A 144,179-nucleotide genomic window follows, 5' to 3' on the forward strand; every position below is an offset into this window, starting at 1 on the left:
ATTAAGGAATGATGACTATTGTCCATGCGATGATATTTCTTCACAGAGTATCGAACATCTGTTATTTCAGTGTCCATTTTTCATTTTACAACGCCATAATCTTGAAGCAGAATGCAGGAAAGATAGAATATTCTTAACAGATATCCACACTGTCGTTAAAAGTAGTTATCACGCGCCATTGTTCTTGGCTTATGCAACAATGGGGATTGAACTCATAAAGGTAATAAACCAAAATCAGTGATCGAACATCCCATTTCCAAGACAAACAAAAACGATTTATTCCGAGTACTTTAGTCTAGTACATGACACGTTAGGCTACTTACTAAATACAGGGGTCCAAATATATATTTAAAATAAAAAAAAAGTATAATCACTAAAGTAAATGAATGTTCTGAAGGCATTAGTGTAAGGGCTGATTTGACCATTATAATTTCTAATAACAGAAAAATCCTCCCTTGACACGGCGATGATTTATCCCACAGAGTCAGTGGATATTGAAGGTACGTACAATAGCGAAGGGATTGGGTTCGACTCCCGAAACACCCTCACCTTATTCCAAAACATAAACTCTCCTTTGCCGAAACGTACTCATGCGAGACAAAACGGCGCTCGATCAGTGTTGGATTGGTAGTTTTATTCGTCACAAAAATATGACAGAGCCTCATTATTCATTTCTTTATTCACGGAAAAAATCACTCACATAATTAGGTAAGATACTGATATGTGTGTACATACCACGTACATGTAACAACTTAATACGAGCTTTAGGAAGACCCAAATACGTCACCGATTTAAAAAAATCAAATTTAAAAAATATATTAAATACCTTTTTTAAGCTTTGTTTGATAGAAAATACAGCCTAAAGTTGTGCATAATTGAAATATGATTACTTTTCTACCGGCATATTACGCTTTTTGAAATTTAGACAAAACTTACGTACACGGGTACTTATATAAAATCGAAGTAATGAAGTTAAGTTTGTTTGACAAATTAAAAGATTGAACTGGAAAGTAATTTTAAAAATAACTTTAGTATCAGTTTATGAAAAGAAATGTTTTTTTTCTAAATTAAGGAGTTACATTATGCCTTCAATAATAGTTTCAAAAAAATTGAATATTTAAAATATTTCATTTTATATCCTTTTTATGGAATCACATGTTTTTATAGAAGAATAGTTTGATCGTAACTATTTAATTTCCACAGGATGTTTTTAGAAAAAAATATATGCTATTCAACGGTCTATATGAGCATTAGGGTGAGCCGTTAATTTTTTTCTCCGAATTTTAAAATAAAAGAGGTCTAAAAATTTGCTTCTCAATGCAAAAAAATGTTTAATACTACTTTTGGCTCTCAACAGAGCTTGAAGTTTTCGAAAAAGTAAATTTTTTGCGCTAAACCGGCTATCATTTCGTATTCAAGTAAGAAAATCAGTCCAACAAATTTTTGTAATGTGCATTAAAACTTTATATTTAAGCATTTCAGGGCGTGAGTTTTGTAATAAATGTGTAGCATTGTTTTAATGAGCCATTGTTTTTGTCAATATTAGCCAGGCGCTCAACGGAATCAATTCCGCGGAGTGTAAACTTTTTCATTTCGGCAGTTTTAAAACGTGTTGAAATTTGTAATATGATTCAGTTAAATCTTTACTAACAAAAAAAAAAATATCAAAATAGATAACCAACAAAATACTCAGACAGTTATAAACTTCAAACCTCGGTTGAGGGCCAAAAGAAATATGGATTTTTTTTCGAAAATATTTTTTTACGTTCAATGTGATGCAACTTTTTAGACCCCTTTCACTTTGTTGTCTAAAAAAAATAAAAAAAAACTTCATACATTATCGGCCCACTTTAATGAGCATGTATATTTTACTAAAAACATCCGTTGAAATTAAATACTCACAATAAAAATAGTTCTCTTCAAAAACAGAAAAACAGGATTTACAGTTAGCATTACATTTTTTACGAAGCGTCAAGAGATTGATTCAAGTTTAATTTGGCGTTTTGATTCCACGAACAAATTGAAAACTCAGATTGGAGTCAGATTTGGCCGCGTTCGATTACAATCCGTCCCTGAAAATGCAGTAAGCGTGGCACCTATCAAACGCACCCCAGGGGAGCGTTGCATTACTGATGATAAATGAGAAATATATGCAAAAAGTCGTGAGTCCCGCTTGTGGTGCATGTCCCCGTACGCGTGTAGTCTCATAGTCACCCTATTCCTGGGACGGGAAGAGAATCTAAAGGGTGACGCGGTCATTATAGTTTGCGACGAAATAAACCAGGTACATAATAGTAAAATATGTATGTCACATCTGTCATACATAAAGTTTTACATTTTAAAAATTGAAATCACAATATGTGCCAATCAGTTATCTAGGTAGGTATATACGTTAATAATATAATGTGGGTAATATCACCATTCTATGTCTACTCCCTGAACATCCTCCAGGCATCTCTGTCAGCTGCCAGCTCCTGTGCATCCTCCCAAGTCAGGTTTGCGTCCCGTAGTTCTGACACAAACTGCCGACGAACAGTTAGCAGTGGACGTCCAGGACGTAGATAACCTGATGTCTTGTAAAGCAGGCAATCGTGGTTAAGGCTCTTAGAAGGCATCCGCAGTACATGGCCAAGTCAACCGTTTTGCCTCCGCTTGATGACAGTTGTCACCCAAGTTAACTGCGTCCATTTGCTTTTTACTTTCATTCCGCCTAAAGTCAAACCACCAAACACCCAAGATTCTTCTGAGACACCTATTCACAAAACTCAGTATTTTTCTGTTTTGGGCCCTAGAGTGGTGCCACGATTCGCATCCATAGAGGAGAGTAGGTGTTATGCAGGCGTTATATAGCCGGAATATGGTTTCCATTGAGTAAATATTTGATCTCCAGATAGCCTTCATACTGTTGAATGTGACGCCTGCTATTCCTAGCCGCACTACTAGTTTTTTTTTAAAAGCTGCCTTTTTCCGTAACACATACTCCCAAGTATTTTAAATTCTCAACCCTTTTGATGACTAGGTTTGACAGGGTCAAGGGATTTTGGGCATCAAGGCATGAAAAGTTATTGATTTTTAATCCCATGCATGAGTACCTGTTTAGGCTTATTACTTTAGCCCAAAGAACCGTGACTGAATCGACAATTATAACCGCATTATCGGGATACTCTAGGTCACAAAGCTTTTGAGAGGAGGTGATGGATTTTCTTAAATCTAGTGGAATTGACTTCCTAAAAATTATATCCATGAGGATTATAAAAAAGAACCGCATCATCGACATACTCTAAGTCACAAAGCTTTTGGGAGGATGTGATGGATATTCTTCGATCTAGTGGAATTGGCTTCCATAGGATAAGATCCATGAGGATTATAAAAAAACAGCGGTGCAAGGACGCAACCTTGAGGAACTTCGGTGGTGACCAACCCTCAAACTAATCTGTGACAAAATCGTTCATTCTGATTCGGCATTCGCTACTTGAGTGGAGAACTTTGATAAGTTCGACGAATATAGGTAATAAGTTAAGTAATTTCACAATTTTTCTTTAATGTATTGCAACATAAATTTTTCTGTCTCTGTTGTTATATTGTTTTTTCTGTCTAGTTTTATTTTAATTATTCATTAATATGTATATTACAAAATAATCTCATTTCATACAGAAAGAAACAATAAAAGGTCAATAAATTAGGTACATATATGATATTAAAATAGCACTTAGGTGTACATCGCACATAATATTTTGAGAATAGTATGTTAAAAAACTAAGAGAATTTTGTAACGAAAAACTCTTTCAGAGACGTGAAAAATATCAATGTCCAAAGTAATTAAAATATACATTGGCTACTATTCATATATAAACTTTTGATCGAATAGCCACTCTCTCATTTTGCTCTTGTTACATTATGTTTTAAATTTAAGTTCTTTCGGGAATAAATTGAAAACACTAAGTACTTTATAATTGAGAATTCTATAACCATATTTATTACATACTTTTTAAATACTTATTACATACTAAATGTCATTGTGGTATATCTTAGTAAACTTATTTACAAGTGTTCTTTTAACCACGGAACCACACAAAAAATAGCCATTTATATGACTTATTATGTACTTACATGCAGGTACAAATTAATGGACAGTTTTTGTAGATTACCGATACAAATTACCGTTAGCTTTGTCAAAAATTTACCCCAGGACTTCAAGCGTGGTTGGCAAATACGCCAACCAATATACCACAAGGAGGATATATCTCCATTCAAATTTGTTTGACAGGATTTTTTACCTGAGAGTATGCCAAAAACACTCATCCAGGGTTTTGGTTATATTTCGCACACTGACTAGTATTATTTACTGGCCTAGTCACTGAAAGAAAATATATTTGTTTCCAATGTGTTTTGTTAGTCTGTTTCATGATCCAGCCGAGTAAATATATTATTTTCATCTACCTTCACAACATAATTTATTAATGGTGTCCATAAAACAGAAATGTTTCCTACAACTCATACAAGTCTAGGTTGTCCAGATGACGTAGGTGGCATAGAGCCCAACACACCTATGTTCATACTTAGAATCTCGTAAATCTGATGGATAAAAGAGAAACGGAAGTTTTTATTGTAAAATAAATTCACCCTAATCCGTCCGACGCGACGGTATATGGAGCGCCGAGTCACCCATATAAGAACTAACTACCCCTGGACAGTATGTCTGCAAAATACGTTTATTTGAAAAAACATAATTATTTTTTTGATACTCAAATCATTATAATATTAAAATTAATACGATTAAATAATAATGATATGTAATGCACTAGAATAACAATTTAGAAAAAAAGGTATAAGTAATAAATAATAAAATTCCAACGAATACAATGTTAAAAAGATAATCAAAAATAATTTTTAAAATATAAATTCTACAACTTAAGATTTACACATAATTAAATAAAAAAAATAATGATACCATTAAAATCAAAAAAATAATAGTAAAATAAAATAGTATTAAAAAAAAACAAAATAAGAGTATCATTGAAATCAACAGAAAAAGAACGTATATATAAAATCATAATTGAAGATAACATAATTGAGAAACTCACTCAATACCACAGTTTACTATAGTAAGAAATATAAGAAATAGGAGTCATAAATAATATGCCAAATAATAGTACGTACTAATTTAAGTAATACATAATGAAAAAAACATAAAAATATTAAGATATATAAAAAGCAAATACAAGCAAAAGTATGGAAGGAAAGCAGATTTGTAAACTTTTGCTAATTGCTAATTTCGAACTTTAAAAAAAATGACAACCTCGTCCATATCGGTGTGCAGCAACCAATTGCAAACATTTTTCTCAAATATATTATTTCTATTTAATTTTTATATATATTTAAATATATTATTCTATTATTTCTATTCTCAAATATATTATTATCCTTTATTTATGATTTTTTAGAGAGATTTTATTTTATTGGTCCCTTCTCTCTTTAAAATACATTAACTTAAATAAATAAAATACTACTTTGTTTTTAACCATTCGTTTTTAATTTTATATGTTGATCTGTATCAAAAGTAATTATACTTTCATAAAGCTTCGTTTGTGTGGTTTTGAAACCAGTTGGTAAATATATAAATGACATAAATGATTAAGCATTACAATATAATCGCCTAGCTTGGAACGGGGTATGTACTTTTGTAAGCTGGGCAAAGTTTTGAACAAAGTGGAAATGTGGTAAAATGTAGAACTAAATGAAAAAATTACAAAAAAATACCGAATATGCCCCAATTTTATGTTTTTCCACGTGTAAACAAAGCGAAGACACATAATTTTTAATATTTTTTTTTTGTATTTTAAGAGAGAACTTAATTTTTTAAATGACATTTATTTATTAACTTTGTAATCGCCCTATATAGAGTCAAACCGGTACACATTTATTATTGCAATAACAATAATTCATATTATGAAAGTTTATTCTTTTCCTGGCCGTGCGAACGTGATGGCTACGCACACTCTTTTATTCGTAGGTAAATAATAAAAACCCCGGTACGTATTATTCCTCTCCTGTATACGAGTATCTTTCCGGGCGACAAAAAAGGTCGGGCATGTGTCGCCCTTTCAACTGTCGCCATTTTTTTTAATTCGCACGTCCGGTACTATCCTGTTTTATCTCTAGCCCTTCGGTAGGTACGGGTTATAAATTAGGCGAGCTCCGTGTGACGTATGGCGCTCTGTCTGCGTGGGAGAAATAATATTACTAATTTAAATATTTTTAATTTAAAAAAAAAAACATTTTTTAGCGGCTATCCCGCTTACATTCGTCTATGGATTGACAGTAAAATGTCAATCAAAGCCTGACTGGCAGTTTAAAACAAAGTTTTAGTTCCAACACGTATAAATATATTCAAGTACAACATGGAACTGGCAAAAAAGGGAAAACAGAGTAAATTAGATTGAAATGATTTAATTACACTTAATGAACTATCCTTCATTTTTTATGTATTTATGTATTACGAGATGATCCCAGCAACGCTTAGTTATTGCTGTATTAAAGTACATACTCGTATACAGATTAAATTAAGACAATCGAAAGTTTGATGTCAATTATTGTATTTTCATCACTTTTAAATTAAGTATACCAATTGAATACATAAATTACACATACTTTTATGATTATTTAAATATCCAAACATTAAAAAACAGACGAAAATTAAATGACTTGCTTTTTTGTTGTTTGTGAAAATAATAACATCAATGTTCGATTGTTGTGAACTTATCAATGTGATTAATGTGCGAGTGCCTGTTCGAGTTACCCAAGGTAATACTCTGTTCTACTGCGGTCCATCATCGACCAATTACAGCGCGAATTCACCAGTAATGCGGATGCATGTACTCGCGAACCAATATGCTAACAACATCGATGTCTTTAAGGTGAGTCTTGTAAATTTTAAATGTCAATGTATATGTTCCACATCAAATAGAACTTAATATTCTGTTCATATTGTATTTTGTAAAATTATATACATAGCTGCTTTAAACCTTTAACTGCCTTTTTTTAGCTTATTATTATTTTTTAAATTTTTTATTAATATTTTTTTTTTTAAAACAACTAAACTTCTAAATACAGTTCTTTATTTTATTTCTTTATATTGCATTTTTAAAAATTTATTTTGTTCAAACACTCATATTTTTATTTTTATTTTTATACCAACTAAACTTTTTAACACTGATCCTATCTTTAATTTCTTTAAATTGTATTTTTTTAAATTTATGTTGTTTTAACATTTTTTGGTTCGTGTACCTGCACACAAATCTGGATTTTCTCCCAAGACGGGAGTAGGTATATATTTTCATTTATATCCCTACAGAGATGAAATGTTGTAGTACCTACATAAAGTGGCCACTTAACCCAGCCAATGACAGGTCATAAGCCCTGTAAACGCTCGAATATCCATAATCCTGAACCTTGAATTTGAAAAAATTTTACCTCATCTCTGTAGGGATATAAATAAAATAAAAAATATGTTGTTTTTATACTTATCTTCTTTTTTCATACCAACTTAACTTCTAAACACTGTTCTTTGTTTTATTGCTTTATTTATTATATATACGGCCTAAGCCAATTACAACAGTTACATAAAGAACCATAAATGCAAGAAACTGAACAAAAAGAACATAAAAATATTTAGCAAAGACAAACAAGGGCAAAAAAATAATTATATACAATATATTCATAAAAACGAAAGACATTAGACTTCGAGCTAAACCATGCCAATCCAACTTCATCCCACACTGTTTAGTCGGGAAGAGATCTACGAAAAGCCGGAAGATCTATCCCAAAGAATTCCAAGTCATGTGATGAATTTACTAATTTACACATTCTGGACATTGGGGCATAAAAACCAAAGTTGCTCTTAGAAGATTTTATAAATAGCAGATTTTGACTTCTGGTGACACGGTTGGGAACATGAAAAGAAATTGATTGCAACATAGATGATATTGTATTTTAAAAAAATTATGAGTTTTATATACTCATGTTTTAAAAAACTTCCATGTATGTAAAAGATTTATGGGCGTGAAAAACTAGTAAAATAGAAAAATAAAAAAATTCAAAAGATATTTTTATTTTTTCCTTCTGTTGACGCCCATGGGGCTTTTACATTATACATACTATATAATAAGAAAAAGTTACACATTAAACATAATTAACATTTTTTCAAATATAAAAATTAAAAAAAAATATATTATTAAAATTTAAAAATAAAGTTACATAGTTAACATAATACACTATTAAGACATAATACATACATTATATTATGTTTATAATATAAGGCATAACAGGATTCAAATAAAACATAATTATATATTTTTTTATTTTTTTTTACACCGGTAAACTAAACTTAAAAAAAAAAAAAAACTAAAATATGGACCTATACGTTGTTATTTTTTATCACAACGAAAGAATTACGATGATCTGTTAGTCTATGGTGACGTAGGATCGTTATTCTCTTCACAAAATCAAAATCCTACAACGAAACCAAAACGAAAATCAAATCAAATTTGTAAGCACGCATATTATAGAAATTTAACGAAATAATTTCAAACCGATTATTTTTGACGTCCCACGTACCGCCTACTCATTTTCAAATCATATAAATATTTTTCCACTGTACTTTTTCAATTCATAAAAATCCTATTTTACTTCTCACCTCTCTGGCTATTCCTCTGCAATGGTCTCTTTGTTGAGACGTGAAGGAAACGCAAATAAACAAACACACTTTCACATTTATAATATAAGCATGGATTATACTACACTTTTGCTTCGTTATCTACATGTTGCATGTTGGTGCATTTAAGATAAGTAAATATATCACTACCTATTAATGTATAATACAATAAAAAATAACAGTAATAACGTCTTCGTCAGTTACATAATATCAATCATGACAGCAAATATTTCACATTAGCAAAATGCTAAATCTAGAGACCATAAATAAATTACATCTTACATCGACAATGTTTCCCTTTTGATGCGTTATCCACGTTATGATATTCAGTGGGGGAGACCGGTGAACGATGAGTCACCAAACCGAAATGTCAAATCGTCTCACGGAGGGGATGCTGGATGTGTGTCAGAAGTCATCTAGGCTCACCCCCGCGTGACGTCACGGAGGTGAACTCATATTGTTCTAGAATCTTCGATGAATAATTGCGATGACTATCCGTTTCTGAATAAATTTACAGAGCTTTCGTCACACCGGGGAATTTCACCTGAGTAACGATTACGCATCGAATGAAAATATTTTCTATTTTTGATATTTTAGCTTTTTGTAAGAAAACATACTGCGTAAATTGCGATAAAACTGGTCAGAATATAACAAGCGTTTGAATAAAAATTACCAAGTTATTGCTGTTATTATTATGCATAAGAATATTAGATTTACGTAGACAATCACTTATTGATTTTTCTGAAATATGCGAAATTTTTCAACCAATATTAATTATTGGTTGTTTCTTGGTATTCAAAATCGTATTTGCATATGTTTTAAGAATAACAAAACCACAATTCAGAACTGTAAATTTAATAAAGGATGATATTAAAAAGTCTAAATTAAAATAAAACCATTTAATTATAATTTATTAATATTTGCTTGCAAGTCAAAATAAAGAATGTATAAACTACTAAACCTAGTAGTTTTTCTAGTATTTTTTTCATATTTTACAAATTTAATATTTTATACAAACATATTATTAGTACAAAGGCAGGCTCTATGCCAACTTACAAAGTCTTATAACCCACAACTACAAATTAAAAGCTATTATTCTTATAATTTTAGTTTCAAAACGTTTGAGAGAAAAAAGAAATTAATAAAATAATGATAAAATGGGACTAGCAATATGTGTATGAATTAATATCAATACTAGCCTCCAATAGAAAAAGGAAATAAAGATATGAGAAGCTCGGAGAGATTTAAAAAATATATTAAAAAAAAAAAATAATAGCGTTTTTATAATTTACGCACATATTTTAATTTTGGAGACCATTTTCAAAGAGTTGTAAATAATTCACAATTAGAAAATGGGAATCAAGTTGGGGTACAGTGTTCGAACCTCGAACCTCTGATCCGTGAGTACGCAACACTAGCCACGGGGCCACGACCCGATTCACAACCCTATTAAGAAAGATATATATTTTTCTTCTGGTGTGATTGAAACAAAAAAATTATGATAAACGAAGAAATACCAGAGGATACCAGAGTATACCAGAGTTTATAAATATTAAAATCATATGCTTATTACATAAATTCTATAGAAACCAATATATATTCTATAGAAACCAATATATATGCAAAAAATAACATGCAAACGTACAAAGAAGTACTCCAAGAGGCAGACTAATTTCCGTTCGATTTATGTTTTCAGGGTTTTTACCCAGAAACTGAAAATAGCTATCAAATCGAAATCACTAGTTAAGAATGTTGGTTATATGTACATTATTAAAATATTTCACATAAAGAACACGTATTAACGTTTGCCTCGTTTTTAACGAACATAATAGATAATATGTTTAATTCTTATACAAAATATACTTTTACTTACTAATTATGTCTAAATACAAATTATTTTTAAGTGCACATTTCCATTCACCTTTCGTGAAAATTTAAGCTTACCATGATGGGGATATGTTACAAAGATTTTTCGTGACACGGGGGGTGTTTGGAATACATGAGGGATGATTCTGATAACACCCTATTTACGGTATGACTTTCGTCGCTTGTGAAAAGGAGTTCAAAATTAACTTTAGATTTATTTATTATTAGTTTTATTAAAAACTATATATATATTACCGTTTTTATAATGTACCCAAATATTTCAATTTTGGTGACCATTTTCAACGAGTTGTAAATAACTCACTATCAGAAAATGGAAATCAAGTTGGGGTAGATTGGGGTTCGAACCTCGGACCTCTGATTTGTGAGTCCGCAACACTAGCCACGGGACCAAAACTCAATTCAATTAAAGCATAGAGGTATACAATAATTTATTAAAAATGCATACTTTATTATTAGTTTATTTAGAATTAATTGATTAAAATGTATTCATAAACGGGCTTATTCGAATTGAAATACGAAATTTTTAACTTTATTTCAAATAAATACGAAAGTTAAAACAAAAATGTCTGACACGTGATTAGAATAAATATAACATTATGGACATAACAAATAATAAAATTACTTTTCTGGTTATTTTACAATTATATGCAAGAAATATTAATAATTAAAGTACAAATCGTGACTAATACCAGTCTGTTTTTGGTTGGTTGGAAGCTATTGTTAATACATTATTTTTTTTAAATACATATTTGCGTTCTTACGATTTACCCAAATATTTCATTTTGAGGGCTAATTTTCAACGTGTTGTAAATAACTCACTATTAGAAAATGGGAATCAAGTTGGGGTAGAGTGGGATCCGAATCATGAATCTTTGATTCTTGAGTCCAAGACACTATCCACAGAACCACAACTCAACTCAAATATTGATCGATTTATTTATTTTTTCATTAAAAAAAATATATATTTCAATTAGGTTGAGTGCATTTTGGCGGCTCTTTGGGTAAAAACATGCGTTGCAAAGCACGCCAATGGTAATTTATTTTGTAAATTTTTTTTAAAAAAACGTATTATTTATACGGTGTGGAATGTTAGACTCTGAGAGAATCTGAAAAGAAAAAAATCGAAGCTTTCGAAATGTGGTGTTGGCGGCGAATGCTGCGGATTCCGTGGATGGCCAGACGTACGAATGCATCTATACTTCAGGAACTGGACATAGGAGAAAGACTAACATCCATATGTGAGAAAAGAATCCTGCAGTTTTTTGGGCAAATTTCCAGGGGGAACTCTGATAGTTTGGAGAAAACTATTCTCCTGAGTCACGTGGACGTCAACCAACAAGATAGAGCGGCAAAGTCACTGAATTATCAGAATCATCACTGACGAATGCCTTTAGAATAGCACAAGGTCGTTCCAGATGGAAGGAGACTGTCCACAGACGAGCCATGCCTGGAGACAGGCGTATTTACCATCCTTTGATATGAGGCACGGATTGAAGAGAGAGATTTGGGTCATAATTCAAATTTACAAGTTAAAATTCAGGCCAAACATAAATAATTATTACTTTATTACAAAAAATTATAAGCTTTATTTATAGACCGATTTCAGCCTATTTTTTTTTTTTATAGATCAGTTAAAAAAAATCAAATAAATTTTAATGTCTCAATTTGTTGGAACAGAGAAAAAAAACGTTTTTCAGAAGGGAATATGGAAGTCTAGGCATTTACAGGGATAATGACCTGTCATTAGCTGGTCTAAGTGGCCACTTTACACACTGTGTAACATTTACTATTCAGCTCATGTTCATTTCCTCAACTCTTCCATCTGTGACTTTTGTGAAGTAAAGGAGCTGAAACCTCTATCAAGTGGGTGAGACTCACCCGGCTGAACCAGTTCACCTACTAGGCAACGCCTGAAAACAATTTTCCAATTTTTATACTTATTTAGTTTAACCAACAATGTTTTTAGTTTGTCTTAAGTTTTGAAGACAGGCTTTTGTAACAAATTTAGATTTCAAGAAATCCCTAAGGACAAATCCAGCCTGTCTACAAAACTTTGGACATACGCAAAGCATTATTCAGTTAAATAAAATTTAAATAAATATAAATGTTACTTAAATATACGCTCAGCAGCTGGCAGCCAAATGAAAGGCCTGCAGGTTTCTTCGTAGAACCCATATGCTCATTCAATTACAATGCAATTAAATTGTTCATTAATTTGTTTCATGTAAGTACATTGCGTAAGCCTACCTGTGTATTTGAATTTCTATTTGCGCAGTACATTTTGCATTCATTAAGTTGGTATCTAAAAATAATATTATTCTCATTGCTCCCTCGCCATTTAATCTCACCTTCTCTTTGCCCACATAACAGAACCGTTCGCATGCACTAATCAAAATAATAATTCAAATTAAATTTAATTCAAAGCCACCCCTATCGCGTGCCCCAATAATGAAAACCCACCCCAGTCCTGTGATTCAATCGCGCATGCGCACAAAAGATTATGCACGGGAAAAAAAACAAGTAGGTGGGACAACAAAAGAGTGCGCTTTATACAGTACAAGGTAACATGATCTACCTATGGCGCATGCGTAGTATAATTGGTCTTTCATATGAAACAAGTTGTCTTATTTCTTGAATGTTCAACTTTTTTATTGCAAGCCCCTATTTGTTCAGTCTGTAATACAGATTCATCATTGGACATTAGTCATTTGATTTAAACAAAATGAAACCAGCGATAGTATCTCGCATTATCGATAAAGGTGAATTATGGGATGCGATTTTTTTTAAAATTCAATTCAGATATATCTACATTTTAATGTTTTCTATATTTATCTACTTACTTAAATATACCTGTACATAACACCACATCTGCCAATTATAATGTACAATACATTTTTTTATTATTATTTTTTTTTATATACGCTTCCACTCATTTGCGAGTGATTTTGGCTCTTAGAAACAAGAATAAGAAATTTAAAAAATATACGCTTCAGCGAACGACAAAAATTGAAAAAATATAATATAATGTGAGGTAGTTAAAATCAGTATGAAAGAGTTATTTGACAATACAATATTATTACCGTCTAAATTAAACGTAAACATAACATGAAATTTTGGGCCAAAAGTAAAGAGGAACATTCAATTAGATTTATTATTTAAATTTGGTAAATAATATTTAACAAATTCAAGTACTATACATTAGTGCATTGTAAAAATAGTGTAAGTTATCTAAATATGTTATCGATAAAAACAAGAAAAACGAACATAACTAAATCACAAATATACAAAACAATACATTCCTTTTTTGTTTTTAATTTATGTAGGATTATAATATTCATTTTACAAAAATAATAAATAAATTTTTATTTATACTTGTTGATAATTTTATTTTTAACGCCTTTAAAAGGTTTGTCTGAGTCTTATGTTTAGTTTTGTCTGGTAGTTAATTGTATAATTTTAGTCCCCGGTTTATTAGTCTCGTTTTGGAATGTTGTATGTGGTATTTTTCTGATATTATAGTATTATGTCCATGTTAATTGATTTTTTTCAAGTTTTAGTTCTTTGTATACAATAATATTAGTGGCTAATTTATGAATAAATTTTAAAGATTCTAGTTGAAAAAGTTCAGTTACGTTTAGTTTTTTTTTTAAATTTCTGTAGCTGGTGTTAAATAAGAGAGGTCATATACTAGCTTCAATATTTTATTTTGCTGTCGTTGTAGTCTGTTTATGTCGTTTTGGTTTCCTGTTCCCCATAGTTGTTGCATAGAACATATTTTAGATTTGAAATAGGCTTTAAACATAAGAATTTTTTCTGTTTTTGGAACAAAATTTTTGATTCTTGAAAAAAGACTTGATAATGTTGCTATTTTGCTAATTAAATTATCGATGTGAGCTTTCCATGTCAATTGTCGGTTTATTGTTAGTCCTAAATATTTAACATGTTCAATTTCAATTAGTCGTTCTTCGTTTATGTAAGCATCGATTTTATGTAATTTTTCTCTAGATTCAAAATGTATAATATTACATTTTTTTTCATTAAGTGTAAGTAAGTTTGCATTTGCCCATTAAGTCAACATAGTTATAAATATAATAAATATATTTTTTTTTTCTTTAAAATTGTGATTTTTTTAATCTTATTCTTAGAGGTAGGAGTCACTGCTATGCAAGATCCTGACGTCACTGCGATCTATGAAGATCTATTGTGACGGGTTTTCGTGAATAGTTCTCGCTCTCCAAGCTTAGCTTAGCCTAGCTACTGTGTGGAAGACGAGAGTTTAAATTTTTCTAAATCTCCCCCTCCATGCTCAGATTCGTAGGGTATTGAGTTATTAGGCAGGGAGCGGGCTTTTTAATATCCTCAGGTTAAACCAGTAGTCCCCCGAGGATGAGGTTTCGTTTATGATACCCAAAAAATTGCCAGTTGATGCCGCCCGTCAATTAATAAATGCGTTTGTAGTATCTAGAGTCGATTATTGTAATGGTATCTACGCAGGTCTTCCAATGAATAGAATGACTCGCCTACATCTGTATTGAATGCCGCAGCAAAACTATTTTTTGGAATCTCTAAATTCAGTCATATAACTCCACTACTTCGGGAATTACACTGGCAACGTTTTTCACAGAGGGTGGAATATAAACTCTGTTGGCTTATGTATAAGTCACAGCACAACTCTGTTTCAGAATATCTAAGGAAACTCTGCATTTCAGATGAACTAGCTGACAGACGTCTTACGCTTAGATCAGCTACATCTATGTCGAAAGAAAGAGTTATTATACCTCTACGCAAACAGGGCACTAAATTCGGCGAACGCACATTTGCGGTCGCAGGCCCTACGGCATGGAATTATCTACCAGCAGAGGTCCGAAACTGTGAGATTGAAGTGATGTTTTGGAAGAAACTTAAAATCCACTTGTTTTCTCAATCATTTGAATAAATCCTTAGCATTTGGTGACAAGTAAATTAAATAAATATCTTTATATAATCACTTTGTAAAGCGCCCTTGAGGTATTATATTACGAAAACTGCGCTTTATAAGTTATCCATAATAATAATGATGCAAAGAAACATACTCACAAAAAATGTCCATAGACTTTTATTTTTATGGGAGTTCCATTATTTTATTGTTTATAATAAACAATGTTTATATTTCAAGAAGATGATTTTTTTGCAGTTAAATAACTTCAAATTTAAGATCAGTTTTTGGGATCAGGAAGGATATTCCATAGAAAGCCAATCAGGAACTTCTCGGCATTTGTTCATGTAGAGAGGAATCCACTTCGAACTCTTTAGGAGAAGCCGGCCTGTTGACAGTAGTCAGCTTATCTAAAACGCTGAAAAGAAAGCGATGAAACCGGTTACTGTAATGGATTTATACATAATTTTAATTTCTATAAAGCTGAATAAATACCCTAATCTTACAACATACCTTGACTAAATTATTCGATCTATTTTTGACTGCTAAGAAGATATTCCTTTATGAATTGAGCTAGCTTAAGTACATAATATTATTAACTAAATACTGAGAAAAAAATCAAAAACAAAATTTATAAAGTTAAAAACTGATATACATACAGGTCTACGCCCCACACTTTGTTGGGCTTTGTGTTATTTCAATGTTGAACATGTTGGTTGTACATAAAGCGGGCACAGATTTTGGCCGTTAGAAAATGATTTATCGGTTCAGAACATGTCACACTATTCGTTTGGAAACAAAAAAAATATACATTATTTAGTTCATTCAGTATTCATCCATTTTATATTTTTTTATTCGACACTTATTCAGTTTAGGTAATTAAAAAAAGTAGGCATAATATTAACTCAATATGCTGATAAATTTATTTATGTAGATTTTAAAATTTATGAAATATTTAGACCACAAAGCTAAAGTGACACAACCAGGAACGACCCTTGCCTGCAAGCTTCCCCTGACTCGCTAAAAAATATGTGTTGAGTTAGGATGCTTGTGAGGATCATAAACAAACAGTTTATATTTTATTTTATTAATAGTGTATTTGTTGCACAAAAACGTAACGAGAAAATGTTTATAAAGGCTATAAAAATGGATAGTGGAGCTAAGTAGAAGTAAAATGGATTGTTTCATTCGCTCAAACCAATATTGAATCAACTGCTTCACAAGTGCATAGCTTATGTTAGGTTTTTGTTATTTTCAATGTGTGTTTTTGTAATATAAATAACAAAGGTGTATATTTATACCTAGTTTTTTAAACAGTCTGAATATTTTGTTAATTATCTCTATTTATTAAGTAAGTCTACTTTCTTTATTCTCAAATGTAAAAACATTTCAAAAAAGTATCTTGTTAAGTGTCCTCGACACGGGTAATCCCAGTAAGGGCACATTATTGTTTATACTTTGTAAGAGTAAAATATTAATAAATAAATAAAAAATGCTTTAATTAATAATATCGTAATTCATGTGGTACAAAAAACGTAGTATTGGCACTAACTGAATTTCATCTACATAAACTTTGTTACGTGGAAGGTAAGGCGATCAGTCTTACGCATCGAGCGTCATTCTAGGAATCCAGTGATATTGCAGTTTAAAATCGTATTAATTTAAAAACAGTATTGGATCTTAAGCAATATCCCGGCATGCAGAGTTTTTTTGCTTTATTTTTTTAGCAATGATAAGAATATGAAATTAAACATTTTATCTATTTCAAAGTAGGTAAATAAAAATATTACGGAATAAAAAACATTCAAAATATTAAAAAAACACAGAAGATAGTAAACATATGTGTACAAGTATTATACATAAGAATGTTTGTGTCCGGGCAGACGAAGAATAAAGTTCTAAGTGTGAAACAAAACCAGAATCCTGGACGAGTGCTTTCGACTCGATAGCTACTCTCAGGTAAAAAATCTGAAACGGGAAATGGAGTGGAGTTAAGTCCACCTTGTTGCAAACTGGTTGGCAGGTTCGATTATTATGCTTGAGGTGGTAGGGTTGGTTCGTTTCGAATGAGGTGGATGTGCTCACTGCAATCTTTCATTGTTCCTGGAACGTAAAACTGATAACCTTACATTCAACGTAACAAAAATGATCAAGGTGCGCTGCAATTGGAATACCAATTCAGTGCCCTATGCACCACACGGTGCCGATAGGAAAATGATGATGATAATGACACATTAGAAAGATTGACATCTAAAGAACCCACCTGATTTTTCTTGCACTTTTTTAATTATCTTTTTTTAGATTTTTTTGTTATGTACCTACATTATAATTATAAAAAAACGTAGGCACGTTTGATCGCAAAAATGCAAGTGTAATTAGGATCATGTTCGCTTGAGGTGATTCGAATAAATACTTGTAATAAAGACTTGCACGTGTCTGATGCTGACGATTCGTTTCACGTCTACTAACACGTGGATGGAGAATGTCATCAGTGAAATAATAACAGAGGGTGAACCATGGGATCAGGAGTGGTCGGTTTATTTATGGAAAATTTACTTAAGTGGTATTTCATTATTACCTCTCCATGTCCAGGCGGATTAAGATAGCAATTATGTTTTGTGAAATAGAACCAGAACCCCGGACGAGTGTTTCCGACTCGATGGCTGTTCTCAGGTAAAAGTCCTGGATAAGGAAATCGAGTGGAGATAAGTTCTCCGCGTTGTTAATGGTTGACGCGTTTGTTTGCCATTCTTCAGGTCCTGGGCTGAAATACTGATTTTTTTAAGGCCGTTTCTGCTAGTTATTATAAAGACGGAGCAAATTAATAATAGGTACAGAAACAACAGTTGAAATAGAATGCTTTTAAAGTTCAATAACTTTGCATTCTAATTTGATGAAAGGAATGATTTATTCGTACAAATTTAAAATACCTTTCAAAAAAAGCATGAATAAAAAAGCAACCATAAAATTTGAACAGCCAGAATCTAAAAAAAACTTTAAAAAACAAGTCAAGTTGGTACCTACATATAATGTATTTATTTATTTAATTATCGGTTACTAAATGTTTTTTAATGTTTGTATAAAACTACTTACCGCTATTTACAAATCTTTTATGACATTTTGAAAAATGTTTGACCGCAAAGTTAATGCTTTAAATATAAATAATACTTAGATGTAAACAACATTTAAAATTATAAACATTATTTAAGACATAAGTCTTAACTCTATAAGACTAAAAGTCCTGTGTTTAGTTGAGACGAGTGATAAGTCGTCACAGACACATGAGTATATCATCACAATTATTATATAGGATCAGAAATATAAAAATTATTAAAAAAACTAAATATATGGCACATTAATATGGTAAACAGTAAACTCAAACATTCGGAAAATCATCAACGAGTTTCCCACTCAAATCCCTCCCACGAAGGAAAATCCAGTCCTTAACTCCTCCCTTGATTTTTTTTTTGTCCTTGAGAGCTTAATACGCTCTTTCAAAAAGTTGAACAATTTCGGTGCGATAAAGGAGAAATATCTCTAAGCACAGGTAACTGGTTTTTGGTATGACATAATTTGTGCTGTGGGAGAACTTCGCACGAACATTGTGTGTAAGTGCTTCTTTTATGTACAGTTGTCTCATATCTAGTACCTTTACGTATACCTACACTTGTGATGTAATATTTTTTTTACTATTGTTAATGCAAAAGTGGTTTTTATACCATAACATTATGTATACTGTGTGCATAAAACTCTTCTTTGTATATTCTCACATGTAAAAATATTTTTAAAAAGTATATTGTTAAGTGTCTTCGGCACGTGTGATCCCAGTGAGATCACATAATTTTCATTTTCAATCATTGTTTATAATGGAAAAAAATAATGAACTAATAAAAACATTTTAGTACATACATTTAGGATGAAACTATATATTATTAAATCTTTTATTATTAAATGTTCTAATTTTTACCGCATGTGAGAAAACACATTTCATTTCCAATTTTTCGTAGCACTGAATTTCCTAACTATATAAATATCACTATACAATCCCTAAATGTAGCGTATCTCGAGCATCTGTTTCATAAACGTACGGTGATCGGTCTTACGCTTCGGGCTTCGGCTTTAATTATCAAGAAATGGAAATAATTTTTACTATAATTTTCATTATAACTAATATTGATTCAATTCTTAGAAGTGCTATAAATTAATATTGATATAAATTATTCATGTTTTCATAAATTATGATTTAATTCACATTACAATTAAATCAAGTTTATTGAAGCCATACCTGTATTTATTATTTGTTGATGTATTAAGCTTAGTTTTTTCAATTTATTGAAAATACCTTATTCACTTTAAAATATTTTATTTTATGTATTTGTAGAAAACTTAAGGGTCTTATTTAAAATAGTTAAATTTAGTAAGAAAGAAATTTTCAGCTCTTTAACTTCACGATCGTCAACAGATAGAAGAATCGAAGGAATACAGATGTTCAAATATAGGCAGAATAGTGAATGTTACACCGTGTGTAAAAGTGGCTACTTAAACCAGCCAACGACAGGTCACAAGCCCTGTGGATGCCTACACTTCGACATTCCCTTCTCTAAAACGCTATTTATCTCTGTTTTAATGTGTAAACTTAAGATATTATAATAATGTATATATATATATATATATGCAATATATATGTACATATATTTTGAAACACATCTTTTTATGAATTAAACAATATTTTTTTGGTATAGTTATTTCAAATAATGTAATAGTCAAAAAAATAATATTCAGAGAATATAATAAGAATGTAAAAAACAAAGGCGCTTAACGCGGGTTTTTTCATCCTAATTAAAGTGTATTTTTTATATTAAATGAATTTGTAAACTGTTTGCTGATCTTATATAGTTTTTCTTAGCTCTATGAAAGCTCTTTTGAATAGCATGTAAGTAAACTTCCGTCTGAAAGCTCATGTGATCTTTGCTTCAATGCAGGAATTATCCTCACTGATTCAGTATAACTAAGAGTTATCGCTGCATTTGTTGCATTAGACGTACGTATGCAAGCCACGTGACCGGGTCCCCTCGGTCTTTGTCGGTCGTGGAGCTAAAACAGCCCTTAATGGACATTTACAATAAATCGCGAATCGCATGGCGCACTAGCAAAACTCACATTTAACGATAAAGGTGAGGGTACTACTCAGGATTTACGCATGATGGGGTCTTATGTACGCACACACGGCGAAAATAATCGATGAAAATCATATTCATCTGAATATAAGTAGATGAATAGAAAAATCAACAAAATTTAAAGGAATTAAACAAAACTGCACAACAAAAATATGGATTGTTAACATAACGAATAAATGACAAAGTAATTACGTATACTTCTTTAATCCTTTCAGCTCTGGTATCAATTCAAAAATATACGAAATTTAAAATTTATTTAATCCCTTACTATTCGAGATTAGGAAGTGGCGAGTTTAGTTTTTAATTGCTGGTATCCCTAAGTACTTACATATTTTATTCTGCTTACGTTAGAAGTCAACATTATATAAAAACGTTTGTTTTTTTAGTTTAAGATCCAGTTTTTAGCTGGTTTGTTAGTTGAGGAACAAATTCTTGTCGTTCTCATGAAGGCAACTTTTAAACATTTTTACTGAAATCAATCAAATTTGTGCTTCATGAATTTGATAAATTTGATAATTTGAGAATAAAAAAGAAAAATCCTTTTTATTATATCTTGAACAAATTAGTGAAAATAAATAAAATATGCAATTTTGCGATTTGTATAACTTGTTAAAATATATATCGTTGTTTTTGTACAAATGATTGTCAAAATTTACATTTTTTAACGGTACATACCGCACTGCTCTATTTACTTATGCTTTATTAAGTTAGTTCATAACATTTTATGGCATTGCATTTGATATCAAAATTTATCAAGAATATCCTTTTACCTAAATACAAGTGACCCTCGATTTTCGCATATTTTATTTTCGCACAATTCGCTATTTCGCACATTTAAAAAAATATGTATTTAAATTTTTTTGTCGATTTGTAAAAATTGTTCTCTTCTATTTATTTTCGTCAAATAGTGGTAGCTACGTTTAATCGATACTTTACGAAGAACATAATGAATCAGGCCATCAAAGAAACGGAGAGGGAAGGTGTGCCAGCATTAAGATAATTTTAGGCAAACTGGAATATATATGGAACGCGATAAACAATATTAGAGACTCGTGGGCTAAAACCAAAATAGTCAACAATGAATGGTTCCTGGAAACAATTATGTCCACAAACGATTAGTGATTTTTTAAATTTTGAAGAAACTCTGGAAATTATCACAGACGAAATAATAGCCTAATGAATGAACTAAACTTGGACGTCAATAATGAAGATGCTAATGAGTTGATTGAATCTTACTTATTACCTCTGTACTCAATAGAGTAACAACTGGTAAATTAAATAAATAAAATAATATTTTCAATGTATCATTTATTGAACAATAAATATTCGTAAACAATTTTTTTTACGATTTCTTTAAGTTCCCTCAACTTTACAAACCACTTATGATCGAAAGTCAAGGCCCTACCTAACTATACTAAAACTTGTAAACTGAATGCACTAAATACCTATTGATTTTTTATTTATTCCGAATAAATCAGATGATAAATCTATTTATTGACCAATTTGTAAACAATCATACATTTTATTATTAATAAACATTTTAAATGTCCTCTCGCTCAACTTGGAATAAGTCTGATTTTTATGCTCTTATTTTTTTATTTTTAAATTGTCCAGTTATTGAACAAAGTACTTTAACTCAAACCGCATCTGCCTTCACTCATTATAAAAACTTACGTGTTATTCTTATATAAAACGTGCGCATGTAGTGACATCTATTGAACTTTAATGAAACAACACGCGACGTCCACGCGGCAGTTAAGCCCCCATTCGCACGACGATGAGCGTGCGTATTAATACAGGATTATTTAACAATTTTTTTTATCATTATTTCATATTTAAACGTATTATTTTTTGGTAGATTTTAATCTTAGCAACTCTTTATAACCAAAAATCTGAGTTTAAAGAATCCAAAAAACACAAGTGTAGGTTTATTTTATTTTTATATGAATAACATTTTAAAATTATTTGTTGTACATCACGCAATTTCACCACACAACATTTGCAAATAGAGAACTATGTAAGTCTATGAATCATATTGGGAATAGAAAATTATAATTCGACTTGATTTATAACTTACTCGTTTTTTAGTTAAAATGCATTCAGTTTAATAATTGTACGCCACAGTATTTGTAATAGAAAACGCATCACAATATCGCACCTCCGCCTGATAAAATAGAGGCATAACTTTAGAAAATCTGATTGCTTAGAAAATTTATGCTTAAAAATAGATATAACTAATTCTACATATACTATTTGATCACATGTGGGCTTTATGATACTAACACTTATTTAAACGCAACCATCATAAAACAAAGTCATATCTATTTAAATCATTTTTTTGTGACAAAGGGTCAAAGAAAAAAAGAAAACCAATAAAAAAAAAACATGGTTTTTAGATTTTAGGCTTTCCGGGAAATTCTGTTTTTTAGTTATTACTCTATTTTACCGGAGGTGCGTCCTAAAAAATCAGATGTTTGAATTTCCCAGAGTAATAATTCGCTCCCGCTTATAGAGATGCTCTTAAGCTCTATTGCATAAAACAATGGCGTTCAAAATTTTTGGTTTGGTTTTTGAATTAACACAAACATGTAACGGACGATTCCAGTTCGTGCTTACAATTCTCGACTTGAGTACCTACAGCCCGTTGTATTGCTGTAAAGTGTAGCTAACTTTGTGATTGATAATCACAGAATGGTTTTTGTCAGTATGGACAACTTTATAAGCCAGTGGCGTATTAGTAGTGTTGATAAAAATTCGAAATTATTCATAGCACATAGCAAATTATATAATAATAAAATTGTGTGTTTAAGGTATTAATGGCATAGTTTACGTTTTAAATTATATGCCTAAGTCAAATGAGTAAAGAAATAAAGTAATTTTATTAAATTCAAGGCGCAATAAAATACGCATAACACAAATATCTAACGTATTAGATTAAAATAAAAGTTTTCTTTTTATATTGCATGTTTCAGTTTAGATATTCAGGATAATTTGTGCACTTTCACAAATAGTATATTTAACCGCATTTAAAAACATTTAATTAGTTTTTCATACCTACAATAAACCACAAAATACAGGTAGATACATTTCACCTCTTTAAGATCCATAACTAAGACATAAAGTTACCTTAACATATTACAACAGAGATGAAGAACATTTAAGAGAGGGTAATATAGAAGTCTAGGCATCTACAGGGCTTATGACCTGTCAATGGCTGGTTAAAGTGGCCACTTTCACCATTCTGCTCATATTTTAACATCTATATTCCTTCAATTCTTTCATCTGTTGGTGTTTGTGAAGTTAAAGAGCTGAAACCTTTATTTATTCGGGTGAGATTCATCTAATTGAAATATTTCATCTACATACTAGGCAACGCCTGAAAACGTTATTTTTTCAATTTCTATACTTCTTCATGGACCAGGTGAATTAATCAACAATATTTTGAGTTTGTCCAAATTTTTGTAGACAAGGATGGGATTCAACTCCCTGGGGAGCTGTTTATATTAACATATTACAACAGAGATGAAGAACATTTAAGAGAAGGTAATATAGAAGTCTAGGCATCTACAGGACTTATGACCTGTCAATGGCTGGTTTAAGTGGCCACTTTACACACTGTGTAACATTCACCATTCTGCCCATATTTGAACATCTATATTTCTTAAATTCTTTCATTTGTTGATGTTGAAGCCCTGTAGATGCCTAAACGTCTATATTACCTTCTCTTAAATGTTCTTCATCTCTGTTGTAATATATTAATATAAACAGCTCCCCAGGGAGTTGAATCCAGTCCTTATCTACAAAAATTTGGAAAAACTCGAAATATTGTTGATAAAGTTTCGTTTTTACTTTGAGTAATTCTTCCAACATACCTAGGCCTTTAAGCTTTGAATAAAAATAAGTTTCAAATACAAAATGTAAGTTCGCGCGCACGTTGCACTCACTCTGGTACAAAGCGTTTTTCCATCATCCTCGCCACAGCCCCTTCCATCGCACTCCTACCCCCTCATATATCCCAATAATCGTCCATTGAAGGTTAATTGATTATACCTTTTCATCAGGGTTCGGTTTGACTCTCACGGCGCGGTGCGGGGGATGTTCTCTGTATTTTGTGAGCATTTTCAAAGGGGGGTGGTGAATAGTGAATTTACTACAGACCGTTATTTCACCGGGCCATTATAGGGTTGGATAAATTAAATTTGTGAAGGTGGATTAGGACGTGTGTGTATAAGTTTTGGGATAGCGAATTAATTATTACAGACAGTAAAAACATTAATTTATTGTATTTTGTAGCTATGAGTGAGGTCCCGAGTTCGATTCAATTGGAAGTATTTTTACAGCAAACAGGTTTTATGGATTTCTGGACTAAATCTGAAGAATAAAACTAATCTCCGCATTCAGAGATAAAACACAAGATAAAAAAAATACATTGTCACATGGCGAAAAAAACTTTACTTTATGGTGAGGAGAGTAGAATGTGCTAATATTTTTTTAAATTTTATTTTATTTTTTGCACCACAACAAGCCAGGAATATCCAGGCTAAAGAAAAATCACATTTATTTTTTGTGTTCTCACCGGGAATCGAACTCGGAACCTTCCGTGTGTGAGTCAAGCGTCTTGACCACTACACCACGGAGGCCGCCTGTATGTATTTATTTTAGATTATTGTATAAATGAATTTTCAACGCCTAGTTATACCTTAACTAATAAACAGTTTATATACGAGTATCTATACCAAAGTAATTTTACAAACAAAACATTGTTATAACATCCAGACGCTTTCCGATAACACTCAATCAACCTATGTTTGTTTTTAACCAAAATCATAGCCATCCCACGAAACGATGCGATAGACCCAGCATCGTAATCTGAGTTGGCTTCTGATAAGACATCTTGAGTCAACATCACTTAACATGTATTTGGGCAACAATCAATTTTTAAATTTAAATTCTAACACTAATGCATTTAAAATTACTATTTGCTTTACCGAAACCATGTTTAGTACAGTACCAAATAGAAAATTCTAAAATTGATGTAGTTACATCCATTCAGAGCTTTAAAAGTTGTTTTAGACTATAAACTGACAAACAACGAGCATATGGATAATATGGTAAATTAATCACTGAAATTACTTGGCTTCATTAACAGAATATCCTATAATTTTACTAATGTCCACACTATCAAAACTGTTTATTACTCAACTGTTTGCCCTCTTCTAGAATATGCTTCTGTGATCTGGTCGCCATTCTATGTGAATCTTATAAAGCACATTGAATTAGTCCAACAGATGCTTGAACTAGAGAGAGGTTAATATTCATATACTGATGTAGAGTCAATTCTAAATATTTCTAGGCTAGAAAGAATGAAGTACTGATATGAACATATTGACTATAGAACAAACTATGGCCTTAATTCTCTATAGAACAAAATAGAAAAAAACATAGAACAAACTATGGGCTTAATGAAGTACTGATATGAACATAGAACAAACTATGGCCTTAATTCTCCAATGACCTGTTTTTGTCGTATTTTTAACTCAAGACAAGATCTTGACTTTTTTGGTTTCAGTTTATAACGATTTAAACGAGCACTAAATAAATAATCCAGATCTTGTCTTGATGTCCCCTATGTTTGTCAACGCTTCTTTTAATTTTTTTAAATGTGTTTAACTGTTCTTATATTTTAATATTCATCTCCATTAATTGCATAAATGGACAATGCGTAAATAAATAAATAAACAAATGATGAAATTTTGTGTATCAGCATCATTTTAATGCGGGCATTAACGTCGTGGATTCACCCGAAAATATTTTGATGCACACTTAAATTGATACACTCGTACCAATACAGTGCTCTATTTACTATTTAGAAACAAATTATTGTGCAATAAAAAAATACTGTGGTTTCACTACTTTATCATCAAACCCCGATCCGTACGTAATAGGGCTTAGTGTTAAAGGCTCTGCATTGGCAAAATAAATGCAAAGTATTTCGATCATCTGTTACAGAAAAGTAAGATAATCATTCTTACGACTCAGGCGCTAGTCCAGGGTTAATGAATTATTGAAGTGATAAACTACAACACTACGTGTATTATGAGTTTTTTTTTTTTTTTCTTAATCTTTGTTTTTAATTTTTGTCTGAAATTGTAAGATTCAATATGTCCATGTACTTGTAATTTTCTCAAACTGAACGGTTTGGGTAGGTAGGAAGAAATCGCCTTAAGGCAATATGCCCGCCCTTATATATATATTTATAAACTGTATATGAATATAAAGTGTTAAAATAAATAAAAATATGACGGGGATTTATCTCCCATCAATTAAATTTTTAAAGATTACTTCCAAAAAGAAGCCATTGCATTGAAAACGAAAATTTTGTTGTTCACCAATAGCGTGATGTTATGAAATCAACAGTATTTTGTTTGCTCAATGTATATTTTTTTTTATTGAACATCAAAAAACACATTTGTTTTTGAGATGTTGCATTAAAAAAAAAAACAATTTCAGTTAAACTTGGGTAGGTACTTCATAAGAAATTTTATTTTGTACGATTTTTTAAATAAAATTTTCATATTTTGTTTACTAAGGGATTTGTAGACGCATAATTACACAGTTGAAAATTAATGAATTAACAACCGGATTGTGGTCCTATAGTATGGCCGCGACTCGCGAAGGTTCAAACACAACTTCACCATAGCTAAATTCCTATTTTTAAATAAAAAAATATTTACAATTTATCGAAATAGGCCCAAAAAGTCTAAGGTAAATCAGAAGAAAGCAAATATTTTTTTAATTTAAAACACAATTAATGAAACACGCTCCAAATACGCATTGTATAAATTAAACATTTAAAGAGAAAGTTAAGTGTTTATTTTTTTTACCTGTTAAAAGATTAAGCCAAAATAATAAATAAAACATATATTTTTTTGTATCGTATTCTCATCGCTGTGATTGTTTAAAGTTTTGTGAAATTACTCATTATATTGAGTTATCCCAGACATTTAAAGGTAGGACCCCGTGGCTATTAAAAAAATGGCTTCCCGGAAACCGAAAATCAATTACAACAAAAATGTCAATATCATTGATTGGTTGATTGACAAAAAGAACTTGTGACGTTTTTCAAAAAAGTTCATTTTTAATAAAAACTATGTCAGTATTTTTTTTATACATTTTCGAGAATCTTTGCAGTACAATTAAATGCTCAAACTTTTACCGTGTGTTTGAAAACATTTTTTTAATACATTTTCCCATTGTTAACCAAATATTTATTTATTTTGAATTATTGACCAGTACCAAAAATTTTAATTTTCCCAACGATTTTCAAATTGCGGTTTTTTTTAATATCTAACAAAAGAACAATGTGCATTGGATGCACTTTCGAATTTGATGTGCACCTACGCACAATTCACAACAATATACCCCACGGGGACGAAGGGAATAACAATAGACGAGGTTTTGTATTATTGTCATTCGCAATGTCCACTCTTGATTTATTAAAATCCACCGGAGTACTAAAATGATTGATGACGCTAAAATAAAATCATAGCGGTAATCTAAAAATAATTTTATTTCAATTTCTTTTTTAAAAATTAATTTATCAGTAAATTTCATAAAAGGTACATGTTTTTTAAAAATTCTGTACGGATCTACTTTCATAGATCTAGTACATGTTATCACTGTAAATCTCCAAAAAAAGAGACTAACTCTTGTGCTTGGAGAGTGACTTACACTGTTGTAGTTGTTTATTTATAAGAGTTTATCTAATTTCAAATATACCAGTACAAAAGAAAAAAAAACATAGGATATATAAAGAAAAAACATAATAAAATCATACATCCATACTAATAATATAATGTAGATAATTAATAAATTTAATGTAGTTTTCACACGTGTTCAAAAAATTTCTTTAGATTTACTAAAAAAATATTATTTTCAATAGTTTTTGGTTCATTATGGAGATTATTATATTAATAGTCTCGATTTGACCTTGACGTTTGTTTTTGTTGTTATAAGAGTAACTGCGCACGCACACATAATAGTGTTGACCGTTTAAAAAAATTAACCACGAAATAACCTTTGAAATGTTATTCTAGGTAATCAATATTTTTATAAGTAAGCTTTTTTTTATATCGGCTATTAGTTTAAAGATGGGAATCAAGTTGGGGTGGAGTGGGATTCGAACCACGGACCTATGGACCGTGCGTCCGAGGCATTAGCCACGGGACCACAACCTGATTGAAAATAGTGTACGCGAAGTTAGAGAAGGGCACCAGGCTACGCTGCTTACTTACTATTGGTATTGGGGCATTCCATGAAAAGTGTAATTTAATAATAAAGTATAGCTTTACTTCGATACTTCATGAATCTGTATAAAAAATATTTTTAAAAAAAATAATAAATAACGACTTTTGTGTCTATGGAAACTATTACTTCGCATAGAGTTACTATACTATAGTTAAATATTTTTATTAGCTGTCACAATTTGTTTTTTTTTTGTTTTGGTTGGTTGGTTTTCTATCACTGTTATTAGATTTTTATTTTATCGAAACGTAGATTTTTAATAATACATGCTTTACAATACAAAAATATCCCTCATTAAGGAGACATTTTTTTTTTGGTCACAAATTGCCTTTTTCATTGGCATTCAAAGAAAATGTGCAGAAAAAAAAACATGTTTTGAAACAAGAAAATAAAAAAGTTGTGCCTTACAAGTAGATTTAGGTGCTAGAAGATGAATTCCACTGGAAGTTGAAAAATTATAAAAACTTGAGAGTAATCCTTTTAAAAATAAAATTATATTCCGTGGTAGAATTACATACAAGTTTGTCTCTTCCTTTATCGTCTCGTAACCCTAAAACCATGGTGGAATGGTACCTCGGCCGTGTGACGTCACCGTTCTGGAACTCATACAAATTTAATATGACAGCTGGCCTAGATGACGCCGCGCCGCGCCGCGCCGCCTCTCGGCGGGGCACCTCCCCTATATCCCATATCCTGTATATCCCATACAAAGAACGATATGAGACCGGACATAGGAGAAAGCCACGAGGCTTGGTCCATTGTGTGGGGAAAAGTATTAAATTGACGCGGTGAGCGACGCAACCTTTAGAGAGCGAGTGGGTAAATTTAGCCCGAACGGTAAATTTAGCCCGAACAATTAACATCTCGCCAATCCATACTTATTTTATTATTTTTTTTTTTTGATATCATCATTAAAAACTTTTGAAATTCACTCTTATTTGCGAAGTTTATACAACTTCATTAACACTATATCTTAAAGAAATAATTACGTTTTGATCATTCAATAAACTATAGGTAAGTAAATTATAATAAGTCAAATTAACACAAATTAACGTCTTTCGATGGTCATTTCAGGTACTCTTTAAACTTTTAACTCTGCCTTTCTTGTGATGGGTAGCTAGTACACATGACATTTAAAAAATATCTTTATAAATATTTTTGGTATTCTTCCGCATTTAGATTTCAGTATTTTTTTATTAATTATTTAATAATAGGTAAACACTTATTTGAAACAGAAAAGGCATTTTATCGAAATTCAGTGATAAATCACCGATACAACAGAAAGTTTTCGAATGTGTCGCATGTTGCGGAGTATGAAGTAAAAAAGTACCGGATATACCATTATATTACACACTATTTACGTCTCACTTTTGATACGACAAGCATATCAGGAACGAAAGACAATTTTGCGCGTCACACGCGTAAACTTAAAAGTTATCAGTGCTTCTTCCAAACGTTCTTTCGTCCACCCTGCGTGCATGAGCTAATATTTTTTTATGTTTTCAACTACGAAATAAACAATATTATCACTTTTGACTTCAATTATACGTAATTAAAGCAATTGTCTTTGAATCTTTAATTTTTCCGATTTAAAGTCACTCTTTTTTTGCATGTGTAATGACTACACAGCACTGTAACGCGCGGATGTTTTTGGCACAGTAAAGAAATGGTTAATTAGGTGAATTTGTTTTTGTTTACATACTTAAAAATCTAAAACATATTAAAAACCTTAGTAGACCTTGGTAGGATCAAAGAGGTTTAAAATTTTCAAATATTAAAATTACTATGGAGTATAAAGATTGGAAAGACATCAGCTTTGAAAATCATTGTTTTACAAAATATAAACTTAAGTGTGAACAAGCATAATTTTACTTTATTACAAAAAAGATTTTTTGAACTAAACATCTTTTCAAATAGACCGAATCCATGAGAGTAGCTAGCTAGACAAACGTACTGACCATTAAACCAAATGGGACACTACGCCATTAATATAAGCTTGGTAAAATAAAATAGTCTTAAATAAACACGGAAATTTCCTGTTAGTCAGGATCAGAAAAGTAATTTGTTTATATTTTAATGTTAGAAATTATCATAGTTTAAATAAATTTAACGATTCGCGTAACTTAGAATTTCCGTCTCACGCCTGCTTATTTTATCGTCAATAAAATATAAGTCAAAGCTCTAAAAGTTCTTTCTGGTCGTTGACGGGTTAATATTTATTTTTCGACCACTGGCCGTCAGTTTATTGTGATTTTCGTAACGGAAAAGATTTGATTAAACTGTAAACAAAGAAAAGTAGAAAATCTAGGCTCAGCTTTATAAACAAACATATTATTACTTTCAGTCTCACGTTATGTGAAATATTAACTCGGAAAATAATTGAGATAGACTTTTTCTTCTTCCGAGATTTAAAATTAAATAAAAGTTTTTGCAGCCTGTAGGACAAATATACGAGTGCGTTTGCTACAATTGTTTCCAGTGGATTTGCCAGGATACAATAACTTTGAAACATTTTCCTTCGGGACGAGTAAATCATTCATCTTCCAAACAATGTTTTGAGTTTCTCCAAATTTTTGTAGACCATGACGGGATTCAACTTCTTGAAAGCTGTTTATATCAACACATTACAACGGATAACATTTTTAAGAAGGAAATATAGAAATCTAGGTATCTACAGACCATTGGCTGGTTAATTGACAATTTTACACATTGTCTAACATTTAACATTCTGCCTATATTTCAACATCTATATTGTTTAAATGTAAACATGTGTTGATGTTTGTAAAGTCAAAGAGCTGAAGCCTGTATTAAAGCGGGTGAGATTTGTCTGATTGAATTATTTCACCCGCATACTAAGCAACGCTTGAAAATACGTTTTCATTTTTGCACTTCTTCTTGGACCAGGTCAATTTATCAACAATGTTTTATTAATGTTTTACTGCATAACTTTACAAACATCAACAGATGTAAGAATCGAAATCATATGAAAGCAGAATGACGGATAGTGTACACTTAAACCAGCCAATGACAGACATAAGCCCTATAGATGCCTAGAATTATATATTCTCTTATAAAATATATTCATCATCTCTGTTTGAATATGTTAATATTCTTCTTCTTTTTACAGATCCACCTTCTAAGTGGGGAATGTCGACATCAACATATGCCTCCAGAAGAACCAATCGTTACCCCGCACTCTCGCCTCCTTCCGTGTCCAGCGTTCCTCAGTTCAGCAGAATAAATCTGGAAGATCGTCATTGTTGACTTGCAAAGATGGCGAAAACCTCAAATGTGAAGAAGAGGTGACTTAGGTTAAGGCTCTCCGGAGGCATCTGCAGAGAGTGTTCAGACCAGGCCCACCGCCACCGATACATTGGACACTGTATTGAGCAAATGGTCAGGGCGAGGTTTCAGGTACTAAAACAGTAACATTTTATGGTGACAACTGACATCTAAACTAATTAATGTCGTTTATGGAAATGACGTGTCATTGGCTGATTTAAGTAGTAACTTTAAACGCTTAATATTAACCGTGCCGCCTCATGCTGCACATCTCAACAATTTTCTGAAGATGCATATTTACTTCAGTTATAAATCGAGATTTCAAGTAAGGTTGATCATTTACAAGTTAAGGTTGTTTTTTTACCTCAAGTAAACTGAGCATGTGTAACCCCAGTGAGGTCACATTATTTATATTAATAATTATAGTTTATAAGACAAAAAATATGAAAAAAAAAAACACATACTAATTTATTTACGCACATATTTTGCTAATTATATTGTTGTTTTTTCATTAATAACTTTTGAAACAAAACATACTTATGTAAATTACAAATTTCATTTTTTTAGTTGTCGTAAGAAATTGTCATTTGTCAATAAGCCCGGCAATTTGCATAAGTGATATATTTATTTTTGAAAAAGCCAAAATTCCGTTAAAATTATAATATTTTTAATATAATTAAATCAAATCTCTCATATTTAAAATTCTTATTAAAATTATTACGCAATTCGCAATTGAATATTTTTTTTGTTTTTTTATGCAAAGTTTTTAATGGAATTTCTAATGTTGTTAAAATGATTGTTCTTCTTTTATTTCATTTTTTTAACGATAAATATATATATATATATATCTAAATGTGTGTGTGTGTATGTTTGCACATTTAGCCAACAAATAAAATCATTTAAGAAGAATTACGTCTCAAACAGTATGCAACTCCCTGCGGGGTAAAAATAAAGAGTTTTTTTTAAAAGGAAATCATTGAATAAAGAAAAACTATTTATGCGTTGGTGCACTTAAATATTGAGAAAATATTTCCGTACCTTCCCCAAGTGAGGGGAAGTCCGAAAAGCAGCATTTAGTCTAGTCCAGAAAGGAAAAGGTTTGTAGGGTGGAAGCAGAATATTGCTGGACCGAAATGGAGTTAAAGTTATTGTTGACATAAACAACAATAGAAAGGGCAGACACGGTAGCGAAGGGTGGGAGGTTAAGGGAAATATTATGCCTCCCATTGTCCGAATGTTTGTGCCTCACGCACACTAAGAAAAAATAAATACTAATGTACCTTTGTGTGTAAGTCTGTATAGTTGCTTCTTTTCCTGGAGTACCTACATTCACTTTTAATAAATAATAATTTTAGCGTTGTAGCCGAAGTTTCTATTTCTGATACGAAATATAAATTTCAGCACTTGATTTTTCCGCTGAAAAATTTGTGTTTTTCCTTGGTCTAGCATTAATAACGTTTTTTGGTAATGGTCATGGTCTAGTATGAAATAATGTTTTTTTACCCTTTTACGCGTATACGCATAATTATGTTATCGTATCAAGTTACGATTATAAAAAAATACGATAAAGATACTCATTGGTCACATCTCTACATAAAATATTGCTGGTATTATCATTGGCTCTACCCGGCCGAGTTTCTCCAGGGTATGCTTGGCTACAGCAGTTTGGAGACCCGAAGGAATGTGTATTTGACTAAATATTTTTATCGATTGTTTCGCGGTTTAGTCGATAGTTGTGAGATTTATTTATTTAACTTTGCACCACAACAGGCCAAGAGGCCCAATTACAGTGGTGAATTATATCACAGAACACCCAGGCTTGAGAAAAATGACATTTATTTATTTTTGTGTTTTCACCGGGAATCGAATCCGGAACCTTTAGTGCGTGAGTTAAGCATTGGTTTGTATGATCCTGATAATTACCTAAGACAGGGTCAACATATATTGTTTTATATTCCGATAAACAGGATCAACCAGCCGGTGGTTAAGAGTCACTTAATGTATTTTTTGTCTTTTTATTATATTTACGTCTTGAATTTTAGATTGAAATGTTTAATTTATTTTTAAAAAACAAATTAAATTGTGTACACGTTTCAAATTGTTTAAATTGTTTCCACGCAAATTCCAATACAATTTACTAGCAGACCCTCACACGCTCTTAAATATAAACTTTTACATAAACACACTTATAAACATAAATAAAACATTTATGACCAGGTTGTAGTCCCGTGGCCAGCGTACTCACGGATCAAAGGTCCGAGATTTGAATTCTGCTTTACTATAATTATATTCCCATTTTCTAAAAGTTATTCTTAAGTTTCTACAACTCGTTGAAAATAACTCCAAAATTAAAAATTTCGGATTAATCATAAGACCGTAAAATAAAAATAAAATAGTTTAAAGCATTAAAATATTTACAGATATTATATTAAAGTACCTAAATGTTGAAAGATGAACTTTAAAAAAATAATTTTATTGTTGTTTTTGATAACGAGTGTCTAATGACAATAAAAAATCCCAAATAAATAAAATAAAATAAAACTTATTGTTTATTATACCTATCGGCAACTTCAAAAGTTTACTGAAGTCCATCGATCATGGCGGGAAACGGCGTTAGCCCAAGGCCTTAACACCGTCCAGCGTCAGGATCGCTAAAGGCGCTAACGGCGCTGACGGCCGGAAGTGGATCGCGAGCGCCGGTAACGAGCACCGGAAACGACACCGGCCGCTACCATAATCACTATCCATGACTTGATACTTATTTTTATTCAAATACTTCAAACAATATTTCGGAACATAAAAAAAAATATTTTATATGACTGAATAGAATATTTTGCTCTGGCGTTCAAATGTGAGATTCAAAATACATTAAAAGCTTTATCGTAAATAAGTAAATGAATAAATATGTTCATTTTTTATAAATACTATGGACGCAATATCATAGACAGCATTCTAAAACGAGACAAGAACAGTTGAGCTTAATAAACCAGGGACTGAAATTACACAATAATTTACCAGACAAAATTAAACAAAAGACACAGATAACCTTTCTAAAAGGTGATAAAAATACTCAACTAAAAATCATTAACAATAGAATATGAATTTAAAGAATACATTTTTTTTTCTAAATTATAATAAACAGAAAGTAATGATTTTTTAAAATATTTAATCTCCCATTTACAATTTATTTAAGCAAAATAGCAAAAAAACTCGTTTTAGTTCATTAATAACATAAATGTACTACTACTAATACCATCACCCCATTTCCCCGTAGGGGTAGGCAGAGAGAATGAACCGCCACACACGTCTATCCTGGCATACAATCCTAGCCTCTTCCACATTCATACATCTTGTCATACATGCCCTTCGGTTCTGTCTGCTTTTGACATGACCAGACTTAAGGTTTTGGTTTATCTGATCATGCCACGTCTTCTTTGGTCGTCTTCGTCTAACGTTGCCGCTCATTTTTGCCATATTTACTTGTTTTACCATTCTCTCGTCGTCCATTCGTTCTACGTGACCAAACCATCTCAGAGACCCTTTCTTAATCTTATCAATTATACTTGTCTCCGATTTACACTCTCGCCTGATTTCATCCAATAGAACAATATCACTTTTTTTTCATTTTAAAAGTAATAAAGGTTTAGAAAATACTATCCTGTAAAAAAAAATTTTGCTTATAATTAGTAACATATATTTTTTTTAAATTTTGAATTCCCGCAAAACACGGTCATTCCATAGGCCACGCTCCTAAAACGTCACTATTCATGTTTATCTGTTCCTGACTATTTAAATTAGTTCAAAACATTGTCACAAATTTTGACGTCACAAATATCAAGGCCAAACATGTCGCCTTTTTCTAGCGAAAGATTTTTTAAAAAATCTTATTTTTGTTTATATAAAAAACATTTTTCCACAATATCCATATGGGTTTTGAAAATACAATATATATATTTTAATCGGTATTCGAAGTATGCGATATTTCCCTATCGTACAACTTTATGCATCTAATTATATGATTTATATAAAATAAACATTTTCAGTCTTCAAATTACATAAAACTGCTTTTAAAAAAATAAAATAAAATAAAAACTATAATTTGACTAAATAATCGACATAATATCAGTTTGGCGTTTTAACATAAGAAAAAGACGAAATTTATTTCAAAAAGTATTTTTTTATTAACCCGACTCCTTTAGATCTATCGACCCGGCGTAGAGGCGAAGTCTGAAATTGGAAAGAAAAAAAACAAGGATAAAAATAGTATATAAAATGCGATCCTTCAGGCGAGTGTGTGGTCAAATTTTCTACGACAAGTGCACGAATGTATTATATACGGTTGAGATTAGCATTATTGACAAAACAAGAAAGTAGGGAACTATAAAGATTTACGATGCGAATGTTGATGGATGCAGAAATAAAGGTAGACCGAGAAAGACATGGTTTTTTTTTTTTTTTTTTCATTGTTTACACAAACTATTTTTTTTTTTAAAGGTTGAAATTCAGACCAGCAAAAATTCTAAAAAATAATCATACTAATTAAATTATGGTATATTCTTAAATGTGTGCGTGCGTGTTTATAAACATATCTAAGATGGTGTGTTTCTGTGTATTTGTATGAGAATAAGTGTTCTATTGTATGTAAGCGTATACATAAAAAAAGCAATGGGAATGTATCGCAGCCAGATAAAACATCGTAATTTCTTTTTAAATAAAATAAAGAACATGTTAAATATATATAATAGTTTTAGAAAAGAATAAAAAGTATTTAAAAAAAAAAATGTAACATCAAAAAAAAATATTAAGAAAGACTAATAAGATTTACGATGCCAATTTTGACGGATGCAGAAATAAAGGAATACCGAGAAAAACACGACAAGATCAAATCCGACTAATAATTGAAGATGATCATGTAAAAAGTCGGAATAATTGGCGCGCGTGTATAAAAAAATGAAAAATATGAATATAGAGGAACCGAGATCTATATGCAAAGACAGGGTGATATGGTGTTTTATCCTCTCTTCTCACCCATACTAAGAAACTGGGTCGAGGTTTGTTTGTTTGTTTATTAACAACAATACCTATAATCTACTACATTTTTGTGGTAATGGATTCGGATTTTCAAATAAATCAGTTCCTACCAATGCAATATTTACTTATAAAAACCGCAATTCTATAACTAAGTTTTACATCTTGGTTTTGTTTTCGAGATACAAAGGAAAACTCAAATACGTAGTAAATAGTATTTGTTAAAACTAATAGTGAGGCGTATCGATTTGTTAAAAGCGCGGGTAACGGAGCGAATGATTCAGTTCCTGCTGACCGGAACCGGTTCTTTTGAACTTTCACCGCTCATTTGTGGTTTTCAATAGGTAATAAATCACAATACATCAAAAAAGTAAGCATGCACGAAGATTATTTGCGTTTCATTTTTATCAATAAAATACAATCATGTCTACGTAAATAGGTGCTAAGGTTTTCACGGTCGCTGGTCAACTTTTACCTGAACGTTTACCCTGAAGATGGCTCCTGCAATGGTAGCCGAAACGTCGTAACAAATCCAACACACACGGTATCACCCAAAAAAGAAACATATTGATACCTACGTAATCTTAAAAAAAGTTTCACAAAAGTTAACAAATGGAAGAGTTGACAAAATGTGGATGTACATAGGCAGAATAGTGAATGTTACACAGTATGTAAATTGGCCACGTAAACCAGCCAATGACAGATCACAAGCCCTGCAAATGCCTAGACTTTCATATTCCCTATTCAAAAATGTTTTTCCCCTGTTTAGATTTTTTTAAAGTTGGTCATCGTTTTTGGCTGCTCATTTAAAATGTCAAAGCACCTGTCTGACGCGGCGATCAAAAAGGTATAAACATTGTTTTTTTTCTTTCTTTCTTCTTTAGCCTTGTTTTCTCCACTGCTGGATAAAGGCCTTTTCTGAACGTCTCTATTCCTTCCTATCCCTCACTTTCATCTTCCGTGTTTTACCGTTTTTTTGTTATTCGAATTTTTGATAAACTGTATACTAAGTGACATACATATGATATTGAGTTCGGCATTTCAATCTTTTCGTTTCATCATTGTGTGATTTGTGAAAGCAAAAAAAAAACAATATCACCAGCTATGTGTATAATTCTTATGTATGTGCGATGAATTATTAATATTCAAATATTGAATTTAAGTAAGGTACTTGTTTATGGTTTAATTCCGAAACTAAAATTTATTTAAATATTGTTTTTTTTTCTACAAATGTCAATGTCAAATTTCTCACCAACAAAGGTACACTTTATTTATAAATGCTATTTTCAAAAATTTATTAAATGTCAGTTAATATTATTTTAGTATTACCAAAAATCCAGAAAAAAAATAAATAGGACGGAAATAATCCGGTTGGGGTCCATAAAATAGGGAATGTTGTTTGTAAACATTCAAAAACAAACTTTTTTTAAAAACAAGAAAACAACATCCTTCCATTTTCTTTGTATTTTCATTCTCACCGAATGCAACCCTGGTAGGTAGATAAAAAAAATAATTATGCTTTTAACTTTTTTTTACCGATTCGATTGAAAATTTTAATATCTACAAACATGCGCAGCGCAAAGATCTACATTTCGCTAAAAACCGCACGTAAATCAGTTTAGCCGTTTTGGAGGAATTCAGTGATATCACACGTACATAATAATTTTATTATTATTACAATTTTCATTGTAAAATTGTTTAAGAAGTTAAGGTTCCTTATTTAATTAAAAAATATAAATCAGGTTTCTTATTTCGCTGATCCAACTAAGTCTAGGAGCTGGAATCCCATGTTATTTCAGTTTACCTCAATTCCTATTGTCCTAATTCTTCGCGTTCCGGCCAGTTGGAAAACAACTGTCTCGGGAGATAATTGTTTGTTTGTGAATGTCTGGACCATTTCTGAGGAGGAGATTTACGGAGATTAATGTACGCAGTTATTGGAGACGATGCCAAATCGAATTCTCCGAATCACGTATTGGCCATTGATGCTCGGACTCCAAAGGTAATATTGGAAGTGATTTGAATCGTTTTTATCGAAACAAAGCAATCTGTTACTTTGTTTTGCCTATACCTAGAGACAAAACTATTTTTTCATTTTTTCCTTTTTATATTCTTTTGCATTTTGAATCTAGTTATTTCTTAACATTCAGTGAAATCGGTAAATAAATCTAATTACCCACCGGTCTCAGAACATGATTGTTTTTTTTTGACAAAGTTTAATTTTTTTTTGGATAAATAACATAAATTATTTATGAAAATATTTTATAAACAGCCTGTATAATTTTTCAAATTCAAATTATTCAAATAAGGCAAAAAATATGAAGAAAAAAAAACCAAACAAAATACCACACCAAAAAAAAACAACCACTTGTGCTAAGTGTCGAATTACATGTTAACTAAAGCAAAATCAAAATATTATTAAAATCTGAAATATAATAAATCATTTTTACGTGTGTATTTATTTTATTTCTATATTTACTTATAAGTAGTTTATTACACATTTTTTGAGACATAAGTCCCAACTCCATAAGACTAAAAGTCTTATGTTGATTTGGGATCAGCAATTATGCAGGTTTATGCATAAAACGTTGTAATAAAAATGATAAATTAACTCTTACGTGGTAAACAATACCTTTGCGCGCGGTGATGTAACATTGTGTTACTGCTAGTAAAAGACGAAATATTCTGAAGTTTGGAAAAAAAAACATGGATACATACTATTTAATAATCCCCTTTTCATAATGTATCCAAATAAACATATAATTTTGCCCTGTTATGGCAAAATAAATAAAAAATCATAAATACGCTCCTAACACCCGCTACAGAACAGCGTCTCTGTTTTCCTTGTTATAAGTTATATGTTCGTGCTCTCTTTTATACAGATGTCTTGCTAAATTAGCGGACATTCAATCTTTGCGTGGCAAGGATAAATATTTTTTGTATTAACATCCAGCATAGTAACACAAATTTTACTTTTTAAAACCGCTGTGAAAATGTCCATTTTGAAGATTGCAAAAAGTATGACTTCATCATTTATAAAAATAAGAGAGATATATCAAGTCTTGTATCCTATCTCGACTAGCCGACATCACAGCCACACAAGAGTTCAATAAAATAAAATATTGAGCCGCTTACAAAAATTATATACATTCACATAAAATATTGTAATAAAAAATTAATAGATGTATTTCAATGTTATTCTAAAAACATAAAATATTTATTTTAATATTATTTCATTAATCTCTGTTTTTTAAATTATTATATAAATTATTACAGTTACATAAAAATATATTTTATCTCTCTTTATCCTCAATTAATCAAACATGATCGTAGATCAACAGTATATTGAGTTTGGCCAAATTTTTGTAGACAAAGACTGGATTCAACTCCCTGGGGAGCTGTTTATATTAACATATTACAGCAGCAATTAAGAACATTTTTGAGAAAGTGATTTAGAAGTCTAGTTATCTATAGGGCTTATGACCTGTCATTGGCTGGTTTATGTGGTCATTTTACACACTGTGTAACATTCACCATTCTGCCCATATTTGAACATCTATGTTCCTTCCATACTTTCAAATGTTGATGTTTATGAAGTCAAAGAGCTAAAACCTTTATTTCTGCGGATGAGATTCTATTAATTTGTTAATAATAACCGTAAATGTAAAGTTTCTTATTACCACCCAACGCCCAACTGGAACCAAATAATTTATTTCAACCTCTTATAAACACTGACCGTTATAACACATATAAATTATATACATGTACATGCTTGTTTAAATTTATTTCGTTTTCACAGTATATATTCACGCATGCATTTGTACTTTGTAATGCAAACTAAAAAAATACATATCTACCTGATTCAATTTTTTTGAAAAACTTCTTGTAACATTTATCCGCACGAAGGAAAATCCAAAGTTTGTGAAGATTACCTGAAACAAAAATTAAAATGAATAAATTACACATTATTTATATTTTTTAAACAAACAATGCAACATTTTACAAACTACAAATGCTGGTTCGTTGGGTGCCTATAATCATTGTCTGGAATAGTGATATTGTCATGAGAATTCTTTTTAAAAAAATGTTTACTATAATTTATTGAAATTTCACTGATCATCTAGTCTTCATGTAACAAAAACAATTAAGATACTCTGCGATTAATATAATAATGTAGTGCTCTTTGCACCATGAGGTACGAATGTGGAATATTTAAAATATAATGCCATTTTAAATACATTAATTCTTATTTTATAATCCGTATTTGCATAAATAAATATTTAGGTAAAGGAATTATTTTAATCCTGTTTTTTTAAAGGTCATATTTTTTCAAGTTTATTTATAATACAAAAACCGCTAAAAAAACATCCAATCAGCAGGTGCAGACAGTGCTAATTACATCCTCAAAAAGGAAACATCAAAGGACGTGGCGAATATAATATTTTATGTATGGGATTACACGCAGTGGAATGAACAAGATCCCCCATTGGTTTATTTGGATCCTGATATAATGCTGGCTATTGAAAAACCTTAATTTTCCACAAAACACAGCCGCTTATGAGAGATGGCCACCTATGATGAAAAACATGCAGGAATGAGCGGGAAAAGATAGCTCAGTGACAGCACAAAATACTTTCATTATTAAATTATTTTATTTTTATTTTAACTAAACCCAAATCTAGTTTTATAAAACGACGAGATAACATTAGGTAGTTCACGTCAACCATCTCTCTGAGAAAATCTCCATGCGTAGGGAATTTCTTCCAAGATTAATGCTGTTATAAAAGCGCTCCGCGTAGACAGCAATTGTCGTGTGAAAATCGGCAACCCTTTGACTGATTGGTTCGGGGTCTCTACTGGAGTAAAGCAAGGTTGTGTCCTCGCACCGTTCTTATTCATTACATTGATGGATTTATCTTATTTTATTTTATTAACATAAACGGAAAATCTGCCTTTTACAAACATTTATAATACTTACATATTTGGCTTAATTTATATATTTATTTTTTAAAACATAAATTTCCTTATACATACAGCATATTCAGTAGAAGGTTTAAACAATTCAAGAATAAATGTAAAAAACAAAATTAAATTTTAAAACATTATAAAATAATACAACAAGAAAATCGCAAGTACTGTTTCATACAACTGGGCAAAGTGAACAAAAAACAATGTTAATGTTATGTCAATCAATATCACCTGACTGAGGTATAAAAGTGAACTTTCCTGCACGCAGACGATGCAGTTTTTCTTAAAAAGTATATTAGTGATCTGCAGGAAATTAATGTCAGACTGCAAGGAAACTCAGTTCATCAGACCCAGATTATACGCAACAAACTCTTTTCTGACCGTTAACACCCTATTTACAATAATAAGCAGAAGATAGAGAAAGTTGACAGCTTTAAATACTTTAGTGTTTGATGATAATTAAGAATGATGGCATACACACAAAGAGCTCTCAACCCTTCTAGGAATTTCGGTTACAATTTTAAACATAACGCTTGTTATATGGAACTCTTGCCAATACTCGATCAAAATAAAATTTTGATTTTTAAACTAATGTACAATGCCAGTATTTCTATATAGGTGGAAATCCTGGCACTTTAGCAAAATACAAAACACATTTTTTTTTTAGTTTTGTGAGTAAGTGCTTGAGAAGAAAATTAGGTATAAGGTGGTTTGATTTTATTACCAACAGTGAATTCCAAAAATAAACTCAGTAGCTTTCTACAAAGAATATCTTTTCTAAATACTTTTTTAACTACAAAATTTCATAATCCCTGGACTTGATATGAATCGATAGACTGGTCTGATTATCTTGTCTTCAGGATACACATTATCAATATATGTACGGAGTAATTGTTACAAAGATTTAGTGCTAAATAATATGAGATTTTCTGGTTTTTTTTTACAGACGTCACTGTATTTCTAACCCTTCTACCCCACCACCCTAGGGGTGGAGAAATCATTTTCATCCAATAAAGAGAGCCGGCACCGCATGGCGCTCGGCAGTCCGGCCGGTGCGCCATACCACTAGAGAGTGGAGAGGTAATGACCAAGCTCTACCAGGAGAATATCAACATTAAGGATGAAAATGTTGTATAAAAATATTACCTCATGTAAGAAGAGCTATAAGGAGCGCGAGCGTACAGAAATATAGCTTATCGCTATACCAGGGGCGCACGTTACTGTAAAAATCATAACAGATTTACTTTCAGTGTCATGGATTCCTGATACTTCTTGAGAAATTTTATACACCAACTGTGAAAAACAGATAATTGAGTACATAAAAATCTGTTCATTAGTAAATACATCCAATTTATGAAATAAATAGATAGTAGGTTCATTTTCAACTGCCAGCTAGTGTTGTATCTATGGTAAATAGTTACACGAAAAAAATGAACTAAGACGACAATGGGTAACCTAATATTTGCGACATTTAAGATGTATCAAGTGAAATTTCCGACAGCGAAAATTAAGTTTAGCTGAGCGGTTTTCGGACTTCGAACCCGTGATTCGTGAGTTCGCGACACAACCACAACCACAACTCAGCAATTAGTAGGTACACCAATATATTAGTAGCCATGGATTGATGGTAAATTCGCCTACTTTGCTCAAAGTTCCGGGTTCGTTTCCTAGCAAGGTCAACATGACAGATCTCTTTTATGTGGTTTTACTTTGAAATATTTAACTATCTCTGACTGATATTTGAAAAGTAAGAGTAACCACCTTTCCCTTACGTAACAAAATGTGATCAATATACCTTGCAATTGGTGTTCAAAAGCAGTGCTTTATGCACTTTTTAGTACGTATAGGGATATGACGATAACGACATTGCATTTTTTAAAATGATTTTTATAAGGGAAAAAAAACAATTTTATACAAAATACAATATTTTGTTTTTAATATCGATTTAACTCCTCGGTTAGTAATTACATTAAGTCACTCTTTAATCCTTGAACCAGTAAAAATAGCACAAAAATGGATCATGAAGATCATTCTAAAAAAACCCTTGAGGTATTCAACGGAAGATCTATTCACTGAGTTAAAGTTATTGGATGTAAGACAATTGTTTGTGAGGCGCTTGCTACTTAAATTAAATTATGATAAATCAAGTGAGGTCAAAAGAACCCAACAAAATATAAACACTCGTTCAGCAACACAAATTAACTGTATTGTCCCATTTGTATCAACCGCCTTTAGTAAAAAGCTAAACAATGTAATTGCTCCAAAAATATTTAATGATTTATTGCCAAATAAATAAGACTCAAAATGTATAACAAATTTTAAAATAAAAATAACTGCACATATAAATAGTGTAGAGAATTTTTTTTTTGAAAAATATATGTAAATCAAAAAACGTAGTACTTTATATAATTTGTACAAATATTATTTAAATTTTTATGTATTTCATTGCTTTATATTTGTTTTATTATATATTATTTATGTTTAAGTAACATGAATTCTTGGCACATATATATACTTTATATTTTGTATAATAAGGATTTTTAATTTCTTACATTTGATTAGCTAGGCATTTATAACTAAGCAGTTTTAGTTATTCTTTTTTTATGTTTTTGTCTTATTTGTATAGGACTACTTATGCTCTAAAGATAGAAAATCTCCATCTTAGAACAGGCTGTACCATGTTAGATGGAGACTGTCATAAACAGAGAACACTCCGTTTTCATTTTACATTCATTGGTTTTATATAGATTCCCTTTTATTAAGTATATAATATTTTTTTTGCAAAATTAAAAAAAAAAAAAATTAAAAAAATAGGAGGCAGCTGCGTCCGTTCTCAGACTTAAATGTTACATATACCTATGTACAATACATGTAATTTAAATACAAGAATTTGAATGCCTATCTTGTTTTAATATAAATACTTACATAAACTCTAAGTAACTAATGACCGCTCTACAGTCATTTTAATGAGTGAGTCGTTGTTTGTAATGAAAAATGCTGTTTTATGGCAGTCAGTTGTTTGGTGTCTTTATGAATACAGAAACGTGGGGAAATATTATTATGATGGTGTAAGTATGACATACCAAGGTGTATGAAAAGCTGTGTGACGTCATACTTAGATGAGATGCTTCTACACCGTGTGGTGAAAATACTGTATGAGCCAAATGTACGGTACAGTCAGAGGATCAAAATAAAAATCTGAAATCAAATACTAATTATTTATTTAAAATAATAATTATGAAACAATCAAAAACAATTTGGTGATTTTTGGACTGAAATTTATATACTCTTTTTTAAATTATTGTTTTTTTTTCTTCTTTAGGAATAACTCGCCAAGCTTTTATTTTAGAGGCTTGTCAGGTAGTGGGAAAGAAAGAACACGGAAGAAAGTGATGAAAAATACTCTATAATACTCGGACCAATTGGGAAAAATATTTTTTGTTTTTTTTTCTTGCAACTGGCAGGAATCAAAATCAAGACGCTAGTATCTCAGTTAGACGTCTATTTAACTGCGCCACAGCAAACGCCTGTTTATTTTATCAGTGTTATATTTAATCTTATCCATTTAATCAAAACTCAAAGAAAAATCAACATCATCATTAAACCTAAATATTCACACGAATATGTATAAGGTACTGCATTGGAATATACAAAAATAAACATAAAAAGCACAATAATCTAACAAATGAAAATTACCGTTCACTATCTTTGAAATGATTAAATAGTGTTTTGAATAAACTATGCTTTATATTAAAAATATCAGTAACGTCAGAATGGTTATTTATTTATTATTTCACGTTTTACATAAAATTAAAAAAATAATAATAATAATAATACCTCACTGGGCACAACCCGTGTCGGGGCATTCATTTACATGATTTAATATATTATACTTATAGTATCTAAAAAATATATATGAAATACACATAAAAAATTGCATATTCACATTTAAATCCACACAAATATATATACATATATTAGTAAGAGAGAAAAAAAAATAAAAGAGAAAGAAAAAGAAAACAACATTATATTATTAGTACAGCTGACACATTTAACAACTGTGCAGATATTAGGTCAAGTAACAAGCTACCGTCAGCTCCCGGTGGCCCAACATCCGCACAAATGCCAAATATACGAGCATAAGCAAATTGCCGAGTGTACATACAGTATGTCTCGATCATGTTTTACAGGAATGTAAGGTGATCAGTTTTATACATCAAATGGATAAATGTAAATCAAGGAACAATAAAATATTGCTGTGTAAAAAAAACACCTCATGAACCAATATTTCATGTCGACCCTCTGATAAGACCAGTGAATTTCAAGTTTCAATCCTCTGAACTGGTTTGCAATGAAGCTTTTTATTTTCTCCACCACTCCGGTCTGTCTCACGTGGCTCTTTTTAGGCCTACATATATAACCTGTAGTTCATATCCTTGCATTAATCCTCAAGGTATTCTTTCGTGAGGTCGCCGCCAGACATTCTTTCTACAACCTTGTGTAGGAGACCCTCGTGACGCCCTATGTGATAAATCTATCCAGCACGTCTTTCGAAAATGTTCTTAAACAGGTGTCTTTCTCAGAAACTCAAGCAGGAGCTTTCTTGAATTCTTATATAGGATCACATGTCGAAAGTCTTTAGTCTCTCTTTGTCTCTTTCAGAAAGGCAGCCTGTCTCGCAGCTGTACTTATCCATAGATAAATCTTGCATAGTTTCAAGCTTACATTCGGGACTCGAAACTGTAGAAGGAGATTTATATTTATATTATATTAATTAAAACCAAAAACTGTTTTCAATATGACAATTCAACTGAATTTTCCCTAGGAGAATCTAAGTAGGAAACTCCGTGATAATTTTTAGATGACATGACTTTCTTTTTTCTCTTTTTTTTATCTATTAAATGTAAATCAAAGGTTTGTGTTTGCTGTTTATTATATTTATGTGCCATTTATATACCTTAAGGGAAATGTCCAGGAAACAAGATTTTGTGATTGAGCGATTTCCAAATCATGTTTTTTTAAATCAAATAAGATAATTTCAATCTATAAAGAACGTTCCATGTAAAAAAATAATTATTTTTATAACAAAAGTACGTTTTAAAATAGCTTATATGGGATTATAGATATTTTCGCATTAAAATAAAGTGGACTTCAAATTTTTATTTCAACTAAAAAAAGCATATTTGTGAGCAAAGTGGGCGTCGGTATTATATTCGCGTATAAAATAGCTAATTGGGCTAATTTCAACATTTTAAACTTCAAAACGGCAAAAAGAGGACTCGTTTATTTTATCCTCTAAGGAACTGATGTATTTTTTAAACTATGTTTCTGATTTTATAAAATATAAGTCGGGATGTATAACATGTTAGTATTAATTAATTATTCTCCCTAACTCAACGCAAAGCTTTGGTCCCGTGGAGTTGGGATTTGTGTCTCAAAAAATGTACAATAAGCTGTAATTAAATAAAAATAAATTTTGAGAATGCAGTCTAGAATGTCAAATCCAGTATGTTCCTGTTTTTAAACATAAGTATCTATTTGTATTTTGAAAAAACATCCACAAAAATAGTTTGATTTTGATCACATACCAATTACGTAACTTTTGTTTCTGACTGAACTAGTAGAGAACCTCAATATTACCCTTGATATAAGCCTTAATAGCCACCCACCTAAGGCCATTTCATGCGTGCCTGGTACTTAAGGAATCATTTTTCAACCCGCTCCAACTACCGTTATTATTATTTCTTCCTTAATATACATATTATTATTTCCTCATGTGACGTAATAGCGTATGAAGTAACCCAGTTTATTGAAAAAAGATAACAGTCAAATAAAATCATCCCAAATGGTAAGCCCAAAATAATAGTCGAGTGAGAATATTTTGAGTATGTTCAAATGTTTGTTTACAATAAACGGATTTCACCCACTCGGGAGTTATTGAGATTAACATATTTCAGCAGAGATGGATTTTTTTAAGAATAGATAATATTATACTCTTGGTACATATAGGGCTTATAACCTGTATTTAGCTAGTTTAAGTGGTCACTTTGTGTACTGTATAATATTTGCCGTTCTGCCTATGTTTGAAAATCCATATTTCTACAATGAAACATAGGCAGAATAATGAACTTTACGCGGTGTGTAAAGTTGCCACATAAACCAGCCAATTACTCGTAAGCCCTGTGACTGCTAGACTTATCTTGTTACTTATATTCCCTTCTTTAAAGTGTTTTCCATCTCTGTTGTAACATGTTAATATTATGTGTTTAATATAAATTATAGTAAAACACATTGATTATATAAAATCATTGTTTAGTTAACGCAATCAAATAACATTAGATATAACTTGATTATAATATGCACCAAATATTTTTTAACAATAATATTACTGATTATAATAATAATAATTTAAGAAAGACGCCGTGGCGCAGTTGGTTAGACGGACAACTATGAAACTGACATTGCGGATTCGATTCCCACTAGTTGCAAGAAAAAAATTCAAGAAAAAATATTTTCTCTGTTGGTCTGGGTTTTGTGTGGTGAGTTTTCATAAGCTCCTTTCATATCCCCTCTTTCCCACCCACTAACGAGCCTCCAAAAAGGAGGCTTATTAGGAAGATTATTACTTTAACAAAATTGTCTAGTTTCATTATTATATTGTTAATTTGATACATTGAGTTTTCATTGGAGAACAGAGCATGATTTATGTCGATAAAATTAATGAAACAGGTTTTTTTGAAGCTTAAAATAGTTGCAGTAATTTCATTTGTTTTAAGGTTACATATAAAAAAAGGAAAAACGTTTTCACAAAATTATTTTCCTTTTTGATTTAACATTGATCGTGTAAATGTTTCGGTATTTACTCGTTTATTTGACTAAAAAAATAGTAAGAGTTAAAAAATAAATCAAGCCTTTTTTTTTATTCCAGTAAAATGGCTATATAGTGCAGAGCTAATTCTACCATATAAACATGAACATAATTATAAATATAAACAAAAATATAGCAATAAACATAAATATAACAATTAACGTATATATATCCCGCTAGCGTACTTCCGTGGTAGCGTAGCTTATTTACGAGTCTGAGTTCTGAGACGTAAACTCCGTTGTAGCACAATTTATTTCTCAATTTTTTGAGTTATTTATTAAGTTACTATCAACTTCATTTCCTTTCTTTCCCAAATTTCCTAAAAATTTATACAATTAATATTTCAGTTACTCAATCTATATTCACTTCTTAGGTAGAGCATATGGAGTCAAAAAAAATCTCTCCGGACCTCTTTGTCTGCGGCCAACTCCCGTGTGTCCTCCCAAGTAGGTCAAGTCCGCCTCCCGTAGTTCAGACGAGAACTGCCGAAAAACTGTCAGCTATGTACGTCCGGACCGCGAGAATGTGATGCCTTGTAAAGAAGGCGTTCGTAATATATGGGCCAGCCAACCGTATTGTCTCCGCTAAATGTCAGCTGTGACTGGAGGTTGCTGCATCTTTTGTCTTATTTCCTCAGTTTTAATTTTGTAATATTACGTGATATATAGCATTTAAAATAACAAAACAACGAAAGGTAGATTGGTAGAGTAATGTAACCAAATCGTAGTATAAAAATAAAGGTTACTTATTCAAATTAAAATCTAAAACAATTTACTTACCCCCTACTGAAAATCGTGGCATGGAAAATATATCCATTCACCCTTTATTCCTGTAAATCGCCTTTAATTAAAAAAAAAAACCTTTCGACGACATATTGTAATGAACATCAGTGGACGTGCCTTTCCATAAAACCCCTTCCACAATTTGAGGTTACTGATTTTCTACATGTTGGAAGAGCTCGCACTTAGGGGGCGGGTGAAGGTGAAAGAGGGACAGAGTTACTGTTTGGCGGTAAAACTTTTATTTGACCGGTGTGTGACGCAAAAAATGGCGGGAAGTATCCTGACGTCACGTGGTCAACCAATTAGTTGGGAATTTAATACACGAAGAGCGGTTGGAAATGTCACCGTACAGGACTGCGGAAATTACCTATTTTAAATACTTACCTCCTGGTAGAAGAAAATTCAGAAAACTTTATAAAAAAAAACTGTTTTTCCCATTTATTTCACAATTGGTTTTTCAAAAAAAAAATTCATTTAATACATTTAAAAAAAAAACACAGTTAAGAAGAGGTAGGTTTTTTTTTACAATTCACATTTTTTGTTGATGTAGTCAATTCACTGACCCCCATAGTTCAGGGTGTCAAATGTATTATTAATTCAACAATATTTTGTCTGTGTACATTTTTAAAGACATGAATTGGATTCAATCTCCTTAGAAGTTATGAATATTGTTTATAAAACCAGCTTGTCCAAAAAGAAATGGAAAAATAATATGCAGGCAAAATAATTCGGTCAAAATGTCACCAAGAGAGAGAAAAAAATAAAAGTCATAACATGGAAGACAGGGACGCTGTTTTGTAGCCAGTGTTTGTGTGAAATAGATTCGTGTTAAATTGTATCTTTTTTTATAAATTATGGAAAACGAATTATTAAACCGTATGTCTATGTGTTTTTTTCCGTATTTGAGTTTATAATATTAACTTATATATTTTTAGTGGTTTTTTGTAAATACGACTTTGTAAGAAACTATAATAATACATCTTAATTTTCTTACAATAATAGTGAGTTTACAATTTATGACAAAATTTTATGACGTCAGTGGGTAGGAAATAAACGAAATAAAGTTATACCATAGACAAATAAATCACATTTGATGACCGAATTCTAGATTGTCCGTGTGGAAAAAACGTTCCAATTTTAAAGCGGTCAAGAGACGTGACTTTATCAATATACGTCATCCGACGCGAATTAAAGATGTGTGGAAATAATAAGTAATAAATCAATAATTAATATAAAAACTTCTCATTTAATAATCATAATAAAAACATTTAGAAAAATCTCGCAGTAAAAAAAAGAGCGCTGCACTAAAATCAACTTTGATAAATATTATTTTATTATATAAGACAAAATAAACAGTTTTTGGTTAAATTCAATCATTGACTGACGTCAGGTGATCGAGTTTGACTAATAAGTGACGCTTAAACTATATTCCTCGTTCTTTACTAAATTAAAAATCAAAGTACCTAGTTCTTTCTTGTATTTTTAGTATGCTTCTGTAATAAAAAGTGGCTTCATCAAAGTGATTATAAACTCGTATAAATCCCAATGAAAGCCAAAAATACTCAATTAAATATGAATTTTATATGACGTTTTACAATTTTCAAGACTGCATGCTTAATTTTTTGTTTTTATTTATCTACCAAAGTATTAAAAAGCAGGTTCTTTTGACATCTCGATCTCAGAAAAAAGGGTGGAAAAAATATAAAAACTCAATTAGTTTTATTGTGGAATATTTTTATGATAACATGCGGCTATATGTTAATAGAGCAGCATTCAGCCACATTATCTTTGCATCTAGCCATTTAGTTTTAAAACTGACAGTTGTGTCAGAATTTAATTCGACTAAAAAATTACTTATTTTCTAACGTATTTTAAATAGGCTTTTAAGAAAAAAGTGGCCATCTAAGAATGATTAAAAAAATTAATTATTAGTAATTAAAGCAAAAATTGTTCGGTGAAACACAATTTTTGACACCTTTAATGAGTAGATATGTGTACCATGGGGTAATTTAAACCTAAGAACATACAAGATAATATGTCGTATGATGTCCTTTACTTCTGATTGTAATCGCTGATCTGTTGTTATTATTATGTCAATAGAGAACTTGTTTTGGGAATATAGGTATTCATATTTTACACTGGTTTTTCTATTCATATTTTTATATTTTACACTGGTTTTCAATTTCTTTTGCAATGTTATGTCTACATCTGTTTAAATGTCCCTTAACTGGAGGAAAAGGTTTTTTTTTCGAACAATTGAATCAAGCATCAAACATCATTCAGCCCATTACTCTCAGATCAACATATTCATCTGGAAGCCGGAAGCAGAAGAAAGTAAGGTGGAAGAATGCCGAGGAAGGAAGAAAATAAAAGTAAAAGTAGTAACAGTAATAGTGAGAGGGTCCTACACAATCTTGATGTAAAGTCGTGACTTGCCTCAAACGATTTGTCAAGAGAAGAAATATAAACCGGGTCATTTGTTGGGACCCCACGCATATCTCTCTACCCCCACTCTACGGTCTACCCCCCATCCTTTTCCATCTCCTGGGAGTACTTTCGATGCTTTTCTCGTCTGCGTGTCCTTACATTTTAAAGGCTGTGAGGGTATTACAATCATCAGCCAATAGGTCGTAAGGCCTGCAAATGCCTAGACCTCTAAAAAACACATATTTATTGAATAAGTCAAATGTTTACAAACAAAAAAAAACATTTATCCACTTTTTAAATTCCATTCAATTTGATTAGTTTTACATTACAAACATCAATTCAGGACGTACATATGAAAAAAAGAAAAAAATATACGTAAAAGAGACTCTCGTCAAAGTAGTAAGAGAATCCTGCTGCAAAAAACCCCTTCGGATACATGGAACAGATTTAACATCCACAGCCATGTTGTTCAGCATAGCGGTACATCTTTCAACAGGAATAACCATGGGCAGGTTGGTCCTGTATATTGGAATATTTTCATGGTTTTATTGATATTTTCATGAAATATCACATAACTCATTATGGTAATTGATATATATGTCGTAGGTCATGTGTTCCATTTATATTAAGCTCTGAAACTTAACTTGCAGTCAGAAAAAAGTGAAATAGCGTAAAAAGGCGTGAATTCACAATAAACTGGCATGAACAGCTAGTCCTTTTTACTCTAATATGCGTTTTGCACAGTACTATTAACGCGATAACGTTTTTTTTCAAAACATGATTTCAAACTATCGTTCTGTGAAGCATCATCTCCATTTGATTATACGTCAGTGGTTATGCTACGCATTTTCACCGTACAAAAATATGAATTTTATAAAAACAATGAGACACGAACAATAACAAAATAAAATTATAAAAAACTCGGTAAATTGTTTTGTCTGATTCTGGGCGGATAAATAATGTGTGTGAAAAAAAAGGAGAATCATTGACGAATGTGTTTTGACTTGAATATAAACTCTTAGTTAAATCCAAGATATTTCCACCACAAAGTGTAGCGGTTGGCGCGTTCGCTTACCTCGCTTGAGATGCAAGGTTTGGTTCCTTCCGCGCAGGGTGAACGTGAAATATTGATTAAAAAGTAGCTCTACACAACAATATTTCATTTTTCATATAAAATTGATGATCACTTTACCTTTTGTGTAACAAAAATGGTTAAGATATGCTAAGATTGGAGTACCAATACAGTGCCCCATGCACCAGCTGAGTGTGGGTGAGGAAATAATTATGAAGAAAGCAAATAAACGTAAGTTTTCATTTTATCGGTATTTTAGAGCTTATGTAAAAATTTCGGCTCCGATTACAATTGTTACGAAATTTTCTTTAATTGTCTTTAAAGTAAAATAAAGTTTTCTGTGCGAAAACGTGCATATTTGTAATTTTTTTTTTATTTTTTATAAGCATATTCAATTACCGGTCACCAACAAATATATGTTAACTTTGATGTAAATATACTCGTTTTCTTACAGAAAATACGATTTTGCTTTATGAACAATTAAAGATAACTCTGATAACTTACCATTGTAACCGGGACCCTCGCAACCTGTTGTATTTTATTTTTTAATTTTTAAATTAATTTATGTAGCAACGTAAAATGATACATGTTTTTTTTTTCGATTAAAATCTTCATTTTTATATAACCTAATCTTTTAACTTTGAATCTATTTTTATCGAATTTTATTTTTATTTAATATATACTTGTGAATTGGATTGTATTTATTATTTTAGACACTAACATAACTAGAAACACAAAATAAGTCATGAAACAGAATGCCTCGAAATTGACTGTGTATTTAGGTAGGTATATAAAATATTTAAATAAAAGAAAAATATCGAAATATTAAATGTGTTAATAAATTTATTTCAACAGAGAGGGAAAAAAATTGCCAATTTACACACGTGTAACATTCACCATTATGCCCTTGTTTAAACATCCACATTTCCTCAACTTTTCCATCTGTTGACTCTCTGTTGAAATCAATTTTAATATGAATAAATCCCTAGGGAGGAAATCCAGCCAGTCTGCAAGCATTTGGACATACTCAAACATTGTTGTGTTAATAAAATTCGATTTAACTTTAACCTTTAACATACTGTGTGAAAATACTCCCTCGAGTGACTGTGTGATAACCTGAGGTTAGGAAATGATCGCCTGATAAGGACTGTCTCATATTATTTTATAAAACGTATATGTGTGTCTTACTTAGTGATCTAATTAAATTATTGTTACATATTTGTCTGGGGCAATTAATAATTTGTCATTTTCGGAGTTCACCTAAATATGTGATAATTTTATTTTCTTATGTGTTAAGGTATACATACTTGAAGATTACAAAAAAAATGTGGTTATATTTATAACAGCAGACGAGATATTAGTAAGTTGAGTGCAATTTGCAACGCCGCGTCGGTTACACACAGTTACGGGAAAAAATCAAATATGCTAAAACTTTTTGTTCAATACATAAAATTCGATTTTATTTTAAAGACAATTTATTTATTTTATTTATTTATTATTTCACGTTTTACATAAAACTTTATTTTTTAATGTGAATACCTCACTGGGCACAACCCTTATCGAGGCATTCATTTACATGATTTAATATATTATACTTATTAATTGAAGTTAACTGTTACCCCAGCGCCTTAGAGGTGATTCAGCGCCCTTGAGGTGATTTTCACAAAAATGGTGCTATATAAATTATCCAAACATCATTATTATTATTACCCTTCCGTTGGGCCCTAAGAGTAACGGATTATTTGTACTATGCATAAAATAAACAACACTTAAACGTAGTTATGCAGAAAGCAGCCAGTCCACAATTTCGAAAACATGAGATATTTGTGTTATCGGGTGCAGTAAATCAATTCTGTGTTCTGCTAAAAACATGGAATTGGAATGATAATGATGAAAGTAGGGTGAATGCTGTTGAAATGCGATCCCTCAGGCGAATGTGTGGTAAAACGATGTATGATAGGTGCACAAATGTCGAGATCCGTGAAGTGTGTAAGGCTGAGACATGCATTATTGACAGAATCAAGAAAGGGGTGCTGCGTTGGTTTGGACATGTAGAGCGAATGGACAGCGAGAGAACGGCTAAAAGAATCTACGATGCAAATTTTGATGGATGCAGAAAACGAGGAAGACCGAGAAAGACATGGCACGATCAAGTCCATTAAATACTTGAAGATGGACATGTCAAAAGTAGGAATAATCGGCGTGCGTGCATGAGAAGATGTATGAATGTAGAGGAAGCGAGGTCTGTATGCCAAGATAGAGTGTTATGGCGTTCTATCCTCTCTGCCTACCCCTACGGGGAAACGGCGTGATGGTTTGTTGTTGTTGTTTTTGTAAAAACTGTAAAAATCACCTTATAAAAATAGTGCCGATCACTAAAACGCAATTTCTCAATTTGCAGAAAACACCCACAGGACTAGAAAAATCTAACGGTACACTAAAATTCATTTACAGTGTTCAAATACGTAATAAGATTCTTGTTTGTAATACCAAAAAACTTATGTTTTCACTGTTAATCATTTGTCCAAGTCAAAAACATTCCAACTGTTGTGTAGATTTGATAATTTACTCTTCTCACAAAGATGCTATTATCTCAGTTTCACTTATTTTATTTCTTATTTGTTGCAACAGAGAGGGAAAACATTTTTGAGAAGGGAACATGGAAGTCTAGGCATTTACAGCTGATGACTCGTCATTGGCTGGACTACAAACTGTAAAAAACATGTCTACTAAAATTTGGACATACTCAAAACATTGTTGACTTGTCTTTGTACTATACGAAACCAAATTGCCTTCGTAAACATTCATCGGGCAGTGCCTTCTACGGAAAAATGCATACAATTTGTTTTATAAATTTTTCTCTGGGAGGGAACAATTTTCTGCAACATTTATCCCGTCCGTCAAGGTGCGACAAGGGGGCATAGGAGGGGGTCTGGGAGACTAGGGAGGGGGTAAGCGAGCGCACTGTAATGTAAATTGACCATCTTTATTAAGAAAACGGTTTAATATTTTTTATAAGAAGACGCAATGCCAATTAAAGAGTAAATTAAAAAAAATAAATTCATTATCATTCCCTTTCCCTAGGTACTAGTGCATAGGGCGCTGCATTGGTACACCAATTGCAGCGTGTCAAAAGTAAGATTATCAGTCTTACGTTTCAGGTACCAGTCTAGGAACTGTAAAATATTCTAGTGTTTTAAATTAATATTTCATATCAACCATGTCGGGAATCGAATACCAGACCATTACACCACGAGGCCGTCTACAAATTATTTACACCTGGTAAAATTTCTTAATTGAAGCTCTTTGAAATTTAGTTTAAATATTTTTCGTTCGATGGGATGGGTTTGAAATTGATTTGGACATTTATGTATATTACATATATAGTATTGATTAGCGACAGCGGATTATGAAGATTAATTAACACGGATTAGATTAGAAATATTTATTACTAAAAGTTGCACACTATATCACCATAAAATTGATCAAAAGAAATAGGGAATTATCACATTTTTTACGTTTTTAAATCAATATTGGGTCTTTAAAATATTGTCCAGTAACAAAAAAAATCAATTGGTACTTATTAGTAGTATAAAAAATATTTTTTGATTTGTAATTTTGAGTTCCCGCAAAAACGGTCATTGCATTGGCCACGCCTTTAATACATCACGATTCATGTTCATTTTGAACTTTTTCCAAACCTTTCAAATTTTTATAGAACATCCATCGTCACGAATTTTGACGTCACCTTCAAATATGTATTCCTAAAATTCTCACTGAGAACGTTCGGGTGCACGCGAATTAAACAATATCTTCAGTATACATACCTAGCTACATATGCGTATTTCCTATTTCAACGTACGTACTGAGTATAGGTATCTTGTTCTTGATAGTATTTGTTATATACGCGGGACGCTGCTTGTCGAGTTGCGTCTAGTTCCCATAGCAATTGTCCAAATTTTCACGTACGCGCTTCAGTTTCATAAGGTTTTAGATTTCCCTTTCGAGACTCGGAGAGATAGGAAGCATCCAATTTGTATAATTCAAAGAAAGAACGACTAATAACGTTTATCATAAAGTTTGAAGTAGCGCATTATTGACACTTGGCCCAAATTTAAAAACTATTGTCTCGGGTCTTGTTTTGGGTGTTTTGATAGTATTTATCTTCTTTTCAAACAGACGGGGACCGTCCTGGAAGGCAATTGATGGCGATTTTTCACCTTTATTCGGCGGAACTAAGGAACGCGGAATTGACCTTTGAAGAGGCGAGAGTGCTGGCTAACGATATGGTCTCCCGGAGGCGTTTGGTGATGTCCACAGGCTTAACTTTGGAGCGGAAAAAGAAAATAAGAAAAATTATAACTTCACCTCTAGATGCGCCTGTGCTCCGTCAATTTATTGATTGTCAACTATTAATTATTTTTATTCTAATGGACAACTTATATAGCGTATTAAATAATTCTGAATAACCTACGAAAATTAAGAACATGATTTTTTTTTGTCAGCATCCTTACTGATAAAAGTCACCGCTCGCGCTTTCTGGATACTAATATTTATTTCGAGTCCAATTGTATTACAAATGTTCGAATTTTCGCGCACAAGAAACGCGAAAAAAAAACTAATAACGTGTTGCAAACAGTTTTAAATAACGTATTAATTAATTTTTATTTGGCCAAAATTTACAAACATCTCAAATTTTAGGTACTGTCCTAATGTTTACAGCTTCACCACGCCTGCTACTGTGCTCCGTTTATTTATAAAAGATCAATTATTATTATTATACTGGAAAACTTATAAAACACCGTATTCGCAATTTAATACTTCGAACACTCATTAAAAGGGTGATTCTATGCGATACCAATTTTAATCAGATATCTTCCTTTATCTACTATTACACAAACTAAAAGTAAGATCATGATTATTTGCTGTGAGCATCCCTACTGATAAACCTTAATGTACTTAATGCCGAAAACTTACTCTTATAAGCCTAAATGTACCTCACCGTAACTTGCGTACTAATCCTGTCTTTGCTTTGGGAAATTATAAAACTAACATCGGATTCTTTTCCCCCTCTGCCGAGAACCTAAGAACAGTGAACGAAATCTCACTAAACGGTACTGTCGATGTGTTGCTACAGCAAGGGCAAGCATTAAAAAAGTAACTCCTGATTCACGATGAAACACTTGGCATGTCCGCCTTGATTATACCATAATTATACCTTTGTAAATTTAGAATTGTTTAGATTTAGTGTTACTTTATAATAAATACTCAACTGTGCTAATCTGTTAGGGCTTTCATAAGCCTGTTGATTGGCTTAAAAAAAACCGAATATGTTTTTTTTAAATATATTAAAACGTTTTTTAAAAAAAATTAAAATTTCTGTTGAATTCTTTGTACAACTGAAAATATATTGAATTGAATGTTTTCGCATGAAAAATTAGCGATTATTACAACTGTTTTTATAGATTAATGTAATTCATTTGAAAAAAATTTATAGATGAAATAAGCAGAATGAAAAATACTTTCAGTGTGTAAAGGGGCCACTTAAAACAAACAATATCGCTCTTGCTCTGTACATGTAATGGCTAGATTTAAATTATCTTCTTTAATATTTTTTTTATCTTTGTCATGCAATGAGAAACATCAGCACTGCGGAAAATTGGATAAAAAAAACTTTTTCTTGCGCGCGGTAAAAATTAGAGCAATCAATTGTACGGCAAAGTTTCTTGAAAATATACGAAAAAAATAATAAACAATATTTTAATAACAACGCACTACTTTAAACGACGTCACTGAACGTCACGTCATGTTCACATGAACCAACCAATGATACGAGAGCTATGAAGGATATCCGGTTTGCTAACTGTAAATGAATAAATTGAAACAACTGACCGAGAAGAACCTCTGATGTCACACACGGAGTTATTTTAGAAATACAAAACTTTAAAAATCAAAGCGCTGATAATACGATATATAAAAATTAAAAACATTTTTTCAGCTTAGTTAAATAGTAGATTAACAAATAAAAAAACGGAAAAAAAGACATTAAACTTCCCCATAAAAAAATAAAATAAAACATTTTTCAACCTCCTTATTATTCAATATTTTTTTGCAAAACACCAAGTAAATTCAATTTAAAACAATTTCATATGCAAATAAAATATACAAGTCCGCAAGGAGAGTTTGTCGAGAACTTAATAGTATTACCAACCCGTAAGCGTAAATAATTGCAGACAACATAAATAAACATCCCAAAGGTGAAAATAAATAAAAAAATGTTAAAAGGAAAATTATTCAACCCCAGCAGCAACCGTGAACCGTCCAGAGTAGACCGAGCGATTGTGACTTGGACAAATAGCCATCATTATAGAAGTCGCGACTAGAATATTTTATGCGTTATTTGGATTTTAGATTTCCACCCACAAAAGCATAAAGGTGTTTTAAAGGGACAAAGTTCTTGGAAAAATAAATGGTAAATAAATCTAGGTGTACCGACATAATATAAAAGGACGTGCATAAAAGAGTATTCATTTCAATAAAAAATAAAATGAATAAAACTAATGAAACAACTTTGTTTTTAACCACTTTTATGTTATACCGACAAGTATATCTTTTATAGTTTTGAAACCGGTATGTAGAAAAAAAAATGGTTAAAAAAACTTGTTTTATTTATTTTATTTTAATGAATAACCACAAAATTAATGCTTCAAATATTAAATTTATAGTATTTATTTCATTCAAAAATATAACCCATGGATATTTGTATGAATGCACACTTAACATAAGAGAAAATATATTTTTTTTAATTAGTTATCCTTTGATCCTTAACCTCCCTTAATTATTTATATTGATTTATTTTTTTTATTTCTTCTTTTCCCTTCTCTTTATGTCTCTTCCAAACTCAATATCAGATTGCACATTCTTCATCATTAATGTGTATAACAAAAGCATTTTTATTATTTACGTTTAAACGAGTACGTGCAAATTTTATCCGCCCACTAAAAAACAGCTTTTAATTGAAATTAATTAGGAAAACCCGTATGTCCATGTATTAATATATATTTTTAAAGTACAAATTTTAACATTTTTTAAAAACATTTTAAATCAAAAGATATTTAAAATTAGTAAACATTTTGGTGCAGAAAATTTGATTTTAAATTATTTATAATTGAAGATAATTCTCCTAACTTTCCGTTATAATCAGGGCCCAGATTATTTATTTTAGGTCTCTTTTGATTATTTGGTATTATGAAATTTTTTTTTTTCAACAAAGGAAGTTTATTTTTTTAGTCAATGTTGTATTTATTTTAGTTTTATTTAAAAAGGTAAACATAAACAGAAAATATAAAATTAAAAATAATTAAACCCTGAAAGTTTTTTTTAGAAAATTCACAAAATAAATACGTACATACATTATTTAACATAGAAAATTACAACGTCAGTACTTTTAAGAACAGTTTTATAAAACTAACTGTTTCATTTTTTTTTCAACTTTAAAAAAAAAACGACCATGATTTTTTTGCAGCATCTCGACGAACGTGTTCCCTTTAAAACTACATTAATAGGCTTACACCTTGTGATATGTTTATTATTTGACAATATCTTTTTCAAGTGTCCTTGGACGACATAATATTATCTGTTTTAACGAATTTTTTGATAAGGCTACTTCCGTTTCGGCGTTCTTTATAAATTTAGCGGAACGCCAATTTCTCGCTAAATTTATTTTTGCATAATGATATTGAAATTGAATTTACGATAGCTGAAATAACATAACCACTTGAGAGCGGAAACAATGTTGACAGGTCCGGTGGTAAAAACTAAACACGGTTCGCTAATTATCGAAAATTTGTTTTCGCTAGACGGCGAAAAAAATGCGCTCGCCGAAGTGTTAGATAGTGTTATTTTGACAGATGTATCAAAGCAAATGGCATTTTCTGGACTTCCGTTGTCGTTGGTGGTACTTTTCACAAGATTGCTAATCGAATTTGGCTTGCCATCTTTTTTTTTATCTTGGCATGTTTCGTGCCTAAGTGTAGATATTTAGGTAAACGTCCTTTTTTTTATTTGAGTCATTTATCATTTTGCTAGTGACTCTCATTATCAGAATGATTATGTTTGAAAACGTTAAAATTAAGTAGCTTTGAGTAATAAATCTGTGTAGATTAATTTTATTGTATTTAAAAAAAAAACTGTTTTATCTCTTCTTCCTTTTGCTTTCGGTAGACCTAGTTATAAAATAACGATAGACAATAAAAAATCTAACTTATAATTTGTACTTATCAACAATATTTTGAGTTTGTTTGTAGACAAGGGCTGGTTTAAACTCTTTGAGGAGCTGTAAAAATTAACATTATACAACAGAGATGAAGAACATTTTAGGGAAGGTAATGTAGAAGTCTATGTTTCTACAGGGCTTCAGCATTCTGCCCATATTTGAATATCTTCGTTGAATGTTACACAATGTGTAAAGTGGCCACTTTAACCAGCCAATGACAGATCATAAGCCCTGTAGAAGTTTAGACTTTTATATTACCTTCTCTAAAATGTTCTTCATCTCTGTTGTAAAATGTTAGTAGGTACTTATGCTTAAATTATATGTCGAATCCGTACCTGACAATATAAAGAACACTGCATTTTTATAAACTTCAATAGTCATTTCCAACTAAAATTGTAATTATTTTTTGAAATGCGATTTGCATTTATTATCAAGCTTGTTTATTGTCTACGAGGTTAATACATAAAAGTGGATTTTTCTGCTTTTAGTAATTTTCTATTTTATCTTAGCGTTAGAATCAGGAGGGATATTTAAAATCTTCTCCAGCATTTGCTCTAGTGATGAAGAAACTCATTTAAAACTCCTCAGGAAAAGTCGGCCTGTTGTCGGTCACCGACAGTCCTTCCGTTCCTCCAGAAGAGTGTCCAACATTTTGAGTCCTACTTCGGTTTATTTTACCAATGTCCTGTACTAAATTGACCATTTAAGGTACCACTTCTCGTGTGATTTCTTTTTGAAGTATCACCAATCTGATGTTGCATAGGTCTGAACCATATCGCGGCTCCAACTGTTTTTTCTGAAAGCTGAAAAAAGGGCAATGCATAAACGTTAAGGTTGCCAATTATGGAAAAAAATCTGAAAAATTGCCCAGGAAAACAAATCGATTTAAAAAGTTGAAAATTCACTGTTTTCAATGAAGTTCGATTGCCAACCCTTATGCACGGGAGCGAAGTATAGATTTAGATAAACAAGGATGAAAGTAAGCTTAATGCTGTAGAGATGTGATGTCTCGGGCAAATTCGTGACATAATCACGTATGATAAATGCACAAATATCGAGATCTGTGCATTACGTATGGGTTATGACAAGAATTGTTAATTAAATTAGGTTTTTCACAAGCATGTGTATTCTTTTCTAGTATAATTGGGCCTCCTGGCTTGTTGTGGTACAAAAAAAGTATTTCTAAAAAAAAAATGTATTAAATCAACTAAAAAATCAAGAAATAAGTGCTGCGTTAGTTTGAACATGTGAACCAAATGTACAATGGAAAAAAATCTAAAAGATGCAGAAAACGAGAAATACCGTTAAAAACATGGGATGACAATTTTTTTTATTTTTTTATTTTTTTATTTTTTATTTAATCCAATATAAAATACAATACAAATACATAGTTAACAAAAATGTCTATACAATAGGTAGGTACATTCAATATACATATATTTTTTATGGATATAGCCACTCCACTGGCCCACAGGCACGTTCCGGAGTGTCAGTGTATTTTTTATTTATACATAATTGTACATAATTTCACATCAATTGTGTAAAAATTTAAAAGAAATAAAAATTAAAACATATCTACATCAATAAAACGAAAAAGGATTTTCAAGAAACTATAATTACAAATTAAAATTCAACAAATACTTGAAAAAAGGACACGTCAAAAGTAAAAATAATAGTCAAGCGTTCTATCATCTCTGCTCACTTCAAAAGCAAAACGTTGTGATGGTTTGTTTTCGTTTGAGTTGTACGATTATAAATTGAGTAGTCCTCATAATAAATAAATCTACGTTCTAAATCTCAGAGCATTCTTACATAATATATTACTATTTGAATGATCCGCTGTCAAATACTCAATATTGGTATATCAAACGTAATTTGACTGAAGCGACCGCCTACGAAAGTGTTCATTTATCATCCGATTGTAGGAAGCTGAAGGGGGACATCCACCGTCCGACGCCGTCCGACAAAACGGAAGCCATAGCTCGTAACACGTGCAGTGCCGTTACACATACAATCTGTCACGTGGACGAATAGATCATCTATCTACATTATGATGGACCATAAACACGCTTCATCATCTATGATCCGCCACGTGTCATTAACCACTAACCAAAAACAATATTGTAGATTTTTTCTCCTGCGGGTATGATTGATTGTGTTATTTCCACCGAAGTTTGCTCCTGGAATTTGGACGTATTTTTGGCTCTTCTTTTTATTTTTGAAAAATAAAACTTCATTAATAAAATAAGTAAAGTAACTTTGTTTTTTACCACTAACTTTTTTCCACCTACCGGTTTCAAAGCGAAACGAGGTTCTTTCTCAAGATATACTTAATTAATGAATTCTTTGATATTTTATTGTGTCAATATGCTGCTAATGAATTTTTTTTTAAAGTTATTTTGTCTTGAAAGGATGATAATGTGAGATGGGTGTGTTCAAAACTATACAGTATTGTTTATTTGGTTATTTTTATTATTATGAATCGCTTTTTTAATTTCTAAGATTTCCAAGTTGCCTAATTTAAATATTTGGTTTCTAACATGAAGAAGTTTTAATCCAGTGTCTTAATTGAAATTATGATTATTTTCTATCAGATGGTTTGCGAATTCAAAAAAATATATTATTATTTAGGTACCTCAAATGTTCTTATACTCTAATATTAAAGTTTCTTTAACTTTTATCAATGTAGATTGAATCGCAATCATTACAATTTAATTGGTAGAGGTATAGATTTATTATATTTATGTACTTTGTCTTTGTGTTTTTTTAACAATGTTTCTTTATTATTAGCTATGTAGAATGCAGATTTAATGTTTGATGGTAGGTAATTAGATAATTGTTTAGAAAAAATGACATTTAAAAAAAGAATCTGCCTCCATTATTTAGGATTCATGTTTATGTTCAAACTCTAGGTTGATGGACATTATACAAATTTTCAAACTAATCAAAAAATATTTTATAAAAGTATATATAAATAGAAGCCTAGGCATTTACAGGGCTTATGACCTGTCATTGGTTCGTTTAAGTGGCCACTTGATGCTCTGAATAACATTAAAAGTCAGAATCTTACCAACATCAATTAAGGTTTTAGCTGTTTAACCTCACATATACCAACAGATGGAAGAGTTGAAGGAATATTGATGTTGAAACAAGTCAAAACGGTAAATGTTACACAATTTGTGAAGTGGCCACTTAAACCAGCTAATGACAGGTCACAGGCCCAGTAAATGCCTGGACCTCTATATTCCCTTCTATAAAATGTTCGTCAACTCTATTGTAATATATTAATGATGATAACTCTCAAGAGATCTGTTAATATTAACATTTTACAACAGAGATGAAGATCAAAATAATGTGCATATTATGCACTTCTAGATTACTTTCTTTCAGCACAAATATGCTAAGGCTACCAGATTATAGAGAGCTCTTTAGGGTATGTGGGCACCGCCAAGCACACTTATGTTCTCAGATACGGTGTGCGGTATGTGGTGGGCAAGCTGTATTTTTATTGTTGATTGAATTTGATTGTATTTTTTATTCAATTTAATCCCTTTAATTATTTTACGAATGAAAATCGAACGTAGTTATGCAGAAAGCAGCTAGTCCACATTTCGAAAAAATTAGATATTGGTGTGATCGGGTGCAGTAAGGTCAATTCTATGTTTTGCAAAACACAGCCAGACCGCTTTCATACAAAAAATTGTTAAAAGCACTTTCTGAAAATAGTGTCGTTCACAAAAATGGCATTTCTCAATTTGAAAAAAACCCCCGCAACACTAGAAAACTCCTACGGTAATCATTTAAACTGATCAAATAGTCAAATACATACATAATTAGATTCTTGTTTGTAATATAAAAAAAAACTAATGTATTCATTGTTCATCATTTGTCAAAGTCAAAAACATTCCAACTGTTGTGTAAATTTGATTATTGACTCTTTTCGTAATAGTGCTATTATCTCAGTTTGACTTTTCTATGGCTGGCTGCTTTCTGCATTTCTGCGTTCAGTTGCAACATAATATTTTACCAAGTACCTTGTAATAAAGACACTGGTAATCATTATAAAAGGTAAATATAATTTTTTAAGAAGGTTTAAAAGGGAAAAATGGTTTCAAATTAAAATAAAAAATTTAATGACTTTTTTCAAACTTTTTTTTTCATCCTGGCAGGTGAAAAAAGTTATGTCTAAAACGGAATCAGATTCATGGAAAAATGTTTTTAATTCAATGGCTACTTTCCGATAAAATAAAATACCTGAAAGAGCAATCGAGTAAAGATAAATCAGCCTCGTGGTGTAATGGTTGACATATTATCCTAGGACTGGCACCCAAAAGACTTATCACCTTCATCTAATAAAAAATATACAAATAAGATACGATTTGTGTAGTGGCCTATGCACCACCGAACTCCGATAGCAGTATGATTATTATTTCGTTTTCTATAATTATAAGCTTTCAAAAAGAGCTGGGAGTGTGGTTAGGAGTAACAGGCGCCACATTCAATAGTATGAAAGCCCTCTGGAGGTCGGATATTTACTCAGTGAAAACCAAATGCCGCCTATATAGCACCTGCATAAAACCCGTTTTCCTCTACGGATGCGAACCGTGGCACCTTACTTGGGACCGAAAAAGCAAAATTCTGAGTTTGAATAGGATTCTCTGAAGAATCTTAAGTGTGCGGCGGTTTAACTTTGTGAAGAATGAAGTGATAAGAGAATGGACACAGCAAATACACAAGCGGAAGCGATATGGTTGGCTAAGCCATATACTGCGAATGCCTCCTAAGAACCTAAACCACGCTTGCCTATTTTACAAGGCATTAGGTTCTCGACGTCCTAGACGTCCACTGCTGACTGTTCGTTGGCAGTTTGTGTCAGAGCTTCGAGACGAACACTTGACTTGGGAGGATGACATAGATGCATGGAGGTTCTTTGTGGATACCATATACTCCAACTAAAGAGCGGACATGGAATGATGATGATGATGATAATTTTATGCGGTTATTCTATAATTATTCGTATGAAATCATGATGTTAAGTTAGTTGTAAAATTCAAAATTATTTTAATGTTATCTAAAAATATTTTTCTTACCTTGTGGACGAGGTAATGTTGTGCAGTCACTCAAAAGAAAACATGTGTTTGAACGTGTTTCCGCATTATTCTTCGACAGGCGAAGGTTATATTAAATTTTATTCCACTGACCACAAAATTTCTAACAGCGGAGTTTTATTTAAATATTCCTCAGTCTAAATAAATAAAGGTATATATTATATTTCAAATATATCAAAACACGTCATTAGTACACAGCAGTTCTTTCAAACTCATCACTGTCAAGTTATGATGGCAGATCTGAAAGCGTTTAAAATCATATATTCACATATCAGTTTTCCTTGTCAACATCCGCTGAAAATCAAAGATGAAAAGCGACCACTGTGTCGGTTTGCTAATGAAATCGCAGCATTTTTACTGCTGTTTTGGTAGTAACTTGATCAGTAGGTGCAGTGCAGGTTATTATTGAGATACCGACGTACCTATATGTAGTAGAAATGATACTCGCACACACTGGGGATTCATCTGCTTACATATGTAATTTTTATAAATTTTATACACCAATCAACAAGCTTATGTAAGCCCTAACAGATTGGCATTGATAAATATAAATATCACTAAATCTAAACAGTCTTAAAATCTATTTAAATTTACAAAAGGTTATATGGTATAATCTAGGCGGACATGGCAGGTGTGCTATCGCGAGTCAGTAGTGACGACACCGCTTGCTTCTTAAATGCTTGCCCTCGCTGTAGAAACACATCGACAGTATCGTTTAATGAGATTTCATTCACTGCTCTGAGGATCCTCACCAGAGGGAAAAATAATCCAATGTTAGTTTTATATTTTCTCACAGCAAAGACACGATTGGTACTCAAGTTACAGCGAGGTGCATTAAGGCTGTAGCGCAAAATTAGGAAATCATACAATTTTGCCATTTTAAAACTAATGTTTTTTTTAATCGGGCAGTAATAAAAAAAAATCAAAAAATAAATTAGAGAAAAACAATATGTTTTACATGTATTTCTGTTAAAAAATATACTTAAAAGTGTTATGTAACTAAAATATTATTACTTTTAGGCAGATTACGCCATTTCAAATTTAGACTAAACTTAGGTATCTGGGATCTCAATAGAGACTAAGTATTGAACAAAAATTTACCGTAAATTATTTAAAGATAATACATTTAACATAAAAGTGGCCGTAGCCAAATTTCAATTTTTTGTTTTTGAAAAAAAATACAAGCATTTTAAATCACATACATTTTTGTGACATTTTCCTTTATTTATACTTAAAATTATGCCTTCGGTAATACTTTAAAAAAATAAAAAAACATTGAAATACTTCAGTTGAAGCTTGTTTTCATAAAATTGTATTCTCTTTTTTTGAAAAAAGAATATAATTCTGGTTGCAATATTTAATTTAAAACAATTTAAAATTGACTTTTTCGTAACCTTCGGACCAGCCTTTTCGAAAGCAATTAGGGCTGTACGGCGGTCAATCTAAATCTAATTATTTTTCAAAACGTTTTTTTGCATTAATTATTTGTATCATGTACCCTTCATAGGAGGTTTCGGATTCGATTCCCGGCATAGTTGATATGAAATATTTATTTAAAAAGGGTGTTTTTACACCAAAAATATTTCATAGTACCTAGACTGGTACCTGAAACGTGAGACTGATCATTTTACGTTCATGTAACAAAAGTGATCAGGACACGCTGCGATTGGTGTGTCAATGCAGCGCCCTATGCACAATTAGGCGAGGAAAGGGAATAATGATGATAATGATGATGTATCGTTTATAATATGAACTTAATTAGTTATCAATTAAAGGTCAAAACAGGTTGGAGAACCTTTGAATGTAAGGTTATTTGAAAAAAACACATACTATAATAAAACAAGTTATTTCGGAAAATTGTGTACAGTTAACGAAATCTCAGCTAAAGTGAAAAAAAATCGTATTTTACTTTTACGGTATAAAAGGAAGTCGGTTGATAAATTTATTTTATAAATTGAATTGTGTATTTTGTAATTTTGTCTATAATAAACCTTGCAAAATTCTATGATCAAATTGCTAATACATAAAGATGTATATCGCCAGAGACACAATATTTCAATATCATTAATGTATAAATCTGTAAATAAATTATCTGTTAGGGCTCTACTTTGGTACAAATTAATTTGTGAGCATGCGTCGCACTTCGAGTATAAACTCAAGTTGGTACATGATTACAACACCAGGTTTACTGGTATGGAAGGGCTAGCTGTTCCTAGATACTGCAATAAATATGGCAAAAGGACACTGCAATACAGTATACCTAAAATATTTAACATGTTACCAAACAATATTAAAAATACTGAGTTAAATACAGGAGTGCGACGTTTGCTCAAATTATGGTTATTAGAAAAAAGTTTTTTGTATTAGTGGTAGTTTTTAATTTTTCATAATCTGTAATTGTTTTTCAAGTAAAATTATTGTTAATGTAGGTTAAGTGTAAATAATCAATGTAATTTATAAGAACCTGCTGACAAGTTGTACGTACGCAGTTGCATACATACAACTGAGTTCAGCAGGTATTTAATTTAAGAATATTTTGTTAATATTTTTGAAAAATATTTTTGAAAAATATTTTTTTTTTAAATAAATTAAAAAAAAATAAAAATAAAAAATAAAAAAAATGTACTAGCAAATAAATAAAAATCTGAATATATGAAATTTAATTAATTTTGAAACACCTTTGGTGTTTGCTTTCTTATCGTCATTTTTTGTATCAGCTTTCTGTACAGAGAAGGTTAGGACTTCGCGCGAGTTAAACCAACGGAACAAAATGATAAATGGTCTTCGCTTGTGTTCGGCAAACACCGGTACTGGTAGAAGATCCGATCACTGGCAGTGCCAAGCTTCGGGAGCCATCTATCACTCTAGCCTGTGCGTGGGACGTAAAGATATCTGCACAGTTAGAGTAACGCGAGGAATACTGATCAGTCGGGGTGCTGCCTCTAGAAAAGATTGTAGAAATAATTATATGCAGCCTACAAAAACGTTGATTATGTTTTGAATAAACCTGATCAAAGCCCACAGCTAGGTAAAACATAGGCACTTAGAAAAGTGTTTTTTTTTTAAATTCATGTATAATTTTAAAAATTGGTTAAGGTTACATGAACATAGTCACACATGGCGGCAGTAACCTACCCATGTACAATAGAGTAGGCTGATGATGTATCAAGTTTTTTTATTTTTTTATACATCAAAGTGAAAGGGGTCTAAAAATTTGCATTTCTTATCACATTGAACGTAAAAAATAAAAATAAAAATATGGCATTCTACTTTTGGCCCTCAATCAAGGTTTGAAATTTGTAACTGTCTGAACATTTTGTTATTTATCTATATTGGTAAAATTATTTTTTTGTTAGTAAAGATATAACTTAAACACATTACTAATTTAAGCACGTTTTAAAACTACCGAAATGAAAAAGTTTACACTCCGCGGAACTGATTCCGTTGAACGCCTGGCTAATATTGACAAAAACAATGTTTCATTAAAACACCGCTACCCATTTATTATTTTAAAAAAAAGCAACTTACGTCCTTAGATGCTTATTTGATAAGGTTTAATGCACATTTTTTAATTAAAAAAGACTGTTTTTTTTACTTAAATACAAAATGACAGCCAATTTACCGCAAAAAAACGACTTTTTCGAAAACTTTAAACTATTGTTGAGGGCCAAAAGTAGTATCAAATATTATTTTTGAAATTTTTTGCATTCCGAGTAATCAAAAAGACAACCTTTTCGACCCCTTTCATTTCAAAATTCGGAAAAAAAATTATCGACCCACCCTAATGTACAATCTATAAAAGCTACTCTTCGGACATCCATCTTCAATTTGTTCACCATAACGTTAAAACGGAGCTTAATATATTTAGTTTTTTATTGCTTAGATTTTAGCATGAATCCTAGACAAATTTTCCTTCTCTACTCTTTTTTTTAAAATTTTTTTTATTCAATTTTTTTTTTTTTTTTACAATAAACATGATAATAAAACAGAGTATTGGAAAAATAAAGTATAATTACATATCAATGAAGTACATATTAATAGAAAAATAGTAAACAAAAAATCCCACAAAGGCATGGCCTGTTCGTGGGTATACAAGAGAATGTTAAAGAATTTTTGCTCCCAAAGTAAATAATGGACAGTTATAATAATTTTGTATAACACAAAAAAGTGAAAATAAAGTATTCTGGAAAAGATAATATGTTTTTCTTATAGTATTTAAAAAAGGAAATAAAAAACATTAAAAAAAAAACTCAAAAATATTCCTTATCATTAAAGGGCAACAAAATAAATCATAGAAAAAAAAAATATTTTTTGTAAATTTGTGGATATCATTTTAAGTTGCTAGAACTCCACTCGTCAATGATTGGATGCATTAAGCTACAAGTTATATTAAGTCCCGGGTTCAGTGCCATATACAGCGGGGTGTGAAATATTGATTTCAAAGTTAGATTCATATTGCAATATTTTGTAATTCTAGAATTGGCACCTGCATCGTAAATCTGATCACCTTACCTTTAATGTAATAAAATTGTTTTTATTTATTTTTATTTTAATACTTAAACACTGACATATACATGCATATGAATATATGTATGTATATATATGTATATATATGTAGAACGTGGTTTTTTATATTGATGTTTTTTTTGTGTTCTTCTTTTTTATTTGGACAATTCATATTTTCTTTTTTTTCCATAGTAATAAGAGTTCTGATTAATGGTGGGAATAATCGAATTAAAATAATCGACATATTCAATTATTAAAAAGATCGAGATATTTCGAAATGCTTACAATTGATCGAGTTCACTTGTACTAAGAGACAGAGAGACAATCGAGATATGATTTCGGACTTGACATTTCGAGACAATCGGAACATTAATTCGGAATGGATTTCGAGACAATCGAGATATGAATTCGGACATGACATTCCAAAAGCAATGGTAAATAATTATAATGATTTTTTGAAAGTGTAAAATATTATTCGTGTTCAATAAAATTCAAGTGTAGAATGTTAAATAAATTGTTGCTGTGGGTTCATATTTATAATATAAAGGGACTAGCCTGAGCTGACTAAGATGTGGGTAAACATTCACAACTTTAACCATTTTTGTGTCGTATTATCAGCGCTATGATTTTAATTTTAATTTTATTTTGGAATCACTCTAAGTGTGACGTATGAAGTTTACATCTGTTAGTTTGTTTCCCGGAAATAGGATAAGTATCACAACGTTATATTATTGGTTGATTTCGGTGAACTAGTGGCGTCATTCAGATCAGTTCGTTTTTATTAAAATAATTTGTTTCATACATTTTCAAGAAATTTACAATTTATTGCTCTAATTTTAAAAACATTGTTTTATTCCCAATTTCCCGTAGGGCTGAACTTCCTCATTATTATTTTGAAGTACTTTGTTATTACACGTTTATATGTTTATCCCCCCCCAACGTTTTTTTTTTTTTGCCGTTTTCTGACATTTCACGGTAAAATTGAATTCGATTTTTTGCATGTCTCGAATGCTTGTATTTCGATTATCTAAATATTTCAATTATTTCCATCATTATTTTTTATATGTTATAGAATTTAAGAGATAAGATTATGTATGTACATATAAGATCTTAACTCTAAGTACCTTCTGACAAACTGCATTTTATGCAGTTCAGTAGGACTTGATAATTTGTATTTTAATTTTTGTATGTTTTTGATAAAATAAATTTGTAAAAATAAGGGCAAACAACTTGCCTTTCAATTTCTTACTACCTACCCAAACCGTTCAATTTGAAAAAAAATAGTGTTATATAAACATATTGAAGATATATTAGAAAACTTTGATTATAAATTACTAGTTAATGTAGTACCCTATGCACTACTGGGTGTGGTTAAGAAAATAATGGCGATAAAATACGAATCATCCAAATTATTTTGCCCGCTAGGAATCGCCGGAACGCGGAATTGTAATACAAATGTATTTGAGTTTAAAACGCAAGAAAGGTTTTAAGACAAAATTATGTTTTAAAATGTCGCTATAAAACTTTGCTTAGAAAAGTTGTTTATTTATTTATTTAAATGTACAATACAGCACTTCTGTCAATTACAATGTTCAGAAATCATACAATTAGGTATTATCTAGTTATTTAATGCGCTCTATATCTATTATTAAATTTAGAGGTAGTGTAAATAATTTATTGAGGTAATTTGCTTTCTATTTATCAAAAAGGTGTATAAAAATACACGTACTTAATGTAAACATGAATGTTGAAATTGTTTGCCAAGAAATAAACAGAGTTATAATAATGTTTATTTCTTTTCTAATGCTTTATATCCATTAGGTAGACTGTTGATATTATGACAGCATCAGAAATTTACTATGGATGTAATCTGAACTTTAACAGGTTTACTGCCAACTCCGCCGATAGGCGCAACTAAAGTTGGGCAGCAGTCTTTAATCCACATGCCAGCTTCGCCTATTGGCGGAGTTACCATTTTTACGTTTTTCCACAAAAATGTTTACATTTTCCATAGCCTTTTTTATTATTTGATCTCCGAGCCAATGTGATAAATAAATATTCGTTTTTTTTTTCAAGTTGTAATAATTTAGGCTGGCAGTGAATGTGTCAACGTTCTTTTAAAATATATAAAGCGGCTTCGTAATGTAATGGTCAGCTCAAATGCTTTGATGATTATTATTTCATTATTTCTAGATTATTCTTATTTTTATTATTATTATTATGATTATTACTATTATAATCATTTTTATTATTATTTTTAATCTTGAAGTGATGATTCAAGAGGTCTCAAGTTTGATTCCTGGCACGGTTGATTTGAAATATTTATTTAAAACGGTGTTTTCACACTAGAATATTTCATGGTCCTTAAGCTGGTACCCGAAGCGTCAGTCTCATCATCTTGTCGTGTGACAAAAATAATCAAGATACGCTGCGATTGCTGTACCAATGCAATGCCCTATGCACTATTAGGTGCGGAAAGGGAATGATGATGAAGTAAGGCACTCATAAGCATATTCTTATGTGTGCTCTTTTGATTATGCGAGTAATAGTGACACAAAAAAACAGCAAAAAAAAATTCTTACTAGGTATATTGATTTTAAAAATTTTAACAATATTTATGTATATCATATCATTTTTATCTTCTTACTAATTATATGTAGGAAAATGTATTTGAATAAATCAAATGCTTTATTTTATATCTAACTTTATATATTTTATCTGTGTTTCATACTTGTAAAAGCCCTCCGGGCGTTTATGTGAATTAAATCAGTAAATAAATAAATATAAATAAATCAAATACCCCAGCACCAATATAACTATTACAAACTAAAATAAGTGCATTGACTTACATGGAAAGCTCGATAAATCTACAATTTTAAAAATAAAATTTGAACGGTACAAAAAATATATCTCTTATATTGTAAAACTTTGATAACTATTTTATAGTCACTGTAACTAAATATAACTACATGCAGCCAAGCTATATCGCTACCAGCTGGAAGAGGAGTCATGTTCCTAAATATTGCACGAAATGCAAGACCGGCCAACAGAGGATACCGTCAAAACTGTATAAAACATAAACGCAAGGGAGATCGTTATCTTTTCCACGCCGACAGCTTCCCGATGAATATATGCCGTTTAACTTCTAAAACTGGAGGGTCCAATGTCTTGCAGGGCCCACTGCCACAGCGCGGGCTAAAAACTGTGCAACTCGGCTATAAGCTTAGACTATACCCTGTCTGCGTAATCCATAAGTGTGAAAGCACTACAATTAATGATATGAATCATACACGTATAACCTCTAAAACTCTTGATTATACATTACTCTTTTCATTGTAAACTCAATGACAAACAAAATTCATGTAAGTAGTCTAAATCACGTATCATTTAATAGCCATGACCTAAATAATTCTAAATAACTGTAATTAACCAAAAATATCAAATCAAGATTATCTTTCAACGTACCAATTTTAATTATAATCATAGAACTACAATACAATAACAAATACAATACTACTTAAATGCCGTTTGTAGCAGTTTCACTTAAATAGAAAAAAAAAAAAAATCACTATATGTTATTCACCGTCTTTAGATCGTTGTCTTTGTTACGAAAAATTCTTAGAGATATTGACTTGGGAAACATTGGATTTTTATTAATTCCTTTAAGTTTATTTTTTATTTCTTGTATCAAAATATTTGTAAGGCATCCATCTTAAGGCCTTTAAAAAATTTCACAGAAATTATTATTGTGAATAATATTCCGGCACTCTTTAACATACTCGTCAGAACAGTTGTTCCAATAGGTGAAGATGAAGGTGCTGTATATGCGACAATTGTACCAAAAAGGAGCACTTACATACTTCTGGTTGAACAATAAGGATAAATCTCAGCAAAATGTTAGTACTGTAAAAAAAGTACCGTAATGTTCCAGAACACGAATTATGTCATACCAAAAACTCGTGTGACTTTTGCTCAGAGATATCTCTTTTTTAACGCACCGAAAGTGTTCGATATTTTGGAAGAGCATATTTAACTCTCAAAGACAAAAACCATTTTTAAGAGAGGAGTTAAGGACTGAATTTTCCTTAGTAGGAAGGATTTGAGTGGGAAACTTCCTGATGATTATATGTTTCGAATATATGACAACCTTTTTGTTCTCTTTTTTTTTACTAAATGTAACCCAAATATTTTAAGTTGCTGATTATCATATAGATGTGCCATATGATACCATATCATATGTATATATTTTTTACAATTATTATTAGGTTTCTGATCTTTTATAATATTTGAGTTGATACTTATTCGTCCCAACTCATCGCAAAATTTTTGGTCGTATGGAGTTGGGAATTAAATTTCAAAAATGTGTAATAAACTGTTTATAGTAAATAAAAATAAATTAATTCGTAATGTGTGTTTTTAATTGTGTGTACTATAAAATAAATAAACGTGTTGTAACATCAAACTGATTAAATCAGTATACCCAAGCACAAGCCGATGCAAATGTTGTTTTTTTTCTTCTTATCACTGTATTCTGTTTAATAAAATATTTGTTTCCTTTGTAATGAAAGAAAAATTTCAATAAATAAACTTACAATTTCAAAAAAATATCCTAAGGGAACCAACAAGCGTGTAAAATCAAACCATAAAAAGAAATATTGCCCTTGTGAAAAATAGCTCAAAGTTGGAATTTGTTAAAAGTAGCGTGTTAGGTACACGTTAGCTAGGTTATTTCGGTCTATTTCGGTATATTTCGGCCTATTTCGCATTCTTAGGCAATCGCTGGACCGCATCACAATAGATTCCTGACTCGACTGCCATCAATTAGCCGAGGAGAACGGGGAAACGAAGAGAATCGGGAAATCCCTGTCGCGGCGGCTTCCGGCCGCCATGTTTCTCCTTATCGGGGGGAGGGCGGACGCGGGAAAAGTTTTTTTGTCAAAGATACACCGATACAATATAAATTAGGCCTCCCGGAGACGTACGGGAAGCAAGTTTACCGTATAAAGTGTAAGGACCGTCCAACTTTCCCAATAAAACAAGACAGCGCGGTGCCAGATGTACGCGGTCAGCGGGATCCTTTGCCCCAGTGAATATGTGGAACACTAGAATAGTTTAAGTCAAGTTTCGCCAATGGCGGTGATGTCTATAGAGTGTAACTCTAATTTGAAAGCTATTAGAAAACCGCTGTAGATCTACGTGTAGGTCTGCGAGATCTGTATGTAAGGATAGAGCGATGTGGCGTTTTATCCTCTTAGCCTACCCTAACGGGGAAATGGCGTGACGATTTTATTAGAAAAATAAAAATAGCCAAAAAATTACGTAATTTTGAGGATTATATTCAATTAAAGCATTTTTATAAATACCCAATATTATTTATCTTTAAGGACTGATCGTGTCTCTAATGAAGTGGTTTGGCACCGTGAATAGAATTACTGACTGTCAAAAGAAGAAACGCCTCATGTTTTGGTCACCAATATGTGAATATTTCACAGTGAGAAATATGCCATGTTTTCTAACTAATTGTGGAAGGAAAAATAGAGGGCGGGCGGAGTATGGAACGAAAAATAGCATCATGGCTCAAAGATCTTAGACAGTTGCTTGCTGCACCGCAGATTATGCAAGCCCAGGATCATGACGAGCTCAGAATAATGGTTGCTAACCTCCAGTAGGAACGGCAAAAAAAGAAAAAGAAGAATACTTGTAAACTATTTTTATAGAAGTGCATATATTGGAAATAAAATTTTGAACAAGTTCTTCTTTATGTTTTTTTTTATACTTTGCGTACATTTTCATATTGCTTAAAGGTGTTATCCAAAATAAATTGAAGTACTTTTGCATCATTCGATTTTTTTTAGTAAACTTCATTTTCATATTATGAGTCTTAGGGCCAGTCGCGCTAAACAAAGTTAAATAATTGTTGCGTTTTTATAAAAATAGACGAAATTCGTTGGAGGAAAAAAAAAATGATAACACAACTCATTTTGCATATTTTCACCAAAATGATTTAATTTTAACTTAAATTTCGTGGTGCTACTGGCTCTTCTTTTATTCAAATAAAATCAAGGAATTTTTATATATTTTTTATTTGAAGCAATAACTTCGAGGTTATTCATGTCAATACAATAAATATCATAAAACTTTGTTTTCAACCACTTCTTTTTTATTTTTTCTACCGACCGTTTTCAAAGCTCCACAAGCTTCTTTATCAAGTAAAGTTTGTCTTCTAAATCTGTTTTTTACAAAGTTGTTATTTATTTATTTTATGAAAGAAAGGCTAAAAAAACTACGATGCGAATGTACGATCAAGTCCATCAAATACTTGAAGATGGACATGTCAAGAGTAGGAATAATCGGCGTGAGTAAGTGAGAAGATGTATGAATGTAGAGGAAACGAGGGCTGTATGCAAAGATATAGTGATATGGCGTTCTATCCTCTCTGCTCTCTATTTGTTTTGAATTAAATTGAAGTAATAAAATATTGTAGGTAGAAACTACAAAGTTTACAAGGTACAATAAATTTCTTGATCACTCGATCAATTGCGTAGTTTTTCTCTTTAGCCGGCAGTAAGTCCCAAAACTTTGATTTTGAATATTTTATAGCACGGCAAATCAAATCAAAAAGTTTAATTTCAAGTCTACTGATTAATCGAAGTAAGGCGATAAATTGCGAAGAAATAACGGAAGTCTACTGGGCGGGATCTCACACGGGGTGGCTGGTCAAAGAAAAACATAAGAAAATTATCTATGAAAAATTGAAAGGAATAGTCGAAGGTGGTCGATGGTAGGGGTTCTTTTATTGGGCAAGTCGTGGTTTGATAGCAAATAGCGAAGATGAAAAATGGGGGAAATATGTTTTTACCGAACGGTCTAAAGATATTACAAAAATTGGGCATTGAGAAGTATCAATCGTTAGCGCAGAAGCATCTGGCATAGTGTGGAATTAAAAAATCGAACTCTTTATATTCTTTTGTATTCTCATATATTTTTAAATTCATTCCTTTTTTCACGTTTAGATTTTTTCATATTTCAGTATTATTAGTATTCATATTAGTGTTTATTTAAAATCATTTTTTTTGTTGTTTTTTTTGTTTTATTAATAATGGTGTATGTTGTAATTCATATGCTTCATTTTTTATTATCATTGTTATTTTCTCTAAATACATTAATTTTTCAATATTATTATTATCGAAAACATTTAAGTTTGTAAGTGAAAATTCTTGATGGAAGTTCATTGTAATTTTTCATATAAATAAAACACGAGTGATACTTTAATCCACAAATTTGGAATATCCAGTGACCGGTTTCATCCCATTGTAATATAATTTTACTAATGACTTTTTACCCTTTGTTTTTCAGAAATCATTATTTACAAAACCACACTTACGAAGGATGAGACACCAAAAATAAAATAAAATACTTAAACTCATTAAAATAGCATTAGCATTATATCAATTCATTAGTTAACCCATAGAAAATTTGTTGATAATGATCCTTAAGATAAAAATAACTTTATTTGATTTACTTACATATAACTTTGAATTATGTATCCTTACCTCTGTTCTGTATAAATACATTTAACTTTTTAGTAAAGATACCAGTCTCGAAGATGTCGCGAAAGCGATGAAACCGGTCACTGGATATTCCAAATTCGTGGATTAAAGTATCACTCGTGTTTTATTTATTTAATATTATTATCGAGTTGAATTGTTCAAGTATCATTTAATTAATTTAAAACGGTCCTGCCTAAACACAGGAATTTCCTTGCTGGTCGGGACCTGAAAAAAAGAATGTCCGTCCATTTAAAAACTGTGAAATGTACAAATGAGTAAATAAATAAATATATCTTAAATACCATTTGAGTACTGTACGTGTGAAAAATAAAGTATTATCAAGGATTATTCAGTAAGGAAACTAATGTATGTAATCAATCAGATGGTGGAAAAAAGATATGGAGGGAAAATATTTTTGAGAAGGAAATATGGAAGTCTGGGCATTTACAGGGCTTATGACCTGTCACTGGCCGCTTTACAAAAGTCAACAGGTGGGAGAGTTGAGAAAATGTGGATGTTTAAACATGGGCAGAATGGTGAATGTTACATAGCATGTAAAGTGGCCACTTAAACCAGTCCATGGCAGGCCATAAGCCTTAATTTAGATATCACAAGTTAGTTAATGTTTCACTATATACACTTCTCTTTGTGGTCTAATAATATTCAGCGCAGTTTCCTACAGTGCAAGAGGTCTCGGGTTCAATGAAAAATATATAATAAAGGGCGTTTTACACCAGAATATTTCACAATCCCTGGACCGGACCCTGAAGCGAAAGACTGATTATCTAACCTTCTTGTAACAAAAAATTATCAAGATTTGCTGCGGTTGGTGTACCGATGGAGTGCTCCATGCACCATTAGGTACGAAAAAGGAATATTGATGACTACACACTATGTGACATTCATCAATCTACCCATGTTGCCAGGAATCGAACCCGTTATCTCAATCATGGTAAGGGAATGCGCCAACCACGAGAAATACTATTTAGGATTTTTAGCCATTTTGTCGACAACAAACATCCAAGATTTTGACACTATTTCACAAAAATCTGTATTCTTCACCCTTCCAAATACGGCCAATTCATTTATTTTAACATATTTATCTTAAAACTGGTCAATTACAACGCCAAAAAACACATTTCTCAACATAAAGTTTATCCATAACTTCTTCTCTCTGCCTGTGTTCCCGTGTATCCATTAGGACCCCCTGGGATCGGGGGGTAGAGTGGAGTAGTGAGGGTGGAGTAGGGACAGGAAAGACTATCACATATCAGCCAAACAGACAACGGACGACACTGATTTGCAAATAATGGCTTTACCTATCAGAAAACCACCCAAAGAATCGAAATCTGATAGCAACTTGGAACCCCTGAGAAATAAAATGTTTCTCGTAAAATTGCCGAAAGATATCGTGGTTTTTTTATATAAAATCTCTTATACAAATCAGTTGGCTTAATTATCGTAAGTGACAAATCTTTCAAAATAAATAAAGAACATAAAGGGTTTTCAACCTGTCGTTAGTTGGTTTAAATGATCTTTTTTTTTTTTATATAGGAGTTGCTTTATTATTTACCTTGCTTATAATATACAAGGTTTATATTTCAAAAGTGGATTTTACTGCAATTAAATTTCTTTAAATTTATCTAAACTGTTGGGATCAGATCAGGAGGGATATACTAATGTGGGCCAATCAGGAACTTCTCAGCATTTGCTTATGTGGAGAGGAAACCACTCAAAACTCTTCACGAGAATCCAGCTTGTTGGCAATAGTCAACAAGCCTTCCGTTCCACTATAGGAGTGTTCGGCATTTTTGGTTTAAAGGATCACTTCAAACACGCGAGCGGGAATTCGGGTACCCATTATTAAAAATAATATAGACCAAAATGGATACAAAGTCATTGGAACAATAGGCATCATCCCTCCCCTTGGTAACTGCACGCAGGCATCAACCGTCTACCAGGGATTAGCAAACAGCCTGTTATCCACAAGTCATCATATTATTAAATATTATTTAGTTAGTACTTTTAATTAATTTACCATTAAATTTACACTTGTGGATCGGTTTATGTTTCAAAATGATTCTTTAAGCTTTGTTTTTTAAAAATATAAATAATAAATAAAAAAACTCTTGGTTTGATAAAAATAATATGCTGCTACAGTAGTTAATGTGTGGTTCAATAATTGTGTTATAATTTTTTCGCATCAATCCTTATCAACAAATCTTCTAATTCTTTCCAAAATTTAAATAAAAATCCAATCTTTTTTGTTGCCATCTCAATATTTTGCTGAAAAACACTAAAATATTTAATTCCACTTAATTCATTAAGTTCTTAATAATCTAACACTTTATGTGACAGGTAGTAGAAGTACGCTGGACGCACCATCGAGTGCGGGTGAGTAAAAAGATACTGAGTTTTTTTCAACAGCATTTATTTTTTTTAATTCGGCTTTAGCGGCTTTAATTTATTCGTACAGTTTCAGTTTTGCAATAATAATTTGTTTAAAGTAAAAGTAGTAAGCAAAGCGAAAATCATTATCTTTAATTATTTGCAACGCAATATGTGAACGTGCAAACTATCACTGATAACAGAACATGTGCAAAGGGCGGCGTCTGTCTCAAGTACCGCACATTTGATAAGGCGTGAGGGGCAGCCATAATTACTACAGCAGTAGACCACAAAAATCGGCTGATTGATAAGACTTTCCAAGGAACGGCGAATTTCAAAGGCCAACGAAACAGTAGAGCAATCTGTGTTTGTCATGCGCATTTATACTAAACCACAAACGGGTGAACAAACTATCATAAACATCCAATATTCAACGTATAACCGTTAATTAATTATCAAATATCCGTTGACACTTGCTCTAGAAATGGATATATTTTTTTTTCTCGATAAATTGTACATTATTTATTTTATTACGATACAAATAGGTCTACAGGTTATGATAGTTATTATGCCTACATAGAGAAAAGAGGATGCATAATAACGCAGCCACCTAATTAGATGTATAAGGTGTTAATATAAATAGATGGACATGTCAAGAGAAGGAATAATCGGCGTGCGTGCATGATAAGATGTATAAATGTAGAGGAAGCGAGGTATGTGTGCAAAGATGTGGCATTCTATCCTCTCTGCCTACTCCTACGAAGAAACAGCGTGATAGTTTGTTTGTTTGAGTAATTAAAATAATAAAAATGAATACATAGTTTTCCTTCTTTTATTTATAATTTAAACCAGTGACCGTGTTTCGTCGTGACTGGTAAACTGACAATTGGTCACTAGTAAAAAATATATATGAAAGTGGAATAAAACTATACACGTATTTTTATTATTATGATTTAAATGAGTTCCACGAAGAAATGTGAGTAGATAAACTCAATCTATTATATTGTGTAAGTTTTTTTTTGAAATTTAAAAATGAGCATAAAAATTAATTAGTTAAGATTATAGGTCATTGAAAAGAAAAAAATTCTGCTCTACAAGGTTTTTGCTTTTATGTTACATATTTTATTATAAGCTTTCAAAATGGAATTTCAAGTAATTGAAAGTTAATATTTTTGAACTCTCTTTCTGTTCGAGTTCAATTAAGGGAATAAAGTAAAAAACAAATTAGGAGAATAAAAAGAATACATTATTAACTTAGTTGTCGTAATTTGTTCTCCTGTTCTCTTCATTTAGATAAAAATGGACATCACTTATGTACTAATCAATATTTTTTAGTGAGACTGAATTCTTCTACAATTTTTTGATTGATGAAATATTGTAATAATTATAAATGTTTTTGAAAAATATCTTTACCGATAAGCCACTATGTCTCGGTGAGTATATTAAGATGTATGTATGTATAGTCTTATTAAAATACAAATACTATATTTTTTACTTTAAATCAATATCAAACGAACGGAATTGCAGAAAGCAGCCAGCCATATAAAAGTGAAACTGAGATAATGGCACCTTTATGAAATGAGTGAATAATGAAATATACACAACAGTTGGAATGTTTTTGACTTTGAAAATGATAAACAATTAATACATCAGTTTTTTTTTATATTGTGCGAATAAGAAACTAATTATATATTTGACTAGTTAAATATTTTTAAAGTACCGTCAGATTTTTCTAGTGCTGTGGGTGTTTTTTGCAATTTGAGAAATGCTTTTTTTGTGATCGACATTATTTTCAGAAGGTGATTATTACAGTTTTTTTTTATATGAAAGTGGCCTGGCTGTTTTTAACAGAACATAGAATTGACCTTATTGCACCCGATAACACCATTATCTTATTTTTAAATTTTGAACTGGCTGCTTTCTGCATAGCTACGATCAAATATGAAAACATTTAAATGTTAATTAAAAAACACATAAGACCTACCGTTTCCTGAATAGCATAAAATTTTTGAAAATGATGAATTTTTTAGAACAGAATCTATTTAATGAACCTGTTTTAGATAATAAAAATTAAATGTAATTAAAATGTAATATGTTTACATACATATAAAAATAAAAATCTAAGTAAAACGAAATCCCTCCAAAAAACGAGTTTTTACTCTATTGGAGAGGTAGAAACGTTATTATTAATTATGTACGCAAAAAAACATTAAATTTGTAATTTCACACTTATTTTGTACACATTTTTTTCAATAAATAAAAAAATGTTTTGAAAAATAGGTGAATACAGTATTTTTAATACGTAATATGACAATTTGAATGAAATAAAAATTATAAAAATACCATAGTTAATTTTTGTAATTTCATTAACATTCGAGACTGTGCGGTGTTTTAGAAAAGCATCTCAACATATTATTTGCTTGGTAATAAACTGCAGTTTTCTTTATTTTTTTATGAATGCATCATTGCACTGATAGAAACTGTATGTCGGCTCAGTAAATAATTTAACGTTGACCGCTAAGGTAGCCACGCTTGGCTTAAAAGGTTAATGATTTCATCTCGGACCTCGAGCTGACGATCTGCGGATGCAGTCAAGCGTCCAACCCATCAGGAGATAGGGTCCATCATCAGACAAAGGATGGCGGCTTTCTGCGAAGGGCAGATAGACCATTAAAATTATTGCATCCGTCAGTCATCCTTAGATACTGGGAATTATCAAATGATTGTGAATAGTTAAGCGAATGTTTTTTTCCTTATGACTCAGATAAATATCTGCGATTTGACTCATATGTTTTCTAATAATTATAAAATTTTAAAATACGTAGAATTTTAAGAAATCTTTATAGTCGTCAAATTAATGTTACCTACTGGTATTCACTCTGAAACACTAGTATTAATCCAGCTAATGTAGCGAGGCAATACTTTTGATCGTTTATGAGTAAAATCGACATAATTATATTTTTAGTTTATTTATCTTTTCGTGTTTTTTGTACGTTGGAGGACATATTGCCAAATTGCGATTTTTTTAAACTTAACGTATATTACAACATAACCAAGAATATTTTAGAGCAGGGAATATGCAAGTCCAGGTGTTTACGGGACTTATGACCCTATTATTGGGTTATTGGTTAATTTAAGTTGTCAATTAACACACTGTAACTTTCCTCATTCTTCTTATGAAGTTCCATATTTCATCGATTCTTATGTCTCTTGATATACGTAAAGTTAAAGAGCTGAAACCTTTATTGAATTATTTCACCTACCAAAAATCCTTTCAAATGTTTATGCCTTTCTTGTACCAGTTGACTTAATTCATAATAATTTGAGTTAGTTTGTTTTTCTAAACAAGGACTGGATGTAACCGCTAAGAGGGTTATTAATCTAAATTACTCTCTAGGTGGTCAAACTGACTAGGTACCTGGTACCTATTTGTTTACAAAATCACCTAGACTTTGACTGCATAGAGAGTTACTTTGATTAACAATATTAATATTAGTAACTCTCTGAGCGGTTAAACATAGTCTTGTTAAAAAAAATTTTGAATAAAACTCAAAATATTGTTGATCAAGATTTTTTATTACTAAGGTAAGACATTTATGCCACATAGCATTTTCCAATATATTATTCGTCTCTTTCGTGGTAGCAATATTGTTTTTGATTATTTTTTTATTATTCACAGTAACACGTGTCCAAATGTAAAATAAAAAAATGTTTCCTCATTGAGGTTTCTCGTGCAAAGTAAATTATAGTTACTGTTGATTGATTATTGATACTATTTATTATTTTAGCTTTAAGACTTTTTAAAATTACGTTACTTTCCATTTTTATGCTCTTTTTTTTATTGAAAGCCCTATTTTAAGTGAGTAGGGGTGAGACTGAGAATAAAAAATGTGTTAGTTATGTTAGTACCTGCGTAAAGTTATTTTATTTTTATGGGTTGTGGTATTGACCGAGCTGTTATAATGAATAGTCTATTGTTTGAGCAACTTTACTGGTGTATTCGTGTGTATTAGTATGTAGTGTGTACGCTTTCCGGTATATAAAATGAAGGTTCAAAGATACCTTAGAACATGGAATGTTGGCATAGACGTGCCAATCGTTTTACAATATTTACTTATTAAGAAATTTTATTTATCTATTTAGAAAAGTCTGACTGTGGTTTGATTTAATAGACTATACGGTATTTTTTCTTGATATTTTGTACCAAATAACTCGCTGTATTAGATAAACTACGTATTTATTATACCTATGTGAAGAATTTTCTCTTGTCGATGCAGGAGGCTACTACCGCAGTTGGAGATGACAATTTTTTAATTATTTTTTATTTGTTCATTTTTCCATACATATATTATTTACATAGAAATATAATAACAAAAATACACTTTAGAAAAATACATCTTAAAATTAAGCTTAACGAGAATTGGGAAAAATTCCCACATCGTCTGAGCGTGGGCCATTCCTTTTTTAATTATAAAAAAGTTTGAAGCACATATATATGGTGTGACATGACTTTGAAAAGAAAAAGAAAAGAAAAACCAAATTAACTTATGCTGAAATTACGAAAATGTGATTTATTTGCAGTATGCATTTATTTTTAATATTAATTAATTTTTTTAAAAGAACGTGTCTATCTGCTCCTTCCATGTTAATCCAAGACCTTAAAACCGTTTTAATACAGAACTCTACTAAATTACTCCACTGATGGTGCCTAGGTGAGGTGCTGCGTTTATAGATGTTGCCTATGGAGTTAGAAAGCGAGGTCATCTTTTATTTTCCTTACTGTCAGCAATTTGATATCCGCGCTAGGTAGTTTTATGGATGTACCTACTGGCTATTTACGTACATCAAATGCATGATTTACCTTCTGCACTATTCTTAAGACGATAGTAGGATGGGCGACGGTAGGCATTGGTTTCCGGATGAGTCCCACATATTATTTATTTATTAATTTTAACAATTATTTGCTAAAGTAAAAAAAATACAGTAAACTGATACTTAATGTCTTGACCCGACGCTAAGCAGGTCGATAGAACATAATAACTACGGAAAAATTTAGGTTTCTGAATTTATCAAATAATAAATTTAAAAACTTGATTTTGGGTTCGATCCCCTGATGGAACAGAATGGAAAAATAATTATTTCTATCGTGGTTAATTTGCGATGCAATTCAGCGATATAACTAGGCACTCAAGTAATAATTATTCATTTATTTTATTTGAGCGACCATTTCCAAAATGAAAGCAGAAAAAAAAATATTTTTTGAAATATTTTAGTTGAAACCTTTTTTTATAGAATTGTATTTTTTTTTTAAAGGAGGATAATTCTGGTTGTAATATTCAATTTATAACAACATCTTATTAACCTTTTTATGACATTCATACCTGCCCTTATCGCTACCAATACTAATCTTTATTGAGATCCCAGATACCTAAATTAAGTCTGAATTTGAAATGGCGTAATCTGCGTTACATAACATTTTTAAGTATATTTTTAAATAGATAAAAAAACATTCATTTTAAAAAAGGTAAATCGGATAATTTCCTAATTTTTTTAATTAAATAAATAAAATCAAATAAGAACGTCACTGCAAATAAATGATTGAATTCAGGATGAATAAGTTCATCTGTGCCCGTCGGGAAGAGATCGGATCGTTCGCGTTAAAAATCAAGTTGTAAGAACTCACTATCCAAGTGCATATTGCTCGTATGATATTGGCTAACCGTGAGTTCAGTAGAAAGTATACGTGGTTGAAAACACGTGCAAAAGGTACCTCACATCGGAGGTAAACAGACATGTGGGGATGTAATATGTTGTTAAGTTCCTACTTGCTCTGGAATATAATGGTCTTATTGTTCTTGGCGACCTCAATGCCTTGTTTTGTGATTTTAATGAGGCAGCTCATTAAGTTTATTTATTCGATGGGTAGGTACATGCGTACTGCTTAGTACCTACTCATGTATTCTTGGTGACCTAAAACAAGTATTTCTAAAAGTGCGGGGGGGGGGGCTAGAAGGCCCAGGGAAAATTGAGGAGTGTTGAAGCGGTCTAGTCGGGCGATGGCTAATTTTAGAAAAGTCTTTCAAAAGGTATTAAACAAACTGTTTAACTCTGTGATTAAGTTCCTGGAAAACATTAATACCGGTTTGCACGACAACCTTATTACATCAAAGAATGATATTGCGCACTTGGCAGACCTGTATAAGTTATTTGATTTTTTAAAAATTTTTTTTTGCACCACAACAGGCCAGGAGGCCTAATTACAGTGGTGAATTACATCACAGAGCACCCAGGCTTGAGAAAAATCACATTTTTAATTTTTGTGTTCTCACCGGGAATCGAACCCGGAACCTTCCGTGCGTGAGTCAAGCGTCTTGACCACTACACCACGGAGGCTTACGGAGGATTATGTCAACCTCCAGCTTCAAGGCGACTACTTGAACTTAATTTAAACCAAAAATGTTTAAACTACTCTCGTAACGTCACTTCTACCACAGAAGAGAAAGATCAAGGTGAATTATATAAATTTCTAAATTTATCAGTAATATCTTTCAAAAACGACAACATTTTTTACATTTTCATTTATTCTTACAAACAAAGATACAAAGGTATTACAAAAATCAGCGCATAAACTTTCAATCTCTCTCACTTTTTGTAATATTTTTCACAATACTTGCGCTCCAAAAATTTAGCTGAGAATTTCATTTACTTTTTTGATTCACTTCGCTCTTCTCAAGAGAGAACACTTTCCCCTCCTAAACATAGCACATCATTTTTCAGATATTATTTTTCCGTCCATGCTGCCAGACTTTGGAATGAGCTACCTCTTTATATAAAAAATGCACCTTCTCTAGCCACCTATAAGAAACGCCTGAAACATTTTAATACATCCCCAGAATCCTGAACTTCTAGAGTTTTTTGTTTCCTCAAATATATATTTTTTCCCTTTTTCTTTCCTTGGTTTCTCTTTTTCTCTCCTTCCAAATTCATTATCTGATCCCACTTTCATAATCATTTAAATACGTATAGCATTATGTTCTTTAAAAAAAATATATATTGATGTTAATATGTGCAAGCCTTACCTCCTTATTCAAAACAGCTGTTATTTTTAATTTTTTAGGTTGTTTTTTAAATTTTATTTTATCAAATGGTATCATTTGATATATATTTATGTTTTTAGTACAAAATTTTGACCAAGCTCTTCTTTTGAGCAGTCTGTTTTTTGGTTGGCCGGAAAATGTTTCTTAGACCAATAAGTTTAAAATAAACAAATAAAAAAAATAATAACGTATCTCTAACTCTGCGAGGCCATCAGATACAACATTATGAAAAGAGTAAGAATGCACATAATTAATGAATATGAAACTAAATAAAATGATAAAAAAATATAGCACAAACATGAATTTTGATAAACATTTGGACAACGCGCTTGATGTATACGAGTAAATCTGTTTTATTATATATATTTTTTTTATTATTAGATTTGTTTCGAATACAAACAGATTTACATGTTAAATTATTATAAATAGAAACTTTAGAAAAATGTAGATATATAAATAGTAGTGCCTGCCATCTAATAATATGTATTCACGTTATTATACTAAAATAAGCGACGACGGTTTAAACTGTATAAAGAAAATATATACTCTATTTTAAAATAAAAGAAATATGGACAAATCAAGGAGATAGTGAGAAGGAAATGAAGAAAATTGATGAGGAGTGGTGAAGGATGAATGAAGTAAAGTTGAATGGAAAATTGCATTTGATTCAATGATTAAGGGCAAGAAAAGATACAAAACGTCTTTTTTGCAATGATTGTAGTAGTCTCCTGAAAAAGTCTCTTCCCTTAGGTAAAATTCAAACTTGTACACCTCTCCTAAAACTGGCGTTCGTTTTGGGGAACTTTATATGTTCATCCAGGACATTGAACACTCTTGGGGCCTCAAAGGAAAAATTGAATGTTTGCCCACTTCCAACACTTAGAGAACCTTCACGGTGATTCCAAAGAACGACACCAGGACATTTTAACCGTGGTCATACCGGACTTGGTTTTGCATCTTATTTCAAAAACTGTTCTTCGTGTACAAAATAAATAAATCAAACCTAACTAAACTTATAAAATGTAATACTCGTCACGGATTTTCGTAGTGAGGAATATTTTTGGAGACACGAAAAAGAGGCATGAGTCGGCATGGTGTAATTTTACAATACGGCTGTTTTACTTACCGACACCTAGAGTCTAGATGGTTTCTTAATTATTACAAAAAAAATCGGTTACATTTTTGTTCGGTTACATTTTTAAGAATTTAATATATTTTAATTCAGGGTTTTTTATGAGTTGAAATATTTATTTCTCGTAAAAAAATACTTATTTATGGCATGTGCCTTTATCTTTGTTATTTTTTTTCCTATAAGTACTTCAATCATATTAGTACCAAAGGCACTTAGGCCCATAATTCATAGATACATTTTAATTTTACATTTATATAGCTAAGTGATTCACATTTACCCTATTTCTACATTTATCATAACCATTTTATGCCCGCTACCTAGTTAGAGCATATGGTGTCCACAAAGATTCTCACTAGGGTTAAAACAGAAAAATGAACATTACGTTTAAGAGCACGATATGGCCAAGCTATGGCACCGCTAGCGCAGGTCGACTTGTGCCCCTTTTCCATGTAACAAATTTGATGAAAAAGTAATCCGAAAGAAGGCACAACTGGAATTAGGTTTTTTTTCTTTGACACTTTTTAACATATATCGACATAGGTCCAAATGTAAAATCGCGTTTTTATTGCCAAAATGAGGAATACATCAACTTGTGTCCGTTTTCCGTGTGTGTCATTAAATGGAGTTTCAAATGGCAGTAAAAACAAAAAATAGCTAAAAACCCGACTTATAATAATAATAATAATAGATAACTTATACAGCGCCATTTTCATAATATAATACCTCAAGGGCGCTTTACAAAGTGATTATATAAAGATATAAATTTAGTTTTAACTTTTTAATTTAAGAAAAATAATGTACTTTGTCACCACATGCTAAGAATTTATTCAAATGATTTAGAGAACAAGTGAGTTTAAAGTTTCTTCCGAAACATCACATCACTCTCACAGTTTCGGATTTCTGCTGGGAGAGCATTCCATGCCGTAGGGCCTGCGACCGCAAATGCACGTTCGCCGAATTTAGTGCGCTGTTTGCGTAGAGGCATAATAACTTTTCCTGTCGACATTTATGTAGCTGATCTAAGCGTAAAACGTCTATCAGCTAGTTTATCTGGAATGCAGAATTCCCTTAGATATTCTGAAGCAGAGTTGTGCAGTGACTTATACTTGAGCCAACAGAGTTTGTGCCCCTTTTACGCGACACCATACATATAATGGACGTATAAATGTTTTTTAATCAGTTATTTTTACATTGTTCATTAACATTAAATGTATTGTGAAATTATCTCTGCACTATTCAGGCTTTTTACTGACACAAAAAATAATGTCACCTATTACCTACCATACTTACACTTTTTATTTAATGACAATATTAATTAATGTCACTCAAATATGATTAATTTTCCTACTTTCGTAAGTAGGTGTATTTGAAAATTCTAAATTCAAGTTGCACTAGCTCAGCCCTCACGTGCATTGGCGGCGCCCCACCTGTGCGCACCTCCGGCGCCCGCCAATCAGGGCGCGCCTCACCTGCGCCGGTACAGCGGATCGATAGCGCGCGGGCGTGGCCGCCCCGGCGGGGCCAATCGCAGCCCGCGCCACCTGTCGGCCCAGGTAACGGCACCCGCACACCGGCCAGGTGGGCGTCCCATTGGGCGGACACCTGACCAATGGCGGACGCAGGTGTGCTGCCAGGTTACCTGCGGATGAAGAATACCTGCGCACTGATAAGGGAAGGTGATAGGGAGGTTCACTTGTTGCGTTTATTTTACCATCCCCACCTTCTGAGGTTATCTGAAATGGCATTATACCAAGAAACACCTAATTAACAACTATTAGTTTCATCAAATCTTATTCTTTAACTTTCTTATTATTGTTTTTAAGAGCCAAAATCCCTCGCGAACGATTGAAGGTGTATATAAAAAAAAAAACAACTAATATATGCAATTTTTTTTTTTGTTCTAGAAACAAGGACAGCTCATTATTCAAGACATTTATCATCATTTCCCTTCCCGCACCTGATGGTGCATTTAGTACAGAATTCATGCACCAATCGCAGCATATCTTGTTTGTTTTTGGTTCATGAAGGTAAGATGATCAATCTAACGCTTCAGGTGTCAGGCCAGAGACTATGAAATATTATATTATAAACCACATTTTTAAAAATATATTTAGTCAACCATGTCGGTAATCGAATCCGAGACCTCTTGCACGGTAGCCAAACGCGCTGACAACGTCACCGCGAGGCTGGATAAGGACAGCTGAAGACGTTATTATTTTAAAAAAATGGATGCGATGGGATTCGAAACCTCGCCATAGAGATTGAACTAAGCTTAGCCCAATACTCGTAAACAACCAAACCGTCGTGAAAGTTAAATATAATTTACTGTCACTGAAGCATAAATAAATAAAGATGATGCTTTTATAGAACGATAGGTTCAAATTGTGTTCTAAAAATGAGGGACGTCGCGTCAGACCGCATTAACATTGCCGTGCAAAGCACGTACTCGTAGTAGAGTAAAAAAGACTAACTGTCTATGCCAGTTTATTGTGAATTCGAAGCTGTATGTAGCCCCTTTTTACGCTGCTTTATATTTACTGACTGCTGCGCGTAAAACATTATTTCTCACCAATTTGAATCGGGTTGTGGTCCCGTGGCTAGGTCTCGGACTCACGGCTTAAAGGTTCGTGGTTCGAATCCCACTCTACCCCAACTTGATTACCATTTTCTTACAGTGAGTTATTTACAACTCGTTGAAAATGGCCCTCAAAATTAATATTTTGGTAAGTCATAAAAACGCAACTATTTATTTTTCTTATGAATAATAAAAAAAAAAACTTCAGGAACCTCAGTTGAATGGAAGACAAGACTGGTTCTTAGTGCTGTTTCAAGTGAATACGTTTACGAGGATATCGATGTTTGCAGTCGGCCTTTATTTAAAAGGTTTTAAATTCAGATATCTTTATTTATTTAATTTAAAATCTTACAGTACAAAACATAAGTACCTTGGCAGACTTATTGAAAAAAGCAATACCTTTCAGTTAACCAAAAAACAGAGTGGTATAAAGAAGAATTGGTCGAAATTCATAGCAAAAGAAACCCTATTTTTACCTATTTAAAAAAACCTAATTAATTCACAATTACAGCAGTTTTTAGTGGACAGATAAAGCTAGCAGATATACAATTAATAATATTTAGGTATGTTCTACATATAAAATGATGAGGAAGGTGGTATCAGGTTATAAGTTTGGAAGAAGACAGGAAGAGAATCCAGGAAAAAGAAGAAATATTTTTTTTTTAAATAAAGTATGTTATGGTTCTTAGTATTAAAAATAATGTTTCAGGCGTTTTTTAACGCTATAATATAAGTTGATGTTTCATATTTTCTCAGTGGATCAAATAAATGATCAATTATCAATCAGCCATGCCCTTTAAAAAGATATTATTTTAGGTTGATCTACCTCCTCCCTCCATTTACTATCTACAACCCTTTGCAGCTTTCTACTTACGATTTTCACTGTAAACAAACGAACGCGAACGGCAAAGTCCCTTTTCGATTTGAATCAAGAATTCAATCCAGTTTATCTCAGGATAGAATTTTATGAGAATCCGTTGCTAGCGACCTCTTTCTCTTTATGTGCTCCTAGAATACCATGCTGAGAATCTACCAGGATAACATGAGAAATAACAGAAGAAATAAACCGTATATAGGGTATTGTTTTATCTTAGGTTGTGTAAACGGTTTACTAGATGCAGTATTAATAAAAAAATCTTTTCAAGTAGGTACGAAATTACGCCAACAATGAAGGTTCAATAATTGAACAGGAATGTTTATGACCATGCAATATGTAGTTAAATCAAAATGTTGACCATTTTCAACTTATCTTTTTGGGTATCCGCAAAAAATCACTAACGATTTTAATGATTTCATGAAAAAAATGTATTAGGAAAACAGAAATACAGCGTAGATTCGGCAATGTAACGTAGGTAGGTAGGTATCCTAAGTTCAAAGAAAATTATTTGTAATCCAGCAAATTTAAATAATGCCAAATAAGATTGACTCATGTTGCGAAAATGCGAACTCTAAAATATTGTGTCGTATAGGCGGGTTGTTCTTATTTTACTATGTGTCTGATTACTAGCCGGAAGTAAAGGGAGCAAAGGGGATGAATCGTGAGTTATTACAGGCTCAAGGAACAAAAGAGGAAGTGAGGGTAAACAGGCACACCTAGAATAATTAAAATGCTCGCTTCAACATTGTATCTAAGTAGAATAATGAGCAAGAAACTGACTCAAAATACTCGGAGAACGTTCGTCGTTAAATACCTCATGTATTTTAGACGTAATAAGGATGAACATTTAAAGAAATTAACATATATTTTAGGTTGTGATTGTTATCATATTTTTACTTCTTGCGGTATAGTGGTTAGTATTAAACTATTTCAAAATATAAGGTCCTGCGTTACGAAATTTTTTGTGACAATTTATGTAAATTTAGGTCAAAAATTATAGAAATTTTGAGAAAGCAGATATTTAACTTTATTATTATTTACATAATTTTTCATTTGGTTTCTTTTACATTTATTATATTGAACATTATTTAAATTATTTTACTAAGTGCAAACAATTTCTTTAGTAAGTGCATGAGTTTCTTACACTATAAACAAAGAAATTGGCAATATTTGTGAGCATACTGTTTGTTTACCTTATAAAATAAATAAAATACCTCATGTATTTTAGACGTAATTATGATGAATATTTATATAAATTGACATATATTTTAGGCTGTTATTGTAATCATCTCGAAATCAACTCGAATTCGCTTCATTAGTATGGTCCCCTCAATATTATGTATATATTAATCAAATTGAAAACATTCAAAAGAAATTTATAAAGAGCCTGGAATATCGTTTTGGTAACATTGAAAATGATTACGGCGCATCTTTGATCAATTTTAATATAGAATCACTACAAAAAAGGCGCCTTAGATATGATTTAATGTTTCTTTTCAAAATTCTCAATAACATAGTTGATTCGCCGTATCTTTTACAAAATATTGGTTTCCGATGTCCTCTTCGCTATACTAGATTAAATTCCCTTTTTTATGTACTAACTTGTAAAAACAATTATACCTCGAATTCATTCATTAGACGTACCTGTAGAAATTATAACGGACTCAGTATTGATGTAGACATTTTTAACTGCACGTTGCATTTGTACAGAAAATTTCTTCATGGGGTCGATTATTTGGGATAGTTGCTGAATGTACATCTTGAGTGGTTTATGCTATGTATATGTGCCGCATGTAATGTATATGTTTGTGTATGTTTTATATGTGCGTTCATGTGTGTGCGTGGATGGCTTGGAGTGTACATTCGGTATTTTTATTTATTTTAATTTATTACCTCCATGGAAAACGCAAATGTCAACAATTATCCTTTTTTCACTTAAAATTCTTATTTATTTTTTATTTTTTGTTACATTAATGTTTATATATTTTTAATTTATGAAAACTTAATTGGTCTTTTTATGTTAAAAAATTGTTGTTTTTAGTACTTATTTTGTATGACTGTATGTTTTCTAAATAAAATAGAAATAAAAAAATAAAAATAAAATAAATTTACTTCTTGCGGTATAGTGATAAGTATAAAATAATTTTAAAATATATGGTCCTGCGTTACGAAATACATACTGATTATAAAGCTTTTATAAGAATCTTTTTTACTTTCTGCTCTGCTATGATATCAAAAATTGAGTAGTATTTCAGCTCTCTTACACATTTTCAAAAATTACAGAAGGTCCATTCTGCCATTTAACTACCAAAATATCCCAGCACGTCTTGCAACTACAAAGCGCATGGATGGTTGGAATCGTAGTTCCTCGTTTCCAATTAAGATCAATTTTAATAATTCTAAAAGATAAGAGCTTGATTACAGCACGTATCGTAACTACTAGCTACATAGCGCATGGACTGTAAGAAATCTTGCCCCCATTTTTAAAATTATAAAAACCAATTAATGTTTTAATGAAATTTGAAAGAAAATAAATAAAAAGGAATAAAATTACAACACGTCTTGCAGCTACTAAGTATTTGTAATTTATGTATACCCATGTAAAAGAAAATGAAAAAATAATTCCATTCCACGTTCGCTCCCTAGTTGCAGCATAAGGTGTCCACAAAGATCCTACAAGCATCTCTATCGTTCTCCTAAGTCAAGGTCGCGTCCTGCGGTTCTGACATAAATTGTCGACAAACAGTTAGCCGTGGACCTCCATGAAGTCGAGAATCTGATGCCTTGTAAAGTAGGCAAGCGTGGTTAAAGTTCTCAGGAAGCATCAGCAGTATACGACTCAGCCAACCGTATCACCTCCGCTTGATGAGAGTTTAACCACGCTTGCCTACAGACACCAAGAAAAAAAAATGATGAAAAAAAACTTTTACCCGACAAATACAAAAACACACAGTTAGGCTTTAGTAAAAATGAAAGCAATTTATAATTTTACAAAACAAAAAAAAATACTTTAAAAAAAAATCATAACGAGGATATTTGGAATTTGTTTGAATAATATTATATATATATATTTTTTTAATTCTTAATGATTTTTCCAACATTCTTGCTATGGACAGTTATAAAAATTTTCCTACTCAATTATATTTTTTTAGGTATCTGTGAGTGTGCGTTGCTAGTATTTTTCATTGCTTCCAAAAAAAAAACACTATTCTAGCACCTGTTTTATTTTTTAAGCTAAAAAATGTTTTGCAGATTAAACACGGAAATACTAGGTATATAAATAAAAAATATATTTGGAGTAAAATGTCATAAAAGTTAACAATTTATCGCTTTTATATTAGGGGATAAAGAAGGCACGAAGCTGGGTGAGGAGGGGGAAGGAAAAAGTTTCTTATAAGGGGTAGCGATAAAACGCTACAGTTTATAGGTAACTAAATAAGAATCACACAGGAATATATGACGGTGTAATAAAAAAGAAAATCCCCTAAGATACGTACCTTTAGATATAACTAAGTCTATGTGTGGAATAAGTATGATAGAACGAATGTTGCTGCATTACAGTCCTCGTATTCAAATTATAAATTTGATATAGGTAATTTGTGTCATTGACACGGGACATCCCAATAAAAACACATTATAAATACAGAACTAACAAAACAACAAGATCATGTACTTTTACGTAACTACTAATTTTGGTAATTATATACGGATATATATAATTAAATACGGATGACAAAAGAATGATAAAACAGGTATATATGTTGATTATGAACGAGGACGAGGACGACCAAGAAAGCCGAGACATTATCAGATAAACCAAACACTTTATTAAGTCAAAAGCAGGCAGACCGAAGGGCATATTTGACAAGATGTATAAATGTGGAAGAAGATAGAAATTTATGCTAGGATATACGTGTGTGGCGGTCTATTCTCTCGGCCTACCCTACGGAAAAATGGCGTGTATTTATTTAACAGAATACATTCCATTTTGGCTTACTGGGCATAATAAGGCACTGCAAAGGAGGTTGGTGTAATCAATGACCAGATGAAGAGACGGATATGCCTCGAAACCGGTAGACAAAGAAAAGTCGGTAAGTGGTTATATATGTGGAGGTAATAATACATTGACAGATGACACACACGTGTGCAATGATTTCACCTAAAATATAGAGTAACGACCGAAGAATCAAGTCATCATTTTAAAGTGAATACAATACAATGTGTTCTGCAGGATTAACAGTATTCAATATAAAATATTCATCTACATAAAAGCAACGTCCTTCAGTACATTATCTTGGTTCCTACCACGGAGACATGAAAAACAAAGAAACGCGGCCTATAAAGAGACAACAGGGTGTGGAAACGACAGTCAGCCCAGTAAATCAGCCCAAAGAGTCAGCTCAACCGAGTCAGCTTGACGCAGTAACTCAGTTCCAAGATGTAGCCCAAGTGTTGTCTGTTCAACTCCACATCGCCGATACTATTGTGCTTCCCAACAAAGTTCCATATATTTATTTGCCATGTGATAAATACGCATTAAACATCAACATCGTGTCTTCTGTCAATCTCCAACGGGAGTAGGAGCTCTAAATCTCAACCAGCGAAATCCTACGTATACTCTTGATCTACTATCATTCATTGAAACATTTGACGACAAAGTTACTGCTACAATGTATTCCATGGAAAAACCAATATTAAAAAAAAAATCTTTGCGATCTTACGATTTACCCAAATATTTAATTTTGAGGTACATGTTCAACGAGTTGTAAATAACTCACTATTAGAACATGGGAATCAAGTTAGGGTAGAGTGGGATTCGAACCACGGACCTTTGATCTGTGAGTCCGAGACACTAGGACAGGACCACAATCCGACTCAGTAACTTTAGTTAAAAACTTTTCAACTTGACCATTTGAGGTTAGGTATTTGAATATTGTTTTTCTGTTACTCTCTCGCAGATGCCTCCCGGATATTATGCGAAAAAGACAACTGAAAGTCGGACCGATCATGCTCAACTTAAATCTACAAAATTGAGGTTTCGTTGTCCCGTTTTCCGCACCCCAAAATTGAACTGATATGTTTTTTTTATATTAAGAGTACTAAAATTAAATTTCCTGTGTCAATACTTTTTCTGTTTTTTTTAATTATTTTTCATATTTTATTCCGTATAATACGAATATACAAATGTCTGTATGAAGAAAGGTCAGACAGTGTTTTCTCTTAATGTAGGATCTTATTTTTTTCAACAGGAGGATTGTACAATATTACTTATGACTTACGCCTTAGAAATGTCGTCTCATAAACGCGGGTACAACTAAATTTAGATAACTGTTTATTTAGTCGCAAAATGATTGACCACTAACAGAATAATTAAAATTGCCCAGCCCGATGAATAACAGTGAATTAGTCATGTCGTCATGTGTTCATTATCGTTTTAGGTATTTCAGGTTTCACGTTCGTCATCTCGAACTGTCATATCGGTGTGGTTTAGTTACAGTCTAATAGTCTATGGTCTTATCGTCGAGGGCAGAGGTCCTATAATGATAAATCTTAAGAGACTTATCACACCAACATTAAAATTGCAAACTCATTTAATAAAGTTAAAATTCTGTCACAAAATTTTAAAAAAATGCCTTGTAAAAAAAAAACATCAAATAATACAAATACCGATAAAACGTATGAAATGAATTTGGAAAAATAAAGGTTTTTTTATTTTTATTTAATGCACAAAATACACAATTTTACATAGACACAATTATATGTACAATATTTTGAGTTTGTCAAAATTTTTGTAGACAAGGGCTGGATTGAACTCCCTGGGGAGCTGTTTATATTAACATATTACAACAGAGATGAAGAACATTTAAAATAAGGTAATATAGAAGTCTAGGCATCTACAGGGCTTATGACCTGTCGATGGCTGGTTTAAGTGGCCACTTTACACACTGTGCTTCATCTATATTCCTTCAATTCTTTCATCTGTTGATGTTTGTGAAGTTAAAGAGCTGAAACCTTTATTTATGCGGGTGAGATTCATATAATTGAATTATTTCACCTACACACTAGGAAACGCCTGAAAATGTATTTTTTTCAATTTCTATACTTCTTCATGGACCAGGTAATTTATCAACAATATTTTGAGTTTGTCCATTTTTATGTCCCGACTTGTTAGAAAATTCCGTGTTAAGTCGGGACTCTTTGATATATAAATAAAAAAAATATTTATTTACATATTAAAACAATATACAAGTAATCAAAACAATATGCAAAATAATCAAAACAATATACAAAATAATAATAGAAAAAAATAAATAATAATAATTTAATTTAATTGCCTTTTTTTTTTAAATAGCATAACCCGCTAAGCCTCTATTTTGAAGCTTGTCAGCAGGTGGGATGGAGGGGATATGGAAGGAGGTTATGAAAAATACACCACAACACCCAGACCAATTAAGAAAATAATATTTCTTGGATTTTTCTCTTGCAACTGGCGGGAATCGAACCCGCGACGCCAGTTTCACAGTTGGCCAACTAACCACCTGCACCACGGCGCTTGTCAATCAATATGGATATCGTGGAGAATTGTTTTCATACATAACTTTGAAAAAGAACTTATAGAAAAATATGTCTACAAAAACGCGACTTGTTTGGCTTTGATAAATGTGGCGATGTTCTATTCAAATTTAAACGGTCACAAACAAAATTCAAAATGTACATAAATCATGACATATTAGGGTCGTTGCTAAGGTTTGTTGTTTTTATGCTATTTATAAAAAGTAAAAAAAAAAATTTACGCTTATTAGTTTTTTCATTATTTATTTGAAATTGTATAAAAAAGTGATATTTCCCTATTTGGAAAACTTGCGAACCCGGATAAAACCTAAAATTTAAAATAAGTGACATATGTATTAAAACTTATTCAGAATATCTAAAATGGTTCATAATTATAAATTATAACATTTTCATATTATTTCTCTCTAACCTCTATTGGAGTATTGCAAAGTTGGCAATTTCCAAAATTAAATTTATTATTTCACTATCCTTGACATAATCTTGATTATTTTATAACATATGAAAATTTTACTGGTTATAGTAAAATTTGGAAATAAAAAGTAAAAGTTAAAGCTATCATAGGATTTTTTTTGTGATTTGCAAAGAATAAAGAAATATGGGTTTTCAAATAGTACCCTCATTATTGTAATATTGCAAAATTTCAGTTATATTCTATTCAAATTTATTACAACAGAGAGGGAAAGCCTTTTCGAGACGGGAATATGGAAATATAGCCTTATGACCTGAGATTAGTTGGTTAAAGTAATCATCTTGTTAAAACAGCATATGTTTAAACATCAAATAAATGATCATATGTTTAAACGTTCAACGTTTCTTCAAATTTTCTCTTAGTCAATTTTGACCGAATGCATACATTTTTTTTTTTTTTAAGCAGTAAAATAAATCATGGAAAAGAAATGAAAAAAATTACTTACACCTTACCTTATCAAGTCAATAATGTATTCTCCTTCATTATTTTCAAACAAATTAGTCAATAACTCATAGCATATTTATTGTACACTGCAAAAATATCGTAAAGGAGCTTTGGCAGCTTTATTCCTTCGACTTAACGCAAATAGAATGAGATGTCAAAAATGCTAATTTACGTTCACATGTCATTGCATTTTAGACTTGTATTTACGTAAAAGCAAACTGAAAATGTTTTAGAGCCAAAAATTTACTTCTAAATAACGTATAACCTTTTACCACATACAGAGCCACATCTGGCTCTAAGTATAAATATATTTTTACCTTATAACATAATTTGGACTTTTCACGATTGTTAAGTTACATATGGTTCGATTTATTTTACTTTACAGTTTTTTTTTTAAATAAAAAAAAATTGAGTATTGAAAAAAAAAAAGCATTTTGTTGTTCAATTTGCTTATTACTTCTGGTGCTCATTTTCGAAATTGAAAATTCTAATATAGTTAATTTTAAAGGGTTAAATACCGTACCGGTAGAAGTGATAATATGTAAAAAAATAATTTGATATTTTGTCCATTTTAAATCATTCAATAAAAAAAATAGATAGGTACCTATTGCCTGTTTAATTTCCAGGACCAATAAGTCATTCTATAAGATAATAGAATATGATAATTTTACTAAAATAATTACACATTTTTGTGCTTACAATTAACAAAATATACTAAATTAAGATACTAACGAAATATTCCGTTGTTTCAGACACGTCATATTTTCATTGTTGTTCTGCTTATATTTTTGATAGCGCCACTTCAGAGTTCATGTGATTGGGGCCTTAGAATATTCCAGGAACACAGAATATTACTGATAACACAGAAAGGCTTACTGTCTGTTGTTGAAAATGCATTCCGAATTAATCATCAACGATAATGACGCGAAGCCATCATTAAATTCATAAATAAATATTCACTTTTGTCACTATTGTTCATTATAACTGAACCTAATAGGATGTCGATCATGATACTATTATTATAATTAAGTGTAATCGGATGTCAATTATAAACTGTAAAGTGACATGAGTGACACATGTTTTGACAATCTCACCTTTTGTATGGCAATTATCTAATACAATTTAGAAATAATAGAAAACCGAATATTAATTTATGAATTTATTCTACTACTTGTTTTTTATTATTAACGTTTAGCACGGGCACAGACTAAAAAGACTTGATTAATTCATTAATATTTAAACGAGTGTAATTTTCAATGAATAAATAAATATTAACAAACTACAATAAGAGGGAGAGATCATTCTAAAGAAGACAATATGGAAGTCTAGGCATTTACAGGGCTTATGATCTGTCATTGGCTAGTTTAAGTGGCCACTTTACACACTGTGTAACATTTACCATTTTTAGTGTGTTCGAACATCCATATTTCTTCGATTCTTCCATCTGTTGATTTTAGTGAAGATAAAGAGCTGAAACCTTTATTGTTGTGAAGAGATTCATCTGACTGAATTATTTTCCAACTTTTTTATTTTTATTTATTTACAATTTAAAAAAACCCGTTAGGGTTACATTAGAAATTTAATATTGTCCAGTCATTTTATGTCTCGTCTAGTCTAGTTAGTTCAGTCATCATGTGCTTTTTCAGATTGATTTTAAATTTGTCTCCAGTAAAAGTTTTCAAGTAGTAAGGTATTTCGTTGTAGTGTTTAAGTCCATTATGTAGTATTTTTGACTCTCCTGTGTTTGTCTTTGCTTTTTCAATATGATAGTGTTGTTGTTGTCTGGTGTTATATTTGTGTATGTCAGCATTTTTGACTAATATTATGTCGTCGTCTTGTATGTTTCCCAGTGTTATTTTGTGCACAATTTTTAAGGTCTCAATTTTAGTCAAGTAGTTTATGTCAAACTGGTGTTTTTTTTTGTACGGTTTAGTCGTAGAGGTCAGGTAGGGTAGGTTGTATGTTAGTTAAAAATTTTATTTTGTTGTCTTTGTATTCTTGTTATGTCTGTCTTGTTACCAAACTTTAAACTTCTTCTTGTACCAGTTGGTTTTGTCTACAAACGTTTGGACAAACTCAAATATTATAATAAATCAATTCATAATCCTAAAATCAAGCAGCTACTTCTGTTAAGGAGAGGCAAAAAAATTGAGCGGTGAATGGGTATTGAAAGGGTTCTCTCTTTACAAAAACGAAGAGATATTCCATGTAGTAATAAAGGTTGGGAAAGCTCTCTGTTGATTTATGTATGAATGTTATTTAATAATTATGAACGTATCTAGATAATGTTGTTTTAAAAAAAAACAAGTTCTAAGTCAATGAATTGACTACCTAATTCTAAGCTATAAAAATATCCAAAATAAGACGGGCAGTATGTTTCTTCACTTCAATAGTTTAACAAATTTTTTTAATGTCTTCGGAACAAGTAGACGTTTGTTGTAGTAATTTGGAGTGCCTACTGGTCTGTGATGCGTCATGTTTAGTGTTTAGCGTTAAAACTGTTTACGAATGCAGAATAGTTCTGAATTAGCCTATAAAGTAATCTTACATAAGAGGTTGGCAGTAGAACTAATACACTCGCATGTCTGCTGTACAAGGTGGCACTATAATAGTGCTACGGGCTTAGCGCGCAGCCCGTAGCGCTGTATGTGTGGGCTCAGAACCCGGTAATAAAAACTAAGTCATAAACATAGTACATTTTATGATGTTATTTAAATAAGAGATTTCGATGCGTTGACCACAATTTAAGGATATAATTGTTATTATTATTATGTATTTTTTCCGATTGATCCGTGGTATTACGATTAACATAGGTGTAACGGAGAGTATTTTTCTTTATTTTCCTAATGACTACCTTAGACATAGACAGCTTACGCTGTTTTATTTTCCTGCTTGCAGAACCAACCTGCCGATGGTAATGCCAGTAGGAAGAGCAGTTTCTTTACTCAACCGTATCTCTTCGGATATTGACATCTTTCATAAAAGTAAAAAAAAGTTTAGAGAGAAAAGCATTCTTTCTCTATAATATCTGGGTATTTTTATTTTACCATTTTTGTATATTTAAGTTTAAGTATTAATTTTTTCGTTTCATGTATGCATTGAAAAATTTTATGATGTACATAATCGTTTATAAAAAATAAATACATTGAAAATTGAAATAAATTGAAATTGTAAAAGCATTTATTTGCCCTTAACTGTGGAAATTTTTTTACTGAATTTTAATGGAATCGCCCGGCCGTTTTGTGGTCTAACGGTCAGCGCATTCGCCAACTATGCAAGAGATGTCAGCTTCATCGTACATCATGCACGCGCGCCGATTACTCCGACCTTTGTTAATATTTTTTTTCTTTTTTTTTCACTGTACAAAGTTCAAAAAGCGCTATTGTTAATTGGCAAACTGAACATGTCCATCCACTAGTAATTGTTGGATTTGGTCGAACCATGTCTTTCTCGGTACCCTTATATTTATGCATCCATCAACATTCGCGTCGTTAATCTTTTTAACCGTTTTTTAGCTGTCCATTCGCTCTAAATGTCAAAACCAACGCCGAGCTCCTTTCCTGATTTTGTCGATAGTGCTTATTTCAGCCTAACGCAATATGCCGTATTATGTGAGATTGTAAATAAAAACTCTCTCACTGATATTGGCCATACCTTCAATCTTGATGTCCATCAGTATAATACGCGACAGAGTCAAAATATTCACGGACCTGGATCACACACAACAAGGAATGGTCTAAAGTCTCTACTGTACCTTGTATGGAATGAGTACAACAGGTTACCAGAGTCTTATAAAACATAAAACAATGACAAAATGAATTTTTAAAATTACTACTTTAAGAGGTACGTGGAAGATGAGATTTAGTTCCAAGTTCTTCTTTTACCTCGGATATTTCTTAATATAAATGTTTATTATTATGTTTTGTTATTATTTATTTGTATAATATACATTGAAAAATGAGACCAGCACAGAGACATGTATATTTGATGGGTCATTTTTTTTTTATTCTTTCTTTATCGATAATATTTCGTTAATCCGAAAATTTCACAATTTTCTTCTTTAAATAAACACGCACTATCCTGGATTCAAACTTAATATATTAACTCTTTTTCCCTTTGGTATATTTTGCTGTCCTTTAATATTAGGGAATATTTTTATGTTTTTTTTTTTTAATTGAAAAAAAAGTACCTTCGTGTCTTTTACAAAAACATTTCTATTCTCCTTCTTTTATTATACAAAATATTATATCTGTATATTTATTATAAGAGCAAAAAATTCATGATTTTTTTTTTGTATACCCACGAACTGGCTATGCCTTTGTGGTATTTTTTGTTTACTATTCTTACTATTAATCTGTAGTTCATTACTATCTAATATTTATTTTTTGAATACTCTGTTTAACCTCTTTTGTATATTGCAATAAAAAAATGTGATAAAAAAAAATACATATACATACTTAACTTGCTATGTTATTTCAGTTTTATGTAAATATTATTACTTGTTAATATAATATTACTACCCCACCTTTATGTAAATATTTTATGTCCCAAAATTAATTTGTCGTAACTCCTGGGAGTATAAAAAATAAAAAAAATATTTTTTGTTTTGATTCAATAAAACTAAATATAAAAAAAATACAATATTTATATTTGTCCTTATATTTGTAGACAAAGGTCTAGATTTCACTCTCTCGAAAGTCAATCAACAAATGGAAGAATTTAAGAAATATAGATGTTCAAATATAGGAAAAATGGTGAATGTTGCACAGCGTGTAAAGTGGCCACTCAAATCAGCCAACGACAGGTCGTAAGCCTTGTAAATGCCTAGATTTCAATATTCCTTTATTTAAGGTGTTCTCCATCCCTGTTGTAATTTGTTAAAAAAAATATTATGAATTCATATAAAAAGTCTATGATAGAGAATCGCAAATTCGGCAGTGATATTATGGTCACAGCATGTTTTTAAACCTTATATGAGCCAAAAACAAGACGTTCCTTGTTCCTGGCACTCGAGCGATGATTGAAGTAGAGCTCTAAAAACTGAAACAAAAAACTCTTGACAAAGCGAAACTAGCTACTGCTGATTGCGCGTACTCCGCATTAACTAATATTGTATAACGCGACGGACTTTGGAATGGTAATGTCAAACGCGAGTCGTAAGGAAATGTCGTTACTGGCACTGAAAGAACAATATATTTTAGCTGTTATTCATATATTTTTTACCTTGCTTATTACGTAAAAAGTTTATATTTCGTAAAAATATTTTTTTCTGCTTTTAAGACTTTTTAAATCAAAATTTTGTTCCAAAAAGGCAAAAATTCTAATGTACGAAGCCTATGTAAAAACTAAAATATGTTATATGCAACTACTATGGGGAGCAGGAAATCAATATGACATAAACAGACTACAAATACAGCAACATAAAGTATTAAAGTTAGAATATAACCTACCTTATCTAACAAGTAAATAAATTTTTAAACATACTAAGTAACTATATGTAACTGAACTCTTTAAACTAGAATTCTTAAATTTTATTCGTAAATGAGCCACCGATGTAATTGGAGACTAAGAACTAAAACTTGAAAAAAAATGTAGTAAACATGGATACAATACGAGAATATCAGAAAAATATCAGTTATAACCTTCTAAAACGAGACAAGGACAGTCGAGACTGCTTCCAAAAATTCAAAAATTCTTAAAAATATACAAAATTTTCAGCATGGTTTTCGGAAGAGGCGCTCTGTATTAACCAATATGGTAAATTTCACCGAATACGTCACTTCCAATATGGATGACAGAACGCAAGTTGATGTCATATACACAGATTATTCTAAAGCGTTTGATAAGGTGGATCACCGAATTCTTATGCGTAAATTAGAATATCTGGGAATTCACGGTGACTTATACAGATGGTTTATCTCTTACTTAGATAATAGACTTCAGTCAATTATGATTGAAGGATATCAATCTGATTTCATCTCCATTCCGTCTGGTGTACCACAGGGATCACACCTTGGGCCACTTTTATTTAATGCCTATCTTTATGATATTCAGTTATGTTTCAAAAATGCCCATTACCTTTGTTATGCTGACGATAAAAAAATTTACCTTAAAGTCAAGTGTACAGATGATTGTGCAAAGTTACAACAAGATTTACATGCATTATCGAATTACTGTGTTGAAAACAAACTTTATATCAATGTGTCTAAATGTTACAAAATATCTTTCACTCGTAATAAAAATAAAATAAAATATGACTTTATGATAAATGAAAATACAATTAGAGAGGTAAACGAAATACGTGACTTGGGAATTATTTTGGACTCAAACTTAAATTACAATAGTCATATAGAAACTATAATTAACAAGGCATACAAAATGACTGGATTTATCATGCGGCTTTGTAAATCTTTTAAAAATTTAGATTCATTTATATTGCTTTACATAACATACGAACGCCCCCATCTTGAATATTACACTGCTATCTGGTCTCCTGTTTATAAATTAAATATTAATAGAATCGAGAATGTTCAAAAAAAATTCCTGAAAAAACTAGAATACAAATTTCATTTGCATTTTCCAAATTATTTAGCTTCATTAAAATTTTATAACCTTGTTTCATTAGCACACAGAAGAGATATGTTTGATCAGATCCTGCTTTATAAAATTGTCAATAATAAATTCGATTCCCCGGAACTCATTAATCTACTTGCTTACCGTGTCCCCTCCAGGCCAACTAGACTCTCTGATATTTTCTATATTCGTAAATTTAAAACTAATCATCGGAAACATTCTACAATCCCTCGTATATGTGAAACATTTAACAAAAAATTTAATAGTCTTGATATATTTAACACTCCATACAATATGTACAGAAGAGAATTAATAGGCTTGATTCATGCTCTTCATTCATAATTCGTTTAATCAATAAATCAAATGCAATTTTCCACTCTCACTTTCCTTCAATCATCCTTTACCACTCCTTATCAATTTCCTTCTTTTCCTTTCCACTATCTCCTTGTTTTGTCCATATTTATCTTATTTTAATATATAGTATATTTATTATTTATATAGTTTAAACTTCAAACCGTCGTCGCTTTATTACAATATTATTTAGTGAATACATATAATTGGATGGCAGGCCCTACTATGTTTACATTTTATATATATATTTTTTTTAAATATTCATTTAACCTGTACATCTGTTTGTATTCGAAATAAATAAAATAAAATAAAATAAACTATGGACTGAAATTATACAATACTACCAGACAAAACTAAGCAAAAGACTCAGACAACCTTTACAAAAGACGTTTAAAATATTATTATTAACAGTAGAATGTGAATTTCAAAAGTAAAAATATTTTGTTAAAAGTATGTTACCCGTAGGGTTTATCAATTAAATAAAAAATAAAAAAATATAAAAAAGAAAATTATATTTCTCTTTCAGTGTTGGGGTCAAGAAGGATATTCTATAATGAGCGAATCAGGAACTTTCAGCATTTGCTCTTGCAAAAAGGAAACTACTTAAAACTCTTCAGAAAAAGCCAGCCTGTTGACAGTCATCAACCGGCTTTCCATTTTACTAGAAGAGTGTTCGGCATCGAGTCTGTCTTAATACCGTTTTCCAAATAATTGGCCTGGTTGGTCGGATCCCAAAGAGGAAATAACTCGTATTTTGAAATAGAGCAATCTCTTAATCTGTCTTTATTGGAGAAATGTAAAACTGAGATGGACCTTATATGAATTTTTAAAATACTCAATGCTATAAGAGATGTCCTATTTGTGTAGCAATTTTTTTTTTCATGTTCCCAACCATGTCACCAGAAGTCAAAATCAACTACATATTTATCATTTTTTTAATAGCAACTTCTGTTGTTATGCCCCAATGTCCAGAATATCAATTCGTCACACAATTTGGATTTTTTGGAATAGATCTTCCGGTTTTTTGTTGATCTCTTTACCATTAAATTAGTGTGGGATGAAGATGAATTGGCATGGTTTAGCTGGAAGTCTTATATGTTTATCGTGTTTATGTATTTATTGTATACCATTATTTTATTGGCCTTATTTGTCTTTGCTACTTAATTTTAAGCTCGGTTTTTTTAGTTTCTTGTTCATATGTTTCTTGATATATCTATTGTACTCGTAATTTGGCTTAGACCGTATACTAATACAATAAACAAATATAAATAAATAAATCTTGTGACCTACTATGGCCAATTTTTCCTGCCATTTTTATGTCCTGCACAAACTTGAACATGAAAGATACTAACTCTCGTATAAGATTTACATATAAAAACAGAAATGGAGAATATTTTTGAAGGGACCAATGTAAATCTGGCATTTTCAGAGCTTATGCCTGTCATTGGGTAGTTTTAATGGTCACTTTACACTATGTGCAACATTTACCATTCTGTTTATATTTAAAGATCCGTATTTCCCCGATTCTTCCAGCTGTTGATTTTTTTTAAATCATAGAGCTGACCTAAATTTGTGAGGGTGATATTCATCTGACTGAATTGTAACACTCACTAGGCAACATCTGAAAACATTTTAAAATTTTATACTTGTTCTTGGACCAGTTGATTTAATCGACAATATTTTGAGATGGTCCAAGTGTTTGTAAACAAGGACTGGATTTAACTTCCTAGAGAGTTATTAAGATTAGCACATTTCAACTAAGATGGGGAACATTTGTAGTTGTAATCCATGTATGTTTGTTTCGATTTATTTTTCTGTATTCGGGCGGAGGAGTGAAATACAACAAATCGAGTGGACATAAATCCGCCTCGTAGTTTAGTGGTTGACGTGTTCACCTACCGTGCCTGATGTCCCGAATTCGATTACCGGGAAGGTTGTGGATGCGGATAATGATGTGGATGTCAGAAAATCTACAGTAGAAATAGTTTTTATATTGATAATTTGAGAAAGGACGACGTCCAACCTTAAAATCTGTCAGTCACTTAAATTTATTTATAGTTTAATAAATAAATACTAGCGGGCAACATTCAGCGATAGCCGACTGTTATATGTCGGTGCCCTTATTGTACCTGACCGGATGAATTGGCACGATACAAACGGGCTCTTATATGATAGGCGCAATGCCTCAATCTAGAAGTATTTATATTATATTATAAATAAAAATCTAATTATATTTATTGCAAAAGTTAATGACAGAAAAATATTGGAAGGAGGGTGAGTGCCGGAAACAGAATGAACGGTGCATTCAAATCAACCTCGGCTAAATGTTTGTCGCAAGAGGCAAAATTAGCAGTTCACAATGGAGTCCTGGTCCCGACCCTGATGTATGGGAGCAAAGTATGGACTTGGGAAAACAGGGATGAATGTAGACCAAATGCTGTCGAAATGCGATCTCTCGGGCGAATTTTTGATAAAACTATGTACGATATATGCAAAAAATGTTGAAATCCGTAGATCATGTACGGTTGAGTTAAGCATTTGCAAACATATGGTTTGTTGATGTTGTTGCAAACATTTAATGTAATTTTTATTCACCCGGGGAGTACTCTGCTGTTATTCACTGTTGTTTTGAAGAAATCCAGTGTTTTTTTGAAAAAAAAATATTTGTTGAAAAACTATTAAACTAAGCCAATTTTTTTTCAATTTTCATATTTCGTAATATCAGCGCTACGATTGTTTACAGTTTTGTATTTCTGAAATAACTCCGCGTTTGACGTCAGAGGTTCTTTTCCGCTTATTCTCATTCAGTTCTTCCCATTGGTCCATCTATGGCAAGCAAACCGGAAATCTTCCATAGCTCTCAAATCATAGGTTGATTCACATGAACCAGAGACGTCATTCATAGTAGTCCGTTTTTATGAAAATGTGTTTTATTATTTTCTTCATACATTTTCAGAAAACTTTGATGTACAATTTAATGCTTCAATTTTTGCCGCGCACAAGAAAACTTTATAATGTATCCAATTTCCCGTAGGATCGAAGTTCTTCATTGGACCTTCTGACCTGTTGGGGTGCAATATATATATATATATATATATATATATATGTATATATATATGTATATATAATATACGTGTGTGGTGGGTAGGACCTGGCACCTGTAGAAGACACTTATCCCAAATAGCCAGACGCAGGGTATTAACAACATGGATTAGTAGCTGGAATCAAGCAATAAAATTAAATGATTCATTATCCGTTATAAAATTGCTAGGAATAACTTACCCACATTGAATAAATCGCATTTGTCACAATTTTTTATCGATTGAACCTTGGTCACTTTGAATTCAGTAATTAAATTTATTTTTGATTTCAACGTTTTATTTTTATGAAGTGCGATATTAGTGGGTCATATAATAATAATTTGTCATACGGCTTGGTTGTCAGTATTTCAAATCATAGGCTTGGGTAATATCAGATAAATTATAGCAAAAAATAACTGAAAACTCTTTCAAGCACAATATAAAGATATTTTGTAATTCTAACAACTCAGTTATCCAGGATTTTTAGAAAAAAAAACATGTTGCTAATCACATTTATTTAAGAAAAATTTATTGCAATTTTCACGGTTGGGTTCAAACAGTATTGTTTGGTATTTATTCATTGTATTTATTTCAATGATAGCCGATTGAGTTATAAAAAAAACTCTAGAAAAAATATTTAAGTTAAATTTTTAATTTTAAACAATCAACCTTGCAACAAAACATTGGTAAAATAATAATTCTATACAATTATCATAACCACGTGAAAACAGTTTTCACTACATAATTAGTGACCCCGACGTGACATAAATTATTAGCAACGTCGTTTTGAAGACAACCGGAATCGATGCTGGTCAGAGAGATTCCAAATTGAGTTTTTCAGTCGTTGCAGACGTGTTGCGCCTCTGTGTTGGCAGGCCTGGAGCCTGGAGGCATGTGTCCAGTACTGCAAGTGCCCATAAGGCAACATGCCCGCCCTTACAAATATGTTCATAAACTGTCTACCTATATAGAGTGTTTAAATAAATAAATAAATAATGTTATTTACTTATTTACTTTTCCCGGGTTGGTAGGTACTAAATTTGATTACTGTTATATGGATGATAATATTTAATGAAATAGTTAGAGATGGGGTTGAATATTAACAAAATCTATTTTTATTTTTATTTATTAACATTTTGATTATTTTTGTTCGTTAATATAAATCGTTAAAATATTCAGGTACGTAAGCAGGCTTCGCCTTGAATTACTTTCATTCACTCCTTTCAGAATTCATAAATCATTTCAGTAATTCAGGATTTTTAATCTTTATTTCATGAATTATTAATTTCCCATTATGGCGAGGCATTCAGATTACATCGCCGGCATTGTGATTGAAAAGTTAATTGAAATTTATTTAGCGTACTAAAACCTTTCAGGAGGTTTGATATGCAGGGAGCGAAGGATTCAAGAAAGCTAACTCGCCCTGACATGTGCCAATATTCTTTGAGAAGCAATTTATAATGTGATCGTTGAAAATAAACAAGTTTGAAGCCCCCGATACAGCCGCGGCTTCGTAACAATACGAGATCGAACGTTTTTCTTCGGAAAATGATGAAAATTGATTGTAAATTTGGGCGCCTCGCTTGCCGGTTTGTACGTATCTTCGCGTCGGTGTGCTGATAAAACCCTCTAAATGCATTTTGCCTATTTTGCGCTGAATCAATTTGAATGTGTGATTCAAGAAACTTTTTTTGGTCTTTCTAATTCGTATTTTAGACATGCATTCATGCACATTTTAGGTATTAATAAACGAAACTTCTTGGTTTAGTTTTACCTTTTATTATTTTGACCAACTAGCGCTTTCGCCTAAGTAGGCATCTTCAAGACTGGTGAATTGTTAATCTGCGTGTAAAGTGGCCATTTTAACCAGCCAATGACTTATTAATAAAAATTATTTGAAAACACTGAATTTCCTTATTTAAACATGTAAAGTATTCTTTTATTGGTAATAATCTTTTTTTTAAATTTCATTTTAGAAATAAAATTTTCAGATGTCCCCTAGTATGTAGGTGAAATAACTGAATTCCCGCATTAATGAATGTTGAAAAGAGCTTCAGATGAAAGCATTGAACAAAAATAGATGTTAAAATATGGGCAGAAAGGTGAATGTTAAACACTGTGTAAAGTGGCCACTTAAATTGGACGGATTGGAGAACCTTACTGGATGTCAAAAATAAAACATAAAAAATAAGGAATAATTCAAAAAAAAAATATTTATGGATGACAACCATGAAGTTTCGCATAAATAAATTGTCTATGTTTTTATGAATATATGTATGTGTATGAGCATGGGTGTATGTACGTGTGTGTGTATGTACATGTGTATATATGTGTAAATATATATATGTGTGTATATATGTGTATGTCTGTATGTATATGAATCAAAATGTGTATCCGAATAAGTTTATATTTTGTTTGTCTGTGCTCTATATTAATTTGTTAACAATTATAATATATTAAAATGTGATTGCCTAGCTTGGAACGGGTATGTACCCTTGCTAGCTGGGCAAAGTGAACATAGAATTGTATTTTGATAAAGAGTGTGAATAAATAAATAAATAAACTTAAAACATCATTAACATGAAAGATATTCAAATGAAAAAATAAAACCTGAAGAAATATCTTCGAGATACTTTATAGTGCCTGTTTATAAATACATTTTTAAAATATAAACAAAATAAATGTAATATAAACCTGTCTTAAAAAAATGTGTCCCACCAAAAAGTCTTTAGACTTAGTGGGTAACAAATTCTTGTTTGAATTTTTTTAATTATAAAATAAACGCTGCTCTGCAGCATTGAAACTGAAAAAAAAAACATTCAATGATAGGTCAGAAGCTCTGTAGCTGCCTAGACTTTTATATTACCTTTTCTAAAATGTTCTTCATCTCTGTTGTTATATGTTAACAAATAAATAAGAGTTTTTTTTATAACTATTTACCGTATTATATTTGACATAATTTACTTTTTTTTAATAGATCCTTAAAATCAACGTACATTATTTATATTTTTACAGAAGGGTAACAGACTACAGTCTTATAAATAAGATGACGTCATCATCCCACCTCTTCGTTCCTTTCACCTTTAGCATTTAAAGCTATTTCTTCTCCACAACCCCTTTCTACCGCTCCACACTTTCCACACAGCCCCCATCCCTCGATATTCCGTGAAAGCATTTAGGAATTTAAATTCAAATACCTAAATATTTTTTTAAATAAAAACGTATATTAGTCAGATTAGAACAATTAAAAATTAACTCATTTTTCATCATCATCATCATTCCTTTTCTGCAACTAACGGTGCATAGGGCGCTGACTTGGTATACAGGGGGATTTTGATTATTATTTAATTGAAATCTATAACCTACTTTCACTATTTATCAAAACAATTAGTAACGAGAAAATGTTCATAAAGGCTATAAAAAAATGGATAGTAGAGCTAGGTAGAAGTGAAATGGAGAGTGTCATTCACCCAAACCAATATTAGATCAACTGCTTGTTAACTATTTCTGTTTATTAAGTTAGTCTTCTTTGTTTATTCTCAAATGTAAATTATTATTTTTTTGAGTAATAGTATTTATTTAACGTAATTAATAAATGAATACGTTTATTTCTATTTTTTTATATCTTTAGCTTTTAAATATTTATTTTCTATTGAAAATGTTTTGTAACTTGAATTATAAAAAATTAACTATTATTTTATTGGTTGGTTGGAAGAAATTGCCATTTGGCAATAACCCCGCTAATGTACAAATAACATTATGTACAAAACACGAAATGAATAAATTATTGTCTAAATCTGTAAAATAGATTATCATATAACAGTACATAATTTTTACTAAATACCTGTATTTTTACTAAATGGATAGTGGAGCTCGGTAGAAGTAAAATGCATTGTCTCATTCACCTAAACTAACATTGAATCAACTGCTCCACAAATGTATGGCTTATGTTTGGTTTTTGTTTTTTCATTGTGCGTTTTGTAATATAAATAATATAGATGTACATAAATTTATTATAAACATAAATATGTAGTGTTTAAAACTCTCTGAACATTTTGTTAATTATTTCTGTTTATTAAGTAAGTCTTCTTTGTTTATTCTCAAATGTAAAAATATTTTTAACAAAGTATATTGTTGAATGTCCTCGGCACGGGTAACCCCGTGAGGTCACATTATTTTTATTATTAATTGTTGTTTGTTAAATTAAAAATATAAATAAATAAATACCAATCGCAGCGTATCTTGATTATTTTTAAACATGAAAGTATAATGATCAGTCTTACGCTTCAGATGCCAGTCCTAGCACTATGAAATATTGTTGTAGAAAAACACTTTTGAAGTAAATATTTAATGTCAACCATGTCGGGAATCGAACCCGAGACCTCTTGCATAGTAGGTAAGCGCGCGAAACACTACACCACAAAGCCAACTGACTCATTATTAAAAGTGAAATACCTACCTACCTACGTAAGCTTAACACCATAAATTAAATATTACAAGAATTATATGTATTGATGAAGTTCATGTTTGGGCGAATAAAGACGCGTCGAAATATAATAAACTCGCCTTAAAGTGTAGTGATTGATCCGTTTGCCTACCGCATTTGAGGTCCCTGATTCAATTTTTGGCACGGGTAATACTATTTTACATCCATCCTTATTCGATTTTTATAAAATGCCATAGTTTAAACGAATTTTTTGAAACTGAATTTAATACAAGTAAACACAGTTTTTTTTTTTTACTATCTGTTTTTATTTGTTTATTTATACCTTTAGAATGTTTGTATTCTTTATTTATACAGAATAATGTTCCCTCACGGGGTGTCTCGTGCTTTACAATAAGTAAAACATGCCTTAAATTAGTTATTTAACCAAGTCAACAAAATAATAAAATAAAAACGTAATCAATCTAATAACCCTAATTATCATTAACATAATAATCAATATAAACTAAAATAATCATAACATAACCAATGTATATACATATATGTATGTATATGTACATATGTACCTGCAGACCAAATTTCATAAACTGTACACAAATTTTTACCTATTTGGCTTGATCCACTCATCGATCCGTGCGCAACCCACCTCCACTATCCATTTTTCAATAGCAATTTTATATTGTGAGTACCTACTAATTGTCCTTATGGATAATTAAAATAGATTGTACACTTTAACCGAGAAGTAAGCCAATTCTCTTAGACCGAAAGTTATATTTATTTTTAATTGTTTTTTGCTGCATCAGGGTGGAGTATCTAGTAACTATTGTATTTGTGGAAGAAGTTATGGAAGGTAGAGAATAATGTTTGTGTACGAACAGTAACAGAGCTTTTACATAGAGTTTTTTTACAGATGTTACATTAAGATATACGAATATACCGAGGGAGCTAGTTGTGATTGGGACTCTTATGATAATTTTTATTAAAGCTTTTTGTGCAATTATTATTTGTTTGATCGATGTGTCATTTGCACACCCGCATCCAATTATTCCATATTCCAAAACTGATTGACTTATTGCGTAATATATTGTTACAAGTTCTTTTAGGCTAATAATATTTCTTATAGTTTTAAAAAAGTACATTTAACATGTTCGATTAGTCCATCTTAAATTCCCATCTATATAAATGCCTAAATATTTCATTGAATCTACTCTATCGAACGATTTACGAATACATTTAATATTTGAAATTTGGTTATCGTAATTACAGCTATGAAGGAAAGATATAGTTTCATTATTAATTTAAAATGTTATGTATTTTGTTTCGACTTATTAAGTGTTAGATAATTTGAGTCTAACCGTTATTTTACTAAGTTTAAGTCATTTTCAGCCTTTTCAAATACAATATCCCATGAGTTTCCTTGAGATAGTAGCACAGCATCATCAGCAAAGCTAATAATTATAGAGCATTCATATAAAAAAAATGACAAGATCCAACTTAAGAGAAAACGCGGTCTTACTTTTCTTCATACAAACATACTCCCGTATTTTCTCTCTTGATTATGGCATATGCTATAGAGCAGGGATTTTTTTACACATTATTATTTTTATAGTTTGTTTTTTTTGATGAATTGTTTCTTACGGGAGCTAGGACTATCCAAAAACTAATAAATGCACCCAGGTTTATCTGCCGCCTTCAGACGTACGGCATACAAATATGAAAAATAATTTTGATAAATGGAAAGGTGCTGATTCTGATACTATTTCAAAAAAAAAAAAGATTGAAAAATTTAGTCAACAATGTGTTTTCCTTTATTATGTTAAAAGAAATCAGTCAGGAATTCATATCATCCAAATCTCATCATCAGCATCTATACCGCATACGGCACAAATATCCCTCGATTGAACGCGAACAGAAGAAGGTGTCAAAAATGCTCACTTCTGTCTACTTGACATTCTATTTTGAAGGCTTGTAATGAAATAAAATAATACGTTAGATTATTTTGAACCAGAGTAAAAATAAGGTTCTTTTTTAATTAGTATAACCGTAAAATTATTTTTTGTTTTTTAATTTTCGTATATTTTCTTTTTTTTCATATGTATTTGAAATTATATAATTTAAAATTACTTAATAACTATAACTGTGTAAATGACTCTCCAAGCACAAGAGGTAGTCTCTTTTTTTAGAATGTTATGGTAATAGCATTAACTCAATTTATAAAAGTAGATTGTAATAGAAAAAAAACATGTGTCATTTTATGTACCTATATTAATTACTTAATATAAACATTATTTTATTATCACCTAAAATCCAGTAAATAGAAATGTATGCGTAGAAATTATGAAGAAATTTAGGAAATAATCTGATTGGGATCCACATTGTCATGTAACGTAAAAGCAACTACAATATATTGTACAGCATTTTTTTTATTTTGAATGGCATAATATGACCTTTAATATTTTAATTTAGTTTTGTTACTCATTTTTAAATTTGGAAAAAAACGGATACAAGTCATGTTATATGTATTTAAATCTTTCAAATCCGATCAAAATTACGAAAGTTGTTTTCGTCTCGCCAAATAGAAAATCTCAACTAGAATTTTTCAATGAATGATTAATAATTTTAAAGTAGCGTATTTTTTATTTCATATCCACGCAAAAGCGCTAACGTACTTTTAAAGCCGCAAATTTTAATCACAATATGGATGCTGTCTGTTTCATATCCTTGGCTGGGAGTGGGTGGGTGTGGGTGGGAGTGGATGTGGGTTGGCGGGGTTGGCTGGAGTAATAGTGGCCGTGGGTGGGGAGGAGCCAGCCAACCTTTCCTCTCATCAGTATTCCAGCTCAGGCGCGCTGTTGTCAAACCAGAGGAAGGACACTGATACGCTCTTTGCTCGCAGTGACGTCACAAAAATCCGTTTTAAATTAATATTTGCGTTCTTACGATAAAAAAAACGTTTTAATTTGAAGACCGTTTTCAATCCATCTTTTGACGATTTCGTTTTTTTTTTTGTAAAATTGAAACAAAACCCGGGGAAAGCGTTTTCGACTCAATGGTTACCGTCAGATAAAAAATATTGTAAATAATTACTTTTGAGTTTTGAGAATAAGTGTTGAGAAAAATATTAAGCATAAGGTGGTTCGATTCATAACTAACATTGAAGTCAGAGAACGGAGGCAGTAGCCCCTCATAACAAGCGTCTTGAGAAAGCGGCGGTGGACCTGACACAAACACGAGTTGCGCATGCCTCAGGAAAACATAACCCCAGTTGCCTCTTCTTTACGCCCGCCGGCTTCCGCCGCGTCGTCCTGGAAGGCAATTGATGACGATTTTTTGGCTTTATTTGGCGTAACGAGAGTTCTGACTGGCGGTGGGGTTTCCAGGACGCATTTTGTGATGTCCACATGCTTTACTTAGGAGCGGATGTGGAAGGAAAAAAAATCTTTCATAGCAAACATGTCTAGAATTTAACCGAAAATCTTTTGCATGGTGGACAAATAAGGATTTTGTTTTCCTTTATTGAGACCTTCTACCAAGACAAGATAATACCAAGATAAAGTTCATATCATATTATATGTACAAATTACAGTAAGCATAGGAATAACAAAACCAGAATATACAATAAATATCAATATGTACCTACATCATCATCATTCCGCTTCCATGCCTAATCGTGAATAGGTACTGCATTCGTACACAAATCACAGCGTATCGAGATAATTGTTGTTAAGGGTTAGATGATCAGTCATACGTTTCAAGTGCCAGTCCTTTTTCAAATAAATATTTCATGGCAACCATGTTGGGAATCGAACCCGAAACCCTTTGCATACTAGGCAAATGCGTTGACTACTACCTACACCACGAGGCCGACACAAACATAAAAATAATTTAAGTTTATATGATTTCATATATTTTTTTTTTTAAATAAAATTAAATATTTGAGTTCTTATGATTTACCAAAATATTTAATTTTTTGAGGGTCATTTTCAACGAGTTGTAAATAACTCATTATTAGAAATGGGAATCGAGTTGGGGTAGAGTGAGATTCGAACCACGGACCTTTGGTCCGTGAGTCGGAGACACTAGCCACAGGACCACAACCAGATTTTTCATTTTTCATCATAAATTACATAATGAATTGTAAAATTTCTGTAAAACTTTTTACTGTAAAAGGTTCCTTGAACCGTTCATATAAAAAATTAATAACATATAAAGTTTGAGTTGTAAGTAATAATAAACACATAACTAAACTAATTAAATTTTAACACAAATTAAATCAAACACTATCAAAAAATAATTCATAGTTTATAATATTGGTGTAGTTATATTAGCCGGGATGTAGTCCTGTGACTAGTGCCGTGGACCCATGGATCAGATGTTCGTGGTTCGAACCCCGCTCCACCATAACCTAATTCCCACATTCTACTTCTACGAATACCATCACTTCATTCTCTGTAGGGGTAAGCAGAGAGAATGGACCTCTAAACACGTCTATCTTTATAAAAATTCCTACTTTCTGCCATATTTATTCATTTTGTCAAACGTGCTCTGCTGTTGTGTCTGCTTTTGACAGATTTTGATTGATATGATCATGCCACGTCTTTTTTATTCGTCTACGTCCTACGTTACCGTTCATTCTCGCAATATATATCTGTTTTGCCATTATTTTTTCATCCGTTCGTTCTACATGGCCAAACCATCCTAGTAACCCTTTCTCAGTCTTATCAATTACATCCATCTCAAATTTTCACTCTCGCCTGATTTTATCATTTGTAACCCTGGCGTACATTGATTTAAAAGAGATCCCACACATTCGTTTAAGAAACCGCATTTTAACCGAATTTTTCCACATTTAACTTCCATACATGTGTGTTGAAACTAAAACTAAAACCCCGTTGTCCCAGCCCTATTTTATTATAATGGGTAATTTTAACTCGATTAAAATGCCCCCCAAAATCAAATGTGTTTCGTAAATCATAAAAGTACGCAAACATTTATCCTTAATTTTTTTATGTTTTATTTATAGGATAAAATAAACAGTTCCTGCGTTTAATCCTCGCGAGCAATGTAATATTCTGTAGGTACACGCCGAAATAAAACTTAACAAAGCACCAATGTTTGCGTTTGACGTATCCAGTTAGCTCGAATTAATATCCTCACAACCGACTAGTTACTTCGTCATAACGAAGTACTACCAGACTACCAGCTCAGAATCTTACCGGCTATATTATAACTATTTTTAATGGGAGTAGCTTTTTTTTGCCTTGTTTATTATGTACAGGGCTTCTGGTTATTATGTACAAGGTTCTGCGATAGATATGTTCTTTTTAACTTCTTGTAATGCCTTAGAAGTAGATACCGGCAATAGTCAAGAAAACAGAGCAATTGACAACAAAGACGACAGGATCAGTGACGTATTATTTTCATTATTATTATTATTATTATTTAGCGCTATTTTCGTAGTTTAATACCTCAAGGGCGCTTTAAAAAGTAATTCTACTTCTTCTTCTTATGGTTCCTCTCCCCGATGGAGGTTGGACATCATCGTTGCGATTCTTACTTTATTGGCATCTGCCCTGAACAAAGACTGGAGTGCTGCAATGGAACCAGTCGCGCAAAGTTATTATATAAAAGAAATAAATTTATTTAATTATCGAGTTGTGGTCCCGTGGCTATTGTCGTGGACCCACTCTACCGCAACTTGATTTCCATTTTCTAATTGTGAGTTATTTACAACTCGTTTGAAATGGCCAACAAAATTGAAATATTTGGGTGAATCATAAGAACCCTAAAATTTCTTTCCCCAAAAAAAAAAGGAATTTCAACTTTTTAAACTTGTAATTTGAGAAAAACAATGTACTTTGTCATCAAATGCTAAGGATTATTCAAATGATTTAGAGAACATGTGGGTTTTATGTTTTTTCCAAAACATTGCTTCGCTAAGATTAACAAATCACAACAGGGATGGAGAATACCTTCAAGAAGGGAATATGGAAGTCTAGGCATTTACAGGGCTTATGACCTGTCAAAGATTTGGACAAACTCATATATTGTAACATTACTTCACTCTCACAGCCTCGCACCTCTGCTGGGAGAGCAGTCCATGCCGTAGGGTCTGCGACCGCAAATGCGCGTTCGCCTAATGTAGAGCGCTGTTTGCATAGAGGTATAATAACTGGTCTTTTCTTCGTAGATGTAGCTGATCTAAGCGTAAGGCGTCTGTCAGTTCGTTCATCTTAATGCAGAGTTCTCTTAGATATTCTGGAGCAGAATTGTGCAGTGACTTATACATAAGCCAACAGAGTTTGTATTCCACCCTCTATGGAAAACGTAGCCAGTGTAATTTCCGAAGTAGTGGAGTGATATGATTGAACTTAGAGATTCCAAAAATAAGTCTCGATTTGGCATTCAATACAAATTGTAAGCGAGTCATTTTATTCTTTGGTAGACCTGCATTGATACCATTTCAATAATTAACTCTATACACTGCAAACGCATTTTTTAATTGAAGGGTGGCTCCAACAGTAGGTAAACATATAAAAACACTGACGCACCCATCGCTTCCTCTCTTTTCTACCTTTGCAGCTTGCTACCTACAGCCAAGATCCGAGATATTCGCAATCCGAATTATTGTCAACCACGTAGTTAAAATATATAAATTCCTAGTTCAGTGCTCATTTGCATAGGTAATATATTCAAAAACGAATCTCGTTAATTTTAAATTGGGTTTCATGTTTTCTTTAATCAACACTCATGTAAGCATAGACTTTCATTCTATTATAAAGTGTAAAGCAACTTTTTGAAGAGCTGAGTTACTAAAAACATCCACGCGTAGCGTATACACGCTGACGTACCTACTAAGCCAGTCGTAGAGTCGACAATTAGTCGATCGCTAATGCGTGATCTTCACCACAACTGGTGACTCCGACAACTGGCCCCCACATATCTTACTATTTTGTGAGGGTATTGCAGGATATTTGGCTGTGGTTTTGTGAAAAAATTATCTGCATTTGCTTAAGAAGAGAAAACCACAGAAAACTCATTCGAGAGAAGCCGGACTATCTACAGATTTTCCGTTCCACTTTGACAGTGTTCGGAATTTTGTTTCCTAATTTTAATTTTTTCTTCAATTACTTTTACTATTTTAACCGTCATAAATGGTATATCCTCATGTGATTAATCCTTATAAATTATAATGGTTACGATATCTCGCAGGTCCTCATTCAGACTTTAACTTCGCGCCTCTAGCTGAATGCTGAAAAGGGGATAATGTATCAACCAGTGAGGGACATCTTAGGGTGTCTCATCATCAGATTCACAGCTATAATAAAACTATTGCTAAATTGTACAAATATGTATACTACAGGTGCTAGATTACATCACGCCTTGCAGCTACAGAGCGCATGGACGGTTTGAAATCTAGCCCTCTTTTACATGACTTAAAAATTGAACCTCAAAATATTTTTTTTTTCACCATTCACCAATGTTTCTAATTATTTTTCAGAATCATTTATAAAGAAGATTTGATTATACGCTCTAGGCAATAAGTACCAAGATGTTGGTGACTTATTGCACGTTAAGTTTAGTTTATATAGGACGGCCCTTCACCTGTATTTCATGGGTAGGAGAAGCTAGTATCTAATAGTTCTAGATATTTTATATTTTTTAATCATTTAGTAATTTTCAAAATTGTTGAAATTTCTTTGTAAATGTTTTTTTTCTTTTCTTTTCTTGATCTTATTTAAAAGTACAAAATATTTCACCATAGATATTTTTTTATAAATATTTTTTTATATCATTATGAATTTATTTGTATATGTATATTTGTTACCTAAGTAGTAGTTTTAAATAATAATACATGTAATTCAAAAAAATATATTATCGGTTAGTGTTATTCAAAATTGTTTTAATTTTTTTATTAATATGTGTTTGCTTTCTTCCTTTTTTTTCTTTTTTTACAGGTTCAAAATATTTCTATGAACAAAATTTTATTTTAAAAGTATTTTTATAACTGGTAATATAATTTTTAAACTGTGCATCTTTTTTTTCGACTCCTTAATTTGTAAAGAACTGTTCAGTAATAATTTGTTTTAAATACTATATTTTACTAATTCCACTTACTTGTACGTATTTTATGCAACTTATATGCAAAAGGCACTAAGTGCCGTTTATTTCAATAAAATAAAATAAATAACTTATAACATGCTTATGCTTCTTTATTTTTTCTTTAAATGTTTTAAACTATTATTTTATTGTAATATTTAAACCTTATAAATTGTATACATGGACAATGTCCGTTAATAAATAAATAAATAAATAACACGTCCTGCAGCAACAAAGCGCATAGACAGTTTAAATTTAAGACAGTATTTTTGAATTGATAATAAGACATTTACATACGGAAGAAACGCCGTGCAGCTATAAAGCGTATTAACGAATGGCATTCTAAAAATTAAACATTGATATAAATAAAAAAATATGCATTGCGAAGTCAATAAAAATATTTCAATCGGATATCAGAATCCACTTTTTAAATCTTTCGGGTCTGAGCGGGTCCTAGGGTCCTAGGGTTCTAGGGTCCTAGGGTTCGAGGGTCCGAGGGGCCTAGGGTCCCTCGAGCGTATTTTTTAAGTGACAATAAAATTCATCTATTTTTTGCGTAATCCTACCCCATAATGTTCAAAATGTATAAAATCTATTAAAACATTTTTCTGCGGAATTTTTCTTATAATAATTCTTATTTGTCCTTGTTTTTCCCCCATGTAAACAGCAAACATTACAATTCATTTTACAGTTAAAAAATCTTTCGAAAGTTATTCAGTTTGAACGTGTACTTCTTGTTATTTGATCACTCATTTCGTACAATAATGTTAATATTTTTAGTTGCTAATATAAGTTTGTGTAAAATTTAATTTAAATTTTGTACACATATCTTGGACCAAGATTTCTTTTATAATGTCCTAATTATTGTTAGTAGATTACTTATTAGTAGTTCTAAGCACGAGTAGAATAAACTATAGTATTATGCCAGAACCATGTTCCTGAAAACGACTTCTAATTCCGGATGTTGTAATTGCTTGGGATTTTATTACCGTACGCAATTTATTATTTTTTTACAAAAAAGGTTTTTAAATACAACTATCGCCAACAAGGCACCTTCTCTGATAACTTTCAGGAAATGCCGAAACCATAATTATCTTTCTTTCAAACCCTAAATCTACTCTTAGGTAAGCATTTGATTCAGTCCGAGGAAAACTTGTCGAAATCCGGCACTCCTCAAACACTAGATTTGGAGATCGTGCTTTTGCCGTTGCTGGCACCTGTGCCTGGGACCAATTGTTTTCTAACTAACGAATCATCGATAGTCCCAGTCAGTTCAGATTCCAACTAAAATATCACTTTAGTTTATCGTACCCTCAATTTTAAATAAAAAAATATAGTTAGAATGCAAGTTTACGTTTACACAATTAAGGAGATTTTTCACAAAAATGGCGCTATATAAATCCGCCAACTAGTATTATTATTTCCAACATTGTAAACCTTGGTAAAATAGTTGAATATATTATAATTTCCAATAGTACAAAAACTAAATGATTGATGCGCTCTAAGGTATTTTTTTATGGATAGTCGAGTAATAAGAATAAGCACGCTTCATTTTATTTGAAATCAATTCCAAAACGATGTAAGTACATAAAACTAATAGAGCCATATACCAAAAAATACATTCATTAAATAAATCACGTCGACCTTCCCGGGAATCGATCCCTGGACCTTAGACATGGTAGGTAAATGAGCTAACCTGCGGCAGACTAATCTGAATGCAATTTCCTGTTTTTATGATTTGTATCTGAAGGTGACTATCAAGTTCTGGCTATATATCATAGACAGAACCGTTTTTTTCCTGTGCACGGAAAAAAATGGCCACCGATAATCCCTTTATTTTAAATGCAGTATTGCTTAATTTGCCTGTTTACGTTTAAGTTTTCAATATCCAGTAAATATGCGAAATCAGTTTTTTATTATTTTTAAGATAACACTTACAAAATCTCTGCATCCGCAAAAGGAAAAAAAACAATAAAGGAAAAAGGTAATGAGATTTACGTTACGTGAAACGTTCCCCAAGCAAAACTGATACTGAAAAGATTACACATTACACCGAAAAAGGACACAATAATACAAATATGTTCCTAGTCGCATCACGGATCCTAACGAATATCTAGAATAAATTTGTTTTTACTTATTTATTTCTTTTTCCCATGCAACATTGTATTTTTTTATTTTCTCTATGATCACCTTACTGAGCATAACCCGTGTCGAGGCATTCATTTACATTTTTTTTTAATTTTTTTTTATTGAATATTTTTTTTTTTTACAAAATACATTTTTGAAATACAAAATAGGTAAATATACAGAAACATCTTATATATAACGTTTCTACCTCTCTAATAAAGTAGATACTTGTGTTTAGAGAGGGAGTTCGTATCACATTTTTTTTTTTTTATAAACAAAGTAAATTAAAACAAAGTAAATTAAAATTAAAAATTAAAATTAAAAATAAACAAGGTAAACAAAAAATAAAAAATAAACATTCTTTGGTATGGAGTCTAGGAAGGGGTGAGTCTTAAATGTTTTTTAATTTTAGTTTTAAAAGTTTGATATTTTTTTATAGATTTTAAGTTTTCCGGAAGTTTATTAAAGTTTTTTTTATACCTATGTACGTATAATGGTTTAACGCTGCTGTTGTTTTACATCTGTGCAAAATTAAATTATTTGAAAATGTAGAGTTAATTGAATTTTGCACTTCAATTGTTTTTATTTTATGTTCTAGTAAATAATAAATAAATATAATATAATCTACAACGCTGTATTGATATAAACATAAAACATAAATAGCAGACATTCAACAATAATTACGAGTTCAAATAGACTACTGTTTTGGTTGGGTTACCATCTCAAGGCAGTTTTCGGGACCCAAATCCAGAAGCCATTTTTCAACAAATAATTTAAATTTCTATTTTTTTATTTCTTTTTATTCAGAAAACATACAGCCATACATAATAAGTATTAAAAACAATATTTTTTTAGCAAAAAAAGACCAATTAAGTTTTTACAAATTATGCAAAAGATATAAACATTAAATGTGACAAAAATAAAAAGAATTTCAAATGAGAAAAGAATAATTATTAACATTTGCGTTTTCCATGGAGGCAATAAATTAAAATACCAAATGCACACTCCAAGCCATCCACGCACAAACACATGAACGCACGTATAAAACATTTACAAACATGTACATTACATGCGGCACATAAACATAGCGTTTATATATTTGTATTAAATTTTAAATCAAGAGGTCGAGTGTTCAATCAAGTGGGAGTTTGGAACATACGACTCCTTTGACCAAACGATGTTGTCATTTTAAGTGGCACGAATAGTTGTCTCTCTTTTGATCTTGTTTCATAGATTGTATTATATTTACTCCCACCATTTTTATATGTGTGAACGAAAAGTGCCCTAGCGTACAGTTGCCTAACGTCCAGAACACCTACTCGTTCAAACACCTCAGTTATCGGTGTTATGATGGAGACCCCGAGTAGAGCCTTGAGTACATACTTTTGTGCTATTTCCATGGTATGCAACGCACTTTTGCTGGCTCCACCCCATACAATTATTCCGTTATCTATAATGGTTTGGCACATTGTGTAGTATACTCGATTAAATTTTCTTTTGTCAACAATGTTTCTTACTGTAGTAAATACATAAACAAGTTTTTTAACTTTTGCTGAAATATTATCTATGTGAATTGTTCAGTCCATGGTACAATCGATTTAGATTCCTAGATATCTTATATTTTTTATAAAAAAATAATAAAACAAGGATCACATATCAGGACATGCTTACCTACTAGATATTGCACATCTGATAAAATAAAGTCATAACTAAAAAATAAACAGAATTTCCAGGGAGCCAAAAATCTTAAATAACATGTCTTAAAACTGTGTTTTTTTTCCCCTTTAAATCCATACCATTATGTAAACTTTTTTTAATGGTTGTGATAAAAAATATTGAGGGAACCATTGTTGTTTTCGAAATAAAAATCCTTCTAGAAAGAAAAAAAAAAGTTTTCTATGGTCTTGTGAGAGAAAACAACCACTATGTTTTCATCTCCATCAAGGTGGGACGCTTGAGGGGAGCTGGCCATATAATTTGAATGAAAGACGAAAGCCCCATAAAATGCCTAACTCTCACTATGCCACAATTACGACGAAGACCAGGAAAGCCCAAAAAGTCGATGAATGGGCTGCATCAGCGCAAATATGACAATGTTGGAAGTGAGGAACTGGAAAAGAAGGGCAGCAGACCAGCAAGAGAGGAGGAGACTCAAGAATTCAACCAAGGCTCCCCCAGGGCTATCGAGCTTATGCTTATGATGATGATGTGTAATAATATGCCTAGATTGACTATGAATGCGCCTATCCCGTTCCCAAAACTGTATTTGAAGGGAGAAATCCAGCTAGTCTGCAAGCATTTGAACATACTCAAAACATTGTTGAATTAACTACCTGGTAAAAGAAGAAGTATACGCATTGGAAAATTGTTTTCAGGCGTTGCCTAGTAGGTGAATTGGTTCAGCCGGATGAATCTCACCCACATGATAAAGGTTTCAGCTCTTTTATTTCACAAAAGTCAACAGGTGGAAGAGTTGAGGAAATGTGGATGTTCACACGTAGGCAGAATGGTGAATATTACACAGTGTGTAAAAGGGCCACTAAAATTAGTCAATGAGATGTTAGAAGCCCTGTGAATGCCAATTCAGTGGTATGTGGATAAAAAGATAACGATGAGAATGATACTAATTATATCATGAAGACATTGCTTCGTGAATAAAAATAAAATCAATTAAGAATCTGTTGTGCTTCTTAGCAGGATTAACTTTCTAAATGAATGTAACGAATAATTGCATAATATTTAATACCCTTTCTTGATAATATCTCGTCTCGCCCGTCATAGCATGCTTTCTTATATCCAAGAATTTTTTCCCTATCTCCGAACATTTATATCTGCAGCATTTAGCCGAGTTCTAAAGAATTACGAAGAGATGGTAGCGTACAGTGGAGTAGAATTCCAAATGGATAAAAGTATTTTTAAATTCACCGGTCGACATTTTTTTAGCAACACGAGTACAAATAGATGGACTTCATGCAGTTTCTAATCCTGTTTTCAAATATGTAATTATATTTTTGAAATTTTGCCCTCACCCACAGAATTTTTATCAAAGCCGTGGACAATGCTCTTGATTTTATGTGCCTCAAACAGAAGTTTCCTCAAATTAGTGATGCAAAAATTAAAGAAGGAACATTTGTGGGTCTACAAACGCGATCACTAATCCGTAATAAAAAGTTTGAGGAACTATTGAATCCATGGTAGAATGCAGCTTGGCAAGCATTTGAAAATGTTACTGACGGTTTCAAGGTAAGTAGTCAGAAGTTTGAATATCATGCAGTTGAGAATGGAAAACGTGATAATGTAATGTGTTTGTAATTATAAGCGCTTGTATCTTGAAAATCTTGTGTGATGGGGAAAAACTGATATCATATTTGAATTGAAAATAAAAAATACTATCAGAATCACATACATATTTTTCTTTCCGTGACAAAAAAAAACATTTTTTTTAATTTTCCTGTGTTTTCAGTAAAAATATTTAAGTGAGTTTGACTTTTTTACTGACAATATAAATAAAAGTGTAATTAGATATATCTATCACTCGGTGAATACAACGATTGGTAAATATTTTCCACCCGATATATTTCAAACAGGATAAGAAAAAAAATTGCCCTAATTGTTGAAGTAGCCCCTTGGAATTTTACGCAACCCCTGCCAACCACTCATCAACATAGCATATGCCCTATGCCCATATGTAAAATTTACTTTCACGAGATGTTTTTTTTTTTTGAAAGATTGTACTTCTTTAACTTACGCTTTGCGAGAAATTTAACTATTTGATTTATTCATTATTTAAACCGATGTGTTCAGAAAACAGATTTTTATCTTTCCATACTGCACGCCTCTGTTCCGGTGGCCTCCTCGAGAAATAACAGAATATTAAACATTAGTTCCACACGGCGGGGCATTAATAACATCACGAGCGCAGAGAAAAGTCGACAAATGGGGGAATTAAGGTGGAAACGGTACCCGGGATGGCCACAAATGGTCCAGGGAATCGGATGCTGCAGATCAAAATTACCCATTACTATTATTCCTAAGAATTACTTCCAACATCTTACAATACAATACATATAAGGTACCCTACCCTCATCACAGGTGGTTTTTTCAAACTTTTTAAAAATATTTTTTTTAGTGTCTTTATTCAATAAAATACACACATTATAACAATATTCATACATTATTGCTAATAAATTTAAAAACAAACCATCATGCCGTTTCCCCGTAGGCGTAGGCAGAGAGGATAGAACACCACATCACTCTGTCTGTGCATACCGACCTCACTTCCTCTACATTCATACATCTTCTCATGCACGCACGCCAATTATTCCTACTCTTGATACGTCCATCTTTAAGTATTTGATGGGCTTGATCGTGCAATGTCTTTCACGGTCTTCTTCATTTTCTGCATAAATCAACATTCGAGTCGTAGATCCTTTTAGCCGTTCTTTTGCTGTCCATTCGCTCTACATGTCTAAACCAACGCAGTACCTCTTTCTTGATTCTGTCGATAATGTGTGTCTCAGCCTTACATAATTAACGGATCTCGATATTTGTGCACCTATCATCGTTTTACCACACATTCACCTGAGAGATTGTATTTCAACAGCATCAACCCGCTTTCATCTAATCTCGTTAATTTAACAAAATAGATTATTTTAAGTTTGTAAAGAGGAGGATCTTTATTAAAATATCCATCTAAAATTTTAATTAAAAGTCGAAAAAACGTTGATTTACGGTAGAGAGCTCTTAGCCTAGACCCTTTGTGATTCAATTAGTCCTCATTTCAAAGAAAATACCTTGAATTTATTTACAAAGTAAATTATTCCATCAGAAGACTCCAGGCAATTTCATTAATTTTCCTTTGCAAAAAACACAATTAAATTTTCTTGATCATTGAAAGAGGTTTTCATTGCTGTGAAAATTTATTAATCGACTGAAAAATAGACTTTTCTTATCAAAAAAGCAGACCGTAAATGTAAACAGCACCATCATTCCCTTATTTGCAGCTATTGGTTCATACACCAATAATAATTAATTAGAATATACAGTGGATGTGATTGATATAATGCTGAGATAAACACTATCGACTATATCATGAAAAAGTTCTGCTTTGATTTGGACATGTAGAGCAAATGGACGGCGAAAGAATGGTTAAAAATATTAAGGATGCAAATGTTGATAGATGCATAAAACGAAGCTAATCAAAAATGCATCACATAGGTACGTAAATATAGACTTGTTAGAATTTAGAATAATCGGCGTGCGTCCATGAGAAGATGTAAGAATGTAGAGAACGACAGAGTTATGTGGCATTCTATTCCCTCTGCCTACAGAAAAGTGGTGTAATTGTTCGTCAGTCAGTTTAAAAAAAAAAAACAAGAGTTAAAACATTGTTGATAAATCCACCTTGTGCAAGAAGAAGTATTAAAATTGAAAAATATTCTCAGGCGTTGCCTAGTATGTAGGTGAAATAATTCAATCATATGAATCTCACCCGCAGCTATAAAGGTTTCAGCTCTGTAACTTCACAAACGTCAACAGATGGAAGAATCGAAGGAATACAGATGTTCGAATATACGCAGAATGATGAATGTTACACTTATAATGACACGTTATACGCCCTGTGGACGCATTGACTTCTATATTCCCTTCTAAAAAAACTCTTCATATCTGTTGTAATATGTTAATCCGTTATATAACACCTCAAGGGTGCTTTACAAAAGTGATTAAGTGATTCTGTGTAGTAGTGAAATTAATTAATTTTAAATCTAAGCAAAGTTTTCAGTAAAACATTTTTTTAATTAATTTTTAAGAATTCACAAAACAACACATCGTTTTCACCGTTTTGCATTCTATCTTATATGGCCTGCTACCGCAAATGCGCGTTTTTCGATTTTAGTGGCCTGGTTGCGTACAGGTAAAATGGCTATCACTGTACTGCTTTTATTATCGCTGTAGAAGTAGCTTATCTATGCATAAAACGTATATTCGTTAGTTCTTATAGACTGCGTATATTGTTTTACTAGCATAAATTATTTAAAAATAAATTTATCAGCATTTGAGTTTAAATTAGTAGTCTCCAACGCTGTAAATTTTTAAAATCTCTGTTCATAAAGAAGTTTTCATTTTAGAGACCTGGACCTTGAGTTTGTAATTATGTGGTGAGGGGTGATATCACGTGGTGCAGTGGTGTGGTCAGGAGAGGATTAAAGAAACGGTTGCAGGTGGTCAAACCATAATTTATTTTCCTTGTGACCCATCCAACATCTGGTATTTCAAAGACCTAAGTCCCTGTTTCATTCAATAACGCCAAATGTTGTCTTGAGTTGCTGCATTTTTTGTTTTTTAAAGGTAGGGACGAAATTAATAGTTACTCGAATGACATAATTGAAAGTTTTAGAGGCAAACTTAGAAAGCTCAAATTTTAAGCGTTTACAACAAAAGTTTGACCATTTTGTAAGTGACTTAACCTGCAATAAACCAACATCAGATATGCCCGCCTTGAGGTCTAATGGGATGGAAGATAGAAGAGTTGAAAAGATGTTGAAAGGAGAGTGAATGGGGCAACAAAATGAACGGAGCACTAAGCACAGTAATTGCTAATAAGAATATTTCAATCGAAGCTTAACTGGCATTGCACAACGGAGTTTTAGTCCCAACACTTATGTATGGAAGTGAAACATGGAACTGTCAGAGGAAGGATGAAAGCCGAGTGAACGCGGTTGAAATGCAATCTCTTTGACGAATATGTGGGAAATCAATGTATGACAGGGTTACAAATGATGAATTCAGGCGAGAGTGTAAATCTGAGTCTAGTATAATTGATGAGATTAAGAGAGGGACTCTGAGATGGTTTGGTCACGTAGAACGAATGGACGACAAATGAATGATAAAGCAAGCCTACATATGGCGAAAATGAACGGTAACGCGAGACGAGGACGACCAAGGAAAACGTGGCATGATCAGATAAACCAAAATTTTAAGTCTGGTCATGTCAAAAGCAGACAGAACCGAAGGGCATGTATGAAAAGATGTATGAATGTGGAAGAAGCTAGGAATATATGCCAGGATAAACGTGTGTGGCGGTCCATTCTCTCTGCCTACCCCTACAGGGAAATGGCGTGATAGTAGTAGTAATAGAAGTAGAATAGAAAATATTCAAAACAAATTTATAAAGTGCCTTAAATACAAAACCGGTATTTCTTATGTATCTACTCTCACTGCCTCCACCTTCCATGGAATCATTTCTCTACAATACCGCAGAGTGTGTGCGGACCAACTACTGCTTTACAAAATTGTGACAGGAATGGTTGACTGTACAGAGCTGCTTGGTTTAATAACAATACATGTGCCAGCCAGGATTTGTAGACGGTACCACCTGTTTCATGTACCAATAAGTAAAACATCGTATGTTAAAAATGCTTTTTTTCGTAGGACTTTTTCAATGTACAATACAAAATTTAAAAATATAGATTATACAAACATCACTCTGTCAGATTTAAAATTTACACTAAAAATGTATTATGTAACTTAGTAGACATTATAATAATAAATATGTACATCTCCCCCCCCCCCCCTCCTTATCCTCTCTTCAAGCATTTTTGTCCTTATCCCGCCCAATTTACAGTAACTTAATGTTCTTAAAATTAATATTTAAAAAATCTTTGATTATTGAGTACTTGAAAATAACATTTTTATATGTATAAATTGTATGTATTTATTTGATATGTAATATATATTTTCTTTACTTACTTTGTATACTATGTGGAAATCTGTTATTAGTTCTGAGTTTATACACTATATCTGTTTGTTTACTAAAAATATGTCTGTAGAACTGTTGATTTCCCTAATAAAATAAAATAAAATAAAATAGTAGAGGTCTCATCGTCTACGCGTTTTTTAACCAAGCTAGCACTATCAATTCCTGACGAGTTCAACATTACATATTTATTTAGCAAGGTGTTTTTAAACTTAATTTTTTCAAATACTGCACTGGGATCTGAAGCGTAATACTGATTATCTTACACAGTTAGTAAAATCTGTTTATTTTACTCAAATTTAATTCTTCCGGCAAAATCTGTTTCCTGAGTGTGCAAGGTAAGTTAGGTAGAAGGCGACGGAAGTGAGAGAACAAGTTTGGGAAAAGATAGGAGCAGTTCCGTGACTCAAACTTTACCGGACAAAGTTAAATTTGAACCAGAAATCTGAACATTTAATTTCACGTTAGTAACGAGTCTTGGAATTTAATAACCCAGCTCCATCTTGGAAATTGCACCAAAACTGCTTAAATAAAACTTGAACTTATAGAAATAACGCGAAGGACCACCTCAAGTGATCTTCATAGTTATTTGATTAAATTATTTTATTGAAATTAGATCCGATTTGTAGTCTCGTGGTATTGTCACGGGATCAAGGATTAGTGGTTCGAGGTTTTAATACCACTCTATCAAGAGTGATTTTTATTTTCTACCATTACTTAATAATCTATTTTTTGTACATCCCGTTAGGCGTATTGTAAAATGACATTAAAATAATAAAATGGTTATTCAAACTTATTTATTTATTTTTTTACTGTTTAAGCAAAATAAATGTACATAAGCGGGCTTCTTCTTACAAGTAATACCTTCTAATGAATCAAAAAAGTCTGGTGCAAATAATTAGAATTAAAAAAAAAAATTGAATATTTTATTATTTACTCGTATTACAATGTCCACTATCGATTTTAACAACTTTCACTAAATATTATTTATTTTTTATATATTATATACGGCTTAAGCCAATGACAACCGTTATATGAAGAAACTTATGTACGAGTACAAGAAACTGAACAAAAAGTACATTTAACTATGTAGCAATGACAAACAAGGGTAATAAAAAACCGGTATACAATATATTCAAGAATATTATCAATATGCAAGATTTCGAGATAAGCCATGCCAATCCATTATCGTCTTACACTGTGTTAATGGCAAAGAGATCTTCGAAAAGCCGGAAAATTTCAAAGAATTCCAAGTTGAAAATTTAAAAAAAAAGTTGCCCTTAGAAGATTTGATAATTAGCAAATTTCGATTTCGGGTGGCATAGTTAATAAAATACATTGATTGCAACAGAGATGGCACATTACTTATAGCATCAAATATTATGAAAATGTATATAAAGTCCATCTCCGTTATACATTTCTCGAAAATTGCTTTATTTCAACATAAGTAACAATATATAATAGTAACCCTTTACATTCCAAATAACTATGCCACTCATTTTTTAGAAAACTGTTGGATTATAATAAGGATTATGATTGCATTGAGGTGTATATTATTAAGATATTACAACAGAAATGCAGAACATTTTACAGAACACAATATAGAAGACTAGGCATCTACAGGGTTTATGACCTGTCATTGGCTGGTTTTAGAGGCCACTTTACACACTGTGTAACATTCACCATTATGCCTATTTCGAAATATTTATATTCATTAATATTTTTCATATGTTCATTATTACTTCCTTTATTGTCTACATTACATTCTCTAAAATGTTCTTCATTTCGGTTGTAATGTGTCAATATTAACAGCTATCTAGGGAGTTGAATCCAGTCCTTGTCCACAAAAATTCGGACAAACTCAAAATATTGTTGTAAATATATTATATCTCGATGTATAATTAAAATTGAGTATGTAGTACCTACCGAACTATAAAATAATTCAACAATGATTTTATTTATTTTTTTAAACACGTTATATTATAATACATTTTACATACAAATGCATAAGAGCGGGCATATTGCCATAAGACAATTTCTCCTCACTTACTCAAACCGTTCAATTTGAGAAAATCAGTGGTATATGAACATTTTGTTGGTTTATTAATAATTTCATTAAATAACAAAATATATGTATATTTTTTAAGAAATAAAAAATTACTAAATATCTGCACCTTACTACGAACTAAAATATTCAGTAAGTGATATTTCATACGTGATTTAAATTAGACAGCGGAGAGACTATCACCCCCTCTCACTCCTGTTCAATGTACTTCATAGTCCTAACGCTCCTATATACCTGCGTGAAAAATTTCAACGCTTATCAGTTTATGGTTTACCTCTTCATCCTAATTCTCAAAGCACTCTCTTAATACCCATCCACAGTTCCTCTTTCTTCTCTAACTCATATAGTGTCCATGCGGCTCGACTGTGGAATCATCTCCCATCCACCATCAAAGATGTTACTACATTATCTCTGTTTAAATCACGTCTGAAGAAACATCTCCTTTCTTTTCCTTAATCTCTCCTTTCCTTTTTCCCCTTTTTTCCTTTTTCCCATTGAGTAATAGTTTCGATTTAAGTCAATTTATAAACAAAAAAAAATATTTCTATTTCTATATATATTTAGCTTTTTAATGTTTTTTTCTATTGAATATGTTCTGTAACTTGAATTATAAAAATAAAACTATAATTTTATGGGGTTGGAAGAAATTGCCATTTGGCAATAAGCCCGCTAATGTACAAATAAAATTATGTAAAAGAAGTTAAATAAAAAAAAAATTGAATGTAAACAAAGAAATGATACTTAGTGTCGTTTTTTTCCATTCCTGCGTTGTTTGTGGGAAAACAATGTTTTTGTAATGTTCATCGAAACCAAAATATCTTGATTTCAATAGAACTTGATTAAGGACTAAGCTACACATCTGTTTGTTTTACATGTGTTTTATAAAAAAATACAATATGGTAAATTTATAGGGTAGGTGTTTGTATGCTAAACATTTTTCAGTGTATGCTAATAACTCGAATTGTTTTTCATCAGCCTTCATTGGCAGCTTTCCTTCATTTGTGTGCAAGCGGCCCCGGAATTAGCACCTTTTAAATCCTCTTTTAATGAGAAATGGCGTCGCACAATTTCAGTTCCCTCATCACACATTCCCTCGCAAATAGCACCGCGTAGATATTATACAAGCCATGGAGAGTATTTAGCGAAGCTTCAACTTGGACGTGGTCAATGAAAATGGTTTATGATTCGTATTTCCACGGATTCTCGGTCCATTAGACTATGTTGTAGTAGACCGGCGGCCAATCTCCCACTATACTGTATGCATAATATGATATGTAGTCTCATAATATGTTATATGTGAGAGTTATTCTGTAGAGCTGATTAAACATACTAAGTGCCTAAGTATACCCACATACATATACATCGAAGAGTGTAAACTGATTTCATTATTAAAAAAACATCGTTTAATTTAATTTTTTTATTAAAATATATTAAGTATAGAAGATATATTAGATAATTTTTTATTTTTTTTTGCACCACAACATGCCAGGAGGCCCAATTACAGCGGTGAATTACATCACAGAACACCCAGGCTTGAGAAAAATCACATTTAATTTTTGTGTTCTCATCGGGAATCGAACCCGGAACCTTCCGTCTGTGAGTCAAGCGTCTTGACCACTACACCACGGAGGCCGCCGTTAATTATGTAAGGCTGAGACACGCATTATCGACAGAATCAAGAAAGAGGTACTGCGTTGGTTTAGACATGTAGAGCGAATGGACAGCAAAAGAACGGCTAAAAGGATCTACGACTCGAATGTTGATTTATGCAGAAAATGAAGAAGACCGTGAAAGACATGGCACGATCAAGCCCATCAAATACTTAAAAATGGACGTATCAAGAGTAGGAATAATTGGCGTGCGTGCATGAGAAGATGTATGAATGTAGAGGAAGTGAGGTCGGTACGCACAGACAGAGTGATGTGGTGTTCTATCCTCTCTGCCTACGCCTACGGGGAAACGGCGTGATGGTTTGTTTTGTTTTTGTTTTTGTTTTCTAATAAATTTTATATATTATATTTGAACACCTATATTTCTTCAATTCTTTCATCTGTTGATGTTTGTAAAGTTAAAGAGCTTAAATCTTATTAATAATTCAATTTGATGAATTTCACCCACATAAATTAAGGTTTCAGCTCTATGATTTCACAAACATCAACAGATGAAATTAAGGAATTTGGGTGTTCACATATGGGCAGAATGGTGAATATTAGACAGTGTGTAAAGTGGCTACTTAAACCAGCCAATGAAAGGTCGTAAGCTTAGACTTCTATATTACCTTCTCTAAAATGTTCTTCATATATTATGTTGTAATATGTTAATATTAACAGCTCTCCAGGGAGTTGAATCCAGTCCTTATCTACAAAAATTTGGACAAACTAAAAATTTTGTTGATATTATCTTTGTAGTTAAAAACAAATTTATTTTATCTGTTGTACCTACCTATCGATTTTTTTTTCTTTTTTTATAATTATTTTGAATCTTGAAATAGGGCACACATAAACATAATTTTATGTGTGATCTAATAATAACAATGTACATGTATTTTATTTAAAAGTTATATAAAACATATTTCTCAACTGTCTGTTTGAATATTGTTTTTTTTTCTTCAAAAATGTTTTTTCCCATGTCATAATATTTTTTTACTGCTATAAATAAAAAAGAATTTTGCGACTTCGCTTTTTTCTAAATGGGGAGTCTGATTTTTACCTTTTCTCTGGTACTTTGATCAATTTATATAAATTTAAATAAACATCTTTGAGACAGAATTCAGTAATTATCCACACAGTTATTTCTGTATGTATCCGGATGCATGAACAATACACTTTTGTGTGTGAAATAGAACTAGAACCCTGGACGAATGTTTTCGACACGATGCGATGGCCACTTTCAGATAAAAATCCTGAAAAAGAAAATAGATTAGGGATAATTCGTACTCGCAGTTGTAGTTCAGTGATTGACGCATTGCGTACTATGCTTGAAGTCCCGGGTTCGATTCCCATAAAAAAAGATGAGAAATATAGTTTTATATTAAAATATTTCACTGTTCCCGGACTTGTACCTGAAGCGTGAGACTGGTCACTATACATTAATGCGACAGATGACGCTGCATTTGGTATTGTTAAGTAGTTCCCTTTGCACCATTTTATGTGCGGATAGGGATGTGAAGATTATACGCTTTTAATAATAAAGTATTCTCTCGTATTTAAAAAATCATTAAAGCGGCTATTCAATCGATTACTCGATAATCCAAAGAACATACAATTTACTGTTATTTTTTATTCTTTATCCTTAGTGATTTTGTGTTGATACATTTAATTGTTTGACAAACCAGTCTTGAAGATGTCGCAAAATCCAGTAAACCGGTTATTTCAAATTTGTGAATTTGAGAAACATCAATGGGTTTTTAATTTCTCAAATAAAATTTCGCCAGTTCTTAAAACGCGAGAAACCCAAGTTAAAAATAATGTTTTTTTTATCTTTGCAGTCGTGGCAATGTAGTTAGTATATTAATACTCATGTTGTTTGTAGGTACGCGTAATAAAAACCCTCCCTGATGAAAGCATAACAAAAACGTAATTCCATTTTTTTTTCACCCCACGGGGATAAAACAGCTGTCACATGATTGGTAAATTTTTAATTATTATTTTTACTATTGTGGCTTACAAAACGCCATTTTCATGACGATTATCTCAAAGATGTTGTGCAATAAATATCCCAACACGTCTTGCAGCTACAGAGCGCATACACGGCTGGAATTCTAAACCCTGTTTATGAATATTATTTTTTAAATACTTTTATTGTTTTTGATATTAACGTTTAACGAACGTCTTACAGCTACAAAGCTCTTGGACAAATGGCATTTTCAAAACCTAACCATGATTTAAAGAAGAAAATGTACATTCAGAAAAGTAGTAAAACCCCAAAGCACTGTTTTTACATGTTATATATTTAGTGAGTGGTAGGTACCAATTAATTTAATTTACGTGAAGGTTAGTAAAATACAAAGAGCAGAGATGATTATTACAGCATTCAAATAACGTATGTTTATTCCGGTATAGAATTTTCTCTAACAGATAAAAAAAAATAGAGAGGTACTAAATACCATTATCAAATAAAACTGAGTATTTAGGACATGTGATAACAATATTTCATATAATAATTCATTTTACAAGTATGTTGAATCAACTGCTCCACAACTGTATAGCTTATGTTAGGTTTTTATTATGTTCATTGTGTGTTTTGTTATATAAATAATATAGATGTACATAAATACCTTGTTTTTAAAACTGTCTGACCATTTGTTAATTATGTTTGTTTTTTAAGTTAGTCTTCTTTGTTTATTCTTAAATGTAATTTAAAAAAAACTAAATTGTTAAGTGTCCTCGGCACGGGAAACCCCAGTGAGGTCACATTATTTTTATTATTAATTATAGTTTGTAAGCAAAAAATATAAATAAATAAATATCCCTTAACAGTTTTGGGAACCAATTAAACATCTTAATTCTTTTATGATACCGATTGTTCTGAGTTCTTCTGACCTCTCCTCGTAGAATAGCGATGAATTTTGTTACTACGCCGAATATTACTGAACATAAATTAATTTTTAAATTTAAAAATTAATAATAATTCATTATTACACTTTGCTTTACCGAAAGCATACTCAGTATCGACAGCGTATGTTAAATCTTTGTACATCTGCCACATATCAATATCGTCCTCATTCTCCTATACTGAGCTTTTTGTATGACATTCTTGGCAGAAGTTGTGAGACTGATTCTGTTGCAGCACTTATAGTCCTTAAAATATTGCTTGATTAGAATGACAGCTGTCAAACTAATTTCATTAGTGGTGGGAAATTACTGATCGCTGATCAAATCGTTTTTATCAGTTATTTCATGCAACCATGAAACTCTGTTTCCGAAAGTTGATACAAAAAAACGCAAAAACAAGCCTATTATATTATGTTTAACACAACTATTCACCAAAAATTAGACATTTATACTTTTTTCATTAACAACATCAACTGAATTATTTTTTTATTCAATTAATTTAAATTGATCAATTTGTCCCATCTCTAACGTTTTTGCAAAATGATGTAACCTTGTAAGAACGTCGTTAATAATTAGTTTCATTTTAGTTTTCTTTTAGTTTTAAAGCTGATTTTATATATTCATGTTGATTTATGTTTCAAGAATTGTACTAAAAAAATTAATTTACACGCTAGATACAGATGATTTTTCGTGTGTCAATATAAATAACTTCTTTGACGTTACTATAAAGTTATGTCGTCACTTTTTCTGATAACTGTCATTCTAATCATGTTACATTTTAAGGACTATAGTACTAGTTAAATGTTTAGGGCAGCTAACAAACTCAGAATATTTACGATTAAATCCAACGTAGATCAGAGAGAATAATTAAAAGAAGAAGGGGTTTGTTACTTTTTAATTAACAACATCTAAAGGTGTTGTCTGTAATTTATAAAAAAAGCGTTATCATTATAACCAACAAAGGAATTTGTTTTTTTATGATTCAGAAGATATATTCACCTTTACTATGTTTGTAAGTATTACATAATAAATTAGCGCTATTTCTTAACGCGCCGTGGGAAACAAAGCATTTTAGAATTATTATTTTTTCCTTCCCCCTCCCCTCGCCCGCACTTCCGCCTAAACCGGAAGAGCCCGGCGGTTTTCTTAACGCTCCAAACCCCATAGACAAAGAGATCTCCGTTTTCCTTACACACCATTCATCGCAATAATGAAAGTATAAGTGAACAAAATATAACATGAATATTTTAACTTCCCCACCGGTAATGGGCGGAGGAGGTTCCTCGGATCCCGTTTGAGAGGAAAAATGGAAATGTGATTAAAGTTTTACGGCAGATGTTGAAAATCATCCCTCAACACGTATTTTTTCAGGCTGGTTCTCATAGGTAGTACCTTACAACCGGCCACCTAATGCGATGCTAAAGGGGCTTTTCATTTTGCAACGGATTTTTTTATGAAAGATCTGTTTTTATCAACGTATGGTGAGTTAATAACGAAGTTTGACCTAGTTGTTTAAATTCATACAAAAAAAAAACAATTCTCAATACTAGAGTTTTATCAAGCGTCTAAAACAATTTAGGAACAATTGAAAGAATATATATCAAGTGAAAAAATAAATAAATATATGTTTAGTTTTCCTTTTTGAAATACATGATAACTATAAATTAATTTTAGAGATTTTAACTCTTAAAAGACTGTGCTTAAAAAACCCTTGTCACTCAGTGATGTGACATTGTGTAACCTCAAGCAAAAGAAATAATATTCGGAAGTTCAGACATTTGAAAAAGAAAAACATATGTAAATAATGTTAAATAAAACCTTCTCCATTATTTTATCAGAAGAAATTAAATTTAATAAATAAATTGGTCATATAACTAGCATGCACTTCTGCTCACTGCCAATAACCGACTGATTGAATGAATTTCTCCTTTCTCAGCGTCCCTATCTTTTTTGTTACAAGTTGTCTTCTCGTGCTCTTTCTTTAACACTAAAACAGTTTTTTTGTGGTATTGGCATCACATTCATTCGTATAATTATTCTTCGCATAACAAGGATAAATACTGTTTGTATTAAAATCCAGCATATTATTTCGATTGTGAAAATATCCATTTGAAGATTTAAAAAAATACAACTTTATCATTTTAATAAATAAAAGAGATATATATAGTCCTGTATTCTATGTAGACTCGTGTTACATTATTACTACAAAAGAGTTAACAAAAGTAATAAGTTTTGTTCGTATTTAAAAATAAAAATAAATTTGAAAAATTAAGAAGTTAAGGAAGTTTTACAAATAAATTAATAGGTAGTTATAGAGACATGGGAATTTTTTTAGACAGATAAGATATTTTATGGAGACCTCTTTTTCAGAGAGTATCAATTTTTATGTTCCTGATACTTCTCTCCGACAGCGTCAGTAGGCTTTTTTACCTCCTGACTTTCAGAACCACCTAATCTCTGGTTATGCCGATTGGAAAAGCAGTCAGGCAGCTGACCACTATCATTTCAGAGATCGACATCCTTTACATCAGCGAAACTTTGTTTAATAGGCAAATACTCTAGTTATTAGAGAATTTTATACCGTAATTATGTCGAACCATTGCTCAAGGGTTCCTGATTTGATATTTTGTTCCATTATTATGGCTTAAATATATCATGTTACTTTGGTAAAATAATTCATTTATTTTTATTGAAAAATATATTTACACAATAATCTTAAAATTTAAGTCCTGCTAAATTGTAAGCATACAACTGGTCAGCAGGTTGTTATATATTGCTTCAATTGTTTCATACGTTAACCTAAATTTTTTTTTTTTTTTTTGAAGAACATTAAATCATTATCATCATTAACGGAAAAAACTTAATTCCATTTGCCGTAATTTAAGCATATGTCTCACTCCTGTATTTAACTCACTGTTCTTACTATTGTTTTTTAAAATGTTACATATTTAAGGTTATGTTACATAATTTTAAAACGCGTGAATTTGAATGCTTGTGAAATATTTTTTTTTTAATATCAGTATACTCGTATGTTCAATTCTTTGTGTTGAATTCACCTGCAAAATAATATTACTTAATGAGTCAACATATTTATCAGATTGGAAAAAAAAACAATTATAGGATTTAGATGTTTTAGCAAAATTAAATACGTCTTTCGTTTAAATTCCACCATTTCTTCAACCCTATTGAGATCTATCTCATGAACACGTTAGCGTTAATATTAAATAAAATATGAATATTACCTTCTTTTCATATAGAATAAGATATTATATCTTGGCCGGGAGCCAGTGTTTGAAAAGCATTTCAAGTTGAATTTTCTAGAATCATTTTGTCCTTGTAAACTTTCGCTGGCCCTCCTCTCCTTATTCCCGAGTGAATTATTCGGGATAACATCCTTGAAGATTAAATTCTGACTGAAAAACGAGATTTATATTTCGATAATAATTGGTAAAAAACATATCGTCAGATGAGGGAGAAATTCGGGATTCGTATCGTTAACATGACGGGGAAACTTTTTTGCTGTAGGTATTGATTTGTTTACACTCCGCCATTTAAAAAAAAAAACACTGCAAAGTTGCGGCGCACTTAATTTATTAATTGTCATTTATAATTTATTAGCATCATAATGTTTTCATTTTTGTCTCGATGGCAACTATCAGGTAAAAATCCGGAATAAAAGAATCGAGTGGAGAAAAACCTGCTTGATCGCCAACCATGCTTGAGGTCACGGGCTCGAATCCTGGCAAGGTGGAAGTGAAATTTAAGTTTTGAAGGTGGTCCTACACGGCAACATTTTGCTGTCTCTGGACTGGCACTTGAAGCGTAAGACTGATGCCTTACCTTAAATGTAATTTTTATTTGGTATTTTTTTATGCCAATAGTGATGCTAGAAACTTTAACCAACATTAATATGTGGCTTAGTTGCTTTAAAACCATCCATTTACGTTTTTTTTTTCCCAAAGATTTTTTTTTAACATCGCTCAAATTATGGTCATGTTATTTGACAACGAGAATCCAAATAACATGTATTAAAAAATGTGAATGTGAAATAAATTCATAATAAATTAATATTAAATTTGAAAAATGGATCGACAAGAAAAGTGAACGCAGCCAAATAATTGCTTGTAACTCGTAATTCATTCCCTGTTGGAGCAAGGTACTAATAACATAATATCTCAACACGTTATGAGTGGTAATCTCGCCTTCTTCAACTCATCAAATCTCTCCGCGGTACAAAAACCCACCCCAATCTTCCATCCTTCACACTTCACACTTCACCCTCTCTCTTCCTCATCTCTTAACCGCTCATTGTTTCATTTTCATCCCGCGAAGCGTGCAATTTTTCTCATCCTTAATACTTTTCTTCGGTTCTTCTTAATATTTTTTTGTCTTATTGTCCACAGTTGTACCCGAGGTGGGAGTTGTCCCTTTTGTCTCCGGCCCATTATTCCGGTTAGACTCGGCCTTTGTGCTGCGGGGGTGGTGGAACTGTCCCGAACCCTTCTTGGGAATATTAATGATAATTGAAGCGATGACGGAATTATTCATGCCAATTTTTCACCGTGTATTGTTTGTGGAATTTTTTCAACCCTTTATCTCTGTGAGAAATACTCCAACAGTTCTAAAAATATAGGCAAATATTAAGACACCATCTCAAGGTAGAGATAATATACAAAAAGGTGATAAGATGGAAGTAAGATCATCAATTTGTTT

Source organism: Micrasema longulum, unplaced genomic scaffold (genome assembly GCF_059751315.1).
Source record: "Micrasema longulum isolate JH-2025_06_02 unplaced genomic scaffold, ASM5975131v1 h1tg000415l, whole genome shotgun sequence".
NCBI classification, from domain to species: Eukaryota; Metazoa; Arthropoda; class Insecta; order Trichoptera; family Brachycentridae; genus Micrasema; species Micrasema longulum.